This window comes from Scophthalmus maximus, chromosome 3 (genome assembly GCF_022379125.1).
Source record: "Scophthalmus maximus strain ysfricsl-2021 chromosome 3, ASM2237912v1, whole genome shotgun sequence".
Classification (NCBI taxonomy): Eukaryota; Metazoa; Chordata; class Actinopteri; order Pleuronectiformes; family Scophthalmidae; genus Scophthalmus; species Scophthalmus maximus.
In genome coordinates, this window is record NC_061517.1 from 20695341 (window position 1) to 20839519 (window position 144179).

General features: G+C 42.9%; 3 protein-coding genes and 2 long non-coding RNA genes across 13 annotated transcripts in view; 1 reads left to right on the forward strand and 4 right to left on the reverse strand.

Annotated features, from left to right (window-relative positions):
- The first annotated feature begins 33631 nt into the window (after positions 1–33631).
- Positions 33632–55482, forward strand: LOC118316466 (carbohydrate sulfotransferase 11-like). Of its 4 annotated transcripts, none has more exons than XM_047330786.1 (5): positions 33635–33851; positions 33943–34313; positions 48104–48180; positions 49840–50004; positions 51084–55482. In XM_047330786.1, exons 2-5 carry the CDS (start codon positions 34217–34219, stop codon positions 51765–51767), a joined length of 1023 nt encoding a protein of 340 aa, XP_047186742.1. In that variant the 5' UTR covers positions 33635–33851; positions 33943–34216; the 3' UTR covers positions 51768–55482. The 4 variants fall into 4 exon arrangements, with proteins under 4 accessions (XP_035500201.2, XP_047186742.1, XP_035500200.1 ...); XM_035644307.2 differs by having other exon boundaries at positions 33954–34313; XM_035644308.2 differs by having other exon boundaries at positions 33632–34313; positions 49843–50004.
- Positions 55483–56946: 1464 nt separating this feature from the next.
- LOC118316465 (solute carrier family 41 member 3-like) lies at positions 56947–84463 on the reverse strand. 5 transcript variants are annotated; one of them, XM_047330783.1, is made up of 11 exons: positions 84326–84463; positions 81758–82116; positions 73381–73488; positions 72293–72364; positions 72003–72147; positions 69895–70041; positions 68859–69003; positions 68428–68507; positions 64189–64323; positions 63013–63161; positions 56947–61195 (listed from the first exon to the last, which is right to left on the reverse strand). In XM_047330783.1, exons 2-11 carry the CDS (start codon positions 82070–82072, stop codon positions 61022–61024), a joined length of 1470 nt encoding a protein of 489 aa, XP_047186739.1. In that variant the 5' UTR covers positions 82073–82116; positions 84326–84463; the 3' UTR covers positions 56947–61021. The 5 variants fall into 5 exon arrangements, with proteins under 5 accessions (XP_047186739.1, XP_035500198.2, XP_047186740.1 ...); XM_035644305.2 differs by lacking the exon at positions 84326–84463 and adding an exon at positions 83346–83698; XM_047330784.1 differs by lacking the exon at positions 84326–84463 and adding an exon at positions 83379–83697.
- Positions 84464–86977: 2514 nt separating this feature from the next.
- On the reverse strand, positions 86978–89717 carry LOC118317414. Its single transcript, XR_004795419.2, has 2 exons — positions 89574–89717; positions 86978–89477 (listed from the first exon to the last, which is right to left on the reverse strand). It is a non-coding gene; the product is annotated as an uncharacterized LOC118317414 (long non-coding RNA).
- A 9533-nt stretch (positions 89718–99250) lies between these two features.
- Positions 99251–106152, reverse strand: LOC118317416 (serine/threonine-protein kinase ICK-like). 2 transcript variants are annotated; one of them, XM_047331308.1, is made up of 14 exons: positions 105668–106152; positions 104126–104324; positions 103833–103887; positions 102679–102800; positions 102502–102581; positions 102268–102400; positions 102000–102171; positions 101368–101535; positions 100935–101276; positions 100686–100792; positions 100438–100550; positions 100150–100266; positions 99960–100049; positions 99251–99848 (listed from the first exon to the last, which is right to left on the reverse strand). In XM_047331308.1, the coding sequence occupies exons 2-14, from the start codon at positions 104224–104226 to the stop codon at positions 99583–99585; spliced, it is 1866 nt and encodes a 621-aa protein (XP_047187264.1). In that variant the 5' UTR covers positions 104227–104324; positions 105668–106152; the 3' UTR covers positions 99251–99582. The 2 variants fall into 2 exon arrangements, with proteins under 2 accessions (XP_047187264.1, XP_047187263.1); XM_047331307.1 differs by having other exon boundaries at positions 100438–100574.
- A 28523-nt stretch (positions 106153–134675) lies between these two features.
- Positions 134676–144179, reverse strand: part of LOC118317431 — a 9949-nt gene continuing 445 nt past the window's right edge. The window contains exons 2-3 of the long non-coding RNA XR_007030537.1: positions 135915–136046; positions 134676–135126 (exon numbers count right to left, since the gene is read on the reverse strand). This is a non-coding gene — a long non-coding RNA (uncharacterized LOC118317431). The remainder of the gene's footprint in view (positions 135127–135914; positions 136047–144179) is intronic.

A 144179-nucleotide genomic window follows, 5' to 3' on the forward strand; every position in this document is an offset into this window, starting at 1 on the left:
TGCAGTGGGAAACGGTCAACCTGTACAAGTGCAGTTTGATGAAAAAAAAGATGAAATAAAAACTAGACTGGCACTCAGTAGAGTGCAAGGCCGAAAGGTCCCCTCAAATTCAATCAAGATCACCAAATTGCACACACTCATATCAGTCCCCTAAATTTGCCTGATTTCCTCCATCAAGAGCCATGAATTATTCCCTGGGAAATAACGATCTTTTGACTAACTTGCAATGTAAGAAAAAGAATTTAGCAGAATCCGAAAAATAGTTTCTTCCTTGGCCAATTTCCCATCCTTCCATCAAATCAGTTCAGTACTCTTTGCGTAACCCTGCTGACAAAAAAAGAAAGAAAATGAAACAATCAAACAAATTGACAGGGTGGCATAATTTCCTTGGTGGAGGCAATGATTGTCAATTTTTTTTTTAAAAATCCGACCTCTGCTTCGAACTAGACAAAGAGAGAATTCAACCATGGTTGATATTGCAACACATCACGATTTGTGTAAGAGCTTTTTTCACCTGTCTGGGTAAATCCTTTGAATGTTGAATCTGTCTGGTCCAGAGCGAGGATTTTAGACTGAATAGATTTACGACAGTTCTAAGGTCAGGAGCTGACGACTGGATAGCCTGCACAGTCTCATGGAAACCAAACCAGTGCTCATATTTAAAAAGAGCCCTAAAACCCATTTGCTAAAACAAAAAGTCTCAACCAAAACTCTAAATCCTGGGCTTTTTCTCATTTTGTCATTGCCATGGATTCAAGTGAGTTACATTTTGCAAACAACTTGAATGTGTGTGTGTTCAGATTTTACTGAGTTATGAGAGGGTGTACAACTTTTCTTGGGTGCAAACTGGGTCACTTGGTTCCAAAGGATTAAAAGATGAAGATTTTACAAAACAATTTGATTTCGTTTTTTTATAATTCATGCAAAGGCCTCAAGCATGACCAGTGTGGTATGACCCCTACTGTAAATATACAATATGTAATCAAACAAACTTAAAACTACAATGTGTAATATTTAGAAGAACTTACTCACAGAAATTGAATATATTGTCCATAACAATGTTTTCATTTATGTTTAATCACCTGCAACAAAGTACCGATGTTTTTTCGTCAACTTTGAATGAGTTAAATATAGTAACATGAGTTGGACCTGACCTCCCTGTAAGTCTCATGTTTGCTACGTCGTGTTGAATACAGTTGTTGCACAAAACGGTCGTGAATACGTCGCATTCACGTTGAATTTTCAGCGCTGCCGGAAACCGGGAATGGAATTAGTGGTGCGCCACCATGAAGTGTTCCCTATCGGGTGCTCAGTTGGTTGCAGTTTGCAACTTTACCACCAGATGCCGCCAGAAAAGTGAAAGAAATTACACACTGGGGCTTTAACGGAGCAACAACCTTTTCTTTTCTGCCCAAAGCAGAAAATCCCATTTCCAGTAAACAACCTTGAGTTAAAAGTCAGATAGTATTAATAAGTAGGCCGGTTGTGTTGTGTTTTGTTTTTTTATCAGTCTACGTCTTCACCTGCTTTTGTTCCTACATGAACAGATTTCTTTTTTGTCTTGCGAGTTTGAGTTGTTTTTGTCAATTCGGCTGTTCCGTCGTTCCTCCGCTTGCAGGCGGGGTTACCCCCAAAAGAGTCCAACTGTGACATCACAATGGGGGAGAAATCTGAACCAGTTGCTAAGAGCCAGGCTGTAGGGTTTTGCCAGCTCACAAAAAAACAACAGGGTGGGGGGTTTTTTGGAGTTTTTTTTTGATTTACGTGCACAAACACTGAAAAAGTAATTCTGGCATAATACGTCACCTTTAACATCATAATGTCAAGTTTAAACCAAAATGTCATCAAAACTTTATATCTGTCTCTGTCCGCCTAGATAAGTTAGTGTAAATCTGATGGTAATATGACTGCATAAACATATTACCTATTTACATGTGTGCGCACACACACAGGCCTTAAACCCGTATGACATCAGCAGAAGTGTGTGGGTGTAGTTGCAGTAGTAACGGGTTTAGTCAAACTCCTGTCAAAGGCACCGGTGACCTCCAGAGATCAAAGCATTGCTGTTGTTGTTTCCTGATACTTGTGTTCTCGTCCCTATCCTTCCCTCATCGCACTTCTGTAATCGCCTTATGGAAATATCGTCATTATAAGTCGCCACACCGGCACAACACCTGCTGCAGCTCCAGCGATGTACGGTTCCCCTGCGCCGGAATGGAGATGCAAAATAAATAATAATCAAGTGTCACCTCGCCAGGGGGAAAGCGGGGGAATTGTGACACGTCCCGTGTGGCTTTACTGCTTCCACTTGTCAGCTTAGAAAAAATATGTGAAATAATCCAGTCGCTGTTTCACCAAAGAGCTTAGGTGCGCAGCACCGCCGTTTCCGGATCATTTTTTTGTTCTGGAGTGGACTTAGCATACGTCAGCCTCATTTTACGCTCCTTATCTCTCCTCCCTCTCCCTTGTCGCCCCTTTCTTTGGATTCCCTTGACTTTGTTTTTCACACCTTGTCGACAGATTCCGTTCTTTTGTTTGTTGTTTAAATCCCAGTGAGGGTTTAGCCCTGCCCTGACACAGCTCCTGGCCTTGGCACTGAACGGTTTGACTCCAGGCAAACAGCCCCCCCCTCCCCGCGCCAGTGTAATCCTCACAGATAAAGCAGCCTCTTTCGAGCACAGTAGAGTGTAGCAGTTGCTTAGGCAACAGGCTATTCCATCTAATCCAGCCTGTTCCCATCTCCCCAAAAGTCTGGATACCTGGAGAATTGAAAGGCCTCCCAAAGTCACTACTAGTTTGCTTTGAGTCTGATTCATAACATTCTTTTCAACAAGATTTCCGCAGCACCATGCAGGGCTCATGCGTCGACATTAGGGCCGGAGCAGCCTCGAGCCGCAGCACCCGTGGGGGGAAGATTGCATTTGGTTTAAAGTCAATTCAAGGAGCAACAATTTCATGAGTTCAATAACAATGTCCACATCATAGCAACGTGTCCATCTGTTGAGAATTGACTGTAATGACAATTGAGCTGACAGGACACCGCATTGTCGTCGCCCCCCCCCCCAAAAAAAAAGAGTCGTTCCTCAATTCAGCTCTTAGTTTCTTGTTCAGGAAGAAATGATGGGGGGGAAGATGACCAGGCCAAGAGTCGTGTTATCTTGCCCGCGGTGCTGGGAGCAGCAAAGTGTTGGGGACAAAGTATTGATTCATATAAAACTCAATGTTCCCTCCGCTGCCCAGATCTGAGTGTGTCTGGACCGTGAGAGCGATAAGGGATTGGACTAATGTGAGTGCAGAGCAAAAGGGCCTTGATGTCAAATGGATAAGCTCAGAGTTTTAACAACCTGAAAGTTTTCACTCTCTCTCTGCCATATTTTATTGGGGTTGTTCTACTTCTTTCCCCGCCCGTCTTTGTCTTTTTGTTCCAGTGCTGGGTCTTGGTGGATTTGAGCATTAAGGATTATGTTCTCCAATTGATGGTCCACAGTGATTTGGGGTAAAACCTGGAATAGGTCATGTCACAGTGTGCGTCGATCTAGTAGCCATTGCCATTACAAGACTATGACAGAATAGTTTGCAGACTTAACCTTGTCATAATATATATTTTTTAAATATAATGTTATCTAAGGACAGCTGAATCTTGAAAATGCTGCTGGTGCACAGCCTGCAAGGTGTGAGCTCACCTGAGGCTATATTCAGGAAAATGAAAACGCAGCGTTGTAATTCCCACCTCAGGCAAACAAATGAAGTCATTTATAAACATTTTAATGTCAAATTTCATTCATCTAATCGTCTCCGGAAACATTGTCTTATTATTTTCCAATTATGTAGAGTGGCTAGCAAATTGCTTTTCTTAAATTACTTCATTATATTTTCTTACCATGTTTAAAAAACCCACCCCCAAGGATCAGTTCTATTGTTCACATGTTAATTAAGACATCCTGTTTACTGAAATCAGGCAAACGGGTGAAACCTATTGAGGTATGGACATCTGAACAGGAAATGCACATGGAGCGTGTCCATGGTGGAGGGAGCATTTGAATGCCACAAAGTAAGACACTCTAATACAGGATTGTGTTGTGATTAATCCGAAATTTCAAAAGTATAATTTGCATAATGCAATTTAATCATCAAAACTAAAAGCAGTGACTATGCAGAAATGGGCCCCGTCGTTAGTACATATCATAATGCTGGGTTACCATTACTGATGCATTGACATAAATATAAGTATAACAGTATATACTACATTGTATATACATACTTTTAGGAAGTCATGCATCATATTGTAGAAACTGATGTTTTGGTGAATGGAATATTGAAATAAAAGTCACTATAGCTGTCATTATGTGTACCTATTCTCAACCAAGTGCTTTGAGTGCCTTAACTTAACCGTAAAAATGATTGACTAAAGCTTTAGATAGAAATACAGTGTAAATACTCCAGCGTTACAGTGTAATCTTTTGTACGAACACTGTACCCTTAGAGTCGTACCAGTACTTATATGTAGGTACTGGGGAACAGGATGTTAAGTGGTGGAATAAGGGGGTCACACTCCTTACAACAAATTTTGTTACTTTGTTCTAGCAGGTACCTATTCTGTTATGTATATGACCCACTGAGCTATAATCTGGACGATTGGACTTGGAGATAGTTTATACAATAATGAATTATTATATAACTTCAGCTACCTGATTTGCTACTACAGGGTAATGCACTTCCGAATTTCTCCGTTGTGGGACGAATAAAGGAATATCTTTTCTGATCTTGTAATTGTTTGACGTTGTGCTTCATTGTGAACAGGGCACTTATATTTTGGTTAAATTTTGTACGGATCAAACAGGCTTATACCGCCAACATATATTTTGAATGATGCAGGTGAGCATGTTTCCGCTATCACATTTTTTTTGTGTTTTTAGATATGTTGTCAGTGAGTTCATCTAAAATTGTATACATTTGTTGGGTATATCGGGTTTCGTGTTAGGGTTAGGTACAGTACCTTTCTAGAGCAGGTAGTGCTGGCAGGCCCGGATTAACACCCTGAGGTGCCCCAGGACGATCACCCTCCTATCAGACTAATGAGCCATGTAAACCCTTTGCCATTGTCACACAGATACACCCGACACCCCTGTTCTCCCACTACAATCCTCCTTCCTTTAAAACTGTTTGCTCCATCTGTCAGTCTAAGAATATATGTTGATCAATAAAGAACAGAATGAAGTATGAACAAACAATATTTACTGACGATCAAGCATATCCTCTACTGACAGATGTAAGCATAGCAACTGTAAATTATACATAATATTTATTAATTATAAATGTTATCAGCTCCATCAGGCCCATTCAAAATGCAAACCTCTCACAACATTGACGAATGCCTCCCATACACTCCCGAAAAGACTTTTAAAAGACTTCAGTCCGACGCCCTCTCACATCTAAAGACAATGTGTCTTTAGCCACTAGGTGTCCTAGTGTGTGAAATGGTCTGTACAGACAATTAGGCCAACAAGAAAAAGAGAAGACGCCGCAGAATGTGGCGACGACGGGAATACATGCTGTTCCTGCAACCAGGTATTTTTTTAAACCGCTGCGTTTGAGGCTTCACCGGGGTCTCCATGCCATGTTGCAGCGTGTATTCCCCGACACCTACACGCTGTTCTGCTTCCTGTTTGGTTCCGGAACGAGCTCACCTATTGGTTGTAGACAATGTTCAGGTCAGCATCTGCGTGAGCGAAGACTAAAAACTTACGATAATATCAAACACGCACTTCTTTATTGATCATATTTATACTCATAAGTCAGAGAACAGAACAAAAAGTGTCAGTCAGTCACAGGGAATGACACGTTGCCCATTTATTTCAATAAGCCTGTTTTTGCAGCATATTGCATGGGGTGGCCTTTGTTTTTGCTTCTTTTGCGTAATTATTACAATTTACCCCAGCATATGTTACAACCTACCCCACTACCGGTGTAGGTTGTAGCAAGGGAACATTATGTATTTGACCTCAACTCACGGGGTCTGTGATAATCTTCTTTGAATTGGTGCTATTTGTAGTAAACAAATGTGGGTATTTTTTTTTATAAAAGGTTGACAACTCTAGCTAATCTAATAAATTCAGTGAATTACAGGGGCTGAAGCAAATAGTGTTACAACGAAACCCTGTGTCCCCTAATTTAATGTCAAAAGGGGTAACAAACGATGCTTTAGATCACACGCAAACCCTGTGGTTACCCTGTAACTAAACGTAACAGTTGAGACTACCACCGACAATACATCTAACTTATTCTGTAAGTAACGAGAACAATGTGAGAGCAGTTGTCTTAGTTTTACTTTGACTAAAGTAAAGTTACCACACAGTTTGTCATCAGAAGAGTGTATTAAACATGTGTTGTGATTCATACCTTTTGTTGCTGCACTTTTGTTAGTTACATCTCTGGAGACTGACGCACCAGTAGCTGGACTTATTGTTTCAACTTTGATCTCGAGATTAATAACAATAAAAGTAGTGTACAATGAAAACTACATTAATGCTCTTTTTCCCAAGTAGTCTAAGTTAGATAATGCCATGGAAATATAATGAGACTTTAAAAATAAATGTAGATTCCATTGCGTGATGGATTATGCAACACTGGCCTGCAGGTACCTAAACTGTAACCTGTGGCTGCCTCGAACATTGAGTGAAATAAAGGCAAAAACATGCACATGTACAGGAAACACTGATTATTATAATGCCTTTTTGAGACTTAAATATATTCATTGTAATTTCATCTCAGCTCGTTAAACCTTTCCAACTATCTGTGACTAATATGGATAGTCACAGTCTCTCTTTGATCGACAGAGCGTGTGTTCCTTAATTCTGCCGTGAATTTTTTGTGCGTTACGGTTCATTATGATAGAGATCAAAACACATAACTTTTCCTTTTTTTTCTTTTCTTTTTTTTCCTGTTGCGTTAGTGCTTTGAAATGAAATATATATATATATATTTTTATGTTGTGCATTGTGTGGCGTGTTTTTTTATATTTGCCTTTCAAACATGGAAACTCATGGCCAGACTCCTTCAGCGCAGCCTCTCATCCAGTGTTTCCATTACAAAGGGAAGCGCACATGCTTTGATGGGGAATTGGTACTCTCCTGCTCCCTCTCCAAAACCCTAATGATACCTGCTTCCAAGCCTATTTCTGGGACATCAAAGGATCAACTAGCCTAAGTGCCTCATGCCACAGTGCGAGGGTACATACTGAAGCCCGTATGAGAAACTCCCGTCATTACCATGCTGATGTGAGGAGAGCTGTTGTTTTTTTTTTCACGCGCGCTGCAGAGAGCCTTCACGTGCGAGAGGCTCCGGCAACCGGGAATGTCTCCAATGTGAATCGATGGCGCCATCCCATGGGCAGCAGAGGCACCGACCGCTTGAGGCGGTTTATTTCTGCGAATGAATGATTAAAGCACAGTTGCAGAAAGGTCAGGTGGAATAAATGCATGGCTGAAGTGAGAAATGGACTTTCGGTGGCAAATGAGAGAAAGCAACACTTTACCTACCAAGTATCCTGCAATAAAACACGACTTATTGTAGAGATATATGATATTCCATCCAGCTCCATGTCTCATATTACGAGTTTGACCTCTGACCTAGCAGATTTCACTCATGAAGAGACCTGGACGAAGTCATGTTAACTGATCGAGGCTGAAAAATATCCTCCAACAGCATCTGCTGCTGGAGGATGGCCAGAGTGATGCTGTGTATCTGTTGCTAAGCAACCACTTTGACTCTTGTTTGGTTGGGCAAGAACCACACACTCGATTTTCAGTCAAGGTTTCATCAGTTTTGTGTTGATTCCTTTGCAATGCGGGAAACAGCAGCAGTCAAAGTTGTGACTGAATTACTGATGTGTAGCTCACAAAAAATTCAGACACTACAGAGAGGCTGCAGATGAGGAAATGAAAACTACCTGGAACTCTGTTTCATTATGACGCTTGGCGTATATTTCCGAATATAACGTACCATTCTTGCAGAATTTCACAGTCAAAAGAAAATAAAGACATGTCAGGTATGTTTTTTATATTCAGTGCAAATTACCATTTTATTTCAAATGTCCGCGCAAATAAATATCTTAGAATTCATAAAAAAGAATATGCACTTTACTACCCCACAAAGTAGCTCGTTTTTAAGTTTTCTTCCATATGAAAGTAATCCTGTGATAGTTGTCCGTGCATCCAGGGGTGCACTGCAAACAAGGAACTGCCAAACCCTCTCCCCGATCAACTCACTAGTGTCGCATGGAGCAAGGCCTACTTTAATGAAAAGCCTAAACACCAGTTCAATTCCAGACTTGTTTTGGTCCTTTGCACCTCTGTACTCCTCTTGAAATCACTTACAACAGTGGGGGAACCTCGACGTGTGACTGTAACCTGAATGAACGTGAGTGAGATATGCCTCCTCTCGTGCCCGTATAGTTACCACACAGTGTAGTTCCAAATGGCCGCCGTGCGGGTGTATTCGCAAGAAACGGACAAAAAACACATAGGAGGGAATGTGTTTTTATGCATATATTCTACAAATATCTGCTGTTATCTGGAGCCAAATGTAATTTCACATCCATGTTATACAGCTGCCTCCTGTCAGTCCCACCAGTGCTGGCAACAAATAAAAATGACTCCACCTCCTCCCACCCGACCAAACTTGTACAAACCCGTATACCGGACTCAACTGCTGCAGATTTCAGTTCCCACGCCGACTCACTGGGGCCTCCACATTCGCTGCACTCGCTGAACTGCAGGCCAGAAGAATGCTCGCCAGATTTGTTCATGTGCCAGGAACAGTCGGACACAACTCCTAGTACGCACCAATACTTGTAGGTGCTGGGAAACAAAATGTGAAGTTGTAGAATTATTACCACTGGGCGGTATTCTGGACGTTTCAGTAAAGATGGGAGTGAAGATTTCTGCATCACTTATAAATCTGACGTGAATTTATATCACGATGGCCTTGTTACCATCCAACGAGTAAACTTTGTTGTTCCTTCGTTATTTGAGGACCGGGTTTCCATGGACACCGTCGGCCTCTAAAAACTGTCTCAACCTCACCAGCTTTTGGACGCTCATTTTACGTCCTTGTGGCTGCACCTGCCTTCTGGCGGACAGCGTTCATCCAACCTTGGATGGGCTCACTTGTATTTCAGTGTATACCACATGTTGATAATTTTCTTAATCGTAGTCATGTTTGACCATACAGCTCCCCAAGGTGCAAACTTAACTTTTACAGCCTCCCCTCATTCCCAGAAAATGAATACATATAGCTCGACCCCAAACAACTGTTCTTATATTGTGGTTACAGAACACGTTAGATTGTATTTCTCATGGTACGTTTAGATACAGCGTAACTACAGAGTATGTGTGTTATCTAAGGTCCGTTTTCTTTTTTTTTTACCCTTTGTTACATATAAGTACACCTTTGTTAAAATTTATGCTAACACGAATGGATGGTTTTGTTCACAGGTGTGACAGTCAATGCAGAGCAATTTCTCCCACAATAAATACAGTTTATCATCCAAAATTATGTCCATCTTACCTTCTTTCTAATGTGAGCGCAGAAAAGCATGTTTGTTCTCTTCATCCCCTCCATCGTCTTTATGTAGTGGGTCTAACGCTGCGTCATGTTGTGTAGAAGGAAAACAAACACTCGCCACAGCTATTTACTTTACCGCTGCAACAGCAATCATCGTGTAACATCGCACAGTCACGAAACGCTCTATGCCAGCAAAGTCTCCACAGTACACATTAGCATGACAAGCTGCACTTCTGCCCAATGAGCTCATTTATGCATGACATAAATAAACTATGATATACAAAATGTAAGAAAATAAGATTAGTTTCCTTCTTACTGAAGGCTGCATGATGATGTTAATGCCATTAACAAATGTTTATATCACAAATTTGCTTCGTTCAGTGTCACAGATCTAACGAATCTAAATGATGCTCAGCACAGAAATGCATGAGAATTACGATTTTTGGGCTGAGAAATCTTGTTTTTACCCGTCACTTTGGCGTGGCGGGTGCGTCTCAGAAACTGCAACACCCGTGAGCCAGAGGTGAGATGGACAAGAACTGTCTTTGCATTCGTTGACAAATCATGGCGTCATGGCTGATGAAAAGTGACAAGACTGATTTCAGCTGCAGATTGGGTTTTCGGTTCTCTCAACGCCGCAATCTTTAGCTCAGCGTTCACAATACAGAATATTAATAAAATGTTTTTTGCCTAAATGCACCCTGGGAGTCGTAGTTCTCTTGTCCCCTGAATGTTTAATGTGGACAATATTTAAACTTAGTATTTCTATCACGGAGCCAGATGTTTTTTCAGCTCAAGAACCAGGAGTGCCTAGAATTGCTCCTTCCACTTTGCTGTGTCTGTTGCCCAGTGACGACGTTGCTCAAGAGCAGGTCGCCTTGATGGTATCATCATTAGACAGTGGAACAAACAGGAGACAACAAATGCGGCTCTTCACGTTCGCTGTGTTTACCTCAGGAAATGCCAGACGTATTGAGACATAGTGGAACAGCAGTGCAGTTGAAGAGGACCCGAAAAGTCAGTGAACTATACGTAATGCCAATTACGCAGCAGCATCTGTCTAAAGTTCGCTAACACTTGCTAACGTTTGCCAGCATGAGCTGCTGGTCGCACCTGAACCTGGCATGGCAGCAAGCCCCCGAAACAATTAGCAAAGGTTTGTTTATTGCTCACGACTTCAGCTTGTCGTTTGAAACTAGTTACAAAGTCTTACTTTTAAGCCCCAGTTGGTAATTTTTTTTAATTTTCTGCCGGCATCTGGTGGTAAAGTTGCAAACCGCAACCAACTGAGCGTCCGACAGGGGGACACTTTACCCAACACGGTCCGTATTCCGGACCGTTTTGTGCACCAACCGTATTCAACACGACGTAGCAAACATGGCGACTTAGACGGAGGTCGGGTCCACCTCATGTCACTATATTTAACTCATTCAAAGTTCGAAGAAAAAACATTGGTTCATTGTTGGAGGTGATTATACATATACTAACACATAGTTATGGACAGTATATTCAATTTCTGTGAATACGTTTTTTTCCAAAATATTACACACTGTAGCTTTAAAACTATACATTTAAAAAGATGAGACGACCAACACGGCTCATCCAACAGTCAGTAGAGTCAGTTTCACTTGTGTACAGATTGTGGCACTTGGTGGGTGTCTAAGTTGGTCAGTTCGCCTCGGTGAACTCATTCCAGTGAACGCAGTCATGGTCTTCAGCCGAGACACAAACAGGTCAACTTTTGAGCGGAACTTCTTCAGTCGTATATAAAAGTTGTTATCCCCGTCATTATGTTTGATGCAGAAGTGTACTGAGCAGAGAATATACCAAATCTCAGCTGTCGTCTGCCGGCACTGTAAGACTGTTCATCTCGTTCAGGTTTCGCTCCTGTGCAGTACTTTATAATTGCTTTCCTCTTTTTTTCCGTTTACCTCCTCTCCGTTTCCTCCTGTGCGCTATGGGATCCTGAGGAGTTTATTCGAACTCCATGCTGCAATCAAAAATGAGATCGCTCGCGATAAAACTGCCGTGCAAGAAAAAAGATACTCCCAGTAAAGGCACAAAGCCAGTTTTGTGGTGCCCTCTTCCATCGGCTTCCATCGCTCTCTCTCTACACCCGGTAACAGGCTGTCTCGGAAACAAAGCTGCAGAGGCATGACGGACGCATGGATTCACAATAAAAACAAACAGAAAGGAAACACAACATCTTTACGAAGTATCTCATCTAACTCTTGTGAAGTGCAACATAGCAACAGATAATAACAGTCTGAAGCACTGATTCGGAGACATGGCATCCCCGGAGAGCTGTGTCCTTCTAATAATCTATGCGTGAAAAATATTCAAATCTTACTGACGGGAGGGCAGCAGATAGTTGTTCTCCTTAGTTCTGTCGCCGTGACGGCTGCGATAAAAGTCACAGATTGTAAGAGTGCAGGGAACAGTCTCACCTTTGATAAGTGAATTCGGTTCTGTGTTCGCGTTTCGCAAGAAAGGGGGCGCACTTGCGGATTAGATACAGACCCGGCTCGTCGAGCAGCGCAGAGGGAGTCTGCGAAACGCACCAGAGGTGGAAGCTTGAATCCACCGGGAAGCGCTTGAAGGTGGGAAGAGAAAGAGCGTCTCAGAGGAATCCTCGCTGCCTGTCCGTGTTCGTGTGTTAAATTGTGTTGGGGTTTGAATCTGTTTGACACGTCACTTCCTCTGAGCAGGTGAGTCATGCCCAGTGCTGTCTAGCGTGGTTGAGACCCCCCCCCCCATGTGTCAAACCATTTTTACCTGTCAGTGATAACTGTGTGCAGCCAAACGGTGAGGACTGTGATGGTTCAACAACATTTTTGTCGGTGTTCCATAGTCAAAGCTAGAGTTACGGGAAGTTAAAAGATTTCAGCACTTTCATACCCTCAAAATGCTCCAGTGTCCCGTCTTCTGTATTTAAAGGTCCCCTACTACTTTTCATGGTTTTTTACCCTCCATATGTGTTAACGGAGCCCCCCGAACGTCAGAAAAGTCCGTCCTCTCTCCCTTTTTTCTTGCTCCAACTTCCACAAAGCGTGTGAGAGAGAGAGAGGGCTGTTCAGCTCGCAGCGCATCGCTACGTCACGTTGCGCCTCAGCCGGAGAGTCACAAACAACAGAGAGTCACAAACCCAATGAAATGGAGGGGCGAACCTCATACAACCACAGAGTCCCACAAACCAACCGACATGAGACGCTACCGTACCACACCGCAAACAGATGGAACCGGCTGCAAGGAGACAGAACAGGACCGCTACGTGATGCACGAGATGCAGACAGACCACAAAGACAGGCAGACCTAAAATAGCACGCGCACACACACACACACACACACACACAACTGACGAATTCATGCAATGCAATTGGTTGCAGACTCAGCTGTGACTAACCTTAGCAAGCCAGTTAAAAACACAACATACAAATATGATCAACCGTGGACACATCCCTCCTCTCGCGTTGGAGCTCCTGCTCGACGCTGATTTGTGCGGGACACATTATTTTGCACAGGAAAACAATACTGTATACTGTACCGTGTTTCCCATAGGATTTTGAGAGCTACCCATGCATATGTTACCTCATGGAGATGATGACCAGCAATGTCATTTAACGGAGCTTGGAGGGGAAATGGAAGTGATGTAAGTCTGAGTCCCACTGTTGCAGAGCCACCGAAAAAACGTCTTTTCGCCACATTTTGAAATGCTTACCTCTGGTGAACTTTGACAGCAATTTAGGAGGCTAGATCTATGAAGGACTTTATGCTCTTGTCAACAATTGTGTGCTGTACGCCTTACAAACCTATACATGTGTTGTGTGGACACTGACCCCCTCCCACATACAACTAGAGAAAAGAGGGAAAAGTAGCTTCTTTTGAAAAGTGCGCTGCTGAAGTAACGCTGTTCAAAAAACACTAATAGGCTGCGTAGTCAAGTCTTTGCATTGACTCTCTATGTAATCCAAACGCACCTTTAGAGGTCTTTTATTTTGCTAAGAGAAGTGTAAAAATAATTTTTGGTTTGTTATGGCGCAACAAATTAGACTATGGCGGGCCGCCACTGTCTCGTCAATGTATGGGAAACCCTGCTGCACAAATTGAAAGATTTTTTTTTCTCATTTAGCGCTGCAACATGCATTATGTGCACTCGTTAGATTCCATAGTGCTTTTCGACAACGTAAACATGTTATGTTCATACAGGGGATGTAATAATATGGATATACAACCTACACAACCTACTGCGAGAAGGCCTGGTTCATATGACAGGTTTTCCAGTCATCTTCAGTCATTTGAGGCACCAGGGCATAACAACTGGAGTCAATGGTGTCATGGGTGACCAGTGTTATTCAACTGGCACAATCCGGAGTGGTTGAAATGCAGCTCTAAAGATAAAAATGAAAAATATTTATGATGTATGTCCTGATTTCTTGGTCTTAGACTACAACAAATTGAATGTTTTTTTTGTTATTGTTGTTTTGGTCTGTTGGTTGGACAAGACAAGAGATATGAAATGGACACTTTTCGCTGCTACCAAAAATAAATTGACAGTTCGTTCAATAGTTCAAAACGTACTGGCCTTTGTGTGAGACAGCGACGGTGCACTGATGAGATCGGGTGAGAAGGATGAGAGCGATGCTGTGCGTGAAGTGTAAAAGGTCAGATCCGTTAAGAGCAACCGAGACAAACCACTGACGGAGCTTGACCAGGAGCCGCGGCTGCTGCCCCCTGCTGGCCCAGACTGTACACGACAAGGAAACAGCTGTGGCATCACATCTCAGCACAGAGTATGATCTGTCTGGGATCTTTCAGAATGACGTGTGTTTTAAACACACATGATTCAGCTGAATTAATCAAGTCGCAGCATCAAGTACAAAATAAAGGCACTCCCTCCCTCGGCTCTTTAGTTTTATAATCAAATAATTATTGGAACATTGCTTCCCTGAGGTTTGTATGTGTTTCTGTCATTGACCATGAGGTGATTGCTGACTATTAATAGTGGAGGGCAAACTTATTGAACTCAGCCTTCAGGCCTCTGCAATTAAAATCATAATCCAAAATGGTCATTTAAGCTTTGATGTGATTCAATTTTTTTCCCCCCTTTACACTGCTGGTTGTTTTCACTGTGATCAGCAGAGGTCATGGTTTACCTTCCTTTCCTGGGTTTGCCGATGTAAACTGCCCTCAGAGCAGTTCTGCTAATTAAAGGGTACGTTACATGGACAGGCTCTGGTTTCCACACACTCAGTTTACTTGTCAGCAGATTATTAGTGAAAATTATATAATAATACATTTCATTCAGAGAGCACTTTTCATTGCTAAAAGCAAGCTCAAAGTGCTGCAGAGTGAAAACAAGATTAAAAAACAAATAAATTGGTGAATGCTTGTTTAAAAAGAAAGGTTTATGGTCCCTTTCTAAAAGAGAGAGTGCTCTGTGGCGCCCTCAAGTGGTCGGGGCTGGGAATTCCACAGGCGAGGAGCGGCTGAGCAGAAGGCTCGGTCCCCCATGGTGCGGAGCCTGGTCCTGGAGGGGTGAAGGGTGAATCCTCCTCCATAAACACACACAATTATATCCTTTGAATTCAGACTGTTATGGTCATACTACGCCTCCTCCCGGGGAAACTTGGACAGGGCACAATTTTGCTTTCAGCGAGCGTGCTCAGTTAGTGACCATCGGTTGTAAACTACTTTCCATGATGCACCGCGGAGTCCACCTACATACCTACTCATTATGTAGGTGGACTCACCTACATAGTGAGTCCACTATGTAGGGTATTGAAAAAAAAAAAGCACTCATCATCATTAATCATTATGAAATGGCGAACTATCTGCACTATAAAGTGATTAGTGGGTGATTTCGGAAGCAGCCTGCGTTCACTTCAGCCTGGCGTTCCTGCTTAACTGACAACTGGCTGCCTCTGATCAGATTCAAGCACTCAAATCCCCTCCTGGCATATTTCACTCGGCTGCTCGCTGCAGAGAAGGTTGTCGACGATATTTTCCTTCCAGGATCATGATGACCTTGTGTTGGGGACGCCCGTTAAAAACGTCTTCCACAATTCACGTGCACTGATATTGTTTTTGCTGCACGTGTGCCTTCGGAGACTGAAGTGGCCTTTATGCAAGACACTTAGTTCAGGGGTGGTGGGGGTGACATGTTGGAGGCACATGTTTCCTCCCTCAGAAACCAGGTTATGTCGTCTCTGCCTTGACGCAGTCAGGACAGATGTTTTTCAAAAGAAATGCTTTTGAATGATACAATCCACAGATGTTTGATATAACATGAAATGTAACTGATCAGTTGTCAGTTCCTCTCCCATTTATCCAGCATTATTACCACAGCCAAGGAGGTTTATGCGTTTGGTTTGTCTGTTTTTTTGTCTGTCTGTTTGCAGGATCACTCAAAAAGTTATGGATGGCTCTGCATGATTTTTTTTTATCAAATCAATCTCAGCCATGCTAAAAATGTATTGAATTTTGGTAGGGATCCATATCTGAAATCTGGATCCTGGAATTATTTTTAAGGATTCTTCACCATTGCGAAATGTAGTGTAAAAAATTAAAATATAGGGCAACACTTTTGAGACACACAGGTTGCACATATATAACATTTAATAAATATGTAGGTCAGGTGGAGATGGGATTATAAGTTTTGGGTGAAACAGAATATGGCTCAGCCTCCGCGGAGGTCTTGCGCTCTCTGAGTTCTATTGCTGAAACCTCAGCAAACAAATTTACATTAGATGAAGATGACATCACCGCATCCTAAAATCGTCGTGCCAGGTTGTCGTGTTACTTTTCCGCCGTCATCAGCTCCAGAGAAAAAGAAAGAACGAGGAATGATTTGTAAAATGAACACGGCGTTAAAGCTGCCAACAGGTTTATTGTTCCACATATTTGGCAAAGCCCGACGCCAGGAGGAAGGAAGGTTGCCACTGCGGTGCAAACAAAACCACACCAGCATGTGTGACTGTTTAACTGCAAGCTGTCCTGCAGGAGGGTGGGGAGGTCACGGCTCACTGACTGATACTGGCCGAGGAGTTTTCTTAACGTGGGACAGATGTGGGTGTTGACTCTAATGACTGTTTGGCCAAAATGGCCAATGTTGCTCGTTCTAACCAGTTCCAGCCAAAAGAGCAAAATGCAGCCATTGTTGTGTGGAGGACATACACCGGTACAGTACACCACTTTGTATTGTGTGTGTGCGTGTGTGTGTGTGATGGCAGAGAAGTGTTGGACAGATCTATGAAGGTAAATTTGTTGCATAATGGTTATGTTGCTTGTGTAAGCAGGATTAGGCAAAAACCGACTCCGACCGATTTCCATGAAATTTTGTGGAGGGGCGGGGCCATGACCCAAAGTAAAAACCATTACGTTCTGGAGCGGTTGCAGATGAAGGGGCAGATACAGGCTTTTTTATTTTATGTTTCTTTAAAGCCCCAGTGTGTCATTTTTGTACTTTTCTGGCGGCATCGGGTGGTAAAATTGCAAACTGCAACCAACTGAGCATCCGACAGGGGACACTTTATGGTGGCGCAGCGCTAATTATATTCACGGTTTCCCGCAGGACCGTTTTCTGCAACCGTATTTGATGCTGCGTTCCATTACACCTTGGAACTCGGACCCCGGAAGTCAGGGTGGTGATTTTTTTCCGACCGACAGAGTCGCAGTGGAACCGGAACGCAGCACAACACGACGTAGCAAACATGGAGACTTACACGGAGGTCGGGTCCCCCTAATGTAACTATATTTAACTAATTCAAAGTTGACGAAAAAAACATTCTTCACGCTCTGTGGTTCTTTGTTGCAGGTGATTATACATATATGCACACACAATTATGGACAATATATTCAATTTCTGTGAATAAGTTCTTTTAAACATTACACACTGTAGCTTTAATATGGCAAGATAGTCTGTTAGCCTTGGCGGAGGTTATGCGTTCTCTTTGACTTTTAGTCAAATGCTTGTTCCTTAGTGACAGCCTGGGTTGTTTACAAAAAGTAGCTTCAGTCCGCGTCCTGGTTTATCAGATAATCGGTTGTGATTGTCAAGTTTCTGCCAGGGGATATCACTACCCAATGGAGGGGATCCAGACTGAATTCTGGCAAAACTAATTTAAATGAGCTCCCAGAATTCATCTGGGTCCCAGACTAGCGGGGATGGGGATCCAAAGTGTTTCCATCAACTCAATTCAAAGTGTACGATTGTTGACATGTTATTATTTTTCAAATTGATTGACAAGTCTCTTCATGCTAAGACTAACATAGACCAATATTTTTTAATCTATATCTCAAAATCTTTTACAATATATGGTTATATATGGTGGGTTTTTTTTCAAATCCATTGGCACAATGGATTCTAGATTGGATGTTAGATTTTCTCAGAATAGTGTTTGGTCTGACAGGCTGCCTGACCCCAAACCAACCAAACGTTGGATTATAAATTTATCAAAGTAATTATGTTTTTTGGGACCTCTTTTTATTTCCACATAGACGTTCACTTGTTTTCTTCTTCAAACGTTTTGTCTCGGGGACTCAGCTCTTGAAAACTGAGTTCTATCATCAAGTACACAAGCTCTCACACTATGCAACATGTTTACTTTCATGAGGATCCCTGATCAGCCCAGCCAGGCGATCTGAGGGCCTCGTGGAGTTTCATGTTCTAGACTTTACAGTTATCTAATATTGGCTACTCCTCCTTGTCAACTAGCAGCAGCCTTTTTTTTATCACAGTCATCTGGCATGTGGTTACTGTGTTAAGATGGCAGAGACCGATCGGGGAGCCTACTGCAGTAACAGTGTTGCAAAACCTAGTCTAAATGCATTATTATTTATGAGTCTGTGTGTGTGTGTATGTGTGTGTGTGTGTGTGTGTGTGTGTGTGTGTGTGTGTGCAGTGAAGGCCTGGTAACTCTAAAGCCATATGTTCTTGCTGGCTCATACTGGGACAGTGCCGTCTGCCGAATCACTCCAGAAAACTGTGACTAAGCTTTCTTCATGATTTTTCCCCTCTATGTGGTTTTTTTTTTTGGTTCCTTTTCGTGTCTCCCTCTCTCACTCTCACGCCTCATTTACATCAATTACGATCGTGTGAAGTGAATCACTTGAGTTCGTCACACAAAGGGGACGAAGAGTTTTATTCCATTCTTGAGGAGGTGGATGTGCCGTATATCTACGGGAATCATTTGTCACTTATCAAACATGACAAATGTTTTTGTCAAAGCCAGAATTAATGACATTTTCCATGCAGTATCAGACATGTTTGGCCATGAATCATGTGTTATTTCTCGTGGCTGTAGAAGTCAGGTATCCTCCCTCTTGAAATGATCTTGATACATTTTATTCAGTCATTCTTTGCCATTTGTTGGTGTCTCACTGTAGAAACCAAGAACCAGAACTCCTGCCTCAAGTTTGATGAAAGAGTGAAAGGAAAAACACCACAGCGGTGAAACCGTAGCTGAAACGCACCAAGGAGCAAATTAAAATTGGCGCTATAAGATGACAGTGTCTGTACATTTTAGGAGGCACAGGATTTGGAGAATGGAGGGTGACAGCAGAAATAACAGAGGAAGAGAGGAGAACAGATTTAAAGGTGACATATTATGCTCATATTCAGGTTCATTATTTTAATTTGGGTTACCACTTGAAACGGTTTACATGCGCTAATGCTAAGAAAAGGCATCAGTTTCCTCATACTGCGCATTCCTGCAGCTCCTTTATTCACCCTCTGTCTAAAACGCCTGGATTTCTTTTAGCCCCCGCCTCCCGATGAACCCCAGTCTGCTCTGATTGGCCAGCTGGCCCAGTCTGTTGTGATTGATGGTAAGGAAACTGGAAACTGCTTCTCTGTTAAATTTCCAGAATTTAAACCATGATAAGTTTTGTGCCAAGATGAGTTTTACCTAAAAACAAAAAAAGAAAAGAAAACAACAAGAAAACTTCCTCCAGCTCTTTTAACCGAATCCCCCAAAATCCGTGTAGATAATCTTTTCACACTTTCACGCTACTTTTTACTTGGAACAGAGGAGGATGATGGATACCACTCGCATGTCGTTCCAGGTAAATAGGAGGCTCACCCAGCAGGTAAAATTCATAGAATGGATCTGCTTCATTTTTTAATTTTTATTTGAGGTGTAACGTGTTATTCATTGAGCTTGCAGGACGGTTTTAAAATCATTTTAGACCAGTGTGTGTGTGTGTGTGTGTGTGTGTGTGTATAAAGATGGACAACGACAGCGCCCCAACAGTAAAGCCAAAATATCTTGATCCCCCATCCCCCTGGTGGCTGGCTTCAGTATCTGTATGGCTTCAGGTCATATACTCCACCCCCTCTATGTTAGCAGATGGGACATGGACAATCGGATTGCACTGCACAAACTCAGGCTCCAAATTACGTCACCAGGCCAAGATGGCAGCACCCGTGTCCAGAATACTTGTTTGAGTTTTTGTACAGAGGAAGGAAGTGGACGTGCGTCGTCCATCTTGAATTAGAGTCACTGCTTTGGACCCAGACGTAGTCCTGATTAAAGACGTCAGTGTCACAGGTTTGTGTTACCCTGCTCCAACTTCAGCTGGAGTGTTTGCTCGTCCCCTGCCTGCATCGGGCATGGTTCCCATCCCAACTCTTTTATACTCAAGTTTGGCCTTTTTTTAAAGACTGTAGCTGTTACTTTACTTTCCAGCTGCTCCATTTACATTTCATGGTCCACTGAAGTAGTTTTTTTTTTTTTATCCTCCAATAAGATTTTGGAAAACACCCAAGCAGAATAATGTCAGTTTGTAATCATTCCATCCTCTGTGGTCACTTATTTCCGGATGAATATAATTAGAAATCAATAATTGTTTGAAACGCCTCAACCTCAGCAGCGTTCGGAGTGCAGAGGGGCGTTTTTGGCCCGAGCGCCACATGAGTGAAGTTGTATACTTTGGGAACTATTCAAGTGGTTTCACTGTGGTTAGACAACCCATTTGCAACATGCTCAGCACACTTTGACCTTCCAGCTGGACGGCAGCAGAAGAAGCCAAGGCCTCAGGGATGAAATGCAGGGGCATTCCTCTGCCGTGAGCTCCTCCAACCCTTTGGAAAGGTACCGTACGCGTTCCATAATAATTTGCAGTGTCAGCGTGGATAACAGCCCACAGTCATCAGGCATGCCTCGCCGCACGGCCTCCACGTCTCTCTGTACTCGGTGACCGTGGGCAGAGAAATCACAGGCCCCCGTCTGCACATTGTGAGTTCCTCCGAACTTGATTACATCAATTTAATGACATGCCCAGAGTCCTGCTATTGATGTGGCATCATAGAAAGTACCCAGGACACGGTTGCCAAGACTTGGGCTCTCATTAAAGCCAGTGTGCCAAACCATTAGCTAAGATGCAGCATGTGGAAGTACTCAGGCTGTGTTAGGGATACTCTCCACGGAGGATCACCTAACCATGCCGGAGGACAGCAAGTCCTGCAACAGAAGATGATCTCTTGTGGGAGCACAGATTTGCCCGACACCCTTACCCTTTGCTGTTTGCGTGTTTGTTTGGATGTAAAATCCCTAGTTTCATGACCGTAGATCACCGCCTCTCATAACATGGTATCATACAAGTCATTAGTTTCTACTTTATAATGTCAAGGTTGGTAACGAATGGGCTTATGGATGAGAGTCACAGAGGGGGTTGGGTATTAAAAAAACGGACCCATATTGATTTCACAGCAATATAGATGTTGAATATTGCCCTGATAATTGAAGTTGCAGATTCAGAGGTGGTTGGTTTTCTGGTGGAAAATCAGAACTTGATTTTAAAAAGTTTTCCTTTACTTGCGTTTCTCTCACAATACTGACACTAAAAATACAAAAAACAAAAGTTTTATTGCATTGAAAAGCTTTTACAGAAAGTTGTTGATACAGTCACCTTATTTTAAAATAAAACAGGGGATGTCCATTACTTATAATGTATATTTTATATATTAATAATAATAATAATAACTCATATAGCTTTATAGGCATCCCCACTGTGTCTGCATGTATTTCATCAGTATCAGCTCCATGGTGAAGAAGCGTTAATAGTTGAATCTCGCACCGCGGTGGTCCAGCTGCAGAAACACAGGCCTGTAAAATGTTGAGGTCATGTTTGGCAGATGCGAGACACCTCGTATAAGGGCGCAGTTATTAGCCACATGGTCGGACATTCTGTGGAATTCTGAGCAGGGCACAGGATTTGGAGAATGGAGGGTGACAGCAGAAATAACAGCGGAAGAGAGGAGAACAGATTTAGAGGTGACATATTATGCTCATATTCAGGTTCATACTTTTAATTTGGGTTAATACTTGAAATGGTTTACATGCGCTAATGTTAAGAAAAGGCATCAGTTTCCTCATACTGCCCATTCCTGCAGCTCCTTTATTCACCCTCTGTCTAAAACTCCTGGATTTATTTTAACCCCCGCCTCCCGATTAACCCCAGTCTGCTCTGATTGGCCAGCTGGCCCAGTCTGTTGTGACTGATCAACCGATTTCAAAATGTGTAGCAGATGTCACACCCCTTTACCAAAGAAGTGGAGATTCTCCAATTGCAGGCGGGGTTACCCCAAAAGAGTCCAACTGTGACATCAGAGTGGGAGAGAAATCTAAGCAGTTGTTTTCAGAGCCAGGCTGTAGGGTTTAGCCAGCTCACTTAAAAACAACAGGGTCTGTGAGCAGGAGGACACAGGGGAGAAGATGTCTGACAGGAGATCCTCCTCCTGTTGTGGCCCGCAACAAAACCACCATTACTGGTGGAACAGTTGAGCCGAGCAAAGCCCTGATGAGACAGAGAGAGCTAGGCCTGATCCAAATAACTCCCGACTGGTCTGACCCTTACATCAATCAGCTTTGTAGAGAAAACACAGCCCGGAACTGACAAATTTGTATCTCAACCACTGCTTTCTTCCTGAAAGTTAGATGAGAGGATTGATACAAAACTGATATCTGTTTGCTAAGTAAACTGCATTTTCGAAATTTTTCATTTTGCTACTGATCACACAAACAAGATACAACTCATCAACTGATGCTCTTGTGATTGTTATGGCTGGACTTTTGCATGTTTACTTTGGAAAGACATAGCCGTTTGCCTCTGCTTCCAGTCTTAAAGCTAAGCTACGCTAACTGGTTGCTGGCTCCAGTTTCATATTTAACAGAGAGACATGACAGTGCTATAAATCCTAATACAACACCTTGGCAAAAATAGCACTCACATGTTTTTGCGAAAAGGATTGAAGAGTCTTTTAAAAAACAAACCTGCTCAGGAGAACCTCATCTCATAACAGAGATAGTGACATGACTTAACTCAGAAAATATTTCCACTAGGTAAAACAGGATTGTCCCTGTGTTTGTGCAATTCAAACAGTAGTTCTGTGTTTCTGTTGGACTTTTATTTGTGGTAAAAATCCAACAGAAACACTGCGTCTTCACAAGCGAACCCGGGCCAGAATCTAATACAGCACTTGAAGAAATCATCTTGGAAAGATTTCATGACGAGGGAGCACTCGGGCTACAGCTCATAGTAATCCCGAGATGGACGTTTTTTTCTACATTGTGGCTGGGAGGATTTTAAGAAGTCAATAAAAACATCAATTATATTCTCAGTGTAATGCTGATTTATGTGTAATAGAGTGTAACCTCTGTCTTTTGCTGGATCGCCTCCTCAGTCAGGTTTTTCTTTTTTTTATTATCATAGTTTATTTTCAGTGGGGATTTTTCCTCATATCAGCCACTTTGTGATAACGGGATCATCCAAGCGTCTAAATGCCAAATAAAATGCCATATTTTCGGAGTCAACACTGATGGCCAGGCTTTGAGGAGGACGAAGGACAGCACAGGACGGATTTGTGAAGGACCACGTGGTGCACACTGTCTCAGAGACAAATTTGTGTTCTTCATTTATCGGTGTTTGTTTAAGAACTTATATTTAGTTACCGCCAAAGTGGAAGCTACAAGCTGATGAAAAGTTTGAGAGGCCCTAAACCAAATCTGTCAACCAAGACATTCAATGCATACGTCTACCACGTTAAATGTGTGGCAAAAACAGTCATCTCAACAGACGCTGCTTGGGTAGAAGAGAACAATACATGAAAATGACTGTGCTGCCCCTTTTCGCATTCATAGCTGCAGAAATGGCAACCCAGTATCCTCAGTAATTACATTCGTATTGGATAATTCTGCACCAAAGGATTTCTGTTCCAATGCCCACATTCAGAGCCAATACAGGAAACAGTTTGCCCACTTTTCAGTGAAGTGGAAAGTAAGAGTTTTGAGGTTGGGTGATCATTGGTGTGACACTGCTAAGCTCCATTTTTTTGTCCTCTTAGTTCTGAAAGCGGGACTAGAAGACCTGTGATATGGAAGTCTCCATTTTTCATATTTCTTTGAAAGAAACAACGGACTGGGTAGCCTTATGTGGCAATCATGCAAATTATTAAATCTCACACACCTCCCCATGAACAGATGGAATGCACCAGACAAAAACAAGTGATTTATGTATGTGTCTGTTGAACACTTGGGCTACTCATAGAAACAAACCTCTCAGTAAAAGTAAGAGAGGTTTAGGATAAAGATACAAATATCTTCTTTCATGGGTGCTCCTTGTCACTGGATGTGGGGTTTTGCAGAAAAGAAATCCAGTCATATTAACATTCAAAAGTAGTCAATCCAAAGCATCATGCAAGTCTGTGAATGTGAATAATGCAGTGAGCGTTTGTCAAATTCAGCGTTCAGCTGGATGGGCCCGTTGTTTGTATTTCAGACAGGATGGACCAACTGGGCTCATTTCCTTTACACCAAAATCTGTCTGTGAAACTCAACACTGCCTTATTGCACCTGACTCTCCTGCTGAGCACCACGCAGCTGGTTCACCAATAGGAACTATAACATTACAATCATTTTGCAGACGCTTTTGTCCAAAGGGACTTACAATCATCGAGGCAGGTAGCATAAAGGGCCTTGCCTAAGGGCCCACACTGGGATGACCTGGAATCAAACCACAACTTTCTATTCCCAGGTCAGCAGTGTAGCCCACTAAGCTATACCAGCTATAAAACATAAATAGCAGGTTTAGATCTTGTGATTTCAATGATGTAATGAATCTTTGCCTTGCCTTAACAAACGATGGTGCTACTTCTATGTATAATACAGAATATCCCCTCTTTTTTTAAATTAGTGGCCAGTGTCCTCACAAAATACCGAAGTAGGGTGTTTATTGAGATCCTGGAAAATAAATAAGTGTCATGTTAAAGGGGTTGCCCACAGTGCAGTAACCAAAAACAAGAATCACATGAGCCTGTAGTGGCAGTTCCGCTCCACTGTGGAGCATTTTAGCATCTTTCAGCGCTTGGTTTTGGCTTTACTGTTTGAGTTGAGTCTCACCGCTCTCACCAGATGGAGGCAGCATTGAGCTTATTTATTTATTTATTTTTCTGAAAAAAGATCTGATAGGCAAAACCTTAATTAACTAGGTGGCCAGAAATATTACTCCAAATGAGCGGTAATGTTGCTAATGCTAATAATGTGTAAGTAGGCAGCCATTTGCTAATGCATTTGCACTCGATCCTGTTTGTACCTATTTGTAAATTTGCTCTGTCAGCAGCATTTGCAAAAATTGTAGTAGAACAATTATTACCTTTAGTTCATCTTGACATTGTTTAGAATCTGTGAAGTATTAATCTGTCAGCTGTAGCTGACAAAAAAAAAGTTTTTTGTCTATATATCTGTGAAGAAAATGTCAGGGACACAACAAGAAATGCAAACTAGAAAGAATTAAAAAAACATATTTACTGCTTGTATATTAAGTTAACAAAATAATGGTTTATTATCAAGGGAAATTATTAGGCAAAGTAAAAGTAAAAATTAAAAAAACTATTGGAAATTTCAAATGTATTTAATATTACTCGATGTTGTGCTTTGTTCTAATCTACAACAGCTTGGAATATAAACCTGCTTGAGTCATTGCTTTCTTTCAATAAGGGACATTTGCCACTAAATTAAATCTAGTTTTATACATGTTTGAAAATAAATACGTACTCATTCTGTTCCATATACTCAACCAAAATTTGACCTGCAAACACCATCACCACCCAGGGGAAATGCGGGGCCAGACTCTGTGGTGATATTTGAGTCTTGGTGGGAGTCAGCTCCTGCCCGGAATCTGCAGGGGCCACAAATGGTCAGCAAATGGTTTTGATGAGCATGAGAACAAAACAGGGGAAACACATGTGGCCCCTCAGATCTCGGCTCAGGCGAAAATACACTTCAGAGAAACTCACGTGTAACATGTGGGAGACGGTATTTTTCCATAGTCGTCAACAAACCATCAGGTTGATGTCATGGCTTGTTGTGAAGGGATGGTGTTTTGCCCCTCCGGCTTGGTCTCAAACACATATTGAATGGGTGTCCTGGCATCTTTTGACAGGGCAACACCCTATTAAGACATGGAATTCTGCTCAGTTTTGTTTTGGCAGTTGTCTGCGCGTTATAAACACAAGTTTATGAAGCCTTGAAAAGAAGGCATTCAGCAACGATGTCTATGGAGCTGTTTGCTTTAAGTTGTCTACTTCAGCATTTAACATGCACCATTATACCTATAACAGCTGAAAGGAAATGAGTCTGCACACACACACACGCACGCATGGACGTGCACACACACACACACACACACACACACACATACAGTGATTCATGCTTTCCATGGTGCAAGTAATTGGTCAATAAAAGTGTTTTCACAGCCCCTCTAATCTCTCTATAGGGTGACTAAACACCCTCATCAGATGGAACAGGGTCAGGGGAAAGAGTTCAAGTATCACAGCAGTGTTAGTTTGAGCATTGTTTGCAGATCAAGGGCGTCTAAAACAACATATTTTAAAATGACTGTAAGGAGTCACAAATAAATGAAAACTCAGTTCCACTACGCTTCTTTGGTTGTATTTTACTAAATCACTTAGGACCATCTCAACCTAGCTCCATGGTAAAGATGACATTAATATGTGAATTGGTTCATAAACATCTGAAGCATGCAGACTAAAGGCAACAAACTATATAAACAGGAAGTCACTAGAGCATTATCAAAAGCTGTAAACTTAAAAAGAAAAACAATCCTACCTGTAAGTAATATATCAAAAATAAACTCACAATCAAATGTGTGTCTCAGAGTTATTAGTGTTCATTAAATCTATGAAAAGTGGGAAATATCTGAATAATTTGGGGAAAAAAAATAAGCACGCTTCTTATTTGCGAGCGCAAATTGGTTGCAATTATGATTTTTTTTTTTTTTTTTTACAGAACTGCGTCAAATCCCTGCCTGACACAATTGGGGGATGTGTTGACGTGTGGTGGTGAGGGGGATCACAGTTCCAGTCCCAGTTGGATTTCTGCCTCATCATGAGTTTGGGTTGTCTGCAGTTCAGGACACAGGGGATTTCCCCTGCTGCTGCAGTTCTAAACTGTAGTGAGTTTGTTTGCATTTCAGTGTAGTACGGTTTACATGTCGTGGCGGTAACTGTTATGCTGATTCAGATCAGTAATTCCTCATGTTGTCCGAATAACCTTTATTGAAATTAGTAACAGACCAAAAACAGAGCGGGGATCCATTCATGGTCACATTCAGCCAGCGCAAGCTCCTCATCACGCTAACTGATCCACAAAGTGTGAGCACAAAAGTGTTGGGTTTTGGCTGATTGAAATGTACACTTTTAAAATATCAGTTACGCCACATCACTTAGTCATTTAGTCTGATGATCATTTTGTTGCTTGAGCTAAATACACTTTTGTCATATATGTATTTTATTCTTTCCAGATAACATCATTAACAAACATTTTAACAACAAGTGTAAGGTCGGACTATGATCTCTACACTGAGCCCCTTTTACTCTTCAATCTAAGCAGGTTGTATATCAGCAACCTTATGGTACACTTGGGTTTTTTTAATGGGTGTAAATACTAGTAGCAACTTATCCAAGAACAGATTGATGTGGTGTATAAATCTCCCACTTACTAAACACTTTAACCAGGTTAGGTTTTGACCTCTGGAAAGCTGGAGCAAGTGATGGATGGAAGGCTGCAAGTGTTACTAGATCATAAGCAAATCAATACAGGAGCAAAGTCTGACAAAGCACCTCAAACACAATCTATAGGAAGGTGGAGATGATTTGTGATTGTTTGATTTCAGTGGCAATGATGAACCTGTGCATAATATTAATAGCATACAAGTAAGATTCACATATGAAGACTAGACCGGTTCAGCATTTGGTAGGATTTTAACCCTTAGTAGACGAATGAAGTACATAGACGCAGGCTCTCCTTAGGTCTGAACATGATGATCACATGTGCAGCAGGGTCTCTTTGCATGTTACATGTTTACATAGACATAATCTTTTGGTCACATTGATGTTGCCAAGATGAGTGGCTTGCATGCATTTGAAAGGCACATAATTATACACCGAACATTAAGTACAAGCAAGGTTGTTCATGTCATGGTTTTTTTTGTGGTATCCCCCCCCACCTCCTCTTGTTCTCACTTTGGCTCAGAAGGTTGAAGCATTGAATCAGGGAGGGTGGTTTTCAGTACTTTTCATAATTTCAGGGTTTTGAAGAACTCTGGAGAATAAAAAGTTTATATACTGCGAACCTGATTCAGCCTTTGCTCTCGGAGCAGTGAGTATCAAATTAAACAGTGTACAGTGTCATAGGGTTAGGGTTAGGGGGTCAGTTCATGTGAGTATGACTGTCTGAAACCAGCACTCGCGTATTACAGGCTGCTTTCGCAGGCTTATCATTAAATCTTTTCTCAGACTCAAAAAGTGACTCAGTTTCATGTGCAGGAACATGTCGCTGCTGTGCAGCATGTTCTCTATTATTGTCCTTCACATTTTACATGGGATGTCTCCACAGTAGTGCCAGTCAACCACGCCCATCCCAGCACCACAAACAGAAAACCATATGAGATCAAAGGGTGGTAATGAAGCTAACCACCAACTGCAGGTCTTGCAGCTCATAGATGGAAAAACTGCAAACGTTTACTTCTGTCAGGCATAAATTAAATACACTTCAAGACTGTGATTTTTCCCCCAGCTAGGATTCATTCAGTACTCTTAAATGACAAAATCACCAACTGTATTACGCCCTTTATTTCCTCTTTTGAATTTCTAGGTCATATAGTGATTGGGGTCTTCTTTTCCACTTTAACTGTCATGCTGACCTGAATCTGAATGGTTTTCCGGCATCAAGTAAACCTAGTTACTAAAAAAACTGGAAAATATTGCAAACACTGGACAACATAACGTTTTTTCTTCAACACACCTAATCTGTGTGGTTGTGTAACCGCACAAACGCTTTTTGCGCAATAGACGCCCTTTATTTCTGATGGCAAGCTGCAAAGCATTCTTTATTTGTGTTCAATCAGAGTAAAACATCATATTTATGTAATTTACATCGCGAGGAGTCTTCTGGACAGAGATTGCACTAACCCTGGTGGTCACAGTGAAGTGGCCAATAATGCCAGTGCCCACTATACCCCAGGATTCTACTTAGAAATAGTGGAGGCCTTACTGATGTCAAATTTGCATACCAAATTTGGGGTTAGCTGTCAAAAAGGCCATGCCTCTATGCACACTGTGTTTCTGTTCTGTTTTTCAAGGCTGAGTGCTAGCTTGTATTGTACTATTTCAGAGTTATGATACAGTGTTCTGCTAGTTACAGTTGTGTGCATTATACTTGTTACATTTATGCTGGTTATGCCCTCCATACTTTAATGTTTATGTTAGACTAGTGAGTAACCCTCATATGTTGCACGGCTTGAATGTCCACTTCTATTCTTGATAATTGGGTAATTGAAATCCTATCACACAATCTCTGCTGATGCAAGGATCAAAGGCATACATTCTCCTGTGATCTTGTACACAATCCTGTGATCTAGTACACACACTCTTGTGATTTGGTACATACACCCCCTGAAATCAAAGTGATCTGTTTCTTCAGGAGACCGGTAATCACCAACTCCACGCATGCTCTTCATCAGCTCTGTGTCATCAAGGGAGCTCTACCGATGCAAATTGATTGGACAGTGCCAATGCACTAGACAACCAGGATGGCATGCAGGTTCTGGACCAGCCATGTCTCGACCATGTCAATTTGTTACCATGGAATTAGTCATATTACGAGCAGTAGTATTATTTCCACATATTAATTCTAGATATAAACCATAGTTACTGAGAAAACCTCTTGGAAATGTTCAAAATCAAACTTATGATGACATTATTTACAAATATTTATGAGGTAATATCATAGATTGTCAAATGTATCATATTGACTGCAATTACTGATAAGAAGTTTTTATTTCATAGCAAATAGTCAATTTTTTTTCACATTAGTTTTATTCTGCTACCTTTACCATAAAGTGCCAAATCAACCATTTGGTAGAGCCCTTATTCAAGGGTCATTACTATTTTTGTCGTATCAAGACACATAATTATGTTCTTTAATGGCTCTGACAGCATCACATGTTGAAAAAAATAAAGTCCAAATGTCTGGGGTGCTTTTCTTGTTTCTGACTTCCTGGTTGGTTGGGAATGAGCAGGTATGCCATTTAAATACAAAGTGACATCTGGTGGATTTTTTCAGCATAACATACCTCAGCCGATTGGTGGAGATGGCTCAATCAGGTTGATTTAAGTTCAACACAAATCTCAACAAGATATAGTGGCTTTAAATATGCTCTACCAAAAGGTTGAGCCGGCAGTTAAAGGGTTAAAAAACTGTGGGGTCTTTTTAAATTTTCCAGTGCTTTTTTCTTAGTGGGGTAGTTAAAGGGTTAATCATTTTGTTCCCAACCGAAACATATTGATACTGTAGATCTTTTTAAAGCTTTGACATTTCCTGGCATGAAAGGCAGAGGTAGAAATAACAACATTAATGCTCCATTCATCAAAACCATGACATGTAATATTGGTTTCACCTGTATATGACAAGTCAAAATTTCTGCTGTGAAAAAAGGTATATTTAACTCTAATTCTCCTCCTTAATCAGCAGGACCTTGAGTACAGTGGACATAAATGAACTTTCTCCCATTCAATTGATCTATTCTTTTTTTAGTCTGTTAAATAGCTGATATAAATATCTACTTTGCTTTTCTTGAAAGAACATGTTGACAGTTTGGCAAAGACAAAAAATCCTTGCCAAGAGTTTGAAGGGGAGATTAATATTACATTATAAAGTCTAAAGAAGAAGTGTTGTTAAGATTTTACATAGATAACATGTTAGGTCCACATGTGTCATTGTTGATATGTCTCTGCTTCAAGCAAGACGATTTAAGTGAACAGGTCAAGGTCACAGGACCAATATCACTATGCTAGGAGAAACTAATACCTCCTGGGTGATGTATGTCTGTTGAGCCAAACCTTGTAAGGTATAATCTAAATTTGTGTTAGCTCATGGTGTGGTATATAAACTCTGGTCTTGCTCTGTTCGTGGTTGAACATCCTGGCAGCATGCAGAGAGGGCATCGAACCGGCGCTGCAATAAGCAGTGTCTGAACTGCGAACCATCTGATCCACGTGTCTGAATTTAATCTGCCTCCTGAAGACGAAACTCGTCATCATCATCTTAAGAATCAACTCTGACCATCAAGGAGTCAGTTAGCTTAGCCTAGCATAAAGATTGGAAGTAGGGGCGCTAACCTCCAAAGTTAATACTTAACATCTTGTTTTTTACATTTGGTTAAAGCCAGGCAGGATCTCCCCTGCTTTCCGGTCTTGTTAATATGTGAAGCTAAGCTAATCAGCTGCTGTATGTGAAAGGTACAAGCCTGCAGTGGTTTATGCTGTGTAGCATAAACAATATGTGAAATCCACTCATTTAAAAATATTTCAAAACCAAATTAAATGTTTCCATGGACATAGTCAAAATTAGTATCAACATGACTGAAATAACTGCTACCATAACACGGTTGGGCTTTGAGAAAATAACATACATTTCTCCATATCTGACTACAGTCCAAAGACATGTAGCAGAACAGTTAAACATCCTCTTTTCCATAGATTTGAATGTATGAGGAGATCACCAACATCCTGCTCAGGAGCAGCGGCCATTGCCTGCAGTACTATTACTATAACACTGGTCATACTCCACCTGGAGAACAAGTACGGAGTAGATCAAGACGTGTGGGTGGTCAGTGGCCAGTTCATCCCTGAACAAGCCCCTCGCATTCTCAGGTCTGAGAAGTGTTTCCAAGAAACCCAGGAGGCAATGCATGTCGTAGGTCTATAGTGACGGGCATGTGTATAATTAGCGCTTTCTGAAATCTGGCAGCATTAATGGTTGTGTTTCTTATATGCTGACCTGGCACTGGCTCTGTACTGGCTCTGTCTTTAGAATTTGAACAGGTTAAAAGTCTGCCTAAGGAGTATGCACTTTGTGCGGTATTTGGAACGGAACATCAAGTACTGATACTGAAATTACAGTTCTGTAGCACAAAAGAAAATACTGTCTTTTGGCAAACTTTTGATGAAAATCAATCTTCTTCTTTTGCAGCCTCAATCTGGATTTCCTGTTATTCAGTGTAATTGCATTTACCTTAGTCTAACTGCCTCCCTTTCTATCCTTATACAACACTATTAAATGAAATTTTATATTTATTATTTTGACATTTAGTGGAAAACCTTTGCATTTAATGTTTCACAAAGGGAGCATTTAAGTGCAACAGCATTCAACAATATAACCTGTTTTGATGAACAATGCTGGCATTCATTGTTAGTCCAACTGTGGACAAATGCAGTTTCTTGTGCAATCAATCATACGCATGCATCCCATCTATCTATCTATTGTATATGTGGATTAATGTTACTGAATGTTTGTGGCACTGCTATTTTTCTTGTTAAGCAACTGACACCCTCTCTGAAATGCTCTATACACAGTAAATAAAACCGACCGACATGATATAATGCTATGAGATAATGGGGTACAGAACATTGCAGACTGTGTGGATTCTTCGACCAGAACCATCACATATTGATCACTGTGACAGATTTAATCTACACATTGATTTCTTTGAGGTCATGTCTGTTTTTCATCCCCCTCTAAACATGCTGTGTCTGTGCTGATCCTCCATTGGTATTGGCGTAAAAATTTGTCATACACATTTCCGTCGAGAACTGATGTGAGTAGTGATGTGATCGCTCAATGCCTTTATTTGTGACACCTCTTTCTTTAGTAGAAATATCGCTTTTTGGCAGTGTAATATTCACTTTCTGTGTGGATATACTGACAAAAAAACACTAGCTGAAATACATATAATGAAATAATGACCTTAAACGTGTCATTATGATGTTGAAACTGATTGAACAGTGTAATGCAATGAGATTTTTTACGTAAAAATGACGACTCCACACAAACGAACAAAAAACATTCTCGCAGTATCTATCCCTAGTGATGAAAATGGAACTTTGTGAGGAAGGGGAGTGTTGGAAAAAGAGATGAAGAGTGAACGTCTGACGGGCTTCACGACAGTGAGCTCACAATGATACCACCTGCATCCGGTGGGGGCGCGGAAGTTGTATGTTGCCTCTTTAAGATGGAATGGATACAGTGTTTTATATTGTATATTTACTCTCCTAGTCTTTAAGTAAATGTTTAGTGTTTGAATTGTATTTTTTGTCTCTCGTTTATTTCAGGAAAACGTTTTACTGCCGGCACACGAGATATACCTGTGGACTGTAATGCCGCCTTCAGGTGCTTCACCTTGTGAGCCAATAACGACGGCTTAGCTGCAGATTGTAATTCAAAAGGCCGATAGTGAACGCACTGTAACTTTTGCTGTAACTCTTGAATGGATTTTCTAACCACTTGTCGCGTGCACTATCCATTTTGTTAAAAACAATAAATAAATAAATAAATAAAATAAAAAACAGCCGGCAGCTCAGTATACAGAACTTCACATGGGGGAAAAAAACTTTTCAGTCTAGCGCTCACATGTCCGACACCACCTGAAGGAGGCACAGCAGTCAATGAAACGGGCAGAGGGCGCGAGAGAGAGAGAGAGAGAGAGAGTGTGTGTGTGTGTGTGTGTGTGTGTGAGAGTGTGAGTGAGTGAGTGAGAGAGAGAGAGAGAGAGAGAGAGAGAGAGAGAGCGAGCGGTGGGTGGGTGTGACGTCATGGCACGGTGCCCCGTCCATGTTTGGCGGAGAGGAGAAGTTTGTGCGAGCGCCGACAAACTGTGGACGCCGCCGCCGCTGAGGGGCGACGACTGGAGCCGAGGTGTCCGTCCGTGACTCCGTACGTCGCCACTGGACCCGCCACAGCAAACGGCACACAACTTAATGTTCCACCCGAGGGGGGCCTCGCTTCATTTGTCACCATTCATAAGTTTCTCTCCAGGCGCCGGCGAGGACCACGACAGCGGGCGCCCCCGGATCCATGTGCCGCTCGCGGCAGGAGTAACGCGCGCGGCGTCGTTCCAGCAGCCGCCCCCCCCCCCCCCCCCCCCCCACCCCGGGGTCGACGCTGTTCCGCGGACACAAAGTTCCCAGCGAGTCGGCGGACGGGCTCCCAAGTCCCCATCGCGGAGAGTCCCGCATGAACCGCGTCGGGGGGGCGGCGACGAGGGCTCGGGGGCTCCGCCGGCAGAGCCGGGCTTCCGGATGAGGATGGTGCCCAGGGGAGGGCGCCTGTTCCTGGCCACTTGCCTCGGCTCGCTCCTGGTCCTCGTGCTGTACTTCCAGAGCGTCACAAAGCCAGGTGAGACCCCACCGCACACATACACACACACACACACACACACACACACACACACACACACACACACACTCTCTCTTCATCTCTTGACTAAAAAGAAGAACGTTAATGTAATATTATTTAAATATGACAGCGCAGTGAGAACAAAGAAGGGGAACACTGTAAGATTGTAAGATCCAGTTGCACAGCTCTATACATGCACAAACTTGTGTTATTATCATGTTATTTGTTGAGTGCTGATTTCCTGCCTCTCCGACTGCCAATTCAAAAATGTCCCATGATGATACTACTACGTGAAATGAGCGTTACATGGCAACCGTGCAGTAATAACTGCTATATACTGTAGTGTAGTGTCCTGCCGTGCAGACGTTTGAATCAAGCGGTGTGTTCTTGCATGGCTTGTGCATCTTTTGTTGCTGTGTGGATATTTCCACACAGCAACAGTGTGTGTGTGTGTGTGTGTGAGAAACTAGGGGGGCATGTGCACAGACATAATGAAATGTGAAATGAATGAATACGCTCACTGTGAACAGTGGAATGTTTTGAAAGCCCCCCCCCCCTCCTTCTCCTCCAGACCTCCTGCATTCCTCTGCTTGTAGCCCTCCTCGCCTCTCCTCTTCTTACCTCTCCTCTCCCCTTTTGTTTCCTGGGCTCAGCCCGTTTCTGGACATTCAAAGACAGATTGGCCCCCCGGGGGCTGGGGGGGAACTGCAGCCTTCCAGGGAGCAAAGTCAACAGAGAAAGGGGGGGGGGGGGGGGGGGGGGGCGCGGAGAAAGACCGAGGATAGAAGGTGAAGGTGATGGATTGGCGCTGAGCACACGTGTTAAAGGAAAGTGGTACACGGCCATGAAGAGGGAGAGTGAGGAAGAGCATGGGATTAAGAAAAGGAGAGTGGGAGTTGTGCACGGAGGTGATCAATGTGAGGTTTCGTTGGAATTGAAAAGTGTTCCGAGGAACTGCTCGCTGGGGATTGTGTTTCGCAACACTGTTGAAAAACGCGCCACAGCGTTCACTGAATCAGATGTGTCCTGCGTGAAGCGTAATCATAATGAAGCAGCATGACAGCCACAACGTCTCCTGAATTGTTCCCAGCGCAGGGTTCACGACGGGACAGCACAAAACCACAGCGATACCTCTCCGGACATACGCATAAACCCACAGGGGACACACTTTCAGCGATCCCGTTGACATCCCGCAACCCCCCACAAACACCCCCAGCTGGACCTAACCTGTATCCTTACTGTCTGACCTGTTTAGGCTTGCCTGATCGTTGGCTTCACCAGTCGCCATGCGAGCCGCGCGAGAGAGGACTAGTTCACAGGATAAGGCTTCTTTTAATTGCTGTGACGCCAGTCGGACTGGCTTTCGAAAGCCGAATGGCTTGTTTGGTTCTGAGGTATCCCAGTTTTTCCCGTAATTTCACACTAATCACATGCGCTTGTTTTCGCGCTGGAGCACAGTTTGAAGCAGGATAAAAGGAAGCCAGCAGTGATTTGGGTAGAATGATATTTACTGTATGTTATACTTAGACTTTTTAAACACATTTCCATCAACATTTTTCCATATTTCACATCCAGATGAGTTTCTCCGAGGTTTTGTCCAGTGAAAGAACAGATAATGTGTTTAAGAATAACTTCTTCTGCCCACACATCCATTAAAAAACCATGATGAAAGCAAACAGAACAAATCACTTCATTTAGTTTCAACCCAGATCATCAGCTTGGATTAACAATATTTTTCGGGCATCCTGAGTGCCATCATTGTTAACCAGAATGTGGTGAGATCATTGATGTTTTTGATTGAAGACCAGGGGCCTTCAAAGTCCATTGCTCAAACCCTGTAGAGTCGTGGCTGCTTGCTCCATCGAAAACCAAAAAGTCCAAATACTCTTTGAGCCCGTTGTCCAGACTAAAACAGTTAAGTATAGTCCTCTTCACAGACAGACATGCCAGTCAGACATCGGTGGCTGTAACGCTTCAGAGCCAACTCCGTCTACCTCACTGCCCAATAAGCACACTATTGGGCATATTTGAACATTAACACATAACACAGATTATGATACAGATTTTCATACATTTGGATAACCGCACACAGCTGGGATCAGCCAGAGGGATTTAGGTGTTCCTGCTTTTCCTTCCCTTCAGCGAAGCCACCAGAACGCAGAGGATGAAAACATTTTTAGTTTTCTTCTAGTAATGTTCCCTGGTTGTCGATGGAGAGGTGGGCACAGATTGAAAAGAAAAAAAAACAGTTTTGATGGTAATGAGCTTGGTGTTGGTGCGACATTACGGAGCACTTTGCCCTAACGCTTGTTGGTTCCTGGTGCCCGGTGTTCATTGTCATAAGGACAATGACCAACCCGTTTCCCACTCGGGACACGCGGCATGAACGGCGTCTGTGGTATCATGTCAAGCTAGCTGCCCGTGCAACGCTAAAGGGAAGTGCACAGGAAATGAACTCCACAACCAGATGAACACAAACCAGGCTCGCCAGATGCCCCGGCCTCCTCTCTCCCGGCTCATCTTGACGTTTGATGTCACAGGACCTGCACGTGCATATGACGTGATTTGATTGGCCAGCACCTCTGGTTGAGTACTGATTTGATTGGCTGGTGACTGCGCTGGCGCTTGAAAAGTTGAGCTCTTCTAACGCACGAGCAAAGGGAGGCAATAGAACCGCAATGCAGTTCAATCAGATTTGTTCAATGTTGCTTGCAAAAAGAGATAGATAGATTAAAAAATTGTCATTGTTTATATTATGATTTGTGCATCTACTGTGTCCTTCTGGGATAATAAAGAAAATCATGATCAGTGAAGCCTTACAGTCATTTACGCTGAAAGCCCCCCCCCCCCCCCCCCATATGTCAACCACAGTGTATGGCAGAACTACTTTCCCATTGTTCCTATGTTCCTCTTCTGATCTGTTTTTTTTATGTGATCAAATTTCATTGCTTTCATAAACCCCCCTATGTAACACTACGCCCCTCCTCCCAAAAGGAAAAATCATACTTGCTACTGCTGCATAGACATACTGTACTCGTAGTAGATCTCATTTCAAACTGCGCTCATGTTTTCAATCCACTTATCTCACGGAACCACATCCCCCAATTAAGCCTACTGTTTTTAATACCGGACACACAGCACAGTGCATATTACTGTTGGGCTGCCATTGTCTGACTTCCTGTGCCAAGCACCCTGGGCTTTGCACTCTGGGAAGAAACTCAATTCATGTCTGTTGCGCTGTCACAAACTCATTAGTTAAGTCCGGTGATATTTATGATGTGTTCATGTTAGGTGTTTGAGTTGGTGAGATTATTTTTAGCTTTAGTTAGTCGATGGATCTTTCTCAGGTTTTGTTAAAATGAGATCAGTGGTGTTGAAGATGCTGCTCACGTGGATGACTAAGTAAATGGTGTAGCATGGTGCTTAAGGCTGAACCAAACCAAAATATACTTAAACTAAACTGTTTTTCAGTTACAGGTCCATGGTGTTGAGGGACTTCTTGAATTAGGTTCTTATCAGCCACGACTCGAATGACAGGCTTTTCTAACACTTCCACCTCGTTCTCGGGCCAAGAAAAGAACTCCCTGCACTTACTTTCCCCCCGCCGCTGGTCCTCATTCATAGAATTTGACATACACATCACCAATGCAAGTTACGGTGCACGATGAATCTGTCCATGTGGTGTGTATTGGGGGTGTCGCGGTATAGCAGCATAAATTAACCACTGATATCATGTAAATAATATGCATATGATAATATGTAACTTTTGATAATCCTGTGCCTCTCAAATTGTTTACCATCCTTTCTGTCATGACACAGTATCTGGGTCACACTCCAAAATATAGTGGTTATTATGATAATAACTAATACTATATGATAATAATACTATGTCTTGTAATTTCTTTTGCATTGTTAGTGTAATTTATTTGCCCACAAAAGAGAAAACACATCTTAAGATTAACGGATGGCATTACTTTTAAAATTTTCTTTTGATATCATGAACATCGACATAGTTATCACAAATTCTCTCGGGCCACGTAATGGTGGAGTTGAAATCTGATGTCGATATTATGACAGTCCGAGTGTATATCAGAACATCTGGACAACCACCACACGTAACATTATGTAATGTTATTATTATTTAATATATATTTAAAGGATGTGGTCTGCAAGGAGTACCTCTGTCCTGATCTCATGCTGATGGTTGTTTATCCAATTTTAATAGATAATTGATGTCTCAGCTTAGTTCTGTGTATTATACAAGCGATGGCAGGAGCGACATCGGACTGAAGCACCGTATCTCTCCGCGAAGGATTGGCCTGTTGCATCTCAGCAGGATCTGTTCGTGCATGGCTTTTAAGTCATCAGTGTAACTGTTGTTGATGGGCAAGAGGATGTTTACCCTGTACTCTCTGTCTCTCCGTTAAAAATATTAAAAATATTAAATGTGATAAAAGAAGCACCTTGGCAATCCTTCCCCTTCCGATGCAATGTTCTGAAATCGGTCTAGAAACATTGGAACTGTACTGGAAGAAAATATTCTCTGTCTTTGTCTTAAAACTAGAAATCAAATGAGGGATACAATCCTGACCAGACTTGTTTTATTTACCAAAGATTTGCCCCCCCCCCCCCCCAAAAAAAATATATCTGTAAAAGTGAGTAAAACTGTTTTCGACATACTGAAGACGTTTCTCTGCTATTTCCAGTCACCCTCTCTTATTAGATACATCGTAATTTGAACAAAAATAGTGATGCACTCCCTCTCACTGTCTTTCATGTGGTTGCCTTGACTCAGCAGGGCTGTGTCATTGTGTGTGTGTCGTTTGAGTACACGTACGTGTTACTGTACCAAGCCACTTTGTGGAACTTTGTGCGTGCACTTGTCAAACATGGAGTAAAGCTGTCAGCATTTAAATCCACACTTGCCGCTTGACACAGGAAACCATTTTCTGTCATCCCCCTTTAGCACCACAGCCAAGTGTAGTTTTAGAATACGATTTTATGATGTCACGTGGCTGTAAATGTCGCCATACATGACTCTTGGCGTGTTTCCTCCCACGTGGGGAGCCTGTTTCTGTTCCTGCACCTGCGCCTGCTGCCACCGTGCCATGTGTAGTTGTTATTGCTTACTGCTTCTGCTTCTGTCTTCCTTCTGTCTTCATCAGACAGTCGTACACTTTCACATCCTCACCACATCTATGGTAACCTCTGCACCTACGATACTATAGACAGCCAACACTGTCGCGCTTTCACAAGAACGTTTTGCTTCTCGTGCCAAATATGATGGTTTGTTTGCATCATATCATGAAATCCAAACCGACCTAACAAATGTTGGTCCGGAGCGCAGCCAGGGCTTGACGGTGACTGAGGTTTGCTCCTGGTTAATATCTTTATTTCCCCCCGAATCATGAGCATACTGTCTGTTCATGGTGCTTTTTCGCTCTACATTCAACCCTCTCCAAAGTTTCCACTCCGTTTGCTGGGCAGCTGTACACGACTTCACATGCCGGAGGGTGGGAAAACTCTTCTCTCTCTTTCCCAGCTATGGGGAACAATAGTGAATTGTCTGATCAACAAGACAAACTGCCCGGCGGGCACCTGAAAAACACATTTTGCGGCAGTGGTTCTGCTTCACGCCATGCCAGTGTCAAAGTACTCAGTCAAAACTGTTGTCACATATACTGATCAAATATGGGATGAATAAAAAAAACAAACAAGTACCACAGATGAGTGTCGGGTGATTGAGCATGACAACTTCACTGTGCTGGCTCCTCATTAACCCTTACATCGTGTTCATATGCTATACCTTCATGATCTGGGTCGAATTTGATCCAGCCCAAGAATGCTATCATCACAAGTGTCTGTACCAAATGTTGAAGCACTGATTGAATTAGAATGTATTAATAGTTTATCTGACATTAACAAATGGGTGGTTCCTCCTTGATTAGTGTTTCAGAGAGCAGGGAGAGTGTGTTTTTTTAAGTCTTAACACCACTAGCTTTTGTATAAAAAACATCTACAATCACAGATCACGACAGTGTCATGGGGCCCTATAACCTCTTGACCTCTGTCTGTTATGTGCGCCATATGAACATAGCTATGTTGTTCTACTCTCACTGTTTCAAGTTTCCCCCTGTGACACCTCAAAGACCAACAGGTGCCTGGCTCAGTGGAAAACTAGACAAACGTGGGAACGCAGGCGGTTCTCGTGACAATGTCAGGGTTCCCCTTGACCTCACTACTGTAACTACAGTGTATAAGAAAATACACAAACATGGCCTGTAGACTTTCAAAGTTTCAAGATTCCCTAAAAATACATTTTTTTTGACCCACAGTGGTGGATTAAAATCCATTTCAATAGATGGGCGTCAGATTTGACCAGGAAGAGTTTCAATGTACAAAAAATTGTGTATATTTTTGACTATTTCGATTTTTTTGAATTTTGGGTCACTTAAGGAAAAGTAATGAAATTTCTGGCAAAAAAGACATTCAGGGTGTATTACTGCTTTCAAATCTGAAAACAGGTCAATTTAACACAAACAGTATGTAAGGGTTAAGCAGAAGCAACATAAATGCCTGTTCCGATGTGTCTTGCCCACACACACAGAGTCTGTGCACAATTCACAGTGTACTTAAAAAAGAAAAGAATCTAATCCTACTGTAGGCACACAAACACACTGTAATCTTCGTCACTGAACACATGTATTTACCCACTCACACACTTGCTCAACCCCGTACGTGTCTATTCATACACATACACAGCACAATCCTATAATTGAACACATCAGTGATACTTAATGGGCATGCATGTACACTGCCCTTTTTGAAGCAAACCCAAGAACACTGTGATGCCTTTAAGGTCACTTACGATGCGCATGGTGCTGTACACCACATGCTAGAGCTGCTGGCTGTTTGTCCTGCCTCATGCTGTGGGATGCAGGTCTAAATGTCGGTTTGGTTAATATCCCAAACAGACCCTATCCTGTAACTCATTGAGCCTCCTGGCTTCCCCCATTTTAAACAAAGTTTTTACAAAGAGGAAGCACTAAAGCCTAAGTGGAATCATATCCAAAGACAAGAGCTGGAAGCTTTTTCCTTTCCTTTTTTTAATTAAGTTGTTGAAGATGATGTTGTGGTTTAAGTACTTCATGGTCCAGTCAGACTCTGCCTGTGGTCTTACTTGTTCTGTTAAACCAGAATTGTGATTGTCACATTTTCTGTTGTAGCCGAGCTGTGATCCATTTGCGGTGTCTTCCATACCTTGTAGCTTGTTAGTTTGGGATCAACAAAGAACAAGTGAGGTAACGCTGTGCAGTGGACCCCAAAAAACTGTATGCAACCCTGTGACATGCTTGTGTTAAGTGTCATTATTAATTTGGGTCTCCAATAAAGATCATCCATATATTTGCAAGAAGTGAAATTGCTCAACAGCATATTGAGAAATAAAATCATCACAGAAACAAAGATATTTTCTCACCAGCCTCACACAGAGAGAGCATACTTCTCTAAGTAAGTCAACTCAGGCGGTTGTTTTTTTCTTTTCATATCAATAGTCACATAGTCAGATGGCAATGTAAACGGCTGTGGTATCGTGACCTCGTGGTGTTGCGATAGTCACATTTGGCTGAAAGGTTGATGAAAACAGTCGGGGCCTGACACAGAACAGACTGGTGATGTACTGTACAGTATTATTGTTAATGCCGAGTGCAAGAGCTTACACTATCAGCAGCTATATGACCAGTCCCTGGGAATGAGCAGCAAGGCACTCAGAGAAACAACGCGGAACAAACTATAACAAGGCTGTGTGTATTAATCAAGTGGCACCCCACCATGCAATAAGTCCTCCAACTCCATACGACGAACTGTCATAGAGTGGTAGAAAAGTGGTAGAAATGCCCAACCTCGACCGCTTTCTAAAGCGCCTCTACCGCTGACAGGCGCTACGCCACTAATGCCTCAGAGCATCGTGGACATTGAACGCATGGTTAATGAGCTTGTAAAGGTAAGGGTGATGGTAAGGGTGACATGGCAGAGAATCAGCACATTCACTTTACAGAATATAAGGAAATCCATTCAAATACACAAACTTGACAGATTTACCACCTCTAGCGGCCCTGTACATAGTGACCGATAGAGGTCTGTGGTCTTTAAAATGACCACAAACATTGTAATACGCTGGTTCAAAAATGACATGCGTTTGACGCATGAGTTGGAGGAGAGTCTCAGGTTTGTGACCTGCTGTTTTCAAGCCTCGGGTTTAGCATTTTGACCAGCGCCATCTTGGATATTTTGAAACCATTTTAACTATTTTACTTGAAATGATACAACAATTTACAAAATGAACATCCTGTCGTGTTGAAGAAGACTTGAAACTAGATATCCATCCATCCATCCATCGTCTACCACTTAATCCACTTAAGGGTCGCTGGGGGGCTGGATCAAATCCCAGCTGACATTGGGCGAGAGGTGGGGTACACCCTGGACAGGTCGCCAGCCTATTGCAGGGCCACATGAAACTAGACATTGAGACCATAAACTCCTCAGGAAAATGTTATGAATCAAGGCAGAAGTAGAGTCATTTTCTCATAGATTTCTATAGAGACGGACTTCATTTTGCAACCAAGGAGTCGCCCTCTGCTTGTTATTCGAGATAACTCATGTGTCAAGCAATTTCCCATTGGCTTCACTTCTATTCATATATATATATATCGTCTATGATTTGAGTAGACCATCATCACACATGCTGTTGTTTTATCTATTTTTTAGAATACAGTGCCAACAGGTACTGTCAAGATTGAATGATTTTAAGTGATAATAATACACAATTGACCAAAATTAAAATTAGCTGATATGAGCTTTAAACATTACACATTGCATTGGGAGCATTGGGACTGATATGATTATAGAACCTAATTTAATTTTATACAATTTAGTTATCTAAATAAGATTTTCTGTTTGTTAGCCTACACAAATCCTTGGTCTGTTATTCAGTTGCTGCTGCAAGGGAATTTTAAGGTGAAAGGAATCCTCTAAAATAATAAATTAACTATTGTGACTGCAATACATTTACTGACTGAAATGAAACATAATTATGATCAAATATTTTGGCATATGGCCCAACTAAAAGCATTCTCTACTGGGGGTCACTTAATCCCATTTGGCCCCCTCTTCCTGGCCCTGAACAGCCAAGCTGTATTTACACAATTGTGAATAATAACCCCAAACTTGTGAGGGCCTCACCCACTGAGGAGGGCCCCCGATACCCCAATGTCTAACCTGAGCAAACTCATAGTCTGTCAGCCTAAAACCTTTTTTCATGTTGTGGAAACTTAGAAGGTCACCCTTAGGCCTGACATCTTTTTTTTTTTAAGTTGATGCCGTAATTTCCCCAGATATCTATTACAGGCATGTTTCTGTTTCTGTTGCATTCTTTGAGTCATTAAGAAAAACTGGAAGTGAAAATATTATAAGAAGGACATGGGTGATATTAAAAGTATGTGCCTGTCCCATTACTGCGGGATATCATTATCGTAAAGTCACCCCGTCTTGCTGCCCTAACTACCACCATTTGGAGCCCGTAGTATGTGGATGGTGTGGCACTTTCAACTCAAGCTACGCTCCAGACAAATGTAGAAAGTTTGGAGGCCTGTTACCCTGGTTAACCCCTTTGTCTCCTGCAGCCTTTTATTGTTTTCATTTGTGTCATCGTGTTTTCTTTTTAATTCACTTGCAGTCATATTGTGAAACACGACTTTAAAATCTCTCAATCAAAACAAATTACATTGCATTTTATTCCTGAGCTCATGGAAACTTCCATCACGTGGCCCTCATAAAGATAGTTCTTCCTTACGAGTGAACTTAAGTCACAGGATCCTCTCTGCTCTTTACCATGGTCACAGAGTAGAAGCCTTTTTTTGTCTTGATGGATTGGTCCCACACAAAGTGTTTTAGTAAACTTCTTTACAAACACTGTCACTGTCTTCCTGTCAAATGATTAGTCATAAGATATTGCTGTCTGTTTATAACCATCCAGACCAGTGTACAGAATTAATGGAACCTTGTTTGTCTGAGAGTGTGACCTCAGACTGTTCAACCAGCTTGAAAATGGTCCCGTTTGTGTATGTGCAGCAGGGCTGGGGCCTCTTCTGCTCTTCTTCAACTGTCAGTCGTTGTGTCACTTACTGGAGTCCAAGAGGAAGTGGTGGTTTTTCTGGTGTATGTGATAGAGCACATGACGCAGAAAGAAGAAGAAAAAAAAACATGCGGTTTGTGACAATCAGAGAGCAGCAGTTTCATTTTACTAGAGTAAACACTGACAATGTAAGTGCAGGTAAAAGCTGTGATACATCGCAAATGATACGGAAATTCCTTCCTGACCTTTTATCGGACAAAAGATACCATTACTAATGGAAACTCTTGGCTGGCTGATGTCAGGTTATGTTGAGACTCTTAAATTTCAAAAGACAGGATCAGTAAAAGGAATTAGCAGAATACTATAATAAACTTTATACAGTTTTAGATCTACAAATCAAGTAGATCTGTAGACCAGATTAGGAAACTTACACTCATTCTGCAAAGTTAGTGGTGGTGGGGGCTATTTTGGGAGAGAAAGTCCACGGCCATTCTTAGTTCCAGTCCGTCCCTCACAGTCACGCATTTAGACACGCACACAGATACAGATAACTGGTGTCCCAGAACATGAAGAGTCTAGGCACAGTGGGGCTGTTACCGTCTCAAGGTAGGGACACGCCAAAACACAATGTCAAACAACTCACATCGACAAAGACTGCCTGCCGTGTCTGCTCTCATCTGTGTCATGTGCACTTTCACTTTACAAGCTCATCACGCAAACAAAATTGAACAGGCAATCGGAGTCCAATCGGAATCCAATCTTTCATGGACTGCGGCGATTCAACATATCGACTAGTATAGACAGACGGCCAACAACACTCATCGACATTCAGACGAGTTCAGACAGCCGACCGTCAGTTTGATGTTCCCCGGCCTTTAGTATAACTAGCCGGCGTGATAACACTTGTGACTAGCACTAAACGCAGTACAGCTGAGGCTGATGGGAATGCCATTAGTGTTGCAGGTATGTGGTCATGAATCAATATATAGGACAAAAGTTGATGAAGATGATGAAGAATCATTTGGGAATCACGAAAACAGCATTTTGGGCCAGTTCTCCTAACAGATCATGTGATATTTCACCGTCAAATTGGACCATGTGATGTTGGTAGAGGAAAAGTCAGAGGCTCATCACCTGTCAGTAGGATTCAGGCTCTGGGGACCATGTATGTTGGTGGAAAGATTTAACAGGCAGTCCGTCCGACGGGTGAGAAATCTCTCTCCGGACCAACATGGTGGATTGCCATCCCTTGAGTCCCACTACTAATGTGGCTAAAATGTGTTCACTGAAACCTTTTTTAGGATCCCCATGAGATTAGCACACTCAAGCACCCACGTCGTCTGTACCGAGAACAGGGTCATGGGGGCAATGGGGAATTCTCCAAAGGCTGCTTCCGCTTGGAAAGTACGAGCTACATGACTTCCTCTTCTGCAGAAAAATATACAGATTGGGTGACTGTGTGGTCAAGCTCCAGACAGGACGTGAATTCTAATGGGAATCCGTATTTGACACTCTTAGTGGCTAAATGTCCCTGTTGGTTTTTTTTAGAGAGGGGGGAGCACCATGTGTAACGTATCCTTTCTAAAGTAAAACGAAGTTGAGAAACTGTCGACCTTGTACCAGCTTTAATGTAGAAAAATAAATATTACCAAGCAGCACTACATTTTTCCTAACCACCCAATTGTAAGCCTCTCACCTTGCCTTTTAAGGGCAGAATGTTTGATTTAATAAATAAATGGTGTAGTTTGTTAAACCACTCGGTCTTCTCAGGCCTTCCCAATCGGTCCCTGGCAATTTTAGTTTATCAATCCGCTCTGTATGTGACATCCACTCTCCCCTGCCCCATGTGAAATCAGTATGAATGACATACTTTAACATTTCATCCCCATCATGTGGTGTTTATACTTGAAAACCGACAATAAACATTTCATATTAGCACAGCCTCTTAAATGTCTCTTGACCTACTTTCCAGCTTCCTGGGGAAGCGTCTCGAGTTTGCAGAAGGCTTTTGCCGCCTCTGATGTGAGCGGCTGTGCTGCTGACACTGCACTCTTTCTGTCCCGCGGTACCTGGGACTGACGTGTGAGCCCCCGACGGGCCTCCGGGACGTCCGTCTGCCGCTTCTGTCACCGCGTAGCTGTGATTCTCTCGGGCGCTGAAGCGTATATGTAAATGGGGATGTAACCACATGTGCAGCCTAAGATGTGGATTTCATACGTATCCAGCAAAGCCTGTTCGGCCGGGTCCAGCCGGACTCAGATGTCTATCTCTCTGTGTTGAGATGATGTGGCACAGATTTACCCGGAGAGGGTCGAGGATTTCTTGGTGATTCGTGTGCGCTCACGCAGAGGAAGGACGGCTCAGCCGATCTCAGATCCTCTTTCACTATCTGCTGACTCACCAGCACTGTGATTGTTCTCCTTTTTTTGGAAATGGAATGAAGTTGTTATGATTTAGAGCTTGACATTAGTATCCCCAATGACTCCGTACCATGTGAAAACAGTGAAAAATTTATGCCAGCTCAGTAGAAAGAAGAATCCGTCCTGGATTCAATTCTTCCATGGCATAACTCCACCGCATTGCATTTTTTATTGCCAGCTGATATGCTTTCCATATGAAGCAGTTTCCATATGAAGTGGGTTTTTCCCTCACGCAAATATCTATATGAAGCACATTGCGCCAAGTCCTCTCTCTCTCATTCCAGCTCTGCGTAAGACGTGAAGCAAAGCACATGTGCAAAACAAATCACAGTTAGTGCTCAGCACCACGAGCTGCAGACACCAACAGCGACTGGAGAGGTGGGGTGGGGGGATGGGGCTGGGTGTCAATGGAAGGAGAAGACAGATGTGTTTATAAAGGCTGGAGGAGGGAGGGGAGACGATAACATCCAGATATTGTAACTTCTTCAACTCGGCGGAGCCTCCAGCAGAGGACCTTCATTATGCATGTCCAAACCCCGCAGCTAATCACCGATGGCATATGTATTGTTGTTATGCCAATTGGTAAAGGATGCTCTCCACACACCACATCTGCTTTGTTTCGCACCGTGTCCTGCAGTTAATTTGCTGTGGACGGATGAAATCACCCTAATGTCAAATAAAGAAAAAGGACTGATAGAGAAAAAAAAAGGTTGCATGTAGATCAGAGAGAGTCTGAAAGGGAGGAGGAGATGTGTAGCTTATGTAAGAGTTACACAGAGAGTTTGGAAGGAACACACTGTTCCTATGGAATTTATAAATGAACACGGAGCGTCCCACTAACTGTATCTTTACAGTGTAATGTAAACCTGCTAATACATGTTTTTTTTGGTTCATAATGAAACTGTCAAATCAACTGTGGAATAGTCTCATAGGTAAAGAATGACAAGCACCGGACTTGTGAAGAGTCATGTGGTCAGATTTAAATCAGTTGTGACAAAGTCAACAAAGCACCCGGGGTGAAAATTCATGATGGCGCGTGCTCTTGCTTACATAAAAAACCCCACATCATGTAACACATTTGTGGCGTTATCCACTCCCCTTAATAAATCCTGTCGAAAGGTGAGGAATGAACCGAAAACATGTTGTCGTGAAGATAATGCACAGAGACGCACATTTAATCACACTACTACTCGGCGATGAATAATGTGAGTTTTGAATCTTCCCCTGTTTGACTGTAGAGCCTGTCGTGAAGACTGGCAGCAGACCAGGGAAGAGCAGGAGGAGTCCACTGCAGACCCTCTACAATGGAGACCAGGTGAGAGCCCAAACACACACACAGACACACACACACATACACACAAACCCCCCCAAACATTTTTTTTAACAATGTATTTATTGGTTTTCAGTTTGCAAATCACATCAAAGTATACAGTTAATATTTACAATATACAATTTTCACCCATCCACTGGGTACAAACATAGCAAAATTAAAGAAAAAACATACACATACATAAATATATACATTTTAAGATCATAGTACTACCCTACTCCCTAAGAGCTTGTTCCTGATGAAGCAGTTTGCCAACATTAACATCATTACTTAAGAAGTACATAAAAGGAAATACAATTTATTATTATTATAATTATTATAAAAGGCCTCCAGATATCATCAAAAACATTTTGTTTACCTCTAACAATATATGTTATCTTTTCCATCGGCATATTTGACGCCATTTCTTTAATCCACATTCCGATTCTTGGCCCATCATTATTATTTTTTTCAATTAAGAGCAATTATACATTTAGCTTGTGAGATACATGTCTACAAATCTAAACTCTTTGCTTTGTAAGTGTATGTTGGTAGGATTTATAAAACGGGTAGCTCAAATCAATTGATCTGATTGGTTCATAGCAGTGGCATATTAAACATATACCACATGGAATCAGTTTGCACAGGTCCGTATCACTCCGCGACGGCGGAAGTAACGACGCAAGGAGACGTGGCGAGTGAAATTGAGGAAACTAACAAGAGCTCAAAGCACACTGAATGTCTCCATATATTTATTTGTCCTTCACTTGTGATCGGGCAGAATCATTTTAATTTTTGAAGGCTGGCCAGACGTTTGCTGCTGCACTGCATGGGTCTATCCAATTTAGGAACATATTGGGGAATAAGCATAACTTCCAAAGAGTGAGACACCCCTCTCATATCTGCTACTTCTTCATATCTGCTACAGCTCGCAGCTTAGCTTAGCATACAAACTGTAAACTCTGCCTACCTGCCCCCCCATAAAGCTCAGTAACTAACAGGTTATATCACGTTTATCTGCTCCGCACTCAAAACCAAAAGTGTACAAGTTGCAGGTTGCAGGCAGGAGGCCTTTGCAAATCTCAAACTCAAATATTACATTTCCTGTGGAGCAGATGTTGACATTGGACGGGGAAAAAATATAGCACTATTCCCTAGATTTCTTAGAAAATTGGTGATTTCATGACAGTTCTGGCATCTCGGTGAAGTTGTCAGCTGCAGGACATTAACTCGGAGGATCACGGCCACTTGAACACTGGTTATCTAATGATGCTTATCATCATACAGCGTTCGGCTGATTGGATATGATTTGTGGGATCAACTCAGTGCCATCGCAGAGGTCACAGCAGAAGCCGGCCAATTCGGTTTTGCATGAAGAACACACAGATCCATCCCATTTAAAAATACATACAGAAACGAGGTGTAAATGGTATTTATTTCTCTAAAGTTGTGTGTCAGGCAAATATAACATTCGACTTGATACGTAAACTTTTTGAAGATAGAAATGAATTCAACTTCTGGCTGAGTGACAGTCCTCGCTCTGGAGCGACCATTTGCACTGCAGCAAATTTTTAAGAGGTGTTTCTGTGTTTCTTGCTTTTTCCTCCCTCGATCGCCTCTCTTGGTCCCTCTCTCCCTCCGCCGCCACATCGTCCTCATCACAAGCAGCTGGAGCTGTTGGCAGCCCAGAGGTCCCTCCACGGCCGCAGGGAGCTGCTGGAGCAGGCGTGTCTGAGCCACACGAGGAAGCGCCGGGTGCTCTCGCCCGAGGATCTCAAACACCTCATTGTGGATGACAAACACAGCCTTATTTACTGCTACGTTCCCAAGGTTGGTTACCATTAAACGGAACTAGTGCAGCTTGAATTTGAGGGCACAGTTTCTTTTTCCAGACCGCGTCGGCTAGGCCTAGGGACGGGAGATTACAAATCATGCCAGATTTCTGATTACAAATTGATCGCAGTAATTGTAGTTTGGCTGCAATTTCAGACCAAAGACGGCAACAAACTGCTCCTCCGAGCCGTGTCTCAGATCTGAACACACAGGCACAACACACATGTTGTTAGATTCATCATGACTTACACAAGATACACTCTCACCATGTCCAGGTCCAAGTAAACATCAGAACGTCCGCCAAGAAATTATAGAAAAAAACGGCTAATTTTAAAGCGTTGAACATGCCTGCAGCGTTTTTTAAAGGTGACATATTATGCAAAAATCCCTACAGCCTGGCTCTGAACCACTGGTTCAGATTTCTCTCCCACTGTGATGTCATAGTTGGACTCTTTTGGGCTAACCCTGAGAGTCTCCACTTTTCTGGTGAAGGGGCGTGACATTTCCTACAAGTTTTGGAAGCGGTTGACCAATCACAACAGACCGGGCCAGCTGGCCAATCAGAGCAGACTGGGGTCTATCGGAAAGAGGAGGGACTAAAATAAATCCAGGCGTTTCAGACAGAGGGTGAACAGAGGAGCTGCAGTGTGAGAACACTGATGCCTTTTCTGAACATTAGAGCATGTAAACCTTTTCAAGTGGTCACCCAAATTAAAAAGTATGAACCTGAATATGAGCATAATATATCACCTTTAAGTTTTCTCCAGTATCAAAGCTTTCCAGTGAGATCTGCATGAACATCCACTACAAACAGGGACTGCTAAAGCTGAAGCTAATGTGACAAATTGCAAAAATGTAACACAAATATGGACTAAAAGTGTAAGTCACTATGAACATGTTGAGCTCATGTTCCCTGATGACAGGATGGGATGGGGGTGGGGGACGGGTGCAGTTGTCTCACAGTGTCACACTTTTAAAAAACATAGTTCAGTTTCTTTAGATGCTAGTGTGTTGCAATGAATAAGAACAGCAGCTCTGAGTGTCTCTGTGCATAAATGTGTATTTGTGACTCCCAGGTCGCCTGTACAAATTGGAAGCGCGTCCTCATGGTCCTCACCAGTGATGGCCGCTACACCGACCCCCTCGCCATCCCCGCCAACGAGGCGCACGTGGCCGGTAACCTCCGCACATTGTCTGAATTCTCGACCCCGGAGATCAACCGACGCCTCCGCAGCTACCTCAAGTTCGTCTTCGTGCGGGAGCCCTTCGAGAGGCTGGTGTCCGCCTACCGGAACAAGTTCACGCGTCGATACAACACCGCGTTCCACAAGCGCTACGGGACCAAGATCATCCGCCAGCACCGGCCCGACCCGGAGCCCGAGGCGCTGGAGAAAGGGGACAACGTCACTTTCCACGAGTTCGTCCAGTACCTGGTGGATCCCCGGACCCAGCGGGAGGAGCCTCTGAACGAGCACTGGGAGCGGGTGCACTCCCTCTGCCACCCCTGCCTCATCCACTACGACGTGGTGGGGAAGTACGAGACCCTGGAGCCGGACGCTCACGCCGTGCTCGGGTTGGCCGGAGTGGAGGGGATGCTTCAGTTCCCGACGTCCGGCAAGAGCACCAGGACCGACGGCAACATGGCCGCGCGCTTCTTTAAACAGATCAGTCCTTTCTACCAGAAGAAGCTGTTCAACCTGTATCGCATGGACTTCCTGCTCTTCAACTACTCCACGCCGGAGTATCTGCGGACTCGGTGAGAGGCGGAGAGCAAGGGACGGAACGTCGGCGCCGCGGATGGATCGGTCGTGACAGTTTTTCTTTTCACATCTCATTCATACCTTTTTTTTTTAGTAATGATGATTTTTGCACTTTGCAGTCCATCACAGACACTGACATGTCACTACTACTCTCCAACAAAAACTTGACAACGGTTTCAGTGAAAGGAACTTTATAAGCGGAACCAAAATTTCTTCCCGCGAAGGAAAAAAAGACGTAATCTACCAAGATCATGTCCCATTTGCTGCAGAGGGTGTGAAATGTATTGTTTTGATGTTAAGCAGAAGCAGAAGCAGATGTGAGTGTGTGTGAAAATGCAGGTCACGCATTAATGTCACACGCCTTCACAAACAGCTCCGTCCTGTCGGGGCTTTTAGGTTCTGTTAGAATCCAGTATTTATTATTTTTTTAATTGGCCATTTTTACTCTGTTACTCAGAGTTACTTCTAACTCGAGCGAACCTTTCTCTGTCTGCTCCACGCGGTCGTGGAGTTTTTGGCGGAATGTGCCTTTACCTTACCCTTTGCTTTGGTGTCCATGCAGTAAAGGGAAAAAAAAAAAAGTATTTTTTCCCATGGCTTGTTTATCTGAGCCATAAATTCAAGTCACACCTCAGAGGAGCGGGTTCTCCTCTCACGTGGGGTCTTACAGGTGAATGTGCGGATTGTGAAACTGAACCCGGCAGATTCGTTTCAAAGCACACCACAGTACAATGATCCCTGCAAGGCCTTTTTATTTATGTATGTCAGTGCATGAAGTATTTATTACGGGAACGTGTGGATTTGGGCTCCTGATTTTGTGAAAATGATTTTTTTTTTTTTTTTTCGTTCGGAGTAAACGTTGACTCCAATGGAAAGTTACCTGCTATCTCGGCTTTTCCACGTCAAAGTGATGCGAAAAGAAAAAATCCGAGGAACTCTAAACTTCATCATATCACATGCTTTTTGTATTTTTGATCAAACCCGAGTTGAACAACTACACCCCATCCCAGATCTTGTCTCGTTTTCCCACAGCGCTCGTCAATGCCGCCTCATATCGCTGAGTCACATTTCGAGGGGGAAATCTGCAGTCGCCCCTGAATGTCTCAATGCTCCTCTATCGCTCTAGGTATTTAGGTCCAGGGGCAGGAAGGCTGAACAAACAGCTGCATAGCTGTGGTCAGGGCCGGGTCCAGCCCCGCACCGCTCCGGCTCAGAGCTCCCCTTGTTAAGGGGGGCGAGGGCCGGCACGCGAGGGGTTAATCCACATGCGGTCATCGGCGCCGCACTGAGCGGGCCCTGTTCAGCAAACATCAGTGAATTCAGGCCGATTAAATGTAGGAGGTGTTTTTGAAATGCCTTAAAGGGAAAGTCCAACAATATTACACATCAAAGTCTGTTCACAAGTGTTGTATTGAAAAAAGTTATATGAAGCCTTTTGTCACTCAAGGCCACGTTAACTGTCAGTGTTTCAGTTGCATTGTTGGTAGTGTAGGTTCATAAGAGGGAGGAGAGTGCGTAGGATAAGAAAAAAGAGGATATCTCCGGTTCTGCCGCATCAAGGTGATATCAATATATTTTTAAACTAGTGTAGTTGCTGTAACTAGGCCTCCTGACTCGGAGGTAGTCCGTTTGACTGTGGTCTGTTGTTTCTGTAAAAAAAGGAAGAAAAAGAAAAAAGAAAAGAATTAAAGTTGTTTAAGGAAAAACACGAGGAAGAAAATTACTTTAGAGGTTCATGCAAAATAAATAAGTAAACGAAAAAGTGCTGCGGCTTCATGAAAAAAATTGTGAATTTGCACTAATTACAGGAACAGACAAGAAACAGTGGCTCCAGTGAATGAGTTCCAGTCAGTGCAGATCAGCTGAACATGCAGGAAGTGTGTGTGTGTGTGTGTGTGTGTGTGTGTGTGTGTGTGTGTGTGTGTGTGTGTGTGTGTGTGTGTGTGTGTGTGTGTGTGTGTGTGTGTGTGTGTGTGTGTGTGTGTGTGTGTGTGTGTGTGTGTGTGTGTGTGTGTGTGTGTGTGTGTGTGTGTGTGTGTGTGTTTAGTTTCCAAATGATTGATGAGTAAACGTTTACTGGGGGTTTAAGAGAACCGTCTTATCAGGGCAATTCCTCTGAAAATCTAAAGTATCACAGAGACCTTCCTCTGTTAGGATCAAACAGTTTGCCGTAAATTACAGTTCTTTTGGGAAAAAAACGGTCAGGAAACTAGGGACATGAAATAAACTGTTAACTCTCGTCATCCGCCTACGGACGATGACATTTTGAGCACTCACCATCTTAACATAACATTTGCCTTTTTCCCGTAGGGCTTGAGTCCACGTCTGATACCTGTAATTGATTACTCGGAATCCGCGTTTAAAAATCCCAGCTGGATCTTTCGCAGGTCAAAGCGATGCGACGCCTGCACGGCAAAAAATAACTTTATTTTTTTTTACTAAAATACTAGAGCAAATACAGTCCGGCCTAGAGCGCAGGTGTATTGGGACATATTGCACATTGTTCCGACTTTTGCTTAAGCATATTTCGTTTGGAAATAATGGCTGCTATATTATCAAGTGTCGAGCTTTAATTTGTGGGAGTCGGAGCCATTTCGACACGTGCAAAAGTCGAGGTTCATGCAGTGAAACGCAGCGTTCATGCTCATCATTTTGCGTAGAATCTTTTGCAGTCAACGAGCGTCCTTCAACTCCAGCTTGTCAAATCGTGTGTCGACGTCGTGCCCCCCCCCCCCCCCCCTGTTTGTGTCTCCGCAGCGTCTCGTCCCTTGTACTCGTGCTAGTTACTGTTACTCACTCACGAAGATACCAATCTGGCCCCCGGAGGAATTTGGAAACATTTTCACTGTCGCAACCTCAGAGCAACGAACGTCTCTATTCTCGCTCCCGTTAAAACTGTCAGGTTGTCAGTGTAAATGACTGCGCTCGTGCATGTGAGGACAAGTCGGCGGGCGAAACCGGCTTCGCCTTCCAGATTTTCCCTTCCATAAAATGTCATTTCTGTCCGACAGGTCCGCACAGGTCCTCTCTGGGACAGGTCCCCCCCCCCGGCAGTCGTTTGCTTTGAAAGGTGCAATATCTGTGTGCGAGTAATGTGTACTGTGTTTTTTAACAAGTGTCTTCTTTTTCTTTCTTTTTTCTTCATCCAAAGCTTTACACTTTTTTTGCTTATGCCGCGTCATTTGTATCATCATCATTATCATTGTTATAATTCATGATCTCCAAGGATCCCAGGGGGTTTTCATTTGGAATGCTCTCGTGTGTGTGGGAGTCGTGCTCTGCAGGAAGCCGCGACGTGCCAAAACCCAATCGCGCACCCATTGTCCTTGTTGTCTCCCTTCCTCTCACTGGCTTGATGACAAGCTGCACAAAATACATGTTTTACCTTTTCCTTTCCCTTTCCGTCTCTCCATCTCTCCATCTCTCCCCTGGGAAACACATGATGAAAATAACGAGCAGCTTGCTCCTTTGAAGAGGGATTCCACATCCCCAGACGCTGCCGCGCAACGAGCGCGGCTCAGCCGCACGTCTCCGTCTCCGTCTCTCCCCGTTGGCGAGACATTGTGTAACAGTCTGAAAGAAATATCACACACCTGTTTACTTGTGCCATGAAACTGTGAATGTGATGAGTGAAGTGCACTTGCTGACGCGGTGATGATTGACTTACTCGGCTGGTTACCTTGAAGCTTCTGCAAATACAATCCCCTGAACAGCAGCACCGAGCGCGTGTGTGGTCTTCTTCTTCTTCTTCTTTGTAATGGTTTCTCATCACATGCACGAGAGATACTCGCTCTCGGAGGAACGTTTTCATTCCCTGTGCAGAAGGCAGGGGAAGCTTGCCGCTGACTTGTACTGGACAAAGATAATTGCACTACTTACTTCATGGCTGCCTCCAGCACTGAGAGCCTTCTTTGGCTAAACAGCAAAAACTTTCCATCGTATTTCAAGAGCCATGGAGCTAGAAAAAATATTTTTACATACTTTTTCCTCTTATAGTGTTAGACATGCCACTTGTAATAAAGTCACGTTTCAATCCTTAACAGTGTTGGGCAAGTTACTCATTACTACTAAATTTTTTAAAAAATTTAAATTACTTTTTTCTAAAAGGTAATTATATTACATTACTCATTCCTTGATTTTAATTGTATCATGTAAGAAAGCCTACGTAGGACAAAATACATATCCACATTCTCGCAAAACAAAAGTAATGCAGCCTTACTTGGATTGGAAATTGTAATTCCTGACACTACTAGTTACCTGAAAAGGAATAATATTACAGTAATTTATTACTGAGTAGTTAGTTACTGCCCAACATTGATCCTTAATTTATAATTTCTTAAATTTAAATGAATATAATCGCATTCATTATTCTGACAACGTACATGGTCATAAAAAAGGAAACAATCTCAAAGAGAAAATATTGTATATCTCAAATGGTGCATTGTGGTTCTTCAGATGCATTTTTTTTCATGCATATTCTTCAACTTGTAGGAGCCTGTGTTGAAACTAGAAAAATTGGGGGAAAATATTTCTCAGACGCCGCAAAAGAGAAGTGTGGCTGAGGTGGAAAAGTTAGTGTATTAATGAAGTAAAATCAGACCGTACAATGTAAAATTGATATAAATAGCAAAATATACAAAGACAAAAAAGAAGCATGAAACTTCTGCGCCCTCTAGTGGTTCCAGGTGGAATTATTGTCTGGTCGCTGTCGTAAAGACGCTGCAGTAGCAAGACGACGGAACTTTTCCTCAGCGCTCCTGAGGATTTTTCACCACCACTTTGGAGAACACGGGAGGTACGAACACTGACGCTCCTACTTTGTTTGCTGGCTCCTCCTTCTTTTTCCTCTCTTCTAATTGAGTCGTCCTTCTCTACTCAACGCCACGTCCCGGCGGGGCTAAGAGAATTGCACGGTGAAGGCTTATCGGGGTCCAATGTTTCCGTTTTAACATCATAATGGCAATTTTAAAACGGAAGGAAGTCTTTTTCTGCCTTTAAAAGACACTGAAGACATAAATTAACGGCAGATGCGCGTGGAGCACTATGTCAAGTTTCCATCATTTTTTCAGTTGTTTTCAATTGCATGAGAGTCAGTGCTGCATTTTTAATCATAGTATCTGGTACTGATTTGAATCAATAATTTTTTCTGACTTGTGTGAAGATACCACGGTGACACAGATTTCATTACATGGTTGCTTTTTATTAAAATATAATTCATCGTAGCCACAAAATCACATAAACACCAACTTTTTGCCAAACACGTTTTTGATCCCACACTTGATCTTTACACACGCACGCGCGCACACACACGCACACACACACACACACACACACACGACAGTAAAAACGGTGTAGGTGTGGAAGCTCTGGTGACGGTGAACACAGCGAGGTTAGAGAAACTAAAGGCAAAGGTCTCTACGGTCTCCATGTGGCAGCGTCAACGTTAAAGTACAGTACCAAGTTTGGCCTACAGGAAGAAAGAGAGGGAGGACACTGACAGGGTTGTAGATGACGAGATTTTTACTCGAGACAGTAGACACTGGTTTTGTTTTCAAGGCAACTATTACAGCTAAAGTGCAAGTTTGTAATAACTTTTTCATCACACTCGGACATACCCCAATTGGCGGGGCTGGATGATAAACCATACTTCTTTTTTTTTTTTAAAGGGTGCATGAGAAGGGCTTAACGAACACTGAAGACTTGGTTGTTTGCATTATTTGAAATGCCAACGGGATTTTAATTATGTTTTTTTGTTCTTCTTACTATTACAACAGAAGACGAAGAGGGCACTAAGTGATTCTTGAGAAGGCTGTGTTCTCTCTTTGTTGTTGTTGTTGTGATTTTACCGCTCTGGCCGGGTCGCGAACCCCCGACCTCGGGTATGGGAGACCAGCGCACTGGCCACTAGGCCGGAATAGCAGCGCTATTGTTCACAAACGGAGTGATGTTTTTTATGAACGGCACTTGCGTTGTTGTTTGGTGCGGTCCGAACCATTTTTTTTTTGTTTTCGATTTAAAGGGGCTGGGCTGCGGCGAAAACCCTGATTTTTTTCCCCCGCCGCACACATACACACAAAAGCGACAACTAGTGGACTGTGAGGAAATATTCGCAGATTTTTACAAAACGTATGTTTGTTTAGAAGCGCTCACTGCCCCTTTAAGCAATCTTCTCATCTAAATCTTGGCAATAAACGAATACACATGTAACAATTTCCTACCATTATTATGAACCTGGTCCATATATCTAATAGAAGAAAGGCTACAGGAAACAGTAAGCTGTGTCCAGAGGTCTAGAACCTTTAACTGGTCAGATTGTAATCAAGTAGGTTAGATGTGACCCAACACAACAATAAATAAAAAAAATCCAAAGATGTATTAAAATAAATATTACATTTATTAAATAAATATAACGATGCAGGTTCAGGTTATATCGTCCAGCCCACTGATTAAGACACACATACTGCATGTTCTGACGCAACACGACCTCAAGATCTAAATCGCACAGGATCACAGTGAACACATGAATATCAAACGGTAGGCTCACGTGAAAATAAACTGTGATTCGATTAGTGCATCGTCAATATGTCTCTGCCTTCTAGCGTAGAAAGTACTGTGTGACAGTGTCACAGTCAAAGCTTTCAGCAAAGCACTATCAGCACAGAAATACCTCACGTAAATATTCATCCGATGAGAATCGCCTCAATTTTTTAGTGTGTATGAGGTTTTTCCTCTAAAGATACAACAGGTAACAGCAAGTAGAAAAAAATGTTCCATGTGACTCTGACTCCATGAGTGCATTCGCGCACGCACGCACAGACACACACTTCTGTGTGGTTTTGAGATACTGTGTAAAACTTTGAGATGATGCTCATACACGCACCAAGAAATGCAAACATGCGAGTACGATAGCAGGATACAGAGATGGCCAGTGTACTTCAGACTATAAACTCTGTTTCCAAAACCCTGGTTTATGCAGTAATTGTAATCTTTTGTGTATGTATATATATATATGTGTGTGTATATATATATATATGTGTGTATATATATACATATACATATATATATATATATATACATATATATATATATACACATATGTCAGTTTGGATATCAGGATGCTTAAACATGACTTTAAATGTGAGATGAATGTGCTACTTCAATAGAGCAGTAAGTACTTCATAATGAGCAGTAAGGCAGTAAGTGAGGGAACAGCCGAGACCCTCCGCAGCTAGGCAGTCAACGTAAACACAAAAACCTGGGGCCGACGGGTGGAAAAACAAATACTTGGGGAGGTCACCTGCATCGGTTCACTGCTGTTTGGTTTGTTGGCTTTTTCACGAGTGTGGCAGCACAACATTGACAAGAAAATACAATATTGTGAAATATTTTGTGAATATTGAGATTGCAATTCAAAAAGCAAGAGGCGTGAACACATTCATCGGGGCATCAGAGGGCTCTGAGAGTATTGTCTCTAAACAATCTTACATCTGCACATGATTATTATTCGCACGTGCCAAATAGATGCCGTTGCATTCGTGGACCTACTCTGTGTGCCAACGGAAAGCAAAACGTCATCTGCATATTAGACATTCAGGAGACAGTTTATGTGAGGGATCGTGTAAGTCACAATTGTGATATTTCCTGCTGAAAACAAAAAGAACCTTCTCTTACCTATGATTGTTTTGGTATTGTGGCGACTTGCTGTGAAACAGATTTCTCCACAGTGGAAGAACTGCGTGAGGGGGATAGGCTGTCAGTGGTTACAGGAGTTTTTTTTACACAGGACTAGTACTGTAGCTTTACTAGTTGATATTTTTCCCCCACAACAAACAGTTCCTGGTTCAGAACCTTCAAGGAGTTTGACCTTGTAGGAAAAGATTCTTATTTGCTCTGTTGCCAAGAGATTGACAACAGCGATCATTCAGCGTGAAAGAGTAGAAACAGGAGGAAGCAGCTAGCCTGGCACTGTCCAACAAAAAGCTTATAATTAACATTTTATATGTCATTTGTTCAATCACAAAAAACTTTATTCCTGGCCAAAAACATAACCCCATAAATCATCCAATTCATGTGTCTTGATTTATGTTTTTCTACTTTCTAACTCCATATTCAGCATTTGGCCATGACAGTGTTTCAATGGTTCTCATCTAACTCTCAGCAAGAAAAGCCAACAAAAACAAAACAATTTTCCAAAATGTCAAACGATACCTGTAACAAACGCCTTTCAGAGAATTTGGATTGCACTCCATTTGGGTCGGTGACACATACGTTGTATCACCCCTACCGAGGGAAAGCAGATTTGATGGTCACTTTAGTTTAGGATCCTTACCTCACTTCACACAAAAAAAACAACAACAAAAGAACATGTAATGGTGCTCTGTGGAACAGAGTACACGAAACTGCAGGGAGGGATGTGAATCTATTGCTCATGACTGATACAAACTCCTGCCACACCCACTTAATCTCCTTCCTCCTAATCTCACTGTTTCACTGTATGAAAATACCTCATGCTATCTGTTTGATAGACTCCTTGTAAGACAGTATCTTAAAAAAAAACTATCAGGAGAAAACATTAGGAAAATTCCAGTTGGTGTACTAAATACATCCAACCACCACAACCTCTCGCCTCAATGCATAGTCCAGCACGTCCAAATGTGGACAAGTTTAGGTCTGTTTGTTCAAACTAATTTCCACAAATTCACCAAACGCTCACAGTGAAGGCTGTTGAAAAATCTACTGGCCGACACAGCTCTGCTTCTATGACGTTAAAAGTTCCTCCATATTTCTCTGACGAAGCCAAAGGGACGAGCTAAGAAGTGAGGTGAGCTCAAAGCCACTGAACTCAAATTCTGTTTGGTTACATGACAGACAAATAAAGAGGAATGATTTTAAACTTAAGTTCAATATACTGGAGTCGAAGTTCTGAAGGACAGAAACTTTGAAGTACTGTAAAGTTGTTTGCGCTCAAATGAAAGAATTAGATCCGGCTGAGGGCTGGACGTGTTCAGGGAGCTAACCCTACGGTACGCACCCAGAGGATGGGCGTCAATGGGCGGGTGTCACATGTGCTGTCTCTCCACCAGTGCAAAGGTTTGAATTTTGTGACAGAGACAAATCCCTTCGTAGGAACTGGCCCAGTGTTAAAAGATCAGGAAATACTTTATTGTCCAATCAAAAGCATCTCTGCGCTGACAACATTCGGTGCGACATGACAGTGGCTGGCTGAGAGTTCGGGGCGAATAGGGGGAATCATTTCATAGACCCAGGCTCTGGGCGAGTGAGACGCAGCGGAAGCACAGGGCCAGGAAGCCCGTGCCCAGCAGGTCCCCCAGGGCGGTCAGGTAGGGGATGGAGAAGTTGTCGGGGTCCAGACTCCTCCGCCACATGTACCGCACGATGAGGTCGGCGACGTAAAGGAGGATCGCCACCTGGTAAAGATCGAAACAGATGAATGTTAGATTCTTTTAAATGATAAAGTCGGGAAAAATTAGACCTCAGCTCCTCAGCACATACATAAGCAATGAGGATCAAAACACATGATCAGTTCAGTGATTCCCAGTCATAGTTTTTAAACATATTTTGTACAAAATACTAATTATGATTTGATAAATACAAAAAACAGTCACATTGAATATTGGTCTAATGCTTATCCTTAGCACATTGACAATTTTCATTTAGCTACAATCGGCCTATTTTAAGGTTTTCCCATCAACCTGATTTAGTGTTACACCATCACACCACATGTTGCGACTGGGAGTGTGTGGAAACTAGAGAACCGGAGGCCGAGAAGTTGAAATAGTTCAAAGTAAAGGATAATGATAAAAAGAGTTGACTAACTTTAATGGATAAACATTTTGAATGGATACTTAAAGGTAATGAACAAATTGAAATAACAACAACTACTGGATAAAGATTTGAAAGAGATGTAATGTAATCCAAATAATGAATACAATGTGGAAATTGCTAAAAGTATTGATTAAACAGCGGATATAGGAAGTTAAGGAAAGAATTGCTTGAAGCTTAATGAAATTGAAACATGACAGAAATATTTAGCCTTAAAGCCCCAGTGAGTAATTGTTGTACTTTTCTGGCGGCATCTGGTGGTAAAGTGACAAACAGCAAACAACTGAGAACCTAACAGGGGACACTTTATGGTGGCGCACCGCTAATTCCATTTCTGTTTTCCCGCAGCGATGGAAATTCAATGCGGAGTATTCTGGACTGTTTTCCGAAACCGTATTTTAATGCTGCGTTCCACTAGTATACCTCGGAACTCGGACCCCGGAAGGGGTGGTGATTTTTTTCCGGACCTCCCGAGTCGCAGTGGAACGCAGCACAACACGACGTAGCAAACATGGCGACTTACATGGAGGTCGGTTCCCCTAATGTAACTATATTTAACTAATTCAACGTTGACAAAAAACATCGGTTCTTTGTTGCAGGTGATTATACATATATCAACACACAATTATGGACAATATATTGAATATCTGTGAATACGTTCTTCTAAATATTACACACTGTAGCTTTAAGTAAATAGCTATATATATTGATATAACTTTAAAGATAAAAAAACCGTTATGATTCCACTCCAAGAGGTAAAAGTGCGAATACTTGACCAGACCAACTCATGCGGTGACAAAAATTCAGAATTTACTTTTATATGATCATTAGTGCTAAATAACAAAAAACTCTTTTCACTTTTCCATCTGCACCTTTGTTATGTTTTCATCACCCAGGCGAGTGATCTCAGCAGCAGCTTCCAAAGAATCTTCCAAGCAGTGAAATCATTCAAGGTCTAAGTCAACTTTTCTGGACTCGGGGCAAATAAGAAATCTGAGCTGTATTTGAGTATCCAATAGGGTTTACACTCAGATTGCCAAACAGTCACCGACTGGTAACCAAATCACAAAACATCCAAATTGTGGAATGTCAGGAAGGTGACCGTGGCCCGGAGTGCGGTGCGGGTTCGGTTCTTTCCAGGAACAAACCTTTCATGCCACCAAGCTGCTGAAACACCAACACCTGGCACCGGTCGTTTCACAGTTAGGTCCCAGGTGGCGGCGGCCATTTTCCCCCCGGCTGCGCAAAGTCTTCTAATGCACCTCTGTGACGACCGGTTGCCACAGTTTGTATCAGAGGCTCGTGTGAAACTTCAGGGGCCGGCTGAGGGCCACTGAGTTCGTGAGAAAAAAAGCGCCCCGGTGCTCGGAAAGCGGAAAATGACTCTTTTTGGACATTTTACCTGTAGCAGAGCGGCGCAGAGGTAGCAGACGGTGAAGGGAACAGAGATGGGCGCCTCCTCTCCCTGCAGCAGAGAGATGGCGTAGAGGAAGAGCAGGTGACCAGGGATCACCAGCATCAGCAGCACGCGTGCCGACTTGGAGTTCAGCCCTGGGGCACAGGGAGACAAGAGGCTTTCATTCAGGCAGGTTAATTCATTGTGGTCGCATGAAAACGTAATGCATCGCCGTATTCCCTTGAGCATCAAAACCCAGCCCCATCTGGATGGACTTTGGGTTCCATTGTTCCTACTGTATGTAACAAGATCCTCCGGGATCCGTGTCAAACCCACTCGGTTGTGAGGAAGGGAGAGCAGCTCCAGAGAAAGGCCTCTGATAACCCACTGTCCTATCACCACCAGTGTTTATAGACTCCAGCCGGGGATGACTAAACCATGAAACAGTCAATCTTTATGTGTTCGCCAAATCTAATTAATATCATATGATAACGTATTGTACTGTTGAACTTGCAATAACTTAACTTTTGGCCGCCGGGGGTCAGAAGAACAAGCGAACAGAACAAGGCACGACATCAACATGTAATATCATAATCGTATCATTATGTTTTTGTTATAAATGAAGGTTAATGACTAGGTTCGGGAACAAGGACACGCTTTTATTCTGCACAGAAAGTACTTTGGCTCCCCTGTTCCATTCTCACCCCTTTTTCTCCCTTCTCTCTCTCATTTCACCGCAGGAACCATGGGGGTCATCGACCGATGAGCGAAGAGACGACGCCCTCATCCAGGGTCTCGCGCCCCTGGTTCCTTTTAGTCTAACCGCCACAGAACAACATCATCCATCCATAACCCTACATCCCACCATCCCGCTAACCTCGTCCCTCAACCCTTCATCCCTTCATCCCTCCCTCAACCATTTTCTCTCATATCTCAATATTCAAATTGTAATAAACGTTGTTATTCCGAACTTGGGGGCGTGGTCCTTGTTAGTGAAATGTATATATTTTTGGGAGCATGAATGCATGTGCATTAGAGAGTAATATTTCAACTACTTGCTGGTGAGTTCTTAGAATACAGGTACACACAGTCACTCTTATTGTTATCCTGTGGTTAAAGATTTGAAGACTACACTGCTACTGTACGCTGCGCTGTGTGTCCATTGTGGCAGTGCTACTGTACCTGAGGAGAAGAAGGTGATGCAGGGATTGGGCCAGTGCTGCCTCATCTTATAGGGCAGCACGCCGGGGATGCTCCAAAAGTGCAGGTACGTGGAGATCCTACTGGCCTGGATGGCCACCAGGTTACCGCCCACTCCTGAAGGAGGGAGGAGGGGGAAAAAAACAAAAAGGAGAAACAGACTGAGAGGCTGAGAGCATGAATGAATGAGGCTGCAACAAGATTTAGCGAAACCAGTTGAATCCACTAGTTGTACCTTCACTTCTGAACAGTGTGTTCAAAAATCCCGAACAATACGTCATGGTTCTGCCCACATGACCTCGGTAGACTCTTGAGAAGTCTTTTTGTTTGTCTCTATGGACTGCTATTCATGCTTTAATTCTCCTTTAATTCTCTTCTCCTCTTGTGGACTTTGGTTTGTTTATTTGATTATTTCCTTGATGCCTATTCCTTGTGTATATGTTAGGTTAGATTCTACATCCCTCATTGTTGGTTCCTGGTTTTTTTGTAGTAACTTTCCTTGGGTGCAGTTGAATTGTCAAATTGGCTTAGGAAGCTGAAGTATTTGATCAGCAGCCCTGGTAAGCTTTTCAGATTCTCTAAATGCATAGGAAAGGAGCTTCAGTGCTTCCTTTCCTATCCCCTTTAGCGTAGGGCACACCGCGCCTTCCTATGCGAAAGGAAAGGAGATATAGACGCCTCACAATCCAGTGCGGCAGCGATATTTAAAGTAGGAGTAGAAGATGTAGAAGAGTATGAATATGACCCAGAAGAGACGCACGTCATCATGTCAGTTACCGTTACATATGAATAATTTACATCTGATGTCACACGGCGGTAAAACACACTGAAACATGATGGACGGAGCCGCTGCGTTTTTTTGTAGTTCATCTCTGGAAATGTGTAGTTCCACCACGGCAGACGCACGTCAACAACATCCGCCGTCGCGTGATGACGTAGTACAGTGAAAGTGGAGTCGGATTCTCTGAGCAGCGCTGTCGGCTTTTCCTAAGTCCTATAAGTCCTCCTTTACACCTTTCCTTCACCTCAGTGGAAAACGTCATGAGGTCAAGGAAAGGTGCAAAGGAGGACTGATAGGACTAGTCTGTTGTTGTCTTGTTGTTTTCTTCCTGTTTTGTTTTTTCCTAAAAGACTGTAAGTCTGTTTTTTTGGTTCCTGTTTATTAAATCCGCTTTTTTTCCACTGCACACTGCGTTTGGGTCCTGTTCCTGCACCCGCCCTAACACAATATTGTTTTCCAACTGACTGAATTGAAAAAAGCTGATATGGATTTTGTGCTACACAACAATAATAATACATAATCGAATACACAGTAAACACAGCTTCAGGATCGGTGACGCTCTCGACCTCTTCCATCATCGCCCGCGCACATGTCGAGCCGCGTCGTGACACACGTCTGGCTCGTCCACGATCTGGCTCACGTGGTGCGCGAGCCGTCTAAAGTCCGTCCTAATGAACTCCACGCAGGCCAGTGGAGTCACGGTTACTCAAAGACCAACACAAACAGAGTGAGAGCACAAGAGCAGCAACACTATATATATGCACGAGGACAAGGTCAACCACATGTGGCCATACACGGTGCCGACGGTGAAATACGACTCGAGCCGTGCAAAAATCATTAGGTGCCTCTTTTCTCAAAATTCTGACGTTGTGTCCGATCCGTTCGTGGAGCCATTTTCAGATTGTGAAATGTTTCCCAGATGTTACGTGCTTCAGATCGACCGCAAGGGTTTACCAGGGTTAAACGTCGGAGATATAAGATCGGATCCCTTTGTTCTACAGGGAGTTTAGGCCCTTTTTCTCATCACCTCCTGAAAAAAACTAAAACCTTTTCCCAAGTCGATTTTTAATTCTGGTGTTGACAGCGGTATGTGTGCCTAATTCGGTTACATCAAAACACCTTTCCAAGTTTTTTGCTCGCCCACAATAAAAAAAAAGGGGGACACAGATGTTGTTTTGTGAGATGGAAACCACTCGAGGGAACTTTGAGCAAAACATAATATCAATAATGCAAGGCCTGTAAAGGGAAAAATGGGAAATTCAAACCAGATTGGCAAATTTAGAATTTCCCAAAGAGAGAGAGAAGGAGAGGGGGATTGAGAAACAGCGGTTGAGATGGGAAGGGACGTAATGAGAAACAGTGACAGCGAGTCGGTTATTAAAGGCCCTGTCAGCCTGGGTACTGGGTGTGTGCCCCGACAGTGGTTTGAATCCACTCTCCTATACTCTGTGGATCCCTGCATGCATCACCTCATAGCCAAACCATTAATTCTCAAGGCTGCCTTTTTTTCCCTTTTTTTTTTTTTGCTTCCATTTCTCTATGTCTGGGCACATTTTATAGCCTTCTGACAGTGTTATTGGCTGAACATCCATTTTTAATACAAAGTATGGTCTATTCTCTGATTTAAGTTGATTTGGAATTTTTATTCTCATGGAGAAACTCATCCCGTGGATCTGCAATTAAAAAAAACTGCTTCGCCTTTTGTTGGTTGGTAACCTTCTTTTTTTTTTTTGTCAATCCCTTTTTTATTTGAGCGGTCCCCCTCCACTTTCTCCGAGCGGAGAAACCCGAAGACAAACCCTTCTGTGTAGTTACGGTTGCTAAGGCACTCCCTGTTTGGATGAGGACTTTCAGCAAACACTCAAACAATTTCAATACCTGGTTTATCAAACTGGCTGAGCTGATGAGCTGGAAAGTGCGTTAGTAACACAAACCATACTTTTTTCCCCCCCCCATACATTTTTGAAAACTTCACGTGAGTAATTGTGCTGAATTGCTCCTGTTGAGATCCAAAACTGCGACTTCAGGGGTGGCCATCAAAGCGGTTTGATGCTCCATATGTTGGCCATGGTGCATCGGAAATAAGCTCCTTCTCAAAATGTTTCCACTGGTTTTTAAAGCCCCATTTACAGGAGACGCTGGCAGCTCTGCGTGTTTCAGTCCATTGACTTCTAGATCGTGTATTCTTTAATATTAGAGACAAAATGTTTTTTTCCAACCAACATACTTCCAGACATCCAGTCTGGAAGTATGTCCACAATCATACGTCCAAAATCATCCACTGGTTTCAGCTCATTTCATAATGGCATTAAAATCTACTCAAAAAAAAGAGAAGGCATATATATATATATGTATTTTTAAATCCATGGTATACTGTAACTCACAAACCTGCAAATTGAAGCAAGAATTGGTATAGCCCCAGCCTATTACTCATCATTATTAGAGGAAAATATAAAAACACCCCTGGTTTCTCTTCAGCACTGAAGCTAGGCTGTCAGAAAGGCCCACTTTTAGTCTTTCAGTGCTAAAGACTCCATGGGCTTCTTTTAATAATACGATTATGAAAACTATCATAGGCCAAATTCAGCAGTGATTTTGGCTCAAACACAGGAACATTCACCACACACTGTGAACCGGGAATAAACACGTTCATCATATAGGCTGTCTTTCACCAACTAACATGTCCCAACTAGACTGCATAAGGTGGTTTACCCATAGTCATCACTTCTTTCTAAAATATGATCAATTCATCTTTAATATCAGGCTATATTAATATATATATTAATATATATTTATAAATAAAGTATCTGCTATATTTATCACAGCCCTTCAGAGAAGCTGTACAAACCTAAAAGTTATTTAATTTTATTTATTAAATCAAAAAGGGGTGTAGTCCTACTTGTCCACGCCAACTCTAAAGCTCACTAGAGTCACTTGATGGAAAGTCACATGTCTTCTGTGATCAATTTCCGATTTCACCGAAGAAGAAAATAAGAAAAGATGAATAAAATACAGAATAAAGGAGAAAGTTATTTGACGAAGCCTGTGTTGTTGGGCATTAGCGAACCCTCAGCTCTCAGTGAGGAGCATCACTGTTCTGCTCAACAGGAACAGGTTTTTTGCTCTGATTCAAAATTTAAACTTCTTCCCTGCATGGCTCCTATTAGCTGCCGACTCCACCTCTCCCACCCGAAACACATTTACTCCTGTTTTCAAAACAATAAAATGTCAAAAATCAATACAATAGTGACGGCGTCTCTTGCCACGTTTGTGTACCTGCCATAGATGAGTGATATGTTTTGGATTCTCTTGAGGGTTCGCCGTGCTCATAGCTTAATCTTTAGTTATCTTTTCTTATTTAACCATCAATGGCTAAAAGGCAAACTTCACTCTCACTTTGACTTCCCCATATGGCTTCATTCAGAGGCCGATCCGCTCACCGTTAATGACGGGGGTGAAGACAGCCATGCCCTCAAAGTTGGGATCGCTCACTGTCCTGTCCAGGATGAGGCCTCCAAAACTGGAAAAAACACAAATCACAGGAGGGAATCAGAACCGCATACACCACCACAGTTTATTCATCTGTTTATATTCGACTATATGAGTCCTGGAGGAGGCCCTGTAGCTTTTAATTAAATAGATGTTTCACATAATCCAGCTATTTGGAAATCAAATGTGTGACTGCTTAGTGTATGCCCACGTAAACAGTTTTATTCAAGTCTTCAAGTTTCTATTTTGATTCAGCACATGCATAGATCTTAAACTTCAAAGATCGGAATCCATTACTTTACTGAATAAATCAATGTAAGAATCAACAACTCATGGCAATACTAACAAACACGAGCGTCTGAATATGCAGCGTATGAAGTACCTGCTGATGGACATGGCCACTATGACAGGCTGCCACCCGGAGCGGAGAACCTCCCGGATCTGAGGGCTCTGTCGAGCCACCACCACCCACAGCGGGATCAGAGCCAAGAAGACCAGACACACCAGAGGGGCCAGGTACCATGTGTCTGCGGAGCAGGAACAAGAACAGGAACAGGCGCGGTTGGGTGGTGAGGAAATGCGACTCTGTGTCTGTGGTTATGAAAGCGCGAGCACCTACGCTGGATGTTCGAATAAGTCGTGGATTACATGGCGCTGTCCTTACCCACGTTATCACTTGTTTGACACTTTGCTAAATGCAAGGAGAGGAGACAACATCTGAGCGCTGTGTTCATTTTATGGGGCACATCTCGCCCGATCTAATGAGAAGGTATGCGAACCGCTCGGCCAACGATTGCAACAGGAGCACTCTGACACAATTGTTCGGGAGAACATGCAGAAGTATGTTTTATGTAAATCAATGCATAAAAACTGCGTCGCAACCTGCACTGTGCAGGGGGCGTGGCCACTGCGCGACACATGGGATCGGAATCGGCAAAAATCGGTATCAGCAGATTAGTTTCTCCACAAAATGGGCAATCGGAATCGGCCAAGAAAATTGCAATTGGTGCACCCCTAATAAAAACATGGAAATCCCTCTGAGGGAAAGGCGACATACGTTAAGAGGGTAGAAGTACTGTGAATACAGAAGAAACTGTATAACACACACACACACTCATCATGATGAGATGTCTGGGTAAATGAAATCTCATTTTTGCTGCCACCTTGTGTTCAGGATTGTTACCCGCACGATGGACTCAAAATGTCTCTTATCGGGGCAAAGCACTTGATCAATCCAGATATGTCGAGTTGAAGGAAAACAATGCGTTGAGGCACGGAACACACCGAATTGACTGATGGACACAACACACCTTAGAGCAGCACACAGACAAGTGAATACACAGAACCATCCATCAGACCGGAGATTCCGGTTCATCTCCCTCAAGACTGCACATCCGGCGCTTCTATTATCTACTCACCTATATGATTGTAGAGCGTGGTGCTGACCCCGGCCAGCAGGGACAGGGTGATCAGATCCCCCAGGCTGGCAGCGATGGGCGTGGCCACGTTGTCAGGGTTGATCCCCACCTTCCTGGAGCCGATGATCACGCCTATCATCACCAGGCCTGCGGCGTCGGGGAGGTGAGTGAAGGCGAGGACAGGCAGAGATGAGTTGGTGTCAAGAGGCAAAAAACGGAAAATAACTACTATTGTTTTCCTTCACGATGTACAAATGCAGACTGAAAGACATCGATGGAAGAGAGGAAGCTTTCAGCCGGAGCGTGTTGGTCTTTCTCTGGCAATAAATCTTTGATCTTGAATAAATTGTCACACGATTTTTATCGTCGCGGCGGCGCCGTGACAGCTCCCTGCAAAAAAGGGAAATGCAGACTCCGACAACCTGCATTAGGCAGTGAGTGTACATCAGAAAACAGAGTGATCGCTGAGACACGACTGAAAACATTTAGACCCGGGGTGATTTAGCTCCCTCACTTGTCACGGTCTGTTTGACACCAGAACAGTCAGCTCAGGGATACATTTTGGATCGTGCGGTAATTAAATGTCGGGAGGGGGTTTGATGTGCGGAGAGCTGGATGGTTTGAATCATCCACAAGATGTTGTCAATGAGCCACAGAAAGTACAGATTATATTCTGAACACTTACACTCTTTATTTTGAATTGCTCTAATTGCTCTAAATGTGTAAAAGGGCGAAGGCGCTCTGATTAATTATTATCTTTAAACGATAACTGCTCTTAGTGCAAACATCCTCTCGGCTGTCATTTCACTCACAGTGCAATTTTAAGTTCTCAAAAAGGTCATTCTTACTCTATGTCATTTCAAATAAAATACTGACTTCCTCACTGCTATTTGAAGAGAAACATTTAATCCTCAGTTTCGACGAGGAATTCATTATTGATTCGTAGCATTATGTCGTTTTAGAATGCATCAAATATTCAGACTCGGACGTGATATATTTGCAGTGATGATGTCATGAACTTTCTGAGTGATGCATTACCTAATTCCATACACACAGTCTATTGTGTCTGTGTGTACGCATGAACCTCAATGTTTCATTCACTGACACACATTTACATAATTCAATGTCTCAGTGTTTCTGAAATTAAGAGATATAACAAATAAATAAACCGATTTAAAATGGATTCTTCTTGTTGAACTATATTTAATATCATTTTTTGGTCTCATTCGGCAGCCGAACACACTCTTGATGTTCGTTCTACAAATCAATTATTGCTCAGAAAGTTCCTGCAAGTGTGTTGCACTTGTAGTTGGTTTGTGTCCAGCTCCTCTCAAAGCAGCTCCATTCAGTTTCAGTCTGGAGACTGTGCTGCTTTTTTCGGTCATGTGAACTCTGGGTTTTTTTCTTCAAATGTTTTGACTCATCATCTTCCTGCACTGACAACGACCGACCAATCAGTCTGTCTCCCTTTGTTACGTGTCTTTTTCTCTCACCATTCTGATTGCAATATACAGTACGACTTCCTGCAGTACAGTGTAGTCCTAATAAATCCTAATAAAGCGTCGGAGGGTGTATTAACACGGTTTGCTCCGACATCGATTGTTTTGCATTAACTTCCAACCTGCCCTGCTCCAAGTCGACCACATGATCCACATTCTGCACCGTGAACTCACTGAGGTTTAACTTGATTTAACTGTGCAATGTCCGTGTCTTATGTGTAATCCAGTTACACTGTATGAATTCAAATATCAAACGTTTACTCGTTCATTACGTTTTACTGACATTGCTATTCCGATTAGCCCCCTTGCTGCGGCTGTAACATATCCAGTTTCCCCATAGTGGGACTAATAAATGATGATCTTATTTAAATTTCTCTCATCTTATCTTTATTTACAACACAAAAAGGAGTAAGTTAACCAGTTTCTCCATATTTTTGTCCTCTAGCGGTTAACAATTTACCTATGTAACAATTGAGGTTATTCATTATACCGGAACACCTTAAATAAAAAAAAAGATTTTAAAGAAAAGGAAAAAGTGGGGCTGTTCTAAAACTTCTGCGTGCTTGTTTTTATATGTATTCTACAGTAATTATTCAAGTGTTCACTGACCTAAAGAGAGAGCAGCTACAAATGCAGTGGTGATGCTGCTGGCACACAGAACAGCAGCCTGGTCCAGTTCAACGCCTCCCCTCGAAATTGCCCCTAAACACACGGCTGCCACGGCTGCGAGGAAGCCCACCACTGTGGCCTGGACCTGCACAGAAGGACCGGAGACATTTTGTGTATGCAACATCAGAAATATGCCCCAAACCATTTCCTTGTTTTGTCTCAAACCCAAAGATGTTTTTATTGTACAACGATAAAAACAGTAAGCTATGTACAGTAGGTATGAGTTATACCTGTATAAGTGCCAGATTGCTGCACACCATGGTCCACTGTTTACTGGGGTCGTCCATTTGTCCCGTGTTGGCCTAAAAATATGGAGAGACAACTTTCAATGAGGCAGTTTCAACTGTTCAAATGATACTTATTCGACGAGTCGTTGTAATAAAAGTCATCTAAAGGCAGACGAGCAGACAACAGGAAAATTAGAGAGCTGAGTAAATCATTTATTAGGGTCGCACAGAAACTCAAACCAGTTACCACTTATTTTACAACCTTTGGTTTGGGTAATGTTTTAAATCACAGCCCACAAATTATAGTGTATTTATTCAGTGCATAAGAGCGAAATACTTACTGGGAATGGACGTCAGAGCTATTTTATTGCCACAGATATAAAAACATTACTTTCTCCGCAGTCCTGAAATAATGTTTTGTGCCACAGCAACATACGGTTTATGAAGTGCTCCAATACTGTGAGTGCTCTCCTGTCTTAAACACTTTTATCGTCTACCTTAAAGTGAGTTTAAGGTTGTTGTTTTTTCTGATAACCCATGTGTTTTTAATAATTACACAGGAATATGTGGGTTTAAAGTGGTGTTTTAAAAAAGTGATCGTTTGGCTGCTTGTGTTTTGTTCTCCCTTGAACACTTTTGTGGCAATGTTGGGTGAAATGTTATCATAACTTACAGGGAGGAAAATTAGGCACAGGGTGACTGTGAAAAAAACAAAACTGCAAACTTTCATCTTGCCCAAGACCGAGTATGACTACATAATTTAGAATGTTGCATTTTCAGTTTCTTATAGTAGTTTCTTGAAGTCTTACTTTAATGAACTAGTTTCACTTATGGACTTATGTAGGTGCAGCCCAATAAACATACCACATATTTGAAAAAGTTTATAAATACATTACTTTTCCTTGATTTTGCACTGAATCAACTGTGCATGATAGATTTTATGTCGGGGGATGAATGCAAATAGTGGGGATATTGTGAGCACTCCTATTATACCTTCAAACAAACAAAGGGCCTCAAAGAAACTTTCAGCTCTGAGACAAATGTGAAATTGCGCGAGGACTTGAAAACGTTGAACGCCAAGCGTTCCTTACAGCAGTGGAGAGGCGAGCGGCCAGGGTCATCTCCAGGTTTCCTTTGAGGCCAACCAGCGCAGGTATCAGGATGAAAATCTCTGTAATCACCTTAAACACCTCCCAGTGCTGGAAGACGAGCATAAAAACATAAAACATTAGACAGACAGTTACAGCGCTTGAACAAACAACATGAAACACACAGATAAACTGTAGATTTCTTTTATAAAAAAGCCTCTGTGTAATTTGCAACCGTCGCTGAGGAACCTTCTGAACCTCCTGATGCAGTTGAATAAGCACATAACATATTCTAGACTAACCCAGTAGCCTACTTTCCCCCCTTTTTCCACATCTCTGAGCAGTGTGTGACGCTGCGCCGTCACGCACTCAAGTTCACTGGGTTTGGAAGACGCACAGTTCGCAGAGTCTACCTCTAATTCTCTGCAACTCCAGCTGGCAGGTCCGAGAAGGTTTAGATCTTTAAATAGATGCGCGCGTATAAAAGACGAACGCCGCTGCCAAGAGCAGAGTGCTGTGGAGCAGAGAGGGAGGCTGCGAATTAAAGACGAGAGGCCGGAAGAGGAGGAGGCAAAGAAAGAGACGAACGAGAAGTTTTGCTGTAAGAAAATAGAAACATTATGAGAGTTTGTTTGTAAAATGGGTGAGATGAAGGAATGGAAATGATCACCTTCAGCAAAAAACAATGGTGAAGGACAATTTTTTTTTCTAGCACATTTAGTAACCAAACATGATGCATTATTTAAAGGTTGGCATATACATATTTTACTTGTTCACCCAGCATGCCTGTGCAAACTGTAGAAGCCGTTTCTTTTCAGAAAATGTGTCCTTGAATGAATTTGAAAAAATTCATCTCTGTGGCATATATAGCTGCATTTAGAGAGAAATGTAAATCAAATAAACAATGTGTGCAGCTCACTATTTATGCTTCGTAGTTAGCCAGATCATTCCCCATTGGCGCAAGATTAATGTGGGCTCAACAACACCAGTTCAACAGGGTCCATGGGCGAGTCCAGTCCAGATCATTTCATATCACATCATTTTTTACAACTACACAAAAAGGTATTTCACTTTGTGTTTGGCACCACCGCTTCATCTTACGGCTGTGTGCAGCGCTCTTTGCCCTGCGTTAGCTCGCTCGCTCTTACTCTCCCTCATGATCAGCACCAGGAGAAATCAGCAAAGAAGGTTTTGACCCGGCAGAGGTGTGAGTGTTTGGTGTATCGATAAAAACACAACGCGACAAAGAACATTAAAAATTGATTAATAAAATAAAAATAACAAATATGGCAGATGGATACATTGGGAGCAATGAGGAGACTGTAACCTTCCTCACATTACTTAATGCGGGAGACAAACATACACGCCATAGTTCCATTGATCACTGATCTGCCTCCTGAATTGTTTGTCTAAGCACAACAGTGAAAAGCCACATGTGGAGGCAGTGAAGAGGTTTAAGGTCCAGGAGGGAGGATAGAAGGACGAATAGGAATTAGAGGTGTGCATCTTGGGCCTCAGTCTGTGTGTGTGTGTGTGTGTGTGTGTGTGTGTGTCTATTTATACACATCACTCTCAGTTTCTGGACTGGTAGGTCTAGCTGACGCCTGTCATATTGGGAGGCTATCTTGGGACATGGCCCGCTTCTGCCATAATACCACTGCTGCTGCTGCTTGGCAGTGACGGGCTAGGAGCCAAAATACTGAGATATCTCAGGAGACAAAAACATGTTATTACTGATATTAATCCTCCACCACTGGAGACACTATGACTATATCATCAACATGTGCATTTCCTCTTTTGTTGTTGTTGTTTTTTCAGAACAGTTTACACTGCATTTTATCTCCACACGAAATAAAGAAATATTGGAACTACTGAGAAGAGTTTGGCTGAATTTTTCCCTCTACTGCAGAATCCACTTCTTTACTTTCAGTAATACCATGGTATCAACCTTTCTTACAACCCCCGTCTCTCTCTCTCTCTCTGCCCTACTTTTATCCTCCAACCACTTACTAAATCAATTCGTCAGATTTGGAAGGCTCAGAAAGGTGGATGATACACAAAATAGCACTGTCGACGGAGAAGCAGGAATGTTAAAACTAATGAACATAGAGTATCTGCTTCAACATTTTTCATCCATCCATCAATCGGTCATTCCTTCCATTGACACATCCATCTGTTCACCCTATCACACATGCAGTTATCTGCCAGTGCAATTATTCCTAAAATTCTGCCTCTGTCTTCCAACTCAACCATTAGTCTTTTTTTCACATTACTCTCTCCACACAAACACTGTGGTCAGAGAGCTGCCTGAGTTAGATGAGACCAACTGGCCAATATCCAATATCTAATAAAAGACCAATATCGGTCTGACCCTAATTTAAACATGGATATGTCTAATGGATATGAAATAATACCAGCTGACACCACTCTCAACCCAGCAGAGGGTAAAGACCTTTCTCTGCCAATACTACCGGCTATTCATTCTTCTTACACCACTGGCACACTCACTATGGCAGTCTCAACACAGTATGTTCAAGTCCAGCATCTATCAACATTATTCATATATCTGTGCCAAAGTTTTTGTCAGATCAGTCTATTCCTCGTGCAGGAAATCGTTCAGGTCCAATTCACTAACCAATACCATGATAAATCCATAACCTTATGAAAGTGTTTCCTGGCCCTTACCATATCATAACCAGAGTCAGTTAGCCACAACCAGACTCTGTCCCTAATCTTGACATGCTGTAGTTGCCATGTGCAAATAATTTAAAAAGGCATCAAATTCTAAACGGATGTAAAAACTCTGAGAATTGGCAAAAAACAAGATTTGGGACCTAAAGGGGATTAGCACAAAATTAGTTTCAATATGTTAAATAACTCATCATACAAGTATTATATACAATATATTATATACTAGTATTGAGGTGGTAATGGTGCAAACATTTGGATATCAAACCGACTCTTCTATCAAATATTTCAGATGGTACCAAACCCTATTCATTTGCCTATCACTTATTCTCTCAAAATAATTTTGACAAATGTTCTTTCTTGAATTTTCCTACTTGTATGAGGTCCATAATGATACCAGCGGAGACCATCCCGAGCCCTGACACCAGGTACGGCACTATAATCTGAGCAGCGATCAGCCAGGAGCTCTCTGGTAGGAAACCGTGTTCCGATCGAGTCAACTTCCATGTCACGCCACGCAACTTTTTGCCCTGGTAGCGCAGCTCCAGCTCCAGACGCGTCACCACCATGTTGAACGAGGAGTCGGCTAATCACTTAGTGCAACTTATAGTGCTCCCATCGTAAGTGTGATGGCAATCCGAGCGTAAAGGATGAGCGTTCAGTCGAGGCGAAAAACATCATCTTCTGATGCCGTATGTCCAAGTGAACGTAGTTTCACTATTCCCATGAAGTGAGCAGGGTGAAATGCTGAAGAAGGAATGTGGTTTTCCTCGTTGCAAAACAAGTCAAATGTTTCAAGCAGTGCGTAAGGCCTTTCCTGAAGAGCGGACAGACAGAATTTGGGAATGCGTGGTTGTTCGGCTCCCGTGGGATTACAAAGAAATTCCAGGCTTTTCTTGAAATCAGTCTTAACCTTGAGCATGTGAAACAATCAGCTAATGTTAACCCCTTTTTACCTGTGCAGAAAATCCCAAAATAATCAGCTACTGCCCTGCCTGCACATGTGCAGAGGAGAAAATCTAGTTACAAACACGTGGGACATTTGCAGTCAAAATCAATGATCAAAATGTCTAAACTCAAGGGCATAGCAGTGTGGCATCTTTGGCCCAGTCGTGAGTCAGCAGTGATGAGGTATCCGTTTGTCAGCATCACTGGGGAACACCATCATTAACACCACTCGTGATTCATAGGTCGCAACGGCCGGTACGAGCACGGGTCCTCCACATCCTCAGTTCCTCTTCATTTTTAAGTAAAGGTTTAGTTTAATGTCCACAAAGACAGGTCAAAGAAAATGAACCTGACATGAGGAAAGTTGACGGAGTCTTGATTAAGTCCAGTTTCTGTGACCTACTCGAGAATCCATTTGTCCAAGTCCTTTCAACTGAGTTCATCAGTCGTTGGATGTAGCTCTGCATCCGCCAGATCCAGCAAGGAATCTGCTCGACCTGCAGTACAGCGTACTGACACTGGCAAGAGGATGAGAAATTGTCCCCCAGAAAGATCTTGAGAGTAAAAGGCAGAAGGATCCCTCTAGGTCTTTGTCATGCCGGCCCTTTTCTCTCTTTCGGCAGAGTGAAGTGAGGAGGGAAAGAAAATAGGGGCTCCACGATGTCAATAAGTGTACCCGAGAGGTCCACTGACGAAATGCAGCAGCAGCCACCTCCTGGCAGGCTGGAGTGTTTCTGTCCCCCCGTCAGCGTCGGGGTAGTCCTGCTCCCTTGGCTTCGCTCTGCTGTGACGTAGCAGAGAAGGAGGCAGGGCTGTCTGCGCTGCTCGACATGCAAACCTCGTGAGGGAAAAAGACCGGCTTACCGCCTCACACTCTCCCTCTTACTATTTCTTGCTGCGTGTCTGCCTCCTGTCCTGCCTCCCCTCTGAGCCATGTGACATCCCTCTCTCCAAGTCGGCCAGTCTTGCTGCATTTCTCTCTCTCCATCATCCCTCTTTTTTCTAATCTCTCTCTCTCTCCCCCTGTCGTGACTCACGCTCGCTCGCTCTCTCTGTGAATTCCTTCCATGTCTACATCCAGTTCACCTACTAAAGTACATTTTATAATGTGACATACTGAAGCCCTGGTGCTGTATCTCCTTTTTCTGTAACACCGCAAGTAAAACCAAACGTATTGTGCCGTGTGAGTGAAACATCGCCCTGGTTTTAAGAAACTCGACTGATCTGAAATATTGATTTCATAGCACTTTTCAGCACTCAAGAATCCACAAATCTCTTTCATCTCCATGGAGGTCATGGATGTCCATTTCCTCATCATTATCCAATCATGTATTTGAACCCCACTTTACTAGTAAAAGTTATTTGCGTCTTACTTTTTTTCCTACTACCTGTGTAAGCATTCAGAATGATATTCAAGTGAAATAGCAAAATGTGGTTCATAATTGAAAAAAAACCTATCAACTCCCTATCATCTTTGTGTGACAGTTTAACTGTAGTTTGAAATTACTTATAAGACGCCTAATGTTAGTAAAACAATATAAGTGGAATTTGGTATACAGAGTACACTACCGTTGGACTACATAGATATGACGTCAACACCAAATATTACATCTAACATTCGCCCCCATCCCTCCACCAAAGGATGAGAAACATTCACACACTGTACGTGTCAACTGCACTTTTATCTTTCTCTGCTTTTATTAAGTTTTTAACGCTGCTCTCTTTTTAATGTTTTTTTTTTTTTATGTTGCATGGATTATCTGTTTTATGCCTGTTTTAAATGTGACCTGCACCCTGATCGGTGGACTACGGAATTTTGCTCCCATGTTTGCTGTTAACGTGTATTATGGAAGAGACAAATAAATAATTTTGAATCTAAATTGTGATGGCTCGCGTTTGCTGAATCGGAGCAACTCAACGTTAACAGTCATAATCACAGAAGACAGCTCAATTCATTCCCCTTCCTGACAGGTTGTCACCAATAGGTGACATTTTTGTACATTTCCTCATCAAAATAAAATGCAAGGGTGGATTATTAGCAAGCAAGATTGCTAAATTTGCTCATAATATATACAACTGTTGACATGTTGATTAACAACCTGATTCAGTGACTGGTTCATGTGTAAGTGTAACTTAGAGAGCTGTGGAACGCCATGCGTTGCGTTGGCACAACTAATATTATTACTACTGGCTGTTTTTCCCCATACAAGCAACAAAATCATCAGATTATAAAGGATTTTAGGATCATTTATTCAACATGTTCGTTGGCCATCCCACCCTCTTGGTCTGTGTTTGGCATTATTACTTTGTCTCACAAATGAACAGCATGTAACGCCCCAGTGTACTGGGAGGCTGACCAACTATGGGCACTTCAGGTTTGAATACACCACCACAACAGAACATATAATGAAATATAAAATTCAAATGCACAAACAAGTGGATTCATTTGGACTGACAAAGGTACACGGTTAAGTTGTTCAGAGTGAAAGTGTCGGGGGCGCGCAATGAAAGGTCCCAGAGTCTTTTTTCAGGACAACAAGAAATGATATGGAGGTGAGGCATCAGATATACATTTCTGTTATTGTGCAATGAGTGATCCACAGCCGAGTGAGCCATAAATTGGACAGAAATGACAAAACCACAGAAAATGAAAAACGCCAGCTGGCAGATGCAGAATGTAGGACTAAAGGTGGAGGTATGACAAGAGAATACGGGTGTTTGGACAAGATCCACAACCACCTACAGTAACAACTCTAACTCTCAATCTTTTTCATCTACACTTCCTTCCCATTTAGGCAGGCTACTCCCCGACACAGCGATCAGCCAAACTCATGACTAATCACTCTTGGTCAGACGCAGGAGGGTAACTGTCACTGTAGACGAGCAAGAGGAGGAAATACTGATGAGCAACAGATGGAGTGAAGGGAACAAGGCGTATGAGGGAAGACTTGACACACACACACAGGTGACAACCAGAAGGTCGAACGAAGTGTGACAACATTAACAGCGGCTGCGATCAGCTGTTTTTCTTAGGGTGCAACAGAAATTTATTTCATAGAGGAGACTCCAATTTCTTTTTTTAAGTATGGGTGAACCATCACACTACAAAGGATTTTGATACTTTTTTGGTGGTGATCCAATCAAACATTTTCCACACTTGTTGAGGGGGAAGGCCATCAAATAGTGGAAGAAAATTGATCTGCAACGATTTTGATTAATTCATAATTATTTCAGTCATATTTTTGCTGGTTGCAGTCTCTCAAGTGTCAGGATTTTCTGCTTTTTCTGTTTCATATAACCAGTATATCTCCATATATATTTGTGTGAAGCCTTTGACAGATATAGTGAAGGAGAGACAGGAAACAGGGTGAGCGAGCAGGGGTATGATGCGCAGTGAATTGTGCCGACCAGGATCGAACTGGGGACCTGCGGCTCAAGGTATATGTTATGCACCCTAACAATTCGGTATCGGATCACCCCTCCTTTTTTCTGTTTCAGATCACTATCACCGTATAAATTGTAGGCCGGCTGTGGCTCAGGAGGTAGGGTCAGTTGGCCAAGACACTTGTATGTACTATGCAGTGTATGAATGTGATAGGAAATAAGTGCAGTGAATAGCCTTGCTGTATGAACTGGTGAATGTTACATGTGCTGTAAAGCGCTTTGAGTGGTCTATATGAGGAGAAAAGCGCTTTCCAGTCCATTTACCATATTTTGGTGATTTGTTGTGTTGGTAAGACACAACAACAACGTCAAATAAAACAGATTTTCAGGGGTCCCCCCCCCCCAACTGTTTTATTTGACATTTATTAATGAATTAATCTAGAAAATGATTGGCAAACTAGATGATGACTTCAAAATCAATTTTCATGTTGTTACACTACAGAGGTTCAGTACACTCGATATAACCATGATGTTTGATTCTTTGACTTTTTCTGGTGTCACTAGCTGCTTATTCCAAATGTTTTGTGGATAAAATACACAGGTGTTATTTTTTGGGTGAAAGGTTATATTCATCAAGAAGCCTCATCGTGCACTCTGTTGTACAAAGTAAACTAGCTTAAGATAATGTAGTTGGTCACTTTGCAGCAAAGATAGTTGTTTTTTTTAAATCTGACATCTCTGGTGGATGTGGTGGTGTGACATATGCCCTCCTCATAAATCATCTGTTTACAACTACATTAAGAGAACTCAATCAATCAGTTGGATTTACTATCGCCTGTAATAGAGACCAGACACTAAGAGACAAAACTGGACAGTGAATGGACCAGAACATGGGAACATATGGTCGATAAACTAGCCACTATTATCATCCATCCATCCATCCATCCTACAATCATCTACCGCTTTATCACCCTGGACAGGTCGCCAGCCATATCGCAGGGCCACATACAAAGACCAACAACCAGTCACTCTCAGATTCACACAGTCAATTTAGGGTCACCAATTAACCTAACCCCAATCTGCATGTGTTTGGACTGTGGGAGGAAGCCGGAGAACCCGGAGAGAAGGCACGCATACACAAAAAGAACATGCAAACTATTATTGATGGCGGGCAAATACAACGCACTAACACTAACACTAAAACTAAGCGTTACAATTGGATGAACGTGAAATATAACAACTTCTGAAACTTTGATTTACAAGTTATTGAAGCCATAATTCACATATTTAGCTGACACTTTAAATTGACTGTTTTCTGTTGGGAGTGTGGTGCGTATGCTTCAGGACTCTGCACACTCACCTGTACATTGTCCAGCACCATGCCGGCCATCACCATGCCCATCCCCGCCAGCAGGTAGGGGAAGACCACCTGAAGACAGATGCTCATGGACGACTCCTCCTCCATCTTGGCCACGGACACTTTCGGCCTCTCCTCTGCCTGCTTTTTGGGAGGCAGAGGCTGGAGGACTGGGGGCAAATTGAGGTCATCCTGCCCATCTAGAGTGTCTCTCAGGGGGGCGCCGGGACTCCCACCTGGGCTCTTCCCCTTGGAGCGGGACTTTTTGTTCTTTTTCCTGTGGCGTGTCTGCTGCGGCGCCTTATCCTCACCGGGCATGATGGCTGCCGGGGCTGTGACAGATGGGATATTGCTGCTTTGATCTGGGAATACAGAATAAAAAGGGACATTTATTAAGGGACTTATATTAATATTGAGACACAAAACGGCCAAAGGAGTAAAAGTTTATCCAACAAGTGAAAAGTATAACTGCATAAATAGTACATTCGGTTAAATCGTGAAAAACATCTGGTTAGTGAGGATGGCAGGCATTATATAAGAGCCAAGAGCCCAAGAATATTAAAATCTAGGAGCTGAAAGATAACTTGAACTGGTCAAAAATACTGGAAGTGAGTAAGTTACATGTTTTTGTATGAGTTATTATTTTGAAGTTAATCACTATTAAGTAATCGCAGGTTTAGAGGAAAAGGATATAAAGCTTTAAGCTACTTTTTACACGTTAAAATTTTTGAATGACTGTATTATTGATGTACTCAAGTCATATTCATCTTTTTCAGTCAATTGTCAGTAAATATATCCCAAAAAATAAACCATTCACATCAACCTTGATTCTAAACAATTCTTTAGTTCATGTGACCAATATTCAAAGCACACTAATAATAATAATACATCTGTTGTGTGTAACACACTCTACACCTTACTGATTTTATCTTACATACTTTTTCTATTACTATCATATCGATAGTTTGAAACAGCATCTGTGAGCTAGGGCTGCAACTAACGATTATTTTCATAATTGATTAATCTGTTGAAATGGTGAAAAATGGTTATCGTGTATCCCAGACCCCTAAGATGATGTTTAGTTTTGTCCGCACAGTAAATATTTGGTTTACGGTCATAATGGAGCAAAGAAACCAGAGAGTATTCACGTTTAAGAAGCTGAAATCATGGAGAGAAAAAAAACCCGACATTAACACAGTATTGTGTTGTCTAACATTACAGTTTTTTTATTTAAAGCTTATCTTTCTATATTTGTACACTTTTATACCTACAGAGGCTATAATGACAATAAAAACCAATCCATCATCCTGTCAACTCTTTCACAATGTGAGGGGTTTTTATTTATAATATATGATATTATATGTCACCATATATCATGTAACTGCAGTACTGAATATCCAATAAGTGGATGCGGAGCATCACACGCGGTATGATACTGTACTAACTGCTGGTCGAGTCAGTTTTTTCCAAGTGACGCTTCAATAACCACAATGCATCGCGTCTCCTCGTTAGACGAGCGTTAATATTCCTGCACGTGAATAATGAACCTCGATGTGTGTGTGTGTGTGTGTGTGTGTGTGTGTGTGCTGACTGAGCGGCTGCAGCATCTCCTGCGTGTGTTTACACGATGGGAGTGTTGTTGTTCATCCACACGGCGTCAACTCACGTCCGCCCCGCACCCCCGGTTGATAGTATCCGACACGTCGACGCCGTCGAGTCCCGGAAGTCTCGCGTGATGTCAGCGGTCGTCGGCAGCTCCCGCGACGCGACGCGACGGGACGGGACGGGACGCGCGTCGCGAGCGCACCGGAAACACGCGGGCGACCGGTGCGGACGGAGGATGTCGCGCAGACCGAGCAGCCGAGCGCCCCCTCCGCCTACACAGGCTGCCGTGTGTCCATCCCGTAATACCACACTGCTCCGGTAACTAACGGTCGCACGACTGGGCGCTCTCTGATTGGCCAAAAGCGGCAGTGGGATATTGGCGGGGCGTGAGCGCCGCCCCCCTGCGGACAGAGGGAGCAAGTGAAGTTTGACTCAACGACGCACTCTTCACACGACCGACAGGGTTCGACCTTGTTGTACCCTTTGGTAGTAAAAAAAAATAAATAAGTGGATGTGATCACTCGCTGTGCAACATCAGGATTTGTTAAGATCTTTGGTAATATCATTAATACATATTAATGATAGGTCAAGGGGTCAAAATCCCCCAAACAGAACACGCGGAGACCCCAATGCAGCCATGATAGCCATGTTAAATGATTGACAGAATGACACATTTGGACGGGGACTGCCTGGTTGTTCCTGGGTGACCCTATATCACTGCGAGTGAAATCACAGGGACTGTACGACTGACACGACCGCGTAACCAAAGTGTGTGGCCGGCAGCGCTGATAATGAAGACACCACATACTCGTGGCAGACCAGCACATTGCTGCTGTCTGTCTGAGGCGAACTACTACATCTGAATGAATCCTCCTATAATACAGGCACACACACAAACACACGCACACACACACAGATGGAGATACTTGTCTGTATTACTGGCTGAGAGTTGATTCCCGCTCTTACCTTCGTCTCCGGAGCTCGTGAGGCCGAGTGTGCGTGCACAGCTGAGGTGAACGCAAGCCCTTAAAAATGTGTGCGCGTGTGCTCTTGCTGTGCGGTCTGTATGTGTTTGAGTGTAAATGTCTCTTTCGCTCTACGTTACGGCTGTGTGTGTGTGTGTGTGTGTGTGTGTTTGTGTGTGCGCAGCCAAGGCGCATGCATCGAGGGGCACCGGCTTGAATTTCATGGCATTGGCAGATAGGGGATATCCTCCTCCTGTCATTTTCCGTCTTTGGTGGAGCAGTGACAGCAGCCGGCCGCTGCAGCACTTGTCTTTCACAGTTTCATTCATGGAAAGAACAAAGTTTACAACAGACACGTCTTATGCAGCATTTGGCATCTAGCCACTTCTTGGAAACGTGACGTTTATTAGTGGGGCCACTTACCTGTAGGTCTACAACCAAAGTAATTGTATCTCTGTGTGTGTGTGTGTCTTTCTCAGTAGCTCAGAGATTGACATGCTTTTCAATATCCATCATCATGAACGTGGCCTGTTTTGTCGCAAGTATAACAGGGAGCAGTATCCCGGTCATTTTACAAGAGGCTTCGCCGCTGCCTTCGCAATACGACTCCGCACTGTGCATGCTGGGACATTTGCTGGTTATGTCACAGTTATGCTGTCAAAACCTTAGCGGCCCGTGTCTAAATACAACTCGCACTGGTGTACTTCATTCACGTGGGTGACAGAGCGAGAATTTCTTCCTCTACTTGTATCAGGTAACAGGCTGCTCTAACTGCCGGCGGTAAGTCATAACTGTACCAGTAAATTGGCACTCGCTGTGTGGGGCCCACTGGTGATTAACATACAATAAGGCTCACTGGAATGAAGAAAATCACTGTCAAATGACATATAACATCTTCTTATGTAATGATCCAATTATAAATAGTGATGTCTGTTTCATTCTAAAAACAGGACACACTGTATTTTTGTCGTCGTATAAGGTGCTCTTTTGTACAAGACATCTTCAGGGTAAAAATATCTAAGGATTTGAGTGGGTGAGTTTACTGCTCAGTTTTTCCCACACACACACACACACACACACATAAAAAAAATATATATAAGTGACAGCACAAACATTAAACCTGGGGTAAATCCAGCCGTGATCATCCATCCCCATCACTCATAGTTAAAAAAAACCTCACCCTCCAGTGTTGTAAGGAAAACAGATTAAATCGTCTCACTCATCCTGAGCATTGAACGAGTCGATAGAATGGGAGATAGCACTATTTCACCTTGCTAGGCCTGGGCGTTTGGTTCTGTGAGTCACTGTGCAGAGGGGAGACACTTTAACCATCCGCTCAGAGGATGAGGACAATCTGCAATCCTCTCTCAGAAGATGTAAGGCACGTCACTGATCCATAGTGTTCACCTAAATATGTATGTGGTGCAGATGATGCAGGTGCTGATGAGAGCAGTGAACCAATAAAAAGCATGTGCTGAAAGACACTAAAACACTGAGGAGCAAGGGGTTCTGCAGAGTTGGTTGATAATTGTCTGTGGGTTCGTCACTCCAAACGTACAAACTAGCATAGTTATTTCCTGTTGTTCATATAAGATATTATTAAGAACATGCAGCTTACAGTCGGACATCTGTAACATGGAGTCTAAGTTATTGCTTCTCTAGTTTTACATATGTACGATGGAGAAGGTAAATGCAGCAGAATGCCAAAACCGGACTCTGCACAGAAGAGAGTGGATGCATGGAATCAATTACAGATTTCTCTTACAGACGTAATGCATTGTGAAGATGCAGATGACTCATCCAGAGGGCCCTGTAGGAAACCTCATGGTAATCATCTGGACCGCGTCTCCTCTATGGCAGTAACACCGATATTTAACCTAACCACCAGCAGATGACAGTACCAAATACTGCTTCTCGCTCATTTACTCACCGTACAGAATTTCACCACTAGATGGTAGCATGGGTTAAAGAGAGAAACGAGTACACTTCATGTCTTTTTTTTTTTTTTGCACTTTTAGGACGACAGTATATGAACATATACCCTAACCCTAGCTCAGAAAAAGACGCCAGTGGAAAGATTTTGTTTTTATAAGTACACGTGAAACAGTTTAGACCTGATCCTAACGGCTGCAATCAAAACAAATAGACTTGTAAAAATATTTGAGTTGAAAAGTAAAAGCAATTTTCCAAGATCTTAAAAAAAGGAAACTATCAGATGCCGTTAGTCTTGGTGGTATCAACAGCATGGTGGTCTTTGAGGATGATCTGTCTGTCACAGGCTTTAAGTCCTGGTCTTATTTGAGTTCATGGTAACAGGATCCATGTTGAAGTTATGGATTCCTATATCCTTCTGTTCAGAGGTGGAAAGCCCCGGGAGGTTATGGAAATCTGGTTTACAGCCCCTCACTGTTTATTTTCAAGTCATATTAACTGTAATCAAAACCAGAAAAGACCGAGGTTGCCTTCCCATGTGTACTGCGTGTTCTGCGTGCTGTTTTCTTTGGATTCCATATCACCATGTCTGTGTGAGCCTTGGCATTTTCAGCACTTGCCTTCATGCAGATGTGGTGCACATGCATGCAAAGGGCAGAACTTCCTATATAAGTTACATCATTCAAAAAAAGAAAAAAAAAGTAGCGTCACAGACAAGTAATAGCAGCTCCTGTGGCAGAGTTTTTACGTTTTTATTCTGTAGTAGCACTGCAAAATCCTAATTCCTTGGCCAGATAATTGTCACATTTATTAGCTTATGTAGACAAATATATAAGAAGCATTAACTCAGGAAACTACAGTTAATTGGCTGAGATAGGTATTCTTTGCCTCCATTGTCTGTATACATGCTTTTAGTAGCAACAAACATAGTCAAATGACCCTCAATAGCCAAAAAGGCAGAGGTCGGAAGACACCCATAGTTGGTGCATGGGTTGGTGCAGAGTTCAAAAACTTCAAAAAACACAAACAATAAATGTAATGTAATAAATGTTCAACAACCTCGTGGACAACTATGACTTCGATGGACGAGAATCTCCACAGACACAAGGAGTAACATGGCCAGGCATTAGGGTTTGAAGGAGCAGGGGCCTGGGGTGTATTCCATAAAGCAAGGTTTACAAAAAAAATGTAATCCTGAAAAGAGGGAAACTCTGGGTTTTCCGTTCCAGAAAGTGAGTGAGCTTAAACTGTAGGTCAGTTACCATGGTAACTGACTCTGTGAACCTTCCCTGCTCGCTAGCAGGTTTTCTTGAAAAAAAAACGCAGTTTCTCCTTAACTCCTCCCCTTTCCTGAACCTGATCTAGCTGTCCTTTCCTATTACGTGTCCTGTCCTACTCAACCGGATCGATTTGGAAGCAAAATTAATTCAGTAATGTCACGTCAGAGAGGATTTAGAGAGGATATTCATAAAATATGGATGAATGGTATAATTGACTTGGGAGGACTACCAATGTACCGATAGATGGAGACAATACAACAAGGCAGGCAAATTTGTTCTAAATATTTATCCTGTAGCCATGCTGTGCTAGTAACCAAATGTGTAGTTGAAATATTTGTAAGATTATGTACTAGGGCTGGGGCGGACTGTCCTCAGTGCGCTCCAACCGCGTTGCGCCGCCAGGGCGGGGATCGGCCCACGCTCACAGGCGCAAGGGGTCTGCGGCGATGTCGGCAACCCACCCGACCCGTCTTGAAACACGGACCAAGGAGTCTAACGCACGAGCGAGTCAGAGGGCTTGCTACTCGAAACCCCGTGGCGCAATGAAAGTGAGGGCCGGCGCACCACCGACCCAAAAATTAATCGTTAGATTAGTCGATTAATTGAAAAAATAATCGCTAGATTAATCGTTTGAAAAAGAATCGTTTGGGACAGCTCTATTATGTACTGTACACTGGTCAGCATTCATCTAATGGTGTTCCAAAGTGTTACTAAAACAAACATGATTGTGCTTATGGCAGTTCATTTTGAGGGTGCAAAGTCTGTCTGTTCCCCCGCTTCAAGGGTTTCAAGCTTTTGTTTCTCACGAAGTGGCTTCAGTTGCGGCTAGCTCTGCTGCTGCTTGTCTCTTTGCAGAGGACGGGCTTGGCCAACTTGATCTTAAGCTTAAGCTGCTTGCATACCTTGAAGCTTGAGAGCTTGAACTAGACTGGGATGGTGCGACTGAGCATACAGAGCCAGTTTCAGTGTGTTAGAGAGATGAGAATCTTTTTTTTTTTTTTTTCTCAAGACAATTCCATGCATAATCCAATATTTGTATCGAGACAGCATGACAAGTATCTACTGAAGGACGGGTTTCTCAGGGGCAACTGATTTGCCAAGTCGTCATAAACTTGTTTTACAACTGATGGTCTTGTAGGACACTAGATGGACTTCAAGTACTTTCTTAGCCTCCTTAGTTACAGCTTTCCATTTGTTGTTAGTAATTGAGAAGTGATGCTGAAGCCTTTTAGATTTGTAAACCTTCTAGTTCTCTGGCCTCTTCGTTTTCCGTCTTCTGCAGCAGGTTTGGTCTCTGCACTTACCTCTCTTTTAGTGGGTTTATGTATAAAGCTTCATTATCAAGGTTTTTAGACTGTTGCTGTAAATCTACAGTTCCATCCTTACTGTCCAAGTCCTGCTAAGTCACTTCATACAGACAAAAACCAAGCGACTAAATCAGAAAATTGCATAAACATGATAACTGTACATGTCCAGTTTCACTGGAAGAGCGAGAGTAGTCCGCTCTTTAGAGAATATTACAGATATTGTTCAATTGTGACTTTGTTATCCCATTTCCAATTACAAACACCAGGTAGTCTCTCAGCCTTAGCAAAGGTACACTATGATAGATTGACAGTCAGCCTGATAGAGTGGAGATGCTCCAGGACCATTTCCAGATGTCTGAGATGTTCCTCAATCAATCAATATATGCTGCAACAAAATCCAACACATTGCAAATGAACTTGTCCATCAGCCTTTAAAATGATGCTGGGTCACCATGAAGTCCAAAGGGCAAGGCTAAATTGGAACAGACCCCAGGCTGTCCGTAAGGTGATCAGCTGTCTGGATCTTGAGTGAGGAGAACCTGCCAATTGCCCTTGCAGGGATCTTTCCTGGTTAGATATCTGACCTTCCCCAGGCGCTCAATCAGGCCATCAATCCAAAGGGTAGGGTATGAGTCTAAATGTGAAATTGCATTTAGATACCTGAAATTGATACAGAACAGTTTTCTGCCATCCTTCTTTGGAACTAAGACGACTCGGGTGCACCACTCACTCTTTGATGGTTCAGTGATCCCCAGCAACATTAGGTTGACTTCCTCTTCTTCACAGAACACCCAATATCAGCCAGGAACATAAACAGATTATTAGAACACTAGGCAAAAACAAAAAAATAATTATAAAACCTGCAGACAAGGGGGGGGGGGGGGGGGGGGGGGATAGTGTTACAGGACAGGAAGAATTACATTTTAGAAGCACACAGTTAAACTACAGTACAAACCCAACAAGTCCTCCAACTCATACAACGAACTATGTTGTATGTGGTAAAAATGACCTTATCGACCGTTTCCTGAATAGCTGCTATGCTGGTGACATGAGGTGCGCCACAAATACTTTTTCCACCTCAGAGCATTGTGGGCCTCACCAATGCATAGTTAATGAGCTTGTAAAGGTAAGAGTGACGTTAGGGTTAGGGTTGGGGTGATATGAAAATTAACATGATGACTTGATAGAATATAAGGAAATTAATTCAAACACACAAACTTGACAGACTTACCAAGTCCGCTGCTGACCTCTAGCGGCCGTGTACATAACTACCGTTGAAGGTCTGCGGTCTTTAAAATGACCAGATATGTCATAATACACTGCTTCTAAATCTGGACGTATTTGATGGAGGACAGTCAATACAAACCACTTACATGATCTTTACAATTACAAACACAAACACTTATTAGGATCATTACATATACCCTTTAACCAAACAAATACATCAATGCAAAACAGAAAAAAATATTTGGGTGGCCCGAATGAGCCCAGGCCTCGCTAACCCTAGCCTCTTCTACCTCCTCCCCAAGATCCACAAGCCTCCTGTGACGTGGACCGTCCATTTTGTTGTTCTGGTCAGTCATCCAAGTGTCAGTGACTGTGGCTCAGAATCATAGGATTTAGTTATAAACTATTTCATTAATCCACTTTCCAAACTTCACCGCAGCTACAGGTACCTAAGAATTTTAGAATAATATAAAAAATAAAACTCCAGGTACCTGACCACTTTTTTCCATAAATAGATTCCCTGTACAAAAATATAGAAACACCACTCTGACTTGTTACCATTCAACATATCTTCAATAACAGGTGCAACATAGATTACATTTTGACTCTAGAGTAATGATGTTTGACCACTAGAAAAAAGGGATTGATTAGTAAGAAGTACAGAACAAAACAGTGATAATGATTGTCAAGGACAGGTCTCTATAGGGTTGTTCAGTGTGATCAAACCACAAATAATGATTACTGTAAAAACAAACTAAAGAAGAATCAGTTTGTAGTGTTCGAAGATAAAACTGTTCAAAGTGTTAAAAACTGCACATAAGAGTAATCACAACACTAAAATTGTTACTGTAGAGCAGCTCAAGTAGCATGTTTTGCACATGGTTAGCAAGATGTGTGGACTATCCTGAACAGGACAATTAACAACCTTTCAAAATGTAAATTTGAGAACAAATGGACAACCCTTTTTTTGAACAAGCTCAAGGATCAGAGTTTTCTTCTCAGCTTACTTGGAGCTCATGTAAAAGGACAATCGTCTCAGGGTGCTCATTGCAATGTAGACCAATAAAATGCAGGACATGTCTAAAGATGTTTTTTGCAGTTGGGTTAAGAGTATACGATATGAGAATGCAAACAAAACAGCGTGTGAGGGACATCATCTTACATTTTCATTTTCATTAACACAGCGTCATCACTGTCACCTAACATTGGATGGCATTAGAGTGATGTCATCTCACATTTCCATGTTTCATGTCATTTCTGTGATCAAAGTCAGATGACATCTCCTAGAGCTTTCAAAATCAAAGGGTTGAAGGTTCATTTGAACTTCAAAGACAGGCCATATTGGGGCTGTATTAGAGATCTGTTCACATATTTGTTTCCATTCATATCGTTCACATCTTTCGGTTACCTGCTCATAAACTACTTGTTGAGACTTTCCTAAAATGTTTTAACCGAAGAGCATTAGAAAATCATCACAGACTCGCTATGGGTTTTTCCAAACTCAAATTGATCGCTTATGTGAATTTCCCCCCGGTACAAGTAGACCGCATTACCATCGACACATACATGCACTGTGTGTCTGTTTGGGATCCATCTAGCGGGCGCAGTGTGTTAAGGAGGCCCGCAGCAAAACGTTTTAGTCAAGATGTTGTTAACTTGGCCATCAAGGAAATCATGCACAGTATCAGGTCCATCGTCTCAGTGTGGCAGAAGATACTGCCGCAGATACATTCACACATACAGCCTGGGCAGTGTTTCTTTGGTGTAGATGAGGACTACGTCATGACGAACATGAACAACATCCTTCTACAGATTTCCGCTCGCGCTTATAACACCTCTCCTAGCAACTGTAATTGTGAGAGCTTAAGTGGATTCAGCCTCTTAGCTGCTAAAGAGACAGCGGCAAGGATTAACCACCACTTAGCCATTGAACTGTGCTCAAACATGGGTGAGCTGACATGCATGCCTGATGAATCTAACTGGATCTTTGTTGAAAACAGTGAGGCAATGATTGCTCTTGTTGGCAATATATTACAATGCATGCGCCTTGACAAGTGCTGGTGCACATCACAACGAGGAGAAAGAATCAGCACTGTGCCCCTATTGGACAACCAAGGAAAAGAACCAACACAATTGATCATAAGTGAAGGGGACTGTGACATAGTTTATTCTTCATCCGAAAAAGCAGTGATGGACATCCTGGAATTCACTCATACCCCTACCCACAGCAACAGAGGTGCAGGAGACTTTGACAGCCAAGCCATTAGCAGCTTAGATCTCAAATACTCAGAAGAGAGTGGAAATGCTGCTGTATCATCTGAATATGTACAATTCCAGTCATCTGGTGTACACACTGATAGAGCACCTTGTGATCCAAGCAGGCAGCAATTCAGAAGCTCAGAAAAGAGTGCATATACCGAAAATGGAAATTCTGATGCTGAAGAAGTATCAAAGGATTTGGATGAAAGTTTTCAAAAGCAGTTGTCTGGTGAAACCACTGAGACAGCACATTGTGATCCAAGCAGGCAGCCACTCAGAAGTTCACAAAATAGTGCAGATGCTGATAATGGAAATTCTAGTGCTGAAGATGTATCAGAAGATGACGATAAAAGTGTTCAAAAGCTGTTATCTGGTGAAACCGATGAGACAGCACATTGTGATCCAAGCAGGCAGTTGCTCAGATGCTCAGAAAAGCATGGAGACGGTGATGATGGGAATTCTGATGCTGAAGATGTACAAGAAGATGAGGATGGAAGTGTTCAAAAGCAGTTTTCTGGTGAAACCACTGACATTGCACCTTTTGTTCCAAGCAGGCCGTTGCTCAGATGCTCAGAAAAGAGTGGAGACAGTGATGATAGAAATTCTGATGCTGAATATGTACCAGAAGATGATGATGCAAGTATTCAAAAGCAGTTTTCTGGTGAAACCACTGACATTGCACCTTTTGATCCAAGCAGGCCGTTGCTCAGATGCTCAGAAAAGAGTGGAGACGGTGATGATGGAAATTCTGATGCTGAAGATGTACCAGAAGATGAGGATGCAAGTGTTCAAAAGCGATTATCTGGTGAAACCACTGACAGAGCACCTCATGAGCCAAGCAGGCAGTTGCTCAGATGCTCAGGAAAGAGTGAAGACTCTGATAATGGAAATGCTGATGCTAAGGATGTATCAGAAGATGAGGATGAATGTTTTCAAAAACAGATATCTGGTGAAACCACTGACAGGGCACCTTTTGAAACAAGCAGGCAGTCGCTCAGATGCCCAGAAAAGAATGGAGACGCTGATGATGGAAATTCTGATGCTGGAGATGTATCAGAAGATGAGGATGCAAGTGTTCAAAGACAGTTATCTGGTGAAACCACTGACAGAGCACCTCATGATCCAAGCAGGCAGATGCACATATACTCAGAAAAGAGTGGAGACGCTGATAATGGAGATTCTGCTGCTAAATATGTATCAGAAGATGAGGATGAAAGTGTTCAAAAGCTGTTATCTGGTGAAACCACTGACAGAGCACCTTCTGAAACAAGCACGCAGTCGCTCAGATGCCCAGAAAAGAGTGGAGATAATGGTAATGCTGATGCCAAGGATGTATCAGAAGATGAGGACGAACATGTTCAAAAACAGATATCTGGTGAAACCAATGACAGAGCACCTTTTGAAACAAGCAGGCAGTCGCTCAGATGCCCAAAGAAGAGTAGAGACCCTGATAATGGAAATTCTGATGCTAAAGATGTATCAGAAGACGAGGATGAAAGTGCTCAAAAGCTGTTATCTGATGAAAACACTGACAGAGCACCATGTGATCCAAGCAGGCAGCCCTTCAGATGCTCAAAAAAGTGTACCAATGCTGGTGGTGTACCTTGTAAAAGAGTAAGATTCCAGTTACCTGATGAAAACACTGACAGAGCACCTTGTCATCGGAGCAGGCGTCCACTCAGATGCTCAAAAAAGCGTACCAAAGCTAGTGATATAGCTTTTAAAACGGTAATATCCCAATTACCCGGGGAAAACACTGACCGAGCGCCATGTGATTGGAGCAGGCGGCCATTCCGATGCTCAAAAAGGCATACGAATGCTGGTGATGTAGCTTTTAAAAGGGTAAGATTCCAGTTACCTGATGAAAACACTGACACAGCACTTTGTGATCAAAGCAGGCTGTCACTCGGAGATCATCTTGATGACTCATCTCTTTCTGATTCAGCAACAATCTCAAATCATAAACTGGTCGTCTTGGTGCTCACGGGGCTTTTCATGGTTACCATGCAGAAGGCTCAAGCATCAATGAATGATGCAGAATTCGACGTGATTTTCAAAAATCTGAGGGACAAAGCGTTGCAACAGATCGAGCTCAGAGACATCACTTTAAGTGCTCACAATGATACAACTATCAAAAAGGTGTACAAGGCTCTGTTTAGAGACCTGTGTAAAAAGTTTATCTCTGCAAAGGGGCTTATGACAGCCATGAAGTTACAGCTTTTTGATGAAGTTATTATCGAGGCCCTGAAGATTCACCTGACCATGCCGACTAAACCGAAAAACATTGTCACCAGATTCTTCTCATCGCTGGGCAAGGGCACCATGAAGCCATTCAAATCCTGCTTCTGTGGTTCTTTTGTGGCGGCTTCATCTAACTAATGACCCCACCCCAAGCAAAAAATAATATGTAATGAGAGATAGGCTGAATGGTAGCTCAACACTTTACTCTGCAGCTTGACAGGAGTGAAATGTATGTATGTTTGTATGTTCACACCATGTTGGTGTGGATTTACTCCCGGTACTCTGGTTTCCCCCATAAAAATTCCTATATCTTTAAAGCTAGTGTGTAATGTCTGGCAGCATCTGGTGGTGAAGTTGCAAACCGCAACCAACCAACCCCCACCCCCCCACACACACACACACTTTCTGAGTTTTCAGGACCAGCGAGCAGCCGAAAGCGATCAAACTACTCGCTACGACGTTGTCTTGTACAACTACATTGAGCGTTACATCAAGTGATGAGGTAAAATTAGTATATTATTAGTAACTTTTTTTGAAACTTTAATGTTACGTCATCTATAAAACTAGGTCATAGCTACTATGTAAGATAGTGAATATTGCTGTTACTGTATATAATCGTAACATTCTATTGCCAACTTTAATTAGCTGCTTTTTCATACTAATGCTTGCTCATATTAGCGACATACTGATAAACAATAGGCTGGTAGTCTGTTAAAACGACAAAAGCTATTACGTGATTGCGTTAGCATGACACATTTCTATCCATTTACAGTAGGAAAGACATGCAGGGGAGCTGACGGAGGTCAGAGGGAGAAGGAGTGGAGGAGAGCATCAGATCGGAGACGCAGAGGTGGGAGACCGGTCGAGTCAATACGGGCCAGAGGAATATCAGAGGATGGCAGCGACAAGGGGACATGAGGAGAGTAGAGGCCCTTCAAAGTACCTCACAGCACTAGGTCAAAGTCAGAAGCCAGGGAATGACCATAGAGAATATCATTTTGCTCCCTCTAGACATGTTATATTTTAGGATTTGGTAAATGGAGTCATCACCAGATGCTGCTTCTGGAGGATTCAATTCAATTCAAACAACTTTATTTATCTCTTGGGAACTTCATTTGTGTAAAGGCATCAGTGCACAGTGTATATTTGCAACAACATTCAACATAATATCCAGTGAACAGTCAGCAGGATAAATTACCAGATCCATAAGGCCAATACACTGGCTTCTTGCCAACCCCCCTGCGTTTTCCCCCTCATTAAATTTTCAAGAAAGGTATATAATGGAAAAAGTTCTTAATCTTATGTACTTTTATAAAAGATTATTAAATAAAACACAAGATGTGCTGTATTTATTTCAATGATGTTAATCTTTTATTACACAAAAATCAACAGTTAAAATAGTATCAGTTGTTCCCAAAAACTCACAATATAGAGAGTCCATATAAAAGTAACTCACATTAAACAGGTTTCTAAAAAGGTGTGAGTGATGGGAATATTTCATGTGTAAAACGTTTGCCTGCAGGTGTTATTCATGTCGGCCATTTTGGTTGCATATGTGACAAAAAATATGTGCAGTGCGACTAAAGTATTTCTTTGGTCACACCGTGACTCATTCTTGGTTGAAATGGATGACCTTTCACCTGCCCAATCAATTTGAAATAATTAAAATACAAGTATAACTTGCACACTGTTCTGTGGATCATTGAAAACATTTTACCCCACAATGGTCATGTCATTTGAGCTTTAAAATTAAAATGAATAAATATATATATATATATAGAGAGAGAGAGAGAGAGAGAGAGAAAAGATAACAACATGTTGAATCATCCATAGTGAATGTCAGGTTATACTGTTAAGTCCTTAAAATAATATTAAAACACAACAAGGCCTTTTTTCTGTATCATTTAAACAAACCCAGAAGACGAGTCCATTGTAAAATAGGTTTTTGTTTTGTGTTTCTTAAGGGTGATTTCACTGCCCACCTGTTCAGTTCAGTTCAAGTAAACTCTGCTGCATTTTCCCAATTGCTGTGAAAGCTGTCAGGTGACTGACAGGCAGATCTGCTTTCAGGCTTAACTACTAAAGTTATCACAAGAATGTTCATGGTATCTGTCGGTTGGGCAGCCGAGTGTCAGAAAATCCATGGCTACAATGTGCATGGGGGCATTGGAAGTAAGAGGGACGAGATGGGCCCTTACATTAGCTTCATCCTTGTGTAGTATGTAGTACGGGCACTTTTGTATGTAAGCTTGTTAAACCTGCTTCATTTGGGGCCAGTAGAAGTTCCTCCATGAATTTTGTCTTTCCCTACATACAAGCCCCTCCAGTCGAGCTCCAGTCGTCTCCACTGGTTTAACAGTGTTACTGAATACTGGTACCCTGGTCACTCTCTTTAGTGAGAGTCTTTGTAATGAACTCTCTAATAGTAAGGAACGGGGTGTAGTGTTGTTCTGGCTTAAGCTCAAAACAGCAAACAGGCTAAGCAGTCATTATACAAGCTACATAGTTGCTGATTTTCAGGTTGGAGGGGTCCAGGTCCCAGCCGACGGTGTATTCATAGTTAAGGATGATTTTATTGGTGACAAAAAGGCTAGGGATGAATGTGATTTGGGACTGTTGGGAGGAAACTTTAAATAGACGATATTTAAGCGATAGGGAGAATACAGCCGTTATCACCCTTTTGATAACGGCTTGTTCGAGAGGATGCCATTCGGCCTCTGTAATGCCTCCCCCCCCAACATTTCAGAGGCTAATGCAATGCTGATTAGGTTATCAGTTCACTTAATGTGCTATTGTGTCCGGACGATGTAATTGTGGAGTGTTCCAGGCTCTTGGTCGTTACGGCCTAAAGCTCCGCCTGGAAAAGTTTAAGCTGGTCCAGAAGCAAGTCAAGTTCCTGGGACACAAAGTCATTAGCCAAGGAGTTACACCCGACCCAGACAAAGTGACAGCTGTCCAAAAATGTGACACTTACACCACAATCAGACCAGTGAGATCCTTTTTGGTTTTTTTTTAGGCCATTACAGACATTATGAAGGGCTTTTCTAAAATTGCAAACAAAACTTGGTTCAAGCCCCCATTTTAGCCTACGCAGACTGCACACAGTATTTCATTGTATACACAGATGCAAGTAATTTTGGATTAGGAGCTGTTTTGGCTAAGGAGCCGGATGGTTTGGAGTCATTGCGTATGCCATTAGAAGCCGTCACCCATCGGAATGTAATGATGCCAACTAAAGTTCCTTTAAGCTTGAACTGCTAGCTATGAAATGGGCAATATTGGAGACATTTAAAGATTATCTGTGGGGTGCCAAAATTACTCTTTGCGATAATTCCACTCTTTTGCAATACACCTATTGGGATACAGCTTGTAGCAAGCGTCTAGGAGAGTGGAAGAGCGTCATTTTCCCGGAAGATACTAGCTGTTATGAAGGAAAATATTCTGTAAAAGTGTCTTTTTACACAAATTAATAATTTGTATTCATTCGGGAGTGTTGAATGTATGCATTTTATAATGTTTTGTCCATGCAAATTACTGTTGACTGTTAAAAGAGTAGACAGAGTTGTCTGATGTTATGTAGACCGAGCCAGCCGAGTGAGTCCTGTGGAGAACCGAAGGAATTGTTTGGAATTCCACCATTGAACAGTTTGTATGTATTTAATTCACACTTCCCGTAGCATTTTTCAACAGACATGTGAATGTAACATTGTTAATTGTCAATTTGTGTGCTCTGTGTTTATCAGGAAGAGCCACTGCAGTTATTTCTTTGCACTCCTTTTTGTACACTTTTGAATTTTTTGTAATTACATTTGTTAAGGAAACTGTTGTCTCATTGCCCTCCCGAGCAATGCATTTATTTGCACTCACCTGTTAATATAGCTTGTTGAGTGTTTCGCATTAGACATTTGTGCACTTGATTTAACTTTGTATTGAGGACAGTATAAGGGTTAGGGTTAGTATAGGGAGGAGAGTCCTCAGCCGTTAGGACTCAATTTATAAGCACTGTCCTGAGTTGGGCCACCTTTTGTTTACTACTTATAATACCATAGTTTTTTAACAAACCACCACATTTTCTGTCCAGAAAAAAGAACCCCAAAAAATGTTGCCGGGCTACATGCACATTCTGTCATGTTCTCCTAACAATAAAGCTGATAAGAGAAACTTCAAAAGTTAATGCTCATGAATGCCCTGGCTCTTTTTTCATCCTGACCTATTCAGGATGCAGGCGAAGCCAAAGTCGCAGACCTTTATGACCTTTTATGACTTGTTCGCAGACCTTTATGACTTGTACTCTGGCTTCACATCACGATGGATGCACTGGAACATAAATGCTCAGGATCAGGGATTTAGGCAACATGATCCACAGTCTCTTGGTGACAGAGAAAGAGGCTCATATTAAGGCTGTCAGAACAGGAATTAATGAGGAGGGGCAATACCAAGAGACCAGAAAACCTATACACATTTCATTATTCAAACCTATGGGCTCCCTGTAGGAAAGCTTCGTCAGACACAACCCAGTTTGTGAAGCTCTGGGAATTATTATTAAATTATTATTATTATTTAGCAGCCATAGCAAACATGTTAGACACACTGAGATGGGATTACACTTTCAGATTATTTACATGATATAATAACTAATAATAATATTGATGCATTTAAATCAGGAAGACGGATACTGTAGATGTCTTAAGCAGAAGTATTTATTAAAGGCACTCATTATATTGAGTGGTCACGGTGCCCTGAGTGGTCAGGGCATGGTGGTCAGTACAGTACATATATATATATATATAGCCTGTCGGACAGACTGGGCTCAAATTTTGGCCGGTTGCATTTAGCTGTACACGTACACAAAGATATTTTACAACACATTACTGAAACAAAGTTTATTGCTGTGTAAGATTTATGTACAGATTTTCATAACAAAATAACTAGGCGTACTCTTTGGAGGTGAAAGAATTCTTAGGAGCGCAGGGCTCTCTTGTGGGGCACAGATAAGAGCTTCGGGGAGGCCACTAGCTGTGTCCATATTTTGCAGACCAGTCTGTTGGCCCGTGGGTCTGTACCGGTGGACGAGGCAGCAGACCTGGGTTGTTCTTGTTGGGCAACATGTGCATGTCCATATTTGGCAGACCATGTCCATATTTGACAGACCAGTCTGTTCGCCCGTGGATGATCTGTGCCGGCTGACGAGGCAGCAGATCTGGGTTGCTCTTGTTGGCCAATGGCATGTTAGTGGAGGTGTTCATTTGACTCCGGCTAGACAGCCATGTTGCATAATCTAAAATGGCATAAATATACAATGAAAAAAGACAACTAAAACAAGAACACACGGTTTGTTAGTAAAAAGTTAATCAACAGATTGAGCAGCACAACAAAAATCTGTACTCACTTAATGCTGTTGATTCTGCTGAAGGACCAGCAGAACCAGTGTCTTTTTTGTAAAATGATGGCATGTATCCACCTGGGATCGTATTTGTATCTGAAGTTTTAAGCAAACAAAGACAGATCCATTAACCTAGTTAAAAGAGAGAACGATGAGTTGCAGTGAAGTTACATTGTAAGATATCCAGGGTGATTACCATGTGCGCCTCTGCTTGGCAGAGTCCCTTCAAATGGAATACTACTGTTGCCCCTAAGATGGCTTCCACTGAAGTCTTTACTGGCATTTATGGCAACGTTCTTCTTTGTACTAATGCCTGTAGGAGATAGTAAGAGATAAGAGACAAAAAATATTAACTGCTCACTGAACAACGTGGAATAAAACTGGCTAAAAGTTGCACATATCCATCAACTGATAACTAGGACTGAAGCTTCTGATGAGCTGCAACCTGGTCCCACTTAAAAAAGCCTTTAAAAAAGTATATTACCAGGCATCGCCTGCCTCAAGTGATGGTGTTTAGCAGAGGCGGTTCTTGGTGGCTCTTGAAGGGCTGTAGTCTTGTTCAGGTTTAAAGGTGCATCTTCCTTTCCTCTGAATCGACTGAAATCAAGAACATTTCCATATCTGACAGACAGAGGGCACTCAGTGAGCCATGAGGCTACATATCGTGTGCAGTAATTGTGTAGGAAATTTCTATAGCATCAACTCTGCCATGATGAAAGATCATAACCTCACCTGCTCAGTGCGTCCTCCCCCTGCCGCGACTTGTCCGTGTAGAAGTTGCCTTTTCCAAAAAAACTAATGGTAGTCAGATTGACATTTTCCAACTCCTTTCTTGTTTGCTATAGGAACATCAACAACATCACCCATGTATGTGAAGGAATATTTTTGCCGATTACATGTTCGAAGAAAGAACTTCCTATGGTATAGTGTTGGTGTCAGTCCGGTGTCAACCTAATCTTTCAAAGCCAGACCCTGCCTCACCTTGCTCTGGAGACTCTTGTCTGCAATGGAGGGAAGATGGCTCTGTGGTGTTCTTTCGGTGTGTTCCTGCTTCAGGATGTGCTTCGGCTGCTGTCCTTGCATCAGCTCTGTGTGCCATTGGCACCCTGCTGCCTGGGCATCTGCAGAAACAGGGGAGGGCTGGATCTGCTGGGGAGGCCTGGATGGGGAGCAGCGTTGGTTTGGAGGCAGAGGGTGGGAGGGGGGCACAGGCTTGAGCAGCAGGGGTTGCTGCTGCAGCGTCTGCTGTGAATGTAAAGGAGCCGGCAGCGGCTGAGGCGTGCCCAAAGCCTCGCCCAGGTAGAAGTAGGAGTACCTGAGAGCCTGAAAAGAACACAATTTGGGCAGACAACATCAGCTTGTCATTATGTTTGTTCAGCTGTGGACATATTTAACGTGTAGGTCAGACACTGACCTGGGCTGAAGCTGGTCTCTTCCTAGGATTCCACTGAAGCAGGTCTGTCATCAGACGGATGGCTTCAGGACTGGCATTTGGGATCAGTGTCTTAAGATTACTTGGATCACACCGAGGCCAACGAAAGTTCATCGCACTTGCCAGCTGGTAACCCTCTTGCCAATCATTCTAGAGGGAAAGGACGCAGCCCATCTCTCACTCTGCAAGTACTACAGATTTACCTACATTTGCTTTTCACAGGAATAGTCGTACTAGAACTGTCAATGGAAATATAGTGAGGTGTGACCTCTGACACAGGTCAAATGATTGCAGTGCTTGACACAAATATAGTGTACACATTTCATATTACCACTCCATAACACAAATTGTTTATATATTATTAGTTATTCCCCCCAAAAAACAAAACAAACTATAAACATTTGCAAAGCCTCAAATGCGTAGAATTAGAATTTAAAAAAGGCATTCAGCTTTTAAACTAATGACATAACAAACAATCAACAAGCTTATTTCTCCACCTTCCACCTTGGCTGTTCAGATCAACTGTGAACACTTGTCTATGGCGGGAAAACATTATCAGTAAAATTCAAATGCAGTTTTTCTTTTTCATGCGCTTTGTATGTGATGAATATTACCTTCTTTGGTGTACCCACAACTTGGCAAATCTTGAGAATGGTGTCGACTTCACTGGAGCCTGGGAAAAGAGGCCGGAGAGTATAAAGTTCTGCCATGATGCAGCCGACAGCCCACTGGTCTATGGGTGAGCTGTAGGACGTGGATCTGAGGAGCACCTCTGGGGCTCTGTACCTGGTGAAAAATAGAGAGGATGCTGGGGCTTCAATGTGCTCGACTACAGCTCTCGCTTTCATTTCTGCTGAGTATAAGTGACCAAAGTTGACTAACCATCTAGTCGAGACATAGTCTGCGTATGGAGGTAAAGATCTGATCTCACGGGCAAGCCCAAAGTCGGCGATTTTCACCAGCTCTGGGCCCATGCACAGAAGATTCTCAGGTTTCATGTCCCTGTGAAAAAAACCTAACAAAGACACACCGACATGACCTTCCCATCTCAAAGAACATTAAAAAAGTATTATTTGTGCGACATGGATTTAGCACCCTGGTATTGTAAACAAGTACCGTGTTGATGAATGAACGCGAGCCCCTGTAGTATCTGAAACATAATATTTCTCACTGCAGATTCAGGAAACAACTGAGTCCTGCAGCAAAAACCCCCCAAAAACTCAGGTTAGCAATTACCAAGCATGGTTTCAAATGTGGATGTAATAATGCATAATAAATAACAGCTATACGCACCTGTCTTTCATTAGCTCATATAAATTTTCCTTCATGTACTCAAATATTAAGTACAAGTGGTAATTTTCTCGAAATACCTCCTTCAGTTTGATCACATTTGCATGTTTGAGTTTCTTTAAGGACTGAAAAAGTAAAGAGCGGTTATGTTAGAGTTTGTGGAACGCATAAACAACAACAAAAATGTCAGAAATGAAAAGTAAATACAACAATGCTGAATAGTACAAGTCACTGTAGCACTTTCAAAAGCAAACCTTACAATTATAAATAAAAAACTCCTCTTGTGTCATTTGGGGATAAAAGCTGAAGTGGGATTTAAGCTCAAAATGTAAAGTGGTATTAACAAAAAAGAGTAATAGAAAGTAGGATGGAGATAAAGTACACTATTCCCAAGCACTGGGATGATAAAGGTAGGAAGAAAAGCTGTAAAGGGGTTTTGAGATTTTATGGTGTGACATGCATCATCTAGTGTTAATCACTGAATTATATAGTGTTTATCCTTGAGATCAAAAACACTTAATTGAATGAAACATTTGTAAGGCAAATTGGAAATCATGTATTGGTCACATTCATATTTACTAGCATGTACTTTTTTTTTTACTGCTGAAAAAACAAACAGGCTTCATAATGCTACTAAAGATCTTAAATGGCACAGTAAGACTCCAATTACAATATTGTTTCTGCATATCTGAAAAGCTAAATATATGAAAGTGAAAACTATTATTACTTTTATCATTGCTAATGTGAGTCACGTAAGCAGTTTGGATACAAAAAACATGACAAAGGGTTACAGTCAAGCAAGCACCGGCCATAATGCCATCGCTAGCCTTCAATTGGCTGTTAACACTTTTACAGTCCAAGCAGGCAACAGATGCCTTCAACTACTTCTGTCAGTGAAATAACAACAAAACAAATCAGTGCATCATATTCATTATTTTACAGTTATACTGTTCTCCTCTTTTAAGATTAGCTGGTAATGCAGTGATATTTCATACCTAAAATTGGAGAATTGATCTAAGAGTCCATTGTGGAGTTTTGAGAACAAAATTTAACACCCAAGTTAATGGAAATCAGTACTACGGTGTGTCAACATAGGCCCATGCAAATTCATTCAATAAAACTGCGAAACTGCTAAAAATTATGAAAAATTATATCACCTTGATTTCACAGAGGTTCATGCATTCTTCCCAGGAATAGAATTTTCTTTTCATTCTGAAAATTACATTACATTGGAAATTACATTCTAATTCATTTTTAAGCTGCAGTCTAATAATTGCAAAATAAAGTCCACACTTGATAACCTTGTAATTGCGCCACAATGTTTTCGTAATCTGTGTCATGATGTAGACAAAACCATATGCAGTATGGTGCAGAAAATCACCTCTAAACTAGAAAAGGAAAACAAACCTGTAGCAGACTGCAGTGAAACACACAACTTCCAGATACTCACTTCTTTATGGCAACCAGTTCTCCTGTCTCCAGACTGCGTCCAAGAATAACTGAGCCGTAGGTGCCGTGCCCGAGATGTCTGATCTCAGTGTATCTATCCATTATGTTTGTACTTTCATAGCATCATCTGGAAGGAGATAATAATTGGGCCAAAAGTAGAGATGTGTTCGCCCCCTGCTGCTGAATCCAGCCAGATTTTCCTTTGACAACAGCAGAGCAGAAGGATTCATGAATGTGAGAGATGGATATAATAAAAAACTGATGTTATTCATGCGGCTGCATGAATTCATGGCCCATTATAAACAAAGTATGACATGACTTTGGCTGATCTCAAGCTGACGTCAGAGTCAGGAGATATTTAATAGTATGAAAACTTGACAGCACTACCGACAAACTTTAAGATGGAGACACTGTTAAATAGGTTGCTTCGCTATATATCAATTATATTCCGATATTGCAAAATGACAACTACTGAAAGGGCAGGCTCAATCCATCCTCCTTATCCTTGCTACATCTGATGATGTACCTTGAACAGGAGCCACAGGTTTATTTGCATGTGCTTTAGTTTTTTTTGTGGTTTTGGCCTAGTGGTTAGTGCATTGGACTCCCATACCGGAGGTCGTGATACTAGTCAGGTAGACAAAATTCAGGATTGGCTTAAAGACATAAAGGTCTGGATGATTTCAGACAAAACTGAGGTCATTGTGCTCGGCCCTAAACACTGCAGAGAAACATCTGAACATATAGCTACCTTGGATGGCATTACTTTGTCCTCCAACTCTACTGTGAGTTATTTTTGACCAGGACATGTCCTTTGACTCACACATAAAACAAGACTCTAGGGCAGCCTTTCTTCACCTGCGCAATATTAAAAAAAATGAGAAACATCCTATCTCAAAAGGATGCTGAAAAACTAGTCAATGCATCTGTTCCTTCTAGACTGGACTACTGTAATTGATTAGTTAGGATGCCCCAACAAGTCTGTGAAAAGCCTCCCCTGATGAACTGTTAAGACGAGTCTTCTCAGGCACCAAGCGAGGTCAACCTGTCTGTGGCAAGCCGCAACAATCATCGAGCAGCTGAAGTCTCTCTCGAGGTGTCATAAACACGGGGAGATGACGACATTAGCGTAAACTCAATACACTACAGAGACCGGGAACAGGCAGATTGTCTTGGGGTTGCCATTCACTGACCACCTTATTGATCTGTGTAAACGAACCAGAAATCTCCTTGATATAAATTGAGCTCTTATAATAAATAGTTCTGCTTAAGACATCCACGGTTTGCGTCTCCCTGAATCAGCATCCACTATTACCACAACCATAACACTAACCATTATTACAACCATATCCCGGTTTAAATTAAATGCAGCATTTAAATGCTTTGAAAGTGTAAAATCAGGAAATTACATAAAATGTTGCGTCGTTGTCTGCCATCTTTGGAATTCCAGGAGACGTGACAATAGGCATATTCAAGGGGGGAACCAGGGAACGAGCTCGTTCTTATCGTGTTGTCAGTAGCGTATTGTCAGCCTCAGACATACCTAAGAAAAATTGTGCTTGTCTTTCCGGGTGGTGGTCTTGCAGTTTTCTATTTTCAAATGTGGTCAAGTAACTCAGTGTGTCGCTGTGTCTGCTATAATTTGAATGGGATTCTGAGAGGATTCACTACCTGTTATATGCGATTAGATCACAGCTCACAGGAGTGTGCAGCTTTGATCCTTTGATCATTGCATCAACGGATGACATCCCATTTGCATCATAATTGAATGTTTTGATTTGATTTTTGTTTTTATTTCACCTTAATGGTGATATTTAATCCGGTTAACTTAATTAATAATAATTAATATGTTAGGTAAGGTTATCTGTAGTGATGGGCGAAGTGAAGCTTTATGAACCAGCGAAGCGTTCAACTCAAGCGTTTCGAAAAAGGTTAATTTCTCGAAGCTTTTATAATCAGCGCTCCACGAAGGACCTCTGCTGGTGAAAGTGAGGGAACTCACTGCATCGCAAACTGTTTCACAACCGACCAACACATGAATCTTGACGCAAATATGAATGGCTAGATGATTGCATGAATTAATGGATAGATAGCCTAATTATGTGAGGCTTTGATGATGGAAAGGAGGAGGAAATGAGAGGGATATAATGTCGGCTGCAAATCCATCTCATTTTGGAAGTGTGCATAAAAGTTCCAGAGGCAACCATGTGATGCAATGCACCGAAAGAATCCCACGAGGGCGCACCTTGTGTCACGCATTTTTAAACCTTTGAATCAGATCAGTGTGAAACAAAGCTTCGGACATCATTGGTCACGTGATTGTGATTGTGACGATTCAAGCTCCGATACAAAGCTTCACTGAAATTTTTTTCATTTTTTTGACACGCCTCAGAGCTTTGGTGTCACGGGTAACATCACTAGTTATCTGAGGGACTGTATTCACCCAGCTATCCAAAACATGTTATTGTACAAAAAAATGTCAGCCTGTTTTTTTGGCCCTCTCTCCTTCCACATTTTTTAGTTAGAAACTTCATTAAAACATCAACACATTCAGCTCAAATGACATTCCCGCTTGTATACAACTTTTTCATACTGTCATCCTTTCCGAAACATTCAATGTTTTCCTAGATTTTTGCTCCATTGAAATGAATGGAATCAAAGGATTCCTTCATAATATAGAGAAAATAGCTGAAAGATGAATTGGTGTCAATAAAAAATAAACACTATATCTTTTTAAAATTTCTTAGCATTGCAACTTAGTACCCTTTTTCCCCTGTTTTTACTTCCATGAGTTAAAAAAATGCATAAAACTAATGCACCCCCAATGGTTGGGGGTGAGTTGCTGCCTCAAGTGAAGGAGGTTAAGTATCTCAGGGTCTTGTTCATGAGGAAAAAGGAGCGGGAGTTGTAATGAAGTAATGCAGGCATTGTACCGGTGGTCTGTTGTGGTGAAGAGGGAGCTGAGCCGTAAGGCAAAGGTTCCGATCAACCGAGCTATGAGCTATGTTCCGAACCTCATCTATGGTCATGAACTCTGGGTAGTGACCGAAAGAACGAGATCGCGAATACAAGCAGACAAAATGAACTCCCTCCGTAGGAGGAGATAAGGTGAGGAGTGTGGACATTCTGAGGGAGAGCTTGGAGTAGAACCGCTGCTCCTTAACTTTGAAAGTGGTCAGTTGAGGTGGTTCTGGCACCTGGGTGCCTTACTTTGGAGGTTTACCAGGCATGTCCAACTGGGAGGAGACCTAGAGGTAGACCCAGAACTCGCTGGAGGGACTACATATCCCATCTGGACTTGGAACGCATCGGGATCACCCAGGGTGATCTGGAAAGCGTGGCCAGGGAGAGGGATGTCTGGAACACCCTTAGCCGGCTGCCACCGCGACCCAATCCTGCATAAGCAGAAGATGGATGGAAAACAAATGGTATTTATTAATTTATTATTCATTTAATAATATTATTTATTTTATTTTGTAACATATGGTGGCAATCACTGCTCACACTAAACCTGTTCTGGTGTCTCTTGAAATAAACTAAATGGTCCTGTAATACAGGATGTTTTCTTTGTTTACAAAGTAGGACCTGTAAAATATAATTTAAAGCTTGATGTAAGGTTCAAAGCAAAAAAAAGCAAAAACCATGATTATCTGAAAGGTTTGCTTTTTCTAGTTAAATTAGAATGAACTAGTGTGAATATCATGAATTACTCTGTAACTAATTTACATCCTGCAAGTGCGATTAGATTAAGATTATGTGATTCTGCAGTTTGAATTTATTGGGTTTGTCAAGTGTCAAGGATTAGAGTTTTCTGCTCATCTTTCTTGGAGCTTGTATAAAGGGACAGTTGTTTCGGATTGCTCATTGCAATGTGAACCAATGAAATGCAGAAAACATGTTATCTCAGTTGGGTTATTAGTATAAGATATGAGAAAGAACATCATCTAACATGTTGATGCTAAAGTTATGTAATTTATGTCAAATACAGCATATAATAATTTCACGTGGAAAGTCATAGAGTTTTAGTTACACTGTGTCACTGTCACCTAACATTAAATGGCTCTACGGTGACATCCTCTAACATTTCCATTTTTCATGTCATCTGGTACTTTTGTGATCAAAGTCAGATGACGTCACCGAAAGCTTTCAAAATCAAAGGGTTGAAGGGTTCCTTTGAACTTCAAAGATGGGGACCTGTTCACATATTTGCTTCCCTTCATAGCGTTTACGTCTTTCGTTTACCTGCTCACAAACTACTTCTACAGTTGAGACTCACCTAAAATGGTTTAACTGAAGAGCGTCAGAAAATCGTCACAGATTAACCATGGATCAATCCAACCTCAAATTGATCGCTTATGTGAATTTCCCCCCGATACAAGTAGACCACATTACCTTCGACACATACATGCACTGTGTGTCTGTTTGGGAATCTAGCGGGCGCAGTGTGTTAAGGAGGCCCGCAGCAAAGCGTTTTAGCCAAGATGTTGTTAACTTTGCCACCAAGGAAATCATGCGCAGCATCAGGTCCATCGTCTCAGCGTGGCACAAGATATTGCCGCAGATACCTTCACACATACAACCTGGGCAGTGTTTCTTCGGTGTAGATGAGGACTATGTGCTGACGAACATGAACAACATCCTTCCACAGATTTCAGCTTGTGCTTATAACACCTCTCCTCGCTACTGTAATTGTAAGAGCTTAAGTGAATTCAGCCTGTTAGCTGCTAAAGAGACAGCGGCAAGGATTAACCACCGCTTAGCCATTGAACTGCACTCCAACATGGGTGAGCTGACATGCATGACTGATGAGTCTAACTGGATTTATGTCGAAAATTGTGAGGCAATGATTGCTCTTGTTGGAAACATATTACAATGCATGCGCCTTGACAAGTGCTGGTGCACATCACAACGAGGAGAAAGAATCAGCACTGTCCCCCGATTGGACAACCAAGGAAAGGAACCGATGCAATTGATCATAAGTGAAGGGGACTGTGACATAGTTTATTCTACATCAGAAAAAGTAGTGATGGACTTCCTGACAGAGATCACTCATAGGCCTACCCACAGCAACAGAGGTGCAGGAGACTGTGACAGCCAAGCCATTAGCAGCTTAAATTGCAGATACCCAGAAGAAAGTGGAAATGCTGCTGTATCACCTGAATATGTACAATTTCAGTCATCTGGTGTACACGCTGATAGAGCACCTTGTGATCCAACCAGGCGGCCACTCAGATGCCCAGAAAACCATACCAATGCTGGTGATGTAGCTTTTAACAGCGTACGATTCCAGTTATCCATTGAAAACACTGAAAGAGCACCTTGTGATCCAAGCAATCAGCCACTCAGATGCCCAGAAAAGAATGAGGACACTGATAATGGAAATTCTGATGCTGATAATGTATCAGAAGATGAGGATGAAAATGTACAAAAGCAGTTATCTGGTGAAACCGCTGACAGAGCGCCCTGTGATCCAAGCAGACAGTCGCTCAGATGCCCAGAAGAGAATGGAGACACTGATAATCAAAATTCTGATGCTAAAGATGTATCAGAAGATGAGGATGAAAATGTACAAAAGCAGTTATCTGGTGAAACCCCTGATCGACCACCTTTAAATCAAAGCAGGCAGTTGCTGAGCTGCTCAAAAAAGCGTACCAATGCTGGTGATGTAGCTTTTAAAAGGGTAAGATTCCAGTTACCTGATGAAAACACTGACAGAGCACCTCGTGATCGGAGCAGGCGCCCACTCAGATGCCCAAAAAAGCGTACCAATGCTGATGTAGCTTTCAAAAGGGTAAGATTCGAGTTACCTGATGAAAACACTGACAGAGCAAAGTGCGATCGGAGCAGGCGGCCCCTCAGATACTCAAAAAAGCGCACCAATGTTGGTGATGTAGCTTTTAAAAGGGTAAGATTCCAGTTATCTAATGAAAACATGGACACAGCATTTTGTGATCAAAGCAGGCTGTCACTCGGAGATCATCTTGATGACTCATCTCTTTCTGAGTCAGCAACAATGTCAAATCATAATCTGGTTGTCTTGGTGCTCATAGGGTTTTTCATGCTTACCATGCAGAAGGCTCAAGCATCAATCAATGATGCAGAATTCGTCATGATTTTCAAAAATCTGAGGGACAAGGCGTTGCAACAGATCAAGCCCAGAGACATAACTATAAGCGCTAACAATGATCAAACTATCAAGAAGGTGTACAAGGCTCTGTTTAGAGACCTGTGTAAGACGTTTTACTCTGCCAGGGCCCTCCTTACAGCCATGAAGTTACAGCTTTTTGATGAAGTCATTATCGAGGCCCTGAAGAATCACCTGATCATGCCAACTAAACAGAAGAACACTGTCGCCAGATTCTTCTCATCGCTCGGCAAAGGCATCATGAAGCCATTCAAATCCTGCTTCTGTAGTTCTTCTGTGGTGGCTTCATCTCCTAACTAACGACTAACTGGAGGTTGACAGGTTTGAATTGTATATGTGTTTGTGTATTCACCCCATGTTGGTGTGGGTTTACTCCGGGTGCTCCGGTTTTCCCCATAAAAAACCCTATGAATGAATGAATAGTCTACATAGATACTTTAATATCAAGGTATCCTAACTGATGCGTTATGTTTGAAATGTTAGGATCTCCACTGAGTTTTGACATTATTTTTTGTAAGAATTAGCCCATACATGGGCTAGAAAAAGTTTTGCATGGTTTTATGTTCTCAGGAGTAGATAGAAATGCAAATATATGACTGGTAAAAATACATTGAGGGTAATCTAACAACTATTTTCATATTTAATGAAATCTTTGATTTATTTTTTTTCGAGTGTTCAATGAAATGTCATTAAATTGTCAAAACAATGTCCCAGATCTCAACGTGATGTATTCATTTTCAAAATATAAACTTTATGGTTAAACATTTACAAAAGACCAAGTATGGACACAACAACCATAAAGATTTGCTGTATTGATGAACGTTTTAGATCGACTGCTAGAAAATTAGAGAACTCCAATGTTCAAGGGATGATGGCACACTGGTGATACAAGATATTTTATATGATTTTAAGAAGTTTTAGAAATGCAGTGTCCATTTTGGTAGGTGCAAACTGTGTCCGAGTGTTGCCTAACCTGCAACTGCAACTGTCCCCACTATTGTTTATTCTGTAAAGAATTATAAGTGATTGTGTCTGTGGTGTAGTTGAAGTTATCACAGGACTGAAATACTCTCTTAACAAGAATATAAGTGGACACAAAGAGACAGGTTTGTGCAGGGAGACTTGGAATGTGGGATGTTTTTTAATAGACAAGGTAGGCTTCAGTTTTACCACAGAAGGGTTGATGATCTTAATGATTTCAAAAGGACCTACATAGCGGGGAGGAAGTTTATTAGACTCCAACCAAAGAGGGAGATCACGGGACGAGAGCAATACCCTCTGACCAGGTACGGTGACAGTCAGCCAGATCTTGGTTCATGGTCACATTCCAGAGGATAGCTGCTCTGGTCTCTTTCCACACTTTGCAAAAGCATCAGCGGTTAGATTGAACAGAGGGAACAGAAACATTCTCCTCTTGTGCTGGAAACAAAGGCAGATGTTACCCCAAAGAACCCATGGAAGGTGACATACCTGTGGCGGAGCTGAGTTTTGAGCGTATTTGTCCAAAGCTAACTGTTTGCTAAGGAGTTGGGATGACATGCTGTGACGCAGCGCAAGACTATCTCCAAATCTTGGTTGGCCCACTCCATCTGCCCATTGGTCTGGTTCAATTTTGGAAAGCTCTTGGGATGCGAACTAAGAATGCCGATCAGACACCACGTCCATGGGGATGCCATTTAGTCGGAAGACGTGTTGAACCAACAGTCTGACTGTCTCTGTGGCTGAAGGTAGTTTGGGCGGAGGGACAAAGTGAACAGCTTTAGAAAAATGATCCACAGTATTGTAGTGCTACCTTCATACAGTGGGAGGCCAGTGACCAAATCCATGATGATGTGTGACCAAGGTCTATGAAGAACAGGCAGGTGGCTGGTGTGAATCCTTACGGCGGACGCAGACGGAACAGGCAGAAACAAAAGCCAGTGTATCTTGGGACATTGAGGACCACCAAATACGTTGAATGAAGGACAGGGTGCAATGAATGGCAGGTTGACAGGTCAACTTGGATTTGTTCCCCCACTTGAGCACCTGTGATCTGGCAGAGAGAGGAACAAACAGGCAGTTTGGGGTTCTGTTACCTGGGTGTGGATCAGTGTTGTGGGCCTAACGTGGGCTTGTTTGTCCCAGATGGCAGCTCCAAGCAAACACGAGGTAGGCAGGGTGGTCTTGGGATAAGTGTCTGGCTTCTTTGGGGTTGACTGGCGAGAGAGCGTGTCTGGTTTGGTGTTGCAGGAACCAGGTCGATAGGTTTGGGTAAAGTTTAATCTCCCTAAATACAGAGCCCATAGAGCCTGGCAAGAATTCAATCTCTTAGCTGACTTCAGATAAGAGAGATTTCTATGGTCTGTCCATACGACAAAGGGTTGTTCAGACCAATCCTGCCGGTGTCACCACTCCTCCAATGCCAGGACCACTGCCAGCAGCTCTCCGTTTCTCACGTCATAGTTCCATTTCTGCTGGTGACAAAAAACAGGAGAAAAAGGGAAACGTGGATGAATTTTTTGATCCAAAGGTGAGCGCTGAGACAAGACTGCCCCAATCCCTTTGTTAGAGCTATCCACTTCCAGAATTAAACTGTTGCTTAGGGTCTGGTTGAGACAGGACAGGAGCATTTCTGAACAGTTTTTAGAGTGTGTCGAAGGCAGCATTTACCTCTGGTTTCCAGTAATAGGGAACATTAGGGGATGTGAGCAGAGTGAGAGGTGCAGCAACTCTTCTGTTATTCCTAATGAAACGGCGATAGAAATGTGCAAACCCCAGAAATTGTTGCTCTAATTTCAATACAGGGGCGTAGAGTGTTATCCTTCTTCTGAGCATGTTGCTGACTGAACACCTCAGTTAGGTCATGGTAGACAGGGGGCACAAGAGACGGATATGTTTTTTGTCGAAATAACTAGTAACAGGTGGATAAGTAGCTGGAGCTTGTCGGAGGCAGTTAGTGAGGCAGAGGGGACTCCAACTGATTACAGTTCAGTCAGGAAAGCCTAAGATAGGGAGAGCACATATCCCTACCCTTCAATGAGCCTCTCCATATAATGTAAGGAAGGCCCCCCCCCCCCCCCCGCCAGCGCAGAACAGAGCAGACAACACAATGACAACACATGAAATCGATTAAGTCAGATAAGAAGGTGTTGGGGTGGAGGGGGGTGGGAAGAGCTTGACATCGTGGCCTGCCTGAACTAACCCTATGCTCAATTGGTGGAGGACTATTTAATATGGGGGTTACTGAGGTGGAGTCAAGGTTGACCTAACACTAGGGGAGCATGAGGGGAAGACTAAAAACCTAATTAATTGTGTGATTTCAGACACAGCCGTAGAATTTAACTTACACAGCGTCACTGTCCACATATGTTAGACGGCATTACAGTGACATCATCTAATATTTCCATGTTTCATCGAGTCATCTGGTACTTTTGTGATCAAAGTCCGATGAGAGAACTTTGAGGATCAAAGGGTTGAAGGGTCCCTATGAACTTCAAAGACGGGCCCAGATCGGGTCTATAGTAGAGACCTCACATCATTGTTTCCCTTCATATTGTTTACATTTTTAGTTTACCGGCTCACAAAATACTGCAGTTGAGACTTACCCAAACGTTTTAACCGAAGAGCATTAGGAAAGCATCACAGACTCACCATGGATTCATCCAAACTCAAATTGATCACCTATGTGAATTTCCCCCCGGTACAGGTAGACTGCATTACCGTTGACACATACATGTACTATGTGTTCCTCTGGGATCAAACTAGCGGGCGCAGTGTTTTAAGGCGGCCCGCAGCGATGCGTTTTTGCCAAGATCTTGTTAACTTGGCCACCAAGGAAATTATGCGCAGCATTTGGTCCATCGCCTCAGTGTGGCACAAGATACTGCCGCAGATACATTTACACCTACAACCTGGGCAGTGTTTCTTTGGTGTAGATGAGGACTTTGTCCTGACGAACATGAACAACATCCTTCCACAGTTTTTTGCTCGCGCTTATAACACCTCTCCTCCTAATTGTAAGAGCTTAAGTGAATTCAGCCTGTTAGTTGCTAAAGAGACAGCGGCAAGAATTAACCACCACTTAGCCATTGAACTGCGCTCAAACATGGGAAATCTGAAATACAGGACCGATGAATCTAACTGGATTTATGTCGAAGATAATGAGGCAATGATCGATCTGGTTGGCTACATATTACATTGCTTGCACTTTGACAAGTGCCGGTGCAAACCACAACGAGGAGAAAGAATCAGCACTGTCCCCCGACTGGACAAGCAAGGAAAAGAACCAATGCAATTGATCAGAAGCGAATGGGACTGTGACATAGTTTATTCTACATCAGAAAAAGCAGTGATGGACATCCTGGAGGTGACTCATAGGCCTGCCACAGCAACAGAGGTGCAGGAGACTGACAGCCAGGCCATTAGCAGATTGGCTCGCAGATCCTCGGAAGAGAGTGGAAATGCTACTGTATCATCTGAATGTGTACAATTCCAGGTACCTGGTGAAAACACTGACAGAGCACCTTGTCATCGAAGCAAGCGGCCACTCAAATGCTCAAAAAAGCGTACAACTGCTGGTGATGTACCTTTGAAAAGGGTAAGATTCCAGTTACCTGATGAAAACACAGACAGGGCACTTCATGATCCAAGCAGGCAACCCTTCTGAGATAATCTCGATGTCTCATCTCTTTATGAGTCAGCAACAATGTCAAATGATAAACTGTTTTCTTTTATTATTTTATATTTTTTATTTTACCATTTATTTTTCCAGGAATGTTCCCATTGAGATTCAAAATGTCTTTTGCAAAGGGGTTCCTGGCCAAGAAAGCAATTTTCTTTAGCAATATATGAAACAAAACACCAACTTAAAAAAACAACATATCACTTTATTTGGTCTTCCAGAAAACTACAAGCAATTCTCCTCTGATCAGTAAGATGTTATACATTTTACTTCTTTACTTGCCAGACAGCGTCTCCTCTTTAACTGGAAGTCGACTAAGTTTCCCTCCAGTTCACAGTGGCCTGCAGACACAATGTCCTTCTTAAAACTGGAGAAAATGAAACACACTCTAAGAGGTAACACGGGAAAGTTCCTCAGCAAGTGGAAATCTTTTTTTTTTTTTTTTTTTTTTTAATAAAATGTCTTTGGATATATTTTTCTAACAATCTTTAACTCTCTTTATACTCTCCCCTCAGACTGACAAACCCCTGACCCGTTATTACCATCATTATCATTTGCTATGATTTTATTATTTATTGTATTTTATTATTTCTTTATTATTACCAATTCTATTTTTTTATTGTTATTATTTATTTTCTGTCTGTTTGCTTATTTGCGTAAGTTTTATATCTAGAGATTGTTGTCTAAAAAAACGCTGTTTTCACAAACCTATGGTTAGCAGCTGGACTGTTTTACAAGCACATCACGTCTTTATTTCAATAAATGAAACAAAAAAAAAAACAACACAAAAATTGAGCATAAAAGAACCAAGCAGTACATGTGAAAAACACAGGAAACTACAAAAATGTTAGCCAATGCTCAAAATAGGACTTCAGTGGTCAGAGCCAACCCATGTTGGTGTGCGTTTACTTAAGGTACTCTGGTTTCTCCCATAAAAATTCCTACACCTTTAAAATATTAAAACACATTGTCTAAATGAAAACAACTTGTTCCACGTAACTGTTTAGGTCTTTAATGTCAGCTATAAGATGTTTCCGCTCAATGAATAAAGATAAGTATAAAGATAAGTGAAAGTTTTATGGATGCCCCACGACAAAAGTCTGGACACCTAGTGTATTCAGACTAATGCATTATCTTTGGAAATGTTAGGATCTCCACTGAGTTTTGAAATCCTTTTCTTGTCAGGATAAAAACCATACATGAACTGTACATGGGCTACTGCTTATTAGGAAAAATGTTTGCATGGTTTTAAATGTTGTCAGGAGTAGATGCAAATGTGTAAAGATTGATGTCTGACTGGTTAGAGTCAAATTATTTGTATGAAAAAATACCGGGGATAAAGTGAAGGTAAAAAAAAAAACAGCTGCTGAATTTGAGTCAGCCACTAGGTGGAGACAAACAGCCACTAATTGACTGACTTGGTTTTATACTGTGATGATAACGTGTTCCCCTTAATTATTTGGAGCAGTATATTTTCATATTTAATGAAATCTGCAAATTATTTTGTCAAATTTTTGTTCAATAAAAATTACATGTCTCGGATCTCGATGTGATGTATCCATTTATAAAATATTAACCAAAGAATTTTTTTTTGGTTGCACACTTAATACCTCATTTGGTCTTGAATTACATTATGGCAATTCTTTTTTCCCCCTCACTTGTTTAGTTTAATTACACCTTAAAATATACAGCACAGTTTATTGAAGAGAAGATTCCCTCTTTTTCTAAAAAGTAATGTTATGTCATCAACTGCGTTTTGCTGACATACAGTATCTGCACATGAGGAGGAATTTGTGTTGGTTTAAGGTGTGTGTGAGTCATTTTGAAGAAAAATACAAAACAGTATGATCATTTATTTCAATGATAAACAAGACATATGCTATGTTAAACCCCTTGACCCTGGATGAACACCTGCTTGTTTACAGCCCTTAGCACAGTGAGGCAAGACGTTACGTCAGTAATTTGATAAGTTCAAGGTCAGCTGATCCACCAAGCAGCACGTCAGGCTGTGGATCCGTGTTGCAGCGTCATCACTGTCCTGCATCTGAGCAACACGTGAACATGTCAGACTTTAGGTAGGTGTGTGTGTGTGTGTGTGTGTGTGTGTGTGTGTGTGGCTCATGGGTAGAGCATGGAGGAAATGATGATAATTACGCTGTGGAAAGCAGTCTTTTTGTTAACAGTAATCAAGATGCCCCCTCGCTTGCTGTTCATTTTCCAGAGATTTTCCCTCCATATTCTCAGTCGGACATTTCTCTGGAAATTGAACTAGGGTGAAGGGTGAAGGGCTAGGAGGAATAGTGCAACATTGGCATCCCCACATATGTACAGCAACTCCAGGGAATTTGAGGAAAACGGCTGGAGGAATTGTCCTTTTTTGGCATAATTGTGGCTCTTGAACGTTGGTAGTGTCTTCTCTCGTTCATCAGCAGCTGTCGTCAGTTCTAACTCATACAAGTTCAAAAGGGACGCCGGCATGTTGGAGGCAGCTCTCCTGCGACTGACAAACGTTTGGAACTGTCGGCACAGAGATGCGGACGCCACACTCGTGGCAGCACGTTTCAAGCCAACAGAGATGGGTCGTCTACACTTCACGGGCAGATTTTGGGTTGGGGTACAAGCGGATGACCAGGAGTTTAAACCAGGTAAAGGATACGTGTCCAAGTCTAGAACACGCTTGGCCGCGTCAGCGTGCACAGTTTGGTAAGTTTGGGCTTATGGAAACAATTTCTCACAAGGATTAAGCCACCGTGTTCCACACATACTCCTTGCCTGTCGGGAGCCTTTGTCATGTCACCTCTCTGGGCGCTCACCCTCGCGACCCCAGTTGGCTCCTCCTTCCTGGAAATAAGGCAGCCCTGCTCAGGACAGTGGGAGAGGGGGGGGGGGGGGGTCCGTCGCCAGGCACGACTGCTCACACAAACACGTGTGGGGTATTAGCATTTCACAACACAGACTGTGTTACGCAGAGAAGGAGCAGGGCCCGAATGCAAATTGCCAAAGAAAAACTTTATAGTTAGAGAAAACAAAAACACAGACATGCAGTCCTTCAGGGTTGAAATAACAAAAATCACCACACACTGGAACAGAACAGGCCAGACACAGGAACCGGCTGGAGCAATAATCGCCGAAACAGATTGGAACGAACTGACACAGAGGACCGGGAGCACAAAGACCACGACACGCCAGAAGCCCAATGGCAGGCAACAAGAGACGGGGGAACAGGATGTGCATGTCAAAAATGAAACAGGAAACACCAGACGAAACGCAAGGGCAACTTAACAGAGAGACACGAGGAACGTCACTACAAATGGAAACCAATACAACAGGTGCACAAGAAGTAGGAAATCAAGTCCACGTGAACTAAAGAGTTCACAGGGCCGAATCATGGCACACCTTTCCTTGATAAATATCATCATTTTCTTCATATCTGTCCGCTGCAAAACAGAGGCCGACCAATGCGGAGAAAATACCCAGAGAAAAGTCAGATGATGATATATTAGCCAATATTCATTTGTTAACTTAAATCCTTTTTTTTATCCAATTAGCATACCTTAACATTGATTATGTTATTAATTGAGTCATTGATTCATTGATTATTACGATCTCATCATGAGCATAAACGTGAGCCGTGAATCACACCTACCACGAGGTTAGCTGAATAATCGGGCGAGTAACCGGGGGCGTTGGAGTCTTCTATTGCAGTAACCGGGGGCGTTGGAGTCTTCTATTGCAGGGATGTTGATTGTTGATTCGATTCAGTTTCATTTTATTTGTACAGCGCCGAAATCGCTGAAATCCAAAAGCCAAATCTCAAGGCACCTAACAGAGTGAGGTCGAGACCCCGCAATATTACAGAGCAACCCGACAGTTCCCACAATGAGCAAGCACTTGGCGACTGTGGAGAAGAAAGAAGGGAAAAAAACTATTTTGACAGGAAGACATATCGTCGGAAACCTATCATTTACTGAACAAGCGAACAAAAACATGGTGGGAGTAAATCACAGTATAAATATATGAAAATCTTAAAACCAGATTCAGAACACACTGACATAAGAGTCTGAAGAGAAACTATGCTTTTCAGCCAGGCCTCAGGTACTGCAGAGACAAGGGGCCACTTATTATTTTAATGCGAGAGACACAAATCAAATGTTCTTCCTCGTCTATCACTCTCGCGATTAAAGAAGAAAAGTGAGGAAGTGATGCTGTACAGAGCCCTCTTGTCGCCCAGGTAACCCTGGGCCTGTCTCTGACGGACCGTGACGTCACCCATTGGTTTGCGAACCGCCGCTTTGAAAGCCTTGAGCTTAGCATTTCGACCCACTCGAGGAAAGGGCAAAACTGATGAAAAAATGAATAATGTTCCATCTCGCTTTAGTTCAATCAACCAGCTCTGTACTCAAGCGCTTCATTCCCGCTGTTTTGTACAGCTAGTGTTACTACTTCTACAATTACTAAGGGTGATCATGCTAATAATAGTCATAATAATAATCACATTACTACTACTACCGCCACCACGTTGGGGAAAGATGGTTTCAGAATAGTTGATAACAAGCTGCCAGGGCTGTTATATAATGAAGTGAGCAGACGCTTTGATTCCTCCCACAGAGCCAGCGGCCTGCTGAGAGCAAAGGGAAACAGGCCAGAGAGCAGGAAAGGTTGTAAAACAGAGCGGGGGGGGGGGGGGGGGGGGGGGGGGGGGGGGGGAAAGAAAGCCACGAAGAACCGGCCCTCGGAGACTCCGCTGCCACCGAGGCGCTGCAAAACAACCACGAGCAGCAGCTGCACATCCGTTAGTATTCGCCTTTTTCATGTTGTTGCAATGTCGGCATTACAGTTGCATCGATTATCCCTCCTAACCGTGCTCAGATACCACCGGGTGCATTAGTCATAGTTCTGTTCGCCGCGCGAACAAACCTGGAATCACTTCCGCCCGTGAAGTCTGTTTCACACAGGTGATGCGGCACATCAGGATGTTTTCCTTCCTCCGTCTTTATCCAAAACCGAATTTACACGTTGCGAATGAACAAACACACGTTCGCTGGTTCGTTCGGTTGTTCGTTTCCTTACACACACACACACACACACACACACACACACAGACACAGACACAGACACACAAAGACAGGCCACCGGGAGATAAGGTGGGCCCGAGTGTTGCGTACTGTGCGCGTGGCTTGGCCTCGAACGCGAAAGTGGCCCCTTGGACGAGGCTTGTTCGGCGGCATCTGTTTCTGCTCGGGAAAAACGCTCGTTTTGAGTCCAGGCGCCGAGCGCACAGAACGATGCAGCGGGCCCCGCACTGAGCCGCCTTCCGTTGGCTGTGTGCGGCGAGTCGCACACTGGAGAGCCGTCGAAGTGAACGCATCCGAGAGGGACAGAGGGAGAGAGGGAGAACCAGCTACTGCGCATGCGACGGTGAAACCTCCACACGTCTTTGCCAGGTAGCATGTCAGAGTCCCGGCGGGATCTGCTTGACAATCGGTGGCAGAGTTAGACACTCTCGTGCTCGCACACGATGAAAAACTTCCCTCCAACTTTGCACATTCCACATACGTCTGCTCGCACGCCCAAATTACTGGGGGGGTCGGTAGATTTGTACGTTGTCCAGAAAGGCCATTTTCCCACTTCTAGTACAGCGTTAAGAAATGCTAATGCTTCCGGTGTTGATTGAAACAAACATATCATAGGGGAAAGTCTATTGAATGCTTTCAATGAGCAACAGGAAACACTCTGAGAGCATCTTTGTGACTAGATAGAGAATGTCATATGGTCATAAACATCTGTTTTTCCAATTTACGCTTTTTATTAAGGTTTTTTTTTTTCTCTTCTTTTTTTTTTTCCACTTCATGAAGCATTCCATTTATTAATAGCGTCTGAGTCACTAGGAAGTGTTTTTGGGTGGATGGTGGGTTTACAGAGCACAAGACTGACACACCAGAAACCCGAACTGGCATCCAGAGTCCCCCTCTGTGGTTAGGTTTAGGCAACAAAGATTAAGATTATGACATTTTTCGAACTGCTGAGCCTGAACTCACTGAGAGCCTTTTTCCGAAATGAACTCAAGAGGCAACCCCAGCGTGACGTCGCCCGTTGGACCGGCCATTATGAAGACCTTGTTTCTAATTTGGACAATTTTTCCACCAAACATGGAATTATGGTGCGTTCACACCGGACGCGGCGTGAACTAGTAACGCGAGGAGATTCAAACAAAGTCAATGCAAAGAGGCGACTGAGAAGGCGATTGCCATTGGCGTTTTGACACAAGTTGATATTTGTATATTGACCGGCTGAGGAGGGAGAGGGCTTGGCAGAAAGTGAGCGAGGACGTTGGACACTAGCTTTAACCTCAGTTGGCACAAATGCTCTGAGTGGCTTTCCCAACGGCATTCCTGTCTGCCTTTTCTTTCATTCAACGGTTAATGTTTACGTGACGCTGAAGCCTTTAATGTATTAATGTGGAAATGCAATTCACCTAACGTCCACCGATCTCATAATGACAAGGGTTTTTTTTGAATGTTACACGTAAACAGCCTCTAATAGAAAATATAATCTAGTTTTAATTACGTTTCCTTTTAAAGATATGTGCTGCTGTCGCTGATTTGTTGTATGTGTCCATGATTTCGAGGGGAAAAGGTTCCCACAAGTGTGTGGAAATTATTATTATTCATTTATTGATTTATTTCAATGAACTGAAGCTTTAAATGTGTTCCGCAGTGTAAGGGATGTATGGGGATGCAGTGAAATCAACGGATCTTTTATCGTGAACTTAAAGTAAATACTGTAGATGTCAGGCATATTTGCATGCACAAAACTCATCCAAAAAAACAGCAGCCTAGCTGACCATTAATTGGAAACAGCAATATGAATTCCTGTGGCTAGTTGTGAGCACTGTGTGAAGATTGATGAACTGAATGTTCAAACTGCCTCAGACTGAATTTGTTAAACTGCATATAAATCTGACTGTAATATTTTTCTTCCTTTTTTTTGCTATTATTATTATACTATTTTTTCTCCACGATTAAATATCCAGCACATCAAATAGAACCCTTTCTTCAGCTGCTTTTAATGAGGGGTTCTTCAAGTGTCAAACACAACACTTGAGGAAGCCTTCCCACGCACGCACACACACACTACCCGACATACACAATATACACTCCATCTTCTCTCACCGTGCACACAAAGGCTTTTTCTATTGAATCCATTGGACGAAATCCGCCCGCGAGATGTGCTGGATGTGATTTTCTCATCTCGTTGTGGTTTTGGAGCTTGATGTGATGGGTTCATTTCACCGAATGAATGGTTTCTCTTGGAAATGTCCAGGTCTGGTCTGACATTAACATAAAAGTGTGGAAAATTGACCAGGGAATACACACACACACACACACACACACACACACACACACACACACACACACACACACACACACACACACACACACACACACACACAGGGCAAAGAATGGTCTGACCACAGAAGAAACTCCAACGCTAACCAGGAAGTGTTGGACGACGAAGGCGGCTTCTGGAAAACACATTTTCTGACTGGTCCTGCGCATCAGCTTTCATAATTCTGACACAGACTCTACTGTGCGTCCTGATAAGAACGAGCGTGCGAGTGAGTGACTGTGTTGGAGAACAATTGACTCTTTGGCTGCGTTTCTTATTGACTCAAAGCAGGCAAGCAGAGCCTCGTGGGTTCTTTCTGCCAAGTACAACCTAATCAGTCTCCTAATTGGTCTCAGCCCTCAACAGTGGATAATAAAAACTACAATCAAGGTGAGTGAATCGAAATGTATAGACACAGTGTAGCTTCCAAGGACACGACCATGTGTGTATGGTTGCATAAGCACGGGCGCAAATACACACAGTGTCTCTGTCTCTTTCGCTGCTGGATTCGTAGCATGTGGTAGCGTTTAAAGCTCTGCCTTCAAGACAAAACTCAGGCACACTTTACACTCACACAACTCTTTTTTTCTGTGTGTGTGTGTGTGCGTGTGTGTGTGTGTGTGTGTGTGTGTTTCTACTTCTGTCTTCTCTCTTGGATGCCCTACCCCGAAGTCTTCACAAGGTCTCAATTTTCTGTACATTCCTGCGTTACAGAGAAAGCAGATATCCCGGGAGAGACGCTGTTTTATAACAAGCAGTAACAGACACGCGGGATAGAAAGTGCTAAAACTCAAAGTCGTAGGACCTTCTTGTCCTGCCTCTTGTGTGTCACATCTGCACCCGGCAAACACCAGAGATTCAACACATTCTACCAAGGGGGTTTCATGTAGAGTTTGTTATAAAAACGCTAATTTGCATATTAGTTCAAAGTACGTGGGCCACTTTTCCCATGTTCTCAGCGCGTCACCAGTTTTAAATGAGCGTCTGTAGCACCAATCGGGATTCAATGTAGTGCCCATAATTAAGCACGTCAGTTTCTGTTGAATGTAGATTTACTTGAGTATTCACATTTATTGCCACTTAACATTAAATACATTTAATGCCCGTGCACCAATTCATTCCAGAGGGAAATGTTTAATGTTTTACTTCATGATATAGTCACTTTCTACTTTGCAGGTCATGACCTTAACAGAAGATAATTATAAATGTGTAATCCGTTAACCCCCCCCCCAAAAAATAAGAGCTGTCCAGTTTGTTGTTTCAGATGTGTATGAGTTGAGTTACAATATGAAACTTCCCTTTAAAAAATAAATACAACCCTAACCCAAATTATATAATAGTGATTGATTTGATCTTTTTGTGATTTATACATTCATAAGAAAAAAAAATCATATGCATATATATTACAAAATAATCATACAGGGACGCATGTAGACAAGTGGTAAACATGCGAGTGCATGTGTTCTTTATTAGTTTCATATAAGGAAACTGTGACATTTCTTTGTTTATTCATTGATAATGTGTTGTATAGTTTAGAGTTTTGCCCCCGGTTCAACTGTTGTAACAAACCGTGGCCAGAGGGTGACAGAGTGTTGTGTAATCCAACGGCTGCTCCGCCAAGACTTCGCCAAGTGCATCTTGGTCAATCGTTCTTTTTGCGTTTGGGCTGGGCTGGAGATGCATGGAGGAGCAGGTAGGAAATGCACATAACTTGTCGAAATATGCTTGTGTCAACGCTGTTAGGAAGTTTACCGGTCAACATTTTAACAAAGTGGTGTACTCACGTTTAGCAAGACAAATGTGCCAAGAGTTCAGTCTACAGTGTCCAACTAGAGAAACTAAAGGTTAAACAATTGTACAAGCAGAGATGGCAGGAACTACTGAGGTATGGTGTTGCTTGTTCTTCTTTTGAGGGTGTTTCATGGTGGCAGCTGTTTACAGTATTCACGCTGTCTGAGAGCCTTCTGCATCTCTATAAATGAAATTTAGTATTATTATTATTATTATTGTCTTTAGCAGGTATCTCAGAGTCACGCACATTTCGCCCCTTAGCCTGTCCACCAAACCTCGAACGGGACAGCGAAGCTTAGCCTTCACTTACAGAAGGGATCTGCAGGCTCTTGACAACCACAGCCATCTTTAGCTGGTCTCAGCTCCCACGGCACTGCAGTCGTTCGGATTCTGACCCCAACTTCTGCAAGAAATAGCACACTGATGTTGCTGGGAAGCTACAACATCCGCCTTTAACGGGTACTGGAATTGTATTTCAGGACCTCATCGATCGATTCTTGGTACTTGGCTTTCTTCTGAGAGATGGATAATCTGTCCTCCCATGGCACTGAGTTCAGCTAGTATGGTTAACTGTGGGCTGGGGTTTTTTTCCATACACACCCGTTGTGTTTTTACCATAATTAACTGTTAGGGACTTGAAAATAGGCCATAATTACAACTGGAATATACCTGCTTGAATAAGCAAAGAAATGTTTCACTTATGTCAAGGTTATGAATAGTCATTGTGCTATTTTGTCACTGCAATGCGACGTGAATGTGGCATAACACTCATTGTAACATGGTTACCATTAGCAACTGTTACGGTGCAAGTTTACAACCTTGCATTGCACAAAACCTCTTTGGTGTCACATATCATTCTCTTGCGACACTTCCATAGAAACAGACTTCGTGTTGCAACCACGTGGAGTCGCCCTCTGCTGGTGATGCCAGAGAATACAGGCTTCAGGCACCGTCACATTGGCTTCATTTTCCGGACCCAGTGACTACATCCATTTTTATTTACATCTATGGTGGGGAAAGCCGGAGTGAATAAATTCAGACTCAGCTAGTGTTTTACTCATTGACCAGACTGGATGATTGTCCTGTCACGGTTTGAAATAGCAGGACCCAAATGCAGAGTGCAATTTAAAATTATAATTTTAATATACAGAAAACAAAAACAGACTTACAGTCTCAGGCAGTAAAGAATAACAAAAATCACTTGGAGATAAAAGAACAAAACAAACCAGGGAACGCCAGACATCTCAGACTGGAAACAGGAGCAATTATCACAGGCGTAACGGAACAGACCAGGTTGCAGACCAGGTTGCAAACAAGGAAAGAAACAGGAATCCAGGTTAGGGCGAAAATCACAGACGAACTGACAAAGACAAAGGGAAGCACAGAGACAAAGGGGGCAGGAGACACAGGCAAAGTAAAGTGAACGGGCAAAAGACAGGGAAACAGGAAGCGCAGAAACACGAGTAACATTACTTCAAAAATGAAACAGGAACCAAGAACAAGGCATCAAGAAACTAATATAACAGATACACAAGGAAAAGTACAACAAGGGAATAATAAAATAAGGTAATTTGTTCAAGCGGCTTATTACCATCTTGTGTGGTCCTTTGAGAGACCGTAGACCTCTAGCGGTTGTTATGTACACGGCCACTAGAGATCACCGGCAGCCGTACCGTAGACCTGGTAAGTCCATCAATGTATTTGCTTATATTGTATAAAGTAGTTGTGCTGATCTTCTGCAATGTCACCCGAGCCCTAACCATCACCCTTACCTTTGCAAGCTCATCAACCATGCGATAGAGTATGGAATAGAACCCCACAATGCTCTGAGGCAAAAAGTATTTGTGGCGTACATCCTGTCACCAGTAGAGGCGCTAATTTAGGAAATGGTCGATTTGGTCGCATTAGAGCGCATGAAACATATACCACGTTCACACCAAAATTACCGTGTAGACCCAGATTTTTTTAAGGCGGGTCGACCAGGGTCTGACGATTGCCTGCAGATCGCGTGCGTCATGTTTTGACTGGAAAACAGTGTAGTGATAGGTGGCGGTAGAGAGCGGTGCACGCCATGAAACAAATAAGAAGAACAGCGTAGTAAAAGCAAACAACAGAAAACCGCCAGTGAGACGGTGGTCAACGTTACCTTATATCTTGTACTTTTGTCACTCTTTCAAAGTACACAAACTCAGCGGTCATAGTTCCTTGTATGAGTTGGAAGACCTGTTGTGGAGGTTTGCTGACACTGCTGGCTTGAGTCCAGGTTGTTTTCTGTTTGAGTGACAGTCTCTCTAACCAGCTGACAACCACTTTGCTGATGCCCAGAATGCAAGACGGCTGCAGGCCTGCTTCTGGTGGAAGGCCCTGAAACTGAATGACGGCTGAATTATTCTGCGTCATGGGGTAAGAAACCAGACAATTTTTCCCCCATGCTCTGGGCAATGAAAAGCTGTTGGATCCCTCAGTAAACGCCCTTTTAAAAAAAACAAAAACACATCCAGTAAAGTTAAATAATAATCTGTCGGCTGCATAGAGCGGCTAATTTACTTAGATTGATGGCGGAGGCAACGTTCTGCTCGAAGGCAGTATGGCTGCTCCTTGCTGCCTTTAATCAAACTGATTTCACCCGAAAGCCAAACCCTCAAAGGAAACAAACGGTCATTTCGCCCATAATCAAAAACCCTAAAACCTCTACTAACACTCGACTGCAGCAGTTTTATCTTGACTTTTTCTCCTTTAATGTTTTTTTGGGGTATTAATGAATCTTTGGGAAGTGGGTTTGCCAATGAAACATATGTACAAACACATAATAAAGACACTGTAACATCGGGGGTATAGTTTGTTTCTATTGTAGAACTGAGGCCAATATTCGTTATTTATCTCGCGTGTTCTTGGCGCATTGGGGATTGGAACTTTCTTCCGCGGAGTCCGGGTGGGAGTAGGAGACGTGATTGCCGATTACCTATCAGTGAACTCGCAAAAAGCCCCTCCAATTCAAATAAACACTTGGCAGTAGTACACATTATGTTTGCAAACACACACACACACACACACACAAATATTCAATTTGATCTGGTGAATGGGCCGAGTGTGTGAGTGGAGTGTGGGGGCAGTTCTAAGGGCTCGGCTAACATGACAGATAATGTAGATGGGAAGAGGAGAGGGAAACAGGAAGTGAGAGATAAAGTGAGAGAAGGATGACTCCGTGTTTGTGGGTCTGTTGAGAGAACAGGTATATTCATCCACCCCCTGGTTTTGTAACTTATATCTGAAGTGGGATTAGCACCAGGCTTACTGTACAGTCGACACAGAGCGCCGCTGTGCGTCTGCCAAGTTCCTGACTGTGTGCGTAATGTCAAACTTGCAGTTTCTGATTTGGATAACATGCGGGAGATTAAGCCCAATTACAGGTCTAAGTTTGGCACTATCTCAAAAAGTCCAAAGTGATTCATTCAAATCATGTGTTTACAGGTCAAGCTACAGCATATGCATGTGCATGTGATTGAGTGATAGCATGCTACATGATTTATGGAGAGAGAGAGAGAAAGTACAGAGGCGAATCACAGCCGAGCGCATTCACACCGGCCTGACGGAGACCTTTTTATTACAGGAAAAATGAATGACCTACTGCATAACATGAGGTTCAAAACAGAATAGAAAAGCAACAGTAAAATCTCCAGTGGAGGCGTATAAATACCGCTATATACGTAAGCGGGCTTCAGGCTGAGATATTTGGTTTCCACGGTCCTGCGTGTTACAGAGCCGCTGCCAACAGGGTCGACCGGGCACGGAGCTGAGAGGGCTGGCACGGTGGGTTGGGAGGTCACGAGGTCATATCTCAGGTTAATGAGGAACTTGTACGACGGGAGACACACAAGGGCACACACACACACACACACACACACACACAATGGACCCACTGGCATTTTTGTCTGGGACGTCCTGCAGGCAGACACAAGTGAATAAGAATTCATTCATCCTGTTCAAAAAGTCGTTTGCACTGCACATTTCTAAACAATTTGTTAAGTTAAGATCCATTTTTTAAAATTACTATATATTACCCTGTCACATACTGCTCATACGACACTATATGTTCTAGTGCTGAGCCTTTTTTTAATCCACCAGGATGCACCAGAAAAATGTCATAATCAATTTTAAAGTCCACCATCTATTTTAAAGGTGAGGTGTGATGATGGCAAAATGATTCCGTTACTTTAGGGTTAGACGTGCAGTGCGGTTCACACCACACTCCGATTCAACTATATGCTCAGCAAAAAAGGAACAGTTCCACTCACAGACTGAGCGACAGTCATTTCATCGTCGGTAAAATGAGAAAATGACCACCATGTTTACAGATTGTCAAACCTCTTGCGGTGTACTTGAGCCAGGAGCGCTGTGCTCGGGGCCAGCAGCAGCAGCACCCTGAGAGATTCAAGCTCCGCTTCCACTCCGGCTTCGACCTAAAGTCGCTCTTTGGATTCACATTACCTCAGAGGGAGAGTTGGTATGTGATCTGTCCCAACCCCCTGCTGTGCTGAGCTTGGGCAGTGTCGAGGTCGGAGACTAGATATCCGATATCTGTGCTGTAGGTATTCTTTTGTATTTTTATATCTGTATTCAGGAGCAGGGGTTTAACAGACATCCCCTGGTCCTTGACATATTATTACAGATAGGAGACTGGTCGTTTTCCCGGCTTGGACAAGAATCCCAGAAAATGAGACGATGATTATTTTGAACTTGTTGGTTTAAGGTTTGGCAGGTTTGGCAAACCGTAACAATGGATAATAAAACACTACTTAAGTGTGTTCTCATTACCAGCAGGCATGGGGATGTTGGCGAATCGTCAGCCTAGAATCATACAATCGTAAGTATCAAAGCAAAGTGTTTTATAACTCGATCTGATACATGCCAGTGTTTTCCTTACGGTCGATCCCTCTCGCAATAATTCAAAACTCTGGGTTCACAAAGTCCCTTTCTCCCAAAGATCGTCTAAATCTATCAGTTGGACTGCAGAACAGCCATTATCCGAGCATGAAGAAGTGAAATCAAGGGCCCCAATTCGGTAACTTTCCAAGCCCCGGCTCAGTGCTTGCACTGCAGTGCAAGGAATGCAGCGGTTGTTTTAACATCACAATGGCTTGGCAGGACTCTCTGCGGTCAACCGCTCGGTCTCAGACACCCTCAGACGGGCCCTGCAGGGTGCCTCCAACAACAAGCCTCAGAGGGTGGAGGGAGGCAATCAGAAATACAGCTTCTAGGGAGAGTGAATCTAAAAAGCACAGCAGAACATCATGGAAGTGGTTGCGTAGAAAGAAAAATTCTCGGTGATACGAGACATTTACACAATTTTTACAGTGTCTTATATCAAATTACAGCCACGTTTGTTTTTTTTAAGTATACTGGAACGTGGAGGAAAATCCACAAAATCGTCTGAAATAAAAACAACTATATAGGCTATATTTAAATAGTGCTTTTCTAGTCTTATTGACCACTCAAAGTGCCTTAGAGGACAAGTCACATTCACCCTTTAACACAGCGCCGCTGCTATCTCTATCACATATCATACACTGTCGGAAGAGGGTCAAGTGTCCTGCCCAAGGGCACATCGGCATCCTTCGGGTTGGAGGACAACCGACTCTCCCTCCTCTACTTTCCAACGACATTTCATTAAACAAGACGGTGATGAAGCAACGATTCCACGAATCCTGACAATTTCTAACTTGAAAAGCTTTGTTGGCGGGGGGTTTCGAACATCTCACAAGCTCTTCAGTTGAAGCATACTGACTGGGACTGACACTGTCCGAAAATCGAGTTAGAAATTATTTTGCAGAGTGAGTTTCGCCAGCTGTTTTGTTCAAAGCCGACAAACGGCCTTTATCCTTGTCCGTTGCCTCGCCACCTACAGTGTAGAGTCCAAAAACACTTCCAAAACGCGCCGCTTCTCAGATGCTGTGGTGTCGCGATCGTCCACTTTACCGATAGGACAAGAGTGTGTGACAGTGAGCGCACTCAGCTGGATGTCAAGGCAGTCTTCTTCAGAGTTTTTTTAATTTAAATGTGTCACTACGGATTGATTATGAACCTTTCCCCCCCACGTTCCAACGAATATTACAATTTTGGAATAAAAAGTAGGAGCCCTACTGATGCCATTATTGACAGGAGAAGTAATCAGAAAGGTCAGTCAATAGAAATATGGCGATGACCCGCAACCGACAGAAACTGGATATATAAATTGTGAGCACGCCTGCAGAAAGGTATTTTTTTCATTTCATGATTTACTCCTGTAATCCTCTGGGATTCCTATTGACTATCCTTTGCCTTGAGCTACGGGGGATTCCTGACGCTTGCTGTCTGCAGGACATTCTGCAGATGACATCGCACAAAAAGAAGAGACATGCAGCAGAACTCGAAGAAAGGGCAGACAAATACAGTAGCCAGTTTTATGTGTTTCCTCAGCAGTTTATGAGCACTCGCACCGAAGACGTTTTTTCTTCCTCTGCTGTTTCTTTTGTTTATTTAGCCTCCTTCACGTCTCCTCCGTCCTCCTCCAGCCATTCCTCCCCAGCCACAATACAAGCCTGTTTACCTTATCTCTCTCTGCCAAGATATTGCATCCATCTCATCTGTTGCAAAATACTGAGCTGATGAATGATTGATGAAACCCTGACAAGTGAAACATAAAATCTCCTTCTCGCCGGCACAGGTTGTGCAAAGTCAAAAGGGAAAAGGAAAGTAACAGCCGCACTGCATTTCGAAATATCTCTGAGAGCAATTAATGCCCAGGGAGCATTCTGGGTAAGCCGTGTCTAGAGAAACACGACTGACGTGACGTACTGGCCAAAGATTGGAGCTTCACTGATACAAACAGGAGGCAGAAATGATCTCATTTGCTGAGGGAAGAACACCAAGGGACAGAACCAGGGTTATTCATTATGCATTATGCATTCACAAATTATCTTCAAAGTAGGACAAAGACATACTGTTGGGTTAAGATTAGGGAAGTCAAAGGCTTGGATTGTCTCTGTGGTTAAAAGGCACAAACCCTGTTCTCTGATCTAAGTTGGAATCTATTCATTCATGCTGACCTTCTCCCGTAGGGCACATATTTGCATGATGCAGAGCCAAGTATGAGTTTGTTTTCTGAACTGGCACCAGTGGCATGACTCTATAAATTCAGCGACTGGTCTTTTCAGGGCGTAACCCCACTCACCTGTCCCTTTAAAGATAGTAAAGAGCAAGAAGCAGGGTCACGAGAATCTAGGTTTGATGAGGAGAGGAGGCCATAAATTACTCGTCTGACGCCAGAATAACGCGCATGGCAACGGACTGGCTATGTACTGTATGAGGGAAATGTGAACCGCAAAGACACTACGAGTATACAGAGGGACGGTAAATGTATTATAAGTAACCGTAAAAAAAGGAAAAAATGGCCATGAGATGCTGAGATCTCAGGATCTTAGCATCCTAAACTAACAAACAAAAGAAATAAAAAATGAGAATGTCCAGCAAGACATCCCAGAGTGACGACTGTTATACCGCTTTCCCACCAAAATTACCGTGTAGACCCTGGATTTTCAAACACGGGTCGACCCGCTGAAAACCGGCAATTGGCCACTTTCAAAATGCGAGCAGACCAGGGTGTGATGATCGCCAGCAGACGCGGTTCGAGGACACAAGCCTTCATTGCGTCCATCACCGCACAGGCCGATAATTACCCGGGTCTATTGCAGAGTCATTTGAAAGTTTTTCAAACTGCAGAAAATTGCGGCTGTTTGTGGGTTTGAACGGGTATTTTGGCCAATGTGAAAGGGGCTATAGACAGAGTTCCTTGTATGAGTTGGAAGACCTTTTGTGGAGGTTTGCTGACACTGCTGGCTTGAGTTCAGGTTTTTTTTTCTGTTTGATTGACGGTCTCTCTAACCAGCTGACAACCACTTTGCTGATAACTCCTCACAAAACTACCTCGACACATGCACCGACGTCCTTAATACATGTCCACTGAGATCCGCATGTAGGAAACAATTGTTTCCCCTTTTATTTACTCATTGTACACAGAACGTATAATACTGTATCTCACGGTGTACTTGAAGGTCCATACAACATACCCACCTCTCAAACTGAATACACTCTGAGCTCACTAACGTATCTCACGGAACACAGTGCGCCTGTAATACACCTTCGCTACACAGTTCAATCACTGGCATGGGACTGAGACGAGCAGCTAGTGGAGATTCGCGGATGGTTTTCGTGAACTGACGTGCATGGACTAACGCTTGCCTCCCTAACGCGTGATGATGGCATCACACACCATGTCACACACACTTTACCTAATTAGCGGCTGCACGCAGCTCATAAGACAGATAACACATCTTCAAGAATTAATTTGATACCCTTTAAGATTCGCCCAAATGGTTTGAAGTGGGAGTAGGGGTTGTATTTTTTCAAATTTATTCCTGAGTGCTCTCTTTGATAACATGCTAACATATCATAAAACCTTGTGCTACAATGAGGAACTCACCAGGGTCTCAGTGTGCACAGTTCCAAGCAGCTCTTGGTGAAATCACGGCTGCCCTCTGGTCATCTCTTGTTCTTCAGTAATAAACAACGACTCATGAATATCATGCTCTGACTGTGGTTTGAGCTCCACGACTCGACCGAAACACCGACGAGGGGGAACATCTGCCTGCTAAGGCCAAGCACATCATAAGGTGGTTGAAAGAGGGGTATGGTCGCTCTTGAGGTCGAGTGTACCAACAGTAACCCTCCACCTCATTTATCGGAACAGTCACATAATATAAATCGGTTACAAGGGCACGATACAGTAGGAGCAGGCGGGGGATACAAAATCATGGGAGACAGGGAAGGAAGGTCCAGAGACAGACATTTGCATTGGCAAACAAAGATGTGTCCTAATCCTGAGGGCCACCATGACGCCCCCCAAAAATTCTCCTCCATTTTTTATAAAGCCCCAGTGTGTAGTTGTTGTATTTTTCTGGCGGCATCTGGTGGTAAAGTTGCAAACCGCAATCGACTGAGCGACCGACAGGGACACTTTATAGTTGCGCAATGCTAATTCCGTTTCCAGTTTCAGGCAGCCCTGGAAAATTTGACGCAAATGCGCCGTATTCTGGACCGTTTTGTGCAACCGTATTCAACACAAGGAGGTCTGGTCAACCTCATGTAACTATAATTAACTCATTCAAAGTTGACAAAAAAAAACACTGATTCTTTGTTGCAGGGGATTATACATATATGAATGGACAATATATTCAATTTCTGTGAATATGTTCTTTTAAATATTACACACTGTAGCTTTAATATCTTCCTCTCCCTGTAAACACTGTGACGTCTTTGGGCATGTGGAGGTCAGTGAATTTGAAATCACTGGGAGATATTGAATTGTAAGAATAGGATTCGTCTTTCCAAGATTGAAGATTCCTTTATTGTTACATCCCATTATACTTGTTTGAGCGAGTCAAAAACTTTTGCGTTCCATATTTTCAGCTCATCAACAATGTAGTTATAAATGATAATGTGTTAAGTGCTAATGCAGTTTGTGTTGTGCTCATGTTGTGTTTACAGCTGCATCCGTTGAGGGGGCACAGAATCCAATTCAGTCTTTCTATGGAAAATTGCATTAATGATAATAATTCAAAAGAAGACTTTGCATTTCTAACAAAATAACAGAGATTGAATGTAAACGGCAGTTGTTTGAATTCGTGACCAGTGCTGATGGTCAGCCACTGGGTCGGACTACTTGATGACATGATTACACACGTGGAAAGCTCACATTCGCAATTCGAATGTGACCATAGCTTGTTCAATCCACAATGTTGAAATTTGTTTCACAGCCTGTTATTAGATTCAGCCAGTAACACAATAACTCCACGAGGAGCCACGACTCTGAAGTAGTACACCTCGGAAAAGTGTGTTCGGGGGAATTTCTTTTTCGGCGTGTGCGATGTGTGCGTCTAGTAGCCAGACTGCACGTCTGTTAAACTGTAACAGATACCGGTGTAGTGTTGAAATAGGCCAGATTGCCTCCACAGGCAAAGGCTCGCCAGAAGGGATCATCTGTTGGACTGTGATCTGTTACCCTGCTTCCCTTTTGGTGCACACTTTAAGTGTAAAATGACCTTAGTCATGTATGGAAAAATGGTGCAGTTACACAAGACGCGCGGTTATTAATCTGTGGGAGTCAATGAGTCTAATGTCTTGACTTTATGTTTCCTGCTTATATGTGTGTCTGTGTGTGTGTGTGTGTGTGTGTGTGTGTGATCAGGCCTAGAAATACAGTGAGCTCGCGCAGTTTGAAGTGTGTGTCTTTACGGCAGGACAGGAGCAGCGTGATTCAGCAGATGGAGACAGAAAAGCTGTGAAATCTAATAATGAAAGTGTCTTTTGTTCTCTGCTGAACTATCAAACTGTGTATCGCACAGCCTTTTCCTCAGCCTTGTCTTGCCTTCACTGTGGCGGATGCCAAGAGAGGATAGAGGCATTACAGTGTTGTCCTTTTCTTTCTTCTGCTTTCTCTCTCTCTCTCTCTCACACACACACACACACACACACACACACACACACACACAGATATACAGACACAAAGGCAGAAAAAAAAAGGGACGTTTGGCTGACGAGAACCACAATCACCATCTTCTCCACATAACACAAATAGGAACCAGATGCTGGATGTATATGGTACACTAATGGGGCAGGATCTCTGTATGAAAAACAGAAAAGAAAAAAAGAAAAAGAAATGTGTACGGCAGTTATGGCAGCCCTTCAGGATGTAATTTACTGTTGCTTTAATTTTAATGACTGGAATAGCCGGACCTTGTGCGATGCTGCAGCTGAGGCCGGGCCGCGGTGAGAACACCGGGGTGATGCCGTTGTAATCAACCCCAGTCAGCACTTTGACCTGAGTCGTAACTGCTGGTGCCTGGTTGTTTTATAAGATGATGCAGTTCCCTTGTTCCCAAGGTCCAGCGACACAGAGCAAACAACCCGCTGACAGTTTTTGCTAAAAAAAAAAAGAAGAAGAAAGAAGTAAAAAGTTTGCTAAAAGAATTTTGTCACAGGGCTTCTGAAAAGAAATCAGACAGTTGCTCGGCAAACGCCTTGGCAACCTGCCACCTGGGTTGCAGGATGACTTGGCTCGAGGAGGTGTCGCGAGCTGAGACAGGTCGTTGTGACAGCACTGTGAGTGCGGTCAGTGAGTTCCATTGCAATCTGCCCGTCGGATTTGGAAATGTTTGCACACAAAGGCAGGGATTTCTGACTTGTGACAGCGCTAGAGGGGGAAGTGTCTGGGTGAGCGGCTCCTCGAGGACTGACAAGCAAGCCGTGCTGAAATTCAGCAACCGTTTTTTTTTTTTTGGACATAAATAGTTTTGAGACAGCGTTGGTCAATGGGGAAACTTTTACCTACAGTACCGACACTGGAGGAAGAGTCGCGGAGTGCTTTAGCGGTCATCTTCTGGAGACCGCGAATATTCCACAAAGACCTGACTATGGCTCCCTGAGATATTTCTGAAAGCTCCGGAAGATGCTGCGCATGTGTCGGACAGATGGGCTGACCAGTAATGGAAAGCAACCAAAGTACATTTACTCAAGTGCTGCCCATTATGATACTGAATGTCGGCCAATAGCTTTTTTCTCCTTCTTAACACATAACAGGAACCATCTTGAAATGGATTCCCTAGGTTTTTTATTTTTTGTTTTTAACCGGCGTGACATTTTACAGTGTAAAAATGAACATGTCAGTGGTCTGTGGTTGACAAACTGTGTAATGGAGACACTTTGACTGACCTTGCTTTTTGCTTTACTCTTTTTGGCTGCGGCTCAGGAGGTGGAGCGGTTCGATCCCAGACACCCCTAGTCTGCGTGCCGATGTGTCCTTGGGCAGGACATTTAGCCCTAAATTGCCTCGGAGGGCTCTTCCTGCAGTGTATGAACGAGACAGAAAACGGGCAGTAAATAACAGCGCTGAATGAATGTGTGTGAATGTGACTTTTGCTTTGATTGGTCTGTGAGACTAGAAAAGCGCTTTATAAATATGGTCTATTCAAATATTCTACTATAAGCTCAGTTAGTGGTCTGGCGGATGTATTTGACCTATAGCTCTAGTAGTTTTGACACATATCCAGTTCAAGCAACTTCATAATTCTGAACCGCTACATCTAAGACATACTGCACCATTTATTGAACTAAATTTGTCTGGTTATGATTTGCGTTATCAACTTAGGGAGTTTAGTAAAAGTTCAACCAGGAAGACTAATACCTTCATGTTTTGCGAGCAAGCGCTCTTGTAGCTGTCACGGCAACTGCCAGCCGTCGTTTCGGTGTGTGATCAGTTTCCATCAGAACCAGTCGTCCGGAGGGTTCGTGCCGTGAGCTCATCAGAAATCCTTCCTTTCTCTTCATGTGCACACTACATGAAATTTGATCTTTTCTAAATAACTCCCATAATTGTCCTCTTGAATAAAATAAAAATGTGAAAGCAACTATTTATGCTGTAGTTCAGTGTTACATTATAGCTCCTCCTCAACAATCCGTCACATTATAATGTTCCTTATATGTGAATGCATCAGTAATAATGATGCAAGGTTAGCATTTGGCTGCAGGACTTGCACTTATGTGTTTGCGTTGTGGTATTGCTACTTTAATATGTAAGTAGCGAAGGTTCTCACTATTTCTTCCAATGCTGGAACTGAAGGACCGACACTAGCGTGTGTCAAAACGTGTAAATTAACTGATAACGACATTCATATGAGGGGAGCCATTGATAACATTCGTCAGATTATTATTCTGACAATGTCAGAACCACATTTCTCTCGGTTTACTATTGCAAATTCGACGGATTAAATAAAACAATTGCAGGAATTCAGAGCCTGATGTGGAAAGGCACCATACAATTGCAGAAATCACACCGTTGACACGGAAAGCTGCACATCTGTCCTCTGGCCATCGACTGTGTGTGTGTTATACAACGGCCATAAACTTTCAGGGTGGAGCCGTTTGGCCGAATGTCAAATTCAGTCTGTTAAACTCAACCTAGGAGGCCCTCTGCTGTAAACCAACGAAAAGTCAACTATTAACCCGAAGCAGAGAATCGAGTCCAAATCCTGTTTGGGGTTTTATGAAACCCGGCCGGACACTGGCAACACACTACGGGAGCTGGACCTTTACGTGGGAGCAAATGACACGACCATAACCACACACACACACACACACACACACACACGTTATGTCATGTCTGATAAGTACTGCTTTGCCACACACCGGGCTTGTGAATTTCAATGGTTTAACATTGTTGGAGCTGTTTTGTTTGTGTGTGTGTGTGTGTGTGTGTGTGTGTGTGCGTGCGTGTGCGTGCGTGCTTGCGTGCGTGTGTGTGTGATCACAGAGAGATACAGCCAAAGAACTACACCGCACTGGGGTGGATTGTGGCGCCGACATTGCTGGACCGGTTCCACGCTGGTTTTCTATCCCGTTTTTCCCGTTTTTCCAGGCATGTCGATGCATAACGCTACCGAGCAATTAGTAATCTGCATATCAAGATAATGCACGGCAGCTTTCAAGTAAAAAAAAAAGCTCCGAATTATATTTTTTTCGTTCGAGTGGGATTTCAAATTCCCTGAATTATTGTGACAAAACGCTGTTGGCACCCCCCCCCGCATGCTTGTCTTTACGATATACCGCATGCGGAATAAGAACTCCACACTAATCATAAATGTGCAGACCTCAGTCAGGAGTTTTACAGTGGATGCCAGAGTATCCTCCAGCTGCAATAAAAGCTATGATAATGAACCCGAAAGCCACAGGGCCTTTGGTGTAAAATGTCCCTCAGTGTTGCTGCCCGTTTACTGGCTCATCCATAACCTACTCTGCGACAGTCACATACTTTAGCGTCTCATCCTGAGGCCGCATCGACCCCGAGAACCAATTTTTTTTTTCAGGAGGACATTACACTTTTGGGCTCACACTTTACATCCATGTGTCCACTTGTCAAGTTAAGTTTTTAAACGACACCTGCAAGCAGTCACACTCTTGTTCGAAGACTGCACACGGTACACTCGGGCGGGATACGTATCTCCACACGCTGCATGAGAATACAAAGCCAAAATTCACGGAGGCCAATAATAATAACAACTCAATTATATCCCAGGAAAGCTATTTCCATGAGCTTAAGCACCGGAAAAATTTCCAAATCCATTACAGTGGGGTGGTCTTTGCTGCCAGCGGGCCAGTTTGATTGAATAAGTGAGTACAGCGTTGGACTCTGCGCAGAGCAGTTTGTGCATCGGTGCCACACACCCAGCTTCGCTTCATCAACAGCATGGCAGGGATCGAGAGGGACGAGTGCGCGGGAGAGGCGATGATGTAGAATCAAGGCAGATGAGATGAGAGAGTGAGATCAAGTCGGATAGAGCGATGTAAACAGACAGCGGGGGACGATTAGATTAACTTGGACTATACCGTCTCGAAAGGGATGACAGAACATGTACTTGAGCGTGACGCGAAATCTCCTGTGCCATATTCGAATGTGATGACTGTGTTCACTGTGTGTATTGGCGGGGCTTTTATGTGGAGATGTGAATGGGTTTTCTTTGTTTCATCAGCAATTGGCTCTATCTCCCCTGGTTTGGCCCGAGTCCTGCTCTGTTCCTGGCTTAACGACAGTGTCAGTGACCTGGTGGAAACACGGCGGAGCCTGCCAGCCGGATCAGACGCACACACACACACACACACACACACACACACACACACACACACACACACACACACACACACACACACACACACACACACACACACACACACACACACACACACACACACACACACACACACACACACACACACACACACACACACACACACAGCATGTTAAGACAAACAAAGTACAAGGACGCACATGCACGCTCGCTTTCTCTACCTCACATGATGCATGCAGATCTTGGCCAGCACTCTGCCGGGTCATTATCACCTGACTGACACTGGCATCCACACACACACACACACACACACACACACACACACGTGGGCGCACACTTATAAACACGATCCATGAGGTAAATAAATGACTGTATTCAATTGGGGCAACAACTCACTCCAAACCAGCAGTGAGCGGTTCATTGTTTTCTGAGAGCGTATAATGGCCTCGGACTGGAAGGAGCTCACTCTCAACCCGACCATGCGCGCAAACTAAAAGGAGATTCCAACGTTGTCTTTGGGTTCACTCCTTTGAAATATGGCGCGTCATTTTGAGGTAACTTGGGGTAGAACTGCTGCTCTCATGGACTGAAAGCAGCAGGTTAGTGTGGTTCAGATATGAAGGAGGATCCTTCCTGAGGGTTCGACCATCTCACGTGAACGCCTCAGCTCCCCGCATGAAGCGGCGGCTTGGGGGATGACCTTGCCTGAGCATGCTGCCACCGCAGCACCGACCCTGGTAAATGCTGAAAATGCAGGATTCACAAAGTCCTGAACAAGTGTCTTCTAATCATACACTATCTTATCCCTGGAAGAAAAGTGTCTCTGACACAGGCGCAAAATGTGGAGGGACGGCGGGTAGGAAGTACCTCGAGCTCCCATAGACCCATAGTCCCATACAGAGTCTCTTTAAAGGGACAGTAAGCGATTCTAACGCGATGAACGTCTTGGAATATTTCCTCACGGTCCGCTAGCTGTTGGTTTTGTGCGTGGGCCGAAACCCAAGCCCACGCTCTGTAAATAAAAAAAAAAAACAAGAAATGGTGCAGACCACACCTCACAACACTCCGAATGCAGCTTGTAAACAAATGACTCGTCGATGTGCTAGCGGGTGTCGGTCGCCCAACCCCGGGGTTCGCGGCCCGGCCAGAGCAGTGGAATCACAACAACAAAGACAGAAACAAGCTTTCTCCAAAATTGCTTACTGCCCCTTTAATTCTCGACGCTGCCCCGTCATCAGTGTGGTGTTTATGTATCTACCACAGTTACAGTTTGCTTTTGTGTGAGTCTCTAAGTGTGTTAATGGATTTGTACCTTGTCGTTATATTGAGATTACCAGTGCATGTGTATACTGAATGTTCAGCCAGTAGCCGGTCTCCTGACGGGGTTATGGGAACTGACTGACACTGAGATCCAAATAATGATCTCCTTTGTAATTTCAAATAATTCTCCGCCATTTTTGGTCCTGAAAGATGACCAATAAACACCTCAATTATGGCCTATCCACCCACAGCGGTGCAGCCAACAGCAAGAGTCTCCTGTCAAATCTGTTTTTGGTTTTATGGGTGTGGTTGAGCTCTCAGCCAGACGGACTGTCCAAGAGACCGTGGATGAATACTTTCTTTACTTGTGTCCAGCAGGAAAACATTAAGAGACGGGGGCAGGCCTGCTGCGTGTGTTGCATTTTAAAGGGACCCATATTGTATTATGTGAAGTTGTGCTCTTTTTTAGGGAGCTCTGCAAAGAAACAGGTCAATTTTGGTCCGTGTAATTAATATGTTATGAGTCTCCCTTCTGCTTGGCCAACTGTTTTCTGGGTGACGCACGGTTACGGGCAGTGGCCGACACCGGTTACGGATGAATTTTGCAAAGGTTAAAAATAATTCTGAGTTAGTTTTGGTCTCTTGTATTGATATCCTGAGGAAGCCTGTGCACTGACGGCTGAGCGCTGGGGGCAAGGCTGAAGGTAGCGACTGCGTCGCTATGACATCACATTTCTGCGGAAGTCCTGGGGCATCGTAAAAAAAAAAAGCAGCTGCTGAATGCAGGCTGTGTGTATTTGTGTGTTTACTGACCGTGTGTTTATTTTACACTTTAACGGCACTCACAGAGCCCCTAGACCTTATTCAGGAAATCTCAATTTTGTGAACGCATCATAAGAGCCTGATATTTCCCTCACGAGTTGGTGGAGACCAAAACTTGAGCCAAAAGGAGCGGGAATAAGGCATCCAACAAGTTAGCTAGCAACATTACTCCTTGTGTATGCTGTTCCTCTGTATCAACTGGAGGCGTTTCTACTGCCCTCAAATGGCCAAGAAAAAAATATGTTATTGCAGCTTTAATGCATTTCTTTGTCACTAATTTAAGGTGTTGTGAAACCCTCTGAAGGGCCTTCCGTGGGGGGGAAAAAAGAATCCCCCTGGTGTGCAAGAGCAGCTTGTGAATACAGGGTAGAGAAAATCTACAGAACGCACAGGAACTCAATCGACGTAATCAACAAGACTGAAACTTCATGTGGTATCAGAGAACACAACTGACGTGTTTTTCTTTCTTTCTTTTTTTTAAAGGAGCCCTATCCAGAGGGGGCAGCAAAGAAAAGCAAGATAAGATGAACCGCACAAGCAATTCCAAAAAAGGCTTCCAACCCCCCCCCCCCCCCCCCATGTCTCTGATGTCGGTTTGATGAGGATGAGATGTGTGTTTCATCAGTGTGACTCATCCATCACATGTTGTTGTTGCTCCAGGCAACTTCACATGTTCTTTTTGTTTTGTATTTCTTTGTTGTTGTTGGGTTTTTCTTGGTATACAAAAACTGCATACACTTTATTATCTGGACTGTGTGTAATATATAATTCAATATGTTTTATGTGTCATGCTGGCGTTGCTTATTCTGCAAAAAAGCGAATCTGAAATGTTAACTTAATCAGGAAGTATAAAACATCAGCACTTGTTATGTGGTTGTTGTGTTTTTTTTCCCCTGTAGAGAGGCATGTAATCCTTCCTTTAAACTGAGGACGTGAAAAAAAAAAAGTGGTTTTACAATGTCTTCACAGAAACGAGGAGGAGCGAGCACCAGTGATGTAAGACATTCCGTATTAAACCGATCAATTAGCCTCATGCTGTTGCCCAGAGGCATTATTTGGAGCCAGAAGATGACATTGTATTACGTTATTTCAATTGCTCGGATTACTGCAGTGATTCACTTCAAGCAGCGGCGGCTCAGCTCGAGATAAGAGAACTGTGCCCAGCCGATCGGGAGTCATTCACAGAGTTAGTCGTTTCTTTTGCTCTTGTGTCCTCTGCACACGCTGGCTGAGTTTTCAGTCTTTCTGGTGTCTAAACAGAGACATGGGGGGGGGGGGGGGGGGGGGGCTTAATGCAACTCTGCTGGGTTGGAGTAAATGACTGGGCGGCAGTTTGAGTCGCGTAAAATGCTTTTCGACCAGATGAGATTTATTAGGTAAGATTCCCCTTACCCCCTGCCAACTGAGAATTTCACCCACCAACATACATGCATGGAGACACATCTCTCTCCCCCCCCCCTCCCCACATCCACACACACAGGAAAAATAAACTTCCCTAGGTGTTGCATGAAAGAGGCTTGTGTTTAGACTGTATTTTCCACCACACTCCGACTCTGAACACAAGCCAGCACTCAGGGAAACAAATAAACCAGGAACTTGAATGGAAAAATCTACCCCCCGCCCCCCACCCCCCAAACCTGATTTTGCAATACTTCACGAATCCCTGCGAGATAATTATCTTCTCTCTCGTCCCCCCTTTCCAAAAGGACATCGGCGGTCAGGCTGGCACGGAGGCGGACCTTAAATAGGCAAAAGAAAAGCGATGCCGCCGGCGTCTTGCGGTGCGGCACCGCTGGGGGAAGTTTGCTCGGGGGGGAAGGCTTGCCCGGGGCCGCGCTTCACGTCATTCCAGTGTCAACAGGCGAGAAGCTGCAAGGCTGAGCCACTGACTGTGTGTCAGTGAGGTCAGTGGCGAACGCACTGTCAGCGGAGAAGTCCCGTGGGCGAGTTTGGTGAATCGATTAGCAAAATTGACCGGGAGAGAAAATCTGGTATTAAAATCTAGTTTTTGGGGGGGAAGGGGGTTTTGTTACCCTTTTCGTCTCTAATGGGGTTTAGGTGAGTCAAGACAACGATAGGCAGAATTTTAAATGTTTTTTTGAACTAAGGTGAGGAGAAGAGCGATGCATTGTTTCCCCTAGTTTTACTAGTTTAGGGGTTAGGGGTCACAAATCACGTTGAGTTTCCTCCACAATCTTTCATACATGAATGAGGAATAAGGTGTATAAGGAAAGTGACTTCTGCTTGACATTATATGTAAACAAAAAGAACATAAACGTATATATATATATATATATATATATATATAATTAAAATCAATTTGACATTTCAGGGGTGGCGGGGCGCCCTCCCAATTCAATGGTAGGGGAAACGCTGTGATGAAAAATGATCTATGAATGAGTGAATCTGCAACAAATGAGAATATGTTCAACATGATCTCATTCATTCTACAGGCGTCCAGTCTGTTAACGAAGAGGTGAAGGTGTTGACGCAAGCGGCTTGTGCTCCACAAGGACACAAAGATGTGAGGACCTTTTTCTTTGAGAGTGCCGCCGCCGTCGAGTTTGTAGTTACCGCCACTTGGGTCACCTGTGACTACAACTCGGACACAGAAAAGCACAACATGACGTAAACGGGATCGACACTTTAGAAAACAAACAAACATGTTATCATAGGTTTTAGAGACGGAAATTACATTTTAGAAATGATGGTTGTTGTTACACAGGATAATAACTGATTTCAACTGCAGTGTGTGATACATGACTGATGTTAAGTTTGTGTCTGAATATGCTCGAGCAAACCAGACGATGAAGGCTGTTATGAGTTTGCCCAAAACTCCTGGTGCATTTAAGTGCATGCGCTGCCGAATATCCATGTGTCCATCCGTGTGCAATCAGGCAGTTTTGTCTGCGTTGGTGCGAGTTTTAAATTCACGTGAGTGTATGTGCAGGGTCTTGATTCAAAAGCCTCCTGCCGGGTACGTGTGTGTATGTATGTGTGTGTGTGTGCGTGTGTGTGTGTGTGTGTGTGTGTGTGTATATGTATGTATGTGTGTGTGTGTGTGTGTGTGTGTGAGTGTGACTGAGCGTGTGTCACACATCGCACCATCTGTACAACAGCAGTCGGCCTTTTTTCGTCCTCCACCCCTCGCTGTGAATTCCTTACATTCACAAGACCGGAGGGCAACTCGGAATGAGGGAGAGCGCCGCGCCGAGTGTGTTGTGCCCCCCCCCCCCACCCGCTCTCTTATTTACAGCACTCTCTTGTGTCTTTT

Excerpts from the sequence above, each read along its gene's own strand:
- LOC118316465 (XM_035644305.2), bottom strand. Across the intron at positions 73,489-81,757 it reads TGGTGCTGGACAATGTACAG|CACTGGGAGGTGTTTAAGGT; the intron begins GTGAGTGTGCAG and ends CTCGTCTTCCAG. Across the intron at positions 72,365-73,380 it reads CCGCTCGCCTCTCCACTGCT|GCCAACACGGGACAAATGGA; the intron begins GTAAGGAACGCT and ends CCATATTTTTAG.
- LOC118317416 (XM_047331307.1), bottom strand. The coding sequence starts at position 104,226 with ATGGATAGATACACTGAGATCAGACATCTCGGGCACGGCACCTACGGC. Across the intron at positions 102,172-102,267 it reads GACTATGTCTCGACTAGATG|GTACAGAGCCCCAGAGGTGC; the intron begins GTTAGTCAACTT and ends ATTTTTCACCAG. Across the intron at positions 101,277-101,367 it reads AGAGACCAGCTTCAGCCCAG|GCTCTCAGGTACTCCTACTT; the intron begins GTCAGTGTCTGA and ends TGTTCTTTTCAG.
- LOC118316466 (XM_035644306.2), top strand. The coding sequence starts at position 33,896 with ATGTTCCACCCGAGGGGGGCCTCGCTTCATTTGTCACCATTCATAAGT. Across the intron at positions 34,314-48,103 it reads CCAGAGCGTCACAAAGCCAG|AGCCTGTCGTGAAGACTGGC; the intron begins GTGAGACCCCAC and ends GTTTGACTGTAG. Across the intron at positions 50,005-51,083 it reads TTTACTGCTACGTTCCCAAG|GTCGCCTGTACAAATTGGAA; the intron begins GTTGGTTACCAT and ends TGTGACTCCCAG.